Source organism: Crocodylus siamensis, chromosome 1 (genome assembly GCF_052110815.1).
Source record: "Crocodylus siamensis isolate JL-2025a chromosome 1, ASM5211081v1, whole genome shotgun sequence".
Lineage (NCBI taxonomy): Eukaryota > Metazoa > Chordata > Crocodylia > Crocodylidae > Crocodylus > Crocodylus siamensis.
This window is the reverse complement of record NC_143395.1, coordinates 399324855-399469033: the sequence shown is the minus strand read 5'-3', so window position 1 is coordinate 399469033 and position 144179 is coordinate 399324855. Positions and strand designations below refer to the sequence as shown.

General features: G+C 46.3%; 1 long non-coding RNA gene across 1 annotated transcript; it reads right to left on the bottom strand.

The window, feature by feature from the left end:
* Positions 1 to 50252: 50252 nt before the first annotated feature.
* Positions 50253 to 113107, bottom strand: LOC149875281 (uncharacterized). Its single transcript, XR_016440020.1, has 3 exons — positions 113056 to 113107; positions 112253 to 112309; positions 50253 to 50382 (listed from the first exon to the last, which is right to left on the bottom strand). It is a non-coding gene; the product is annotated as an uncharacterized LOC149875281 (long non-coding RNA).
* Between the last annotated feature and the right edge of the window lie 31072 nt (positions 113108 to 144179).

Genomic DNA, 144179 nt, shown 5'->3' with positions numbered 1-144179 from the left:
TAGCAAGTCTGTGTTTTTCTAATCATGAAAAACTAGTCAACCAACTATACAGCAAGCATAGATGTGTAAAATGTATATGACCGAACTGTAGCATCCACATAATAGTTTGGAAAATATCTATGGTACATTTTGCCACTTTTAAGCTCAGGTTGGTTAACCTGAAATCAAAGCCTTTTCTGAATCTGTGTTTGGGTGAACACTTCTTTCTACACAGGCAGCAAGCAAGATCACCAGATCTGCCATCCTCTCAGTCTATGTCTAGTTAAGGAATACTCCATAGCTCCGTGTCCACATTGACGGTACTACATGCCTGCTATCAAATCTCACAGTTTCACTCTAAGTTTTGCAGTACTTACTATCTGTCTTAAAGCTCCAGCTCCTGGAGTCAAGTGATTCTGAAAACGTCTGTGTTTCCCACTATTTTTAATAAAAGGAGCTTCTGGCCTTCAAAGTTGCAGAAAAAGTTTGAAAATATGAGGCAAGTATGCCTTAACATAAGCTGAAACATCAGAAAAAAATGGAGAGCCCTACATTTCTTAATTAAGAAAAGTATCTCTTTTTATCGTGATATTTGACTTGACCAATGATTTTAAACACTGAGGTGCTTGCAGTGAAGTGAAGGCATTGGGGAACAGGGCCAGATGCTTTTGTTTTGTCTTGCCGCCTATGGACTCACTCATATGGGCACCAAAATTGATTCTGACCACCATGACACCATTTTATACCCACTTTTATCCTACCATGAGAGGTACAAGTGCATGCCAAGGGGCTGGCACTGTGTTTGATTTGTGACACAACTTTCATTTATGAAACAAAGATGGGTCTCATAGCAACATATACTATCAGGTCTCTGAAGCATGCAGGCTGCTTTCCACCTATACAAGGAATTTAGCCAGTACATTTGTTTTTCCATTCACTGTGCTAAAGAAGTACTTCTCACATGCATGTGCCTTTGAGTGCCAGCTTTGGTTTAACCACAGAAATAGATACTTGATGCTTAACCTCTTTTAACAATTTCCTTTCTTCATTCCTGTCTTACAACTCATCCGAAGCCATTTGCCTGCAGCAAACTGTTTACTCCCAACCTGTTGAAGGTGATAAAGAAAGTGGGTCACAGGTGCCAAATCCTATTTAATGATTTTGACAGCTGGTTAAACTACAGGAATCAGTCTCTGTGCAGGTTTCAGGGCAGTCCTACAAGGAATATTTTATTAGAAAGCTAACAAAATGTGGTCCTGCAGACAGTTATGAAGGGTATGTACATGGACAGACTAAGATACTGTGGACTAATCTATGCTACAGCCATGGTGTGTCTTAGCATGGGAGGGCCTGGGCATGTCCTACTCACTTGAATCCATGGGCATTATCTAGAGATGGAAGTTAGCTGGTGAGGCTGTTCCAGACTCGTGCCTACCATTTCCTGTTAAGGTCTTGCTCTCCAGTGGGCCTGAAAGTGGGTCCTAAGGATGAGACCAGAGCAGCCTCACTGTTGAACCTCCAGCTCTGGAGCAAGTCTGTGGATTTCGGTGGTTTGGGCATGACAGGAGTGAAGTCAGGCCATCCAGTGTCCAGATATACCATCACTATATAGACAAGCTGTGCATGTCATGTTGGGACACATGATGGAACCATGGTGCTCTGAGGTCAGGGCCTGGTTCTGGCCTCTTTTTGCTGGTTAGCCTATCTCTGACTTGACCAGGGAAGGTGGAGAGAGGTCATGGTGTAATGGTCAATGGCAAGGAATGAACTATCTAAATACATCAGTTCTCTGCAGCTCTGTCACTGACTCTTCTGACATGGTGAGTCACTTAATCACTCTTTGCCTTCATTCTTTTGAGCTCCATTCTCCCCTGTCTCAAATGTCAGGGCCAGGAGGAAAGCAATTGCAATTTCTTGCTATGGATTCAGCCTAGCCTGAGTGACAATCAGAGCAGTACAAGAGTTCTAGCCAGCCTCAGGATCCATATATATGGCCTACTTCTTGCTCACTCACACTATGTCCCATCCTCCCACAGGATACCCCCCATTGCCAGGGCAGCTTTGAATAGCTGATGTTGGAGCCCCATCTTCTAGATCTATGTGGATGAGAATGCTTTCAGAAGAGACAAAATTTTCCATTTATGGCCACATTCTGTCCTGTTTGTACCACCAGAGTGGCATAACATGAATGAATTGTACTGTAAAATCTGGCCTCCCACCTGATAAACCAGCACAGGGGTGCTGCAAAAAGTAGGGCCAGATCTTCTGCTGATGCAAAATGGCACTGTTTCATTCTATGTGTTGAGGCTTTAGCCCTAAATATCATACTTTCATAATTTCATAGTTGGTAGGGTCAGAAGGGACCTAAGCAGATCATCTAGTCCGGACCCCTGCCATGGGCAGAAAAGGATGCTGGGGTCAAATGACGCCAGCTAAGTGGTTGTCTAGCCTCCTTTTGAAGACCCCCAGGGTAGGGGCAAGCACCACTTCCCTTGGAAGTTGGTTCCAGCTCCTAGCCACCCTGACTGTGAAGTAGCACCTCCTGATGAGTAGCCTGAATCTACTCTCGGTCAACTTATGGCCGTTGTTCCTTGTTAGCCCCAGTAGTGCTCGGGGGAACAGGGACTTTCCCATTGCCTGCTGGTCCCTTTTGGCAAGTTTATAGGTGGCCACCAGATCCCCCCTCAGCCTTCTCTTGTGGAGGCTGAACAGGTTCAGGTCCCATAGCCTCTCCTCGCAGGGCCTGCCCTGCTGCCCCCTAATCTTGCGAGTGGCCCTCTTCTGGACCTTCTCCGTGCTTTCCACATCCTTCCTGTACTCCAACTGCAGCCTGACCAATGTCATATAGAGGGAGAGGATCACCTCCTTGGCCCTGCTCGTGATGCATCTATGGATGCATGACAAGGTGCGGTTGGCCTTCCTGACCACGTCCCCACATTGGCGGCCCATGTTCATCTTGGAATCAATAGTGACTCCAAGATCCTTTTCTGCCTCTGCACTGATGAGAAGGGAGTTCTCCAGCCTGTAGGAATGGTGCTGGTTCTTCCTCCCCAGGTGCAGCACCTTGCACTTGGCTGTATTGAAACCCATCCTGTTCTCATCCAATCACCTCTGTAACCAGTCCAGATTTAGGTGTAGCCTGTCCCTCTCTTCTAGCGTGCTCACTTCTCCCCACATCTTAGTGTCATCTGTGAACTTGAACAAGGTGCTTTTCACCCCCACATCCCTCCAGGTTGAAAATGACCCATCCACCACCACTCTCTGGGTGCGGTCCTGCAGCCAATGTGCAACCCATCTGGCTGTGTAGGCATCAACACCACAATCACCTAATTTTTTTAATGAGGATGGGGTGAAAGACAGTGTTGAAGGCCTCCCTAAAGTCCAGAAAGACTATGTCCACTGCAACACCTGCATTCAGGGCTTTTGTGACCTGGTCATAGAAGGCCACCAGGTTGGTCTGACAGGACCTGCCTCTAATGAACCCATGTTGATTGCCTCCAAGCATAATCTCCTCTGCTGGTCCCTTGCAGATGTGCTCCTGGATAATTTTCTCAAAGAGCTTCCCCAGGACTGAGGTAAGACTAAGGGGCCTATAGTTTCCTGGGTCCTCTTTCCTCCCTTTTTTGAAAATGGGGACCGCACTGGCCCTTTTCCAGTCCTCATGCACCTCACCAGATTACCACGAGTGTTTGTAAAGCTGTGCCAGGGGTCCTGCAATGACCTCTGCCAGTTCCCTAAGCACTCTGGGGTGGAGGTCATCAGGACCTGCTGATTTGAACACATCTAGTCCCTCCAGAAGTTCCCGGACTAGGTCATCACTGACCTGGCTGCGCCTCTCCTTGGTCCATCCAGAATTCCACTGGGGGAGATGCCCCGGTCCCTGCTCGGAAAAATGGAAGCAAAGAATCTGTTAAAGAGATTAGTTTTGTCATCTGGTGCTACCACCAGGTTACCAAGCATGTCCTGCAGAGGCCCCACATTATTTGGCACCTTTTTACCCCCTATGTATTTAAAAAAAGGACTTCTTGTTATCTTTGATCCAGGTTGCTAGTCCCAGTTCCATCTCTGCCTTAGCCTTCCTAATAGCCCCCCTACAATCTCGAGCCCTGGAGGTATAATCCTCCTTGGCAATGGCCCCTCCCTTCCATTGGGTGTACGCCTCCTTTTTGGCTTTCAGGCATTTGTGGATGCTTTTGGTGAGCCATGGGGGATTTTGAGCACTTGATCTGCATGGGGATTGTCACACTTTGGGCTTGGAGGATCGTCTCCTTAAGGAACAACCACTCTTCTTGGACTCCCAACTTCCTTCCCCTCTGGGACCTCACTGCCTCCCCGACTAGTCTCCTTACCTCATTGAAATGCACCCTCCTGAAGTCCAGCGCTGCTGCTTTGCTATAAGGTGCTTTGAGATGCTTGGATGGAAAAAGCTGCATCTGGGCTACACATTGTTGTTATGACACAATTTAGCCCCATAATATCCCCAGTCATCACAGTGTGTGCTTCAGTACTCTAGCTGTGACCTATCCTCCTACTTATTTACCTCTCACAATTATTTTTTGAACTTACCGTTTCAGGCACCAAGGATATATAGTCATGGTTTAGACGTTATTCTGTTTACATATAACAAATGTAATAAAGTCATGATTCCTTCTACCTACCCTACCTCTAAACTTAGTGCTGTGATCAGTTCTTCTTTACCTGTGAAGGAGGTCTAATATAGGACTCCCTCTTGTTGGATGCACCACTAAGGAAACTGTCATCTATAATTTTTATAAATTCACAGAGGGGTTAGTACTGGCAATCTGAAACCTCTAGGATGTGTCACTCAGATGGGAAATCCCAGCTTTATTTTTTCTTGGACATTATAAATAGGTGCTCGAAGAGCCAGTCGTCCTGTTCTTTCCCTGTTTTGGTGGTCTTTCACAGACAATGGCCAGTAAAACATCTTGAACTTTAGCATCAACCTCATTTGCTTCCAAGTTGTCAATGACTTGGAAACAAGTAATGCCATTTTTAACATTTGGTGATACTCCCTCTCCTTTTGACTACCTAAGTTGTAAACATTGTTTTTAACATTTCAGTCCTGCAACTCTTGACATCAGGATTCAGTAACACCAATTAGGTCAAATGTATGCCTCTAAGGGAGCATTTACAATTCCTCTTGTTTATAACTCTGCTCCTAGCATTGGCGAATAGACAATGAAATAACTTATTCTCTTTATGTCCTCTAGTTTCTTGATTATATTTGTTCTCAACATTTTGATTTTGTGCTAAGTGAGGGCTCATTTTTTGCCTCTCTCCACTCTCTTCTGTCATTGGTTTAATAACATGGACTTATTTGGGCAGCCTGAGCCTTTCATGATGGGCTCTCCTTCTACTGAGATGGAGGCTGTTTCCATAAAAAAAGTGAACTGATGTGCCATTAAAATAGAACTGTCACTTTTACAAAAATTACTTAGTGGTTCACATCTGGAATTGTCTGCTTTATGTCTTCCTTTGCTTACAGGACAGGAAAGCTCTGTAAGATCACCTGGGAGATCTTCTTTAAGACATTCTTTTATGATATTGCCTCTAAATTGTGAGGTAGGGTATACCATATAGTCATGTTGGTAGAACCAATGAGCACTATCACCAGGGTTTTTTCGTCCACCAACTTCAGAAGCCTATTGAATTTTAGAGTTATGTCTTGTGTCTTGGGTCCAGGAAGCAGGACACCATCCTGTTGTCTACCTCTTCCTTGAAGAACATTCTTACCATATAGAATCCCTAATAACACTCATCTGTCTTCCTTGCATGGTTAATTTTGTTTTAAGGGTTAGGCCAACTAGGCATCCTCAGGTGTGTTTTGTACACCTCTTGGTGGGGGGTGTTGACTAGCTGGATCTTCAGATACATTTTCTGTTGAGGACAAAGTCTAGGTGTTTGGAATTCCTCATGGTCCACGACTCTCTCTTTGTCAACCCCGTTTTTCTATATTTCCTTCAAATGCTTCCTTGTTCTCTTGCCCCTGGTAGCTACAAGCTGCCAAGCCACCTTTCCGATTTCTTCTCTCTCTGTATCCTTGGTAGCCAGTTCCTTTCTTCCTTGAATCTTGTTTGATGGTCATTCCCAAATCTTGTTGTGTAATATTGCCTTGGCCTATCAGATGTACTCTAGAGTCTGTACTTGGCTTCCCAGTCCATGCAACCTTTCTTCCAGCTCAGGCATCTGGCTGCATTCCACACCCAAAACACTTCTTTTGGCTTCTAACTTACAGAAAGCATGGCACATCCCACTGCTTCATCCCTACTCATCATGGTACTAGGCACAGAATTGAACTTAGAAAGAAAGATTCTTATATTTGGTCTCCAAACTCCCTATACAACCAGTTTACTTTTCCTGTTCCCTCATTCCTGTTGGGAGGTGTTGTTGCTACTCATTTTTCTGAATCTTGCCAATAACAGAAGTGTATAACTGTGAGTCATAAATGACAGAGGAATGGAGTATGTGGGGGCCCAAGGGCCCTGGCCCCCCTCGGGAAGAGGGCTGTCACCTGAAATGCATAAATCCTTCCACATGTCCATCATCTCAGCACCCCCACCCCCTGACCCCTGGCCTCTCCTCCCAGGCAAAAATAAAAGTTGGTGCCTATGATAAGTGATATGCAGTGAGGAGAAATTCTAGTCTACATGGGTTTCCTAGATGCTCATATGAGGCCTTATGCTGGTAGAAGGTATGCACAGAATTATTTTTGAAACCAATGGGAGTTTCAAGCCTTAAATGTTTATAAGCTCTGACCCCTGGCTTGGAATCCTTACTGACCAGTCAGGCTCCTCAGATTTTCCTTGCCACATTACAGTAACAAACACATCTCTATTTTGAGCAGTGGAAAACATGATCCTATAGTCTGCACAAGGGACTAAGAATCCAGAACTAGCACTGATTCTCTCTGTTGCCCTCACCAACTTACTCAAGCACCTTACCACCTGCTCTTCTTCTGTCAAATAGTTATAATAAATACCAACTCACCTACTTCACAGGGAAGCTGTGAGAATTAATTATTGTTTGTACAGAGCCATGAAAATGCAAACCAGTGTGTGAACACTGCATGTTATTATTAGATCGTAATTAAATTAGAGTCCCGTTTAAATTCATAGGCCTGTTCTGAAGTGTTCGCAAACCAAACAGGTTGGATCATGTGTGTTCCTAGTCTCTAGGGACAGGTGAAGTTATATTATGAACTGATACAATCTGCCTTGTACCCTATGTGGCATAATGGGAGAAGGAAGAGGACAAATACAGTAAACTCTGGTTAAATTGCACTCCAAAGGGGAATGCAGGTAATGGTGAATTATCCAGTAGTGACCAATTATTAGAATAGGGCAAGGTGGTGATGGGGAATTGGAATAATGGTAAATTAAATCATACTGATTAATTATTTAATAGGTAAAGTCACCCCAGCCTACATTACAGTGTTACTTCCCTACAGCATCTTAGCTCCTAGGCCCCTGACAGATGTTACATTTAAGACATGATTAACTAGTTAACTGTTTAATCACATTGTAAGTAGTGACCTGGTCACATGTTCATTCATTCAATTAATAGTGTGATAAAACAGAGAATAAACCACATAGTGATTATACCAAATATGTGTAATAACTTTGTAGTTAGTTCCGATCATGCCTTGAACTGAGTGGGGGGCTAGAAACCGTCACACTGGAGACTGTCAAAACTTTACTGTGCTCCCAAGGCTGGGAGGACTGGTCAGCTGATCAAGGCTCCCAGCTGAGGGAGTGCAGGGGGTTGTTAAGAGCTCCAGTCAGCTGAATGGGGCTCCCAGTCACAGGAGTGCAGGGGAGTCCTTGGCTCGAGTCTGCTCTGCTATGGCTTGGAGCCCCCCCCCAGTTGACTGGCACTCCCAGCCATGGGAAAGCATAGGAGCCACTGGCTCCCCTGTATCCCCCTGGCTGGAAGCCCGGATCAGTTGTCTGGGGCTCCTAGCCACACACATGGAAGCTAAATTTGCTACTTGCCTGGGCTCTCCTTGGTGCAATGTGGTGTCATTTGGATCTGATTCCACAGCTGTGCCTCCTGCCATAACACATGTGCATGGCAGGAAGCATGATTGTGGGGACTGTGCATCAGACCCCTTCACACCTTTAATTTGATCTGTCAGCAGCCCTAGACAACTCAGTCTAGATCTCAGGATGTATTGAGAAAGATTAAATTTTTCCGCTGACTTCAGTGGGAGTTGGCACAAATCCAGAATGACCAAGGATGTTGCTGGAGAAAACAGCATTTACCAAGCATACAGTAAATTACAGATAAAAGTACACTGTGAAACAACTCAGATATATGGCTAAGAGTAATAAACATCAGATCAAAATAAGCAAAGTTAATTTTGGGTTTCTGAAGTTATGTATTTGTGAATGGCTGCTTCAGTGATCTATTAGTATTTTGGAGCCACCTAAGGACTTTTGTGTTTTACCAGCACAGCTTAAATTTGAGAAAATATAGTGAAGCCCAGATGTCAAAACATCTGCTTCTGTTCTCACTTGGCATATTTTTGTCAGAAAGTTGCGTGCTATGTTGTTATGAATCCATGGCAGGAACCGCTGGCATTCAATGTGATCATCATTCAGCTGTTTACATCAGCTTCAGAATGTGGCAGCTTCTACAGTCCTGTGGTAACCGCTGCAGAAACCGTTAATGTCTGGCCCTGGTTTTAAAACCAGAGGTAACTAATGGTCTACATTAGCATAATGCTATTCTGATTGACTCCAGCTGAGGATCTGCCCCAAGATGAAGAATTGCTGGGGAGCAGTACATGAAATTTGGCACAAAGTTTGGGGGAGTTTGGTTCCAGTGTTTGCATTATCACATTAGAGCAGTGGTCACCAACCAGTGGATCTTGATCCATCAGTACATCTCAGAGCCTCTTGGAGTCAATCCGAGACTGGGGTGGGGGGCTGAGTGCCTGCACGCATGCACATGTGAGCCTCAGCCCAGCAGGTCAGTCTGTGGGGGAGGGAAGGGGCAGTGACTGGATTGAGGCCCCTGTGGTGAGGGACAGTGCTGCAGAGGCAGGAGCAGGGGTAAGTTGAGTGGGGCCTCGGCCAGGTGGGACTTACCTGCTGGAGAGGCATGCTCCCAAATAATTTTTTCTCCCTCTGCCTCAATCTGCTACCCTGCTTCCTTCCCCACAGATTTACCTGCTGGACAGGGGGGTGGGGAGGGAGGAGAGGTTGGCAGCAGTACATGGTAGATCTTGGGTTGCTTTTAAATGCTGAAGGTGATCTCCTACTTAAAAAGTAGGTCAGGGCGGCTAGGGTCTGGAACCAGCTTCCAAGAGAAGTGGTGCAGGCTCCTACCCTGGGGGTGTTTAAGAGGAGGTTAGATGAACACCTTGCTGGGGTCGTTTGACCCCAGTACTCTTTCCTGCCATGGCAGGGGGTTGGACTAGATGATCTGCTCAGGTCCCTTCCCACCCTAGAAACTATGAAACTAAGGTTGGAGACCACTGCATTACAGCCACTATCACAAGAACCATCTGCAAAATCTGGGCCCTGAGCTGTGTTGAGATTTCACACATTTCCTAAAGTGAGGCTTCCTGATCTGTGTCTCAGTTTGCGCCTCTTTATTCATTTGAGAAATAATTAGTAAAGCTTCAGAGTCAATTTTCTCTCCTCCTCCTTCCTATCTACTTCAAACATCTCCAGGACAAACATTTTCTAATCTGATGGTTCCTCAGTGGTGGTCACCTATCAAGAGTGATTGGATCAGGAGGTTTCTCAATTTTCACAGTGTGAACAACATTGTTATGAGAGCAGCTGAATTAATGGGTCACCAAAGAGCTAGTGCTACACTGCTCTGTCTGATCAAGTAGGAGGGGAGTTGGATAATAAACCAGTGAATCCAGTGGTTAGGCAACAAATCTAGAGGAAGAAGCATGTGTCCTAAATTTGCAGAGAATAGAAATGGAAAGTTCCTATGAGGCATTTCTATGCAGTGTAAGTGAAAGCAAGGAGGGATAAAACTGCCTGATGTCAGGGAGAAATTACGGGAAAGCAGGCATACATTTACATGTTTGTTGGATGCTTTCCAAATTCCTTAATTTAATTTGAGGCAAGAGTACATGCCTATTCAAATACTGCAGAATTCAAGGTTGGAATCGAATCTCATGTAGAATAGACTCAATTCAGAGCGACATCAATGGGATCAATAGTGACCCTAGATTTACAGTTGTGTAAGAGAAAGAGTCTACCAGAATCTGCAAGTGACCCAATCTATTATGAGCCAGCTCATGGGCCATCCGCACAGGGTTGAACATTAACATGGTCTCTGTGCTCAGGCAAGATTAATGTTAGGCGGCCAACACAAGGGCTTTGGCCTTACTATGTGGATCAGTTTTTGGTCTACAGTGAGTGAAGTGTGTAAACTCAGAACACATTTGGCAAACACTGTATTTGCAGGCGTGGTAGTAAGGAATTCAATTCTGTCGGTGGAAGTGTACATGGGCAAGGAATTCAGGACGGGGTCCTAAAGGCTTGTGTTAGAAAAACAGCAATTAAGGCCTGATTGGCCACTTCCTGACTCTGCTTTATGCTCATGCCACTCCATTGAACACATCAACCGAAAGCGTAAGTAACACGGTACAGCTTGGAGACAAAGCTTGCCAGGCTTCCACAGTACTAAGCAAGAAACACAGTGGCTGAAGCACTGCACTATCAAAATGAACTTTCCTTAGCTGATTGCTGTACCCCGAGGCCCGCCACTGGTTTTCAGCAGCCACTAAAAATGTCCTTTTCTGAGTTAACTTTTTACTAGTGTCACATGCACCACATATAACACAGAGCCTTCTTTTACTACTGAAACACACTATTAGGCATTTCTAAATGTACAGCTTTTATATATCATCATGGACACGTTAACAAGTACATGCATCTGGCCTAAATTAGACCACCTATGGAGGTGGCCTACAAAACCTAGACATTACCGAAGGAAATGTTGGAAAAGGCAGTTTACTACCAATAGAAGAAAGGTTTTAAAACCAGCCCACCAGCAAAGAGACCTTCACAGCTCATAAAGAATTCTTCAATGGAGAGCAGAGAGTGCATATGAAGGGCAGATTTCCATCTCCTTTAGTCCAAGAATTCAGTGGATTTATGCTAGCTTTACACTTGTGTGACAGAGCAGAACATGGCTGGGAGGTGACACACAGTTCTGAAATAGTCCTATGCCACAAGCTTGTCAGAGAATTTTGCCCAAAAACTTCATCCAGAAAGAATCAAGTAGAAAATAAGATAACTTCAAGAAATTTTTGGAGAACACAGAAAGTTCAAGAATGTCTCTTAGAAAAGAAATGACATTCTGTTAAAAATGTAAAGCGTCCCCCCTGTCATTGTCACCCCCCCTCTTGCCCCCCATTCCCAGAGTACATGTATAAATGCACCTTGACTACTGCCTAAAACACCAGACCAGGAGCACTACAAGCTGTACTATATAAGCATTGCCCTTCCAAGTCTGACTTTACAGAGTTCAGGTTTGGCTCAAGAAATTTATAATAGCTGCAGTTCTATTCTTTCCCATTTTACCATATCAACAATATGCTGAGTTAATAGCAAGATCAGCTTCTAGCCATACAATATTATTCTGCACCACTGAAAAGGAGCACATTATGTTGGGTCAGCTTGAAAAAAACAAATTTAAGTTCTCGAGCATAAGATGATGTTGCTTTCAATGATCACAGAGCTAACAAGCCAGTTATGCTCTTGCTGGCCTTTGGGGAAGGCACTAGAGTTAAACCAGAAGTGGCCCTGGCTCTTAATATTTAATTAGTACTTCTGCTTTTACATAATAACCCCCTCACTCCCTTAATTTACAGCGTATATGGAGTATAGCTTGATTTTGGGTGCATTCCCCCATCTTGAGGGACTAATTCACAGTAGCAAAGCAGTAGCAGGGTCAGTGGCAATGCACTGGGCTGGTGGGGAATTCCTGCCTTTGCTTTTGCTTGGCTTCTCATTTCCATGCCCCTTCTCCCTCTTTGCCTTCTAGAAGCACTGCCAACTCAGTGGCCATGCTGCCATTAGTTTCTCTCGAACCTCAGTTCTAGGAGACCTACCACTCCAAGGAGACAGAAGCTGTGCACTGCTGTTCAAGGAGAAGCATTAATTTACATAGAAATGTACCAAATATATCATCGGCGGTTGCTAGGGTGTAGGAGAAAAAGAGCTTCTGCTCCTTGCTGCTGTTCTTGTTTCTGGCTGGTCACTCTCCACAGCGTGTGCATCAGATACACCTGCCCTGTTGTCAGGGCTGTAGAGCTCAGGGGGATGAAGGAGAATAACACACAGTATGCTGGACAGTAAATACCACCACTAGGGTAGTGGTTGGCTTGTACCCAGAGCATAAAGTTTTAGTATTATTAGATTATTATTTGGTATTACTAGATTTAGTATTATTTACTAATTGTATTGTGATCATGCCTAGAAACCCCAGTTACTGACCAGGACACCATGCTTCTGGGTGTTGTTGAAACACAGAGCAAAAACACAGCCTTTGCCCCAGAAAATATATAAGTTAAGTAACCTCTTTTCTCCCCTAGCCTGCTTCCAGTTGCTATTCCAGCAAGAATGGGACCTGTCTGCTCTCCATACATGGTGCATAAGGCATGAGGTACGTCAGCTGAGGAAAATGCTAGAAAAGGAGACAATAGTTGTTTTTCTCTTCTGCTTGGAAAGAGAATAATACTTATTGAGGGGCACCAAGTGGGGAAGGTCAGAACAAATAAGTGTGTATTTAAAACACTGCTGTGGGCCAATATTACACGTGTTGCTCCTTCAATAGTATGACTGCAAGCATCTGAAGAGCTATTTTATGGAACAGCACACTCCAGTCCAAATTGCTTTTCTTTCAGCAGTTTCCTCCAGCGTATTCTTCCCCTTAGAGTTTCAGAAGGCTTTTCAGTTTGTTGATTGACTGAAACAATGAAATGAAGAGCACAGTTCAAGGATGAAAAGACACAGTACATTGTTTAGTTTTCAGTGAAACATCAATACAGCTACACAAGCTGGTGCTCTGAGCGGGCAGAGACATAGTTTGTTTTGTTCATCTATCTGAATAAGAGCTACAACTGAGAACTGCAGACCCAGAGACTCAGAATTAGTGGATGTTCAAATATCACTTCTATTTTCTGTTATGACCCAAACTAAGACCCCAGATGAAAGACCCACAAGTCTGAGGGGCAAATATTAACCTAGAATCACACTTTGTAACTCTTCCCCCAAGTACATCTCACAATGTATTACCATACCTGAGAGAGACAGATGACCACAATGATCTCCAGTTCTCTTCCGGTCAGCTTAAATCAGTGGTGGCCAGTCTTTCTGGCAGACATGCCAGAAGTTATGTCTTGTGTCCGTCCCTGAGTGCTGCTTTGATGCCCAGTCCCCAGAGGCATCCTTGACAAAGTTTTCACCCTAGGATGCCAGAATGGAGGTAGGGGGCCTCAAACATCTGGCTGTTCAAAGTGGAGCAGAGGCAGGACACTACCACAAGTGGATGTCACTGTCAAGAGCCAACTTAACCTTCCCCTATCCCTGCAACTGCCTTGGTGAGTAAGGATTCAAAGTCCTTCATTTGGTGGAAGCTGCAGGCCCAGGGAAGGATTAATGTGGCTCTTGCCAGTGACACCTGAGATCTCCTCCTGCAACACTGTCCTGCTCCCTCTCTGTTCCATGTGGCCAGAGGCAAATGGTGACCTCTGCCTCCATTCTGGCACTTCCTATTACTAAGCACCCAGGGCTCGTGTGCCACACACAGCAGTGGCCAGTGCCACTTGTGGCACTAGTGCTGTGGGTTGACCACCGCAGCTTAGATGGAACAGAAGAGTGCCTAAGAAAGATATGAATAAGTATGGTTAAACTATGGTATATTGACTTTCCTGGAGTTGTGTTTCTTGTGTCTGCTCCTGTTTGTTACGACAAGGACTGAGGAGACAGAGGAATAGATGGCAAGATTTTCTTCCCATGGAAATGTACTTGTGGTTCTCTGCATGGGTTGGGTGTAAGTTTTCTGCCTGTTTATCTTCTAAATTTCTCAGTCAAAACTAGTTGCATTTCAACACAGACTTGTCAATTTGTCTTAAATAGTATGAATGTGTGACTGATTTTAAAAGGCACTGTAACATTTTTTATAAAACTTAAAAAAAAATTCTCTTACCAAATACGCACTGGAAGCAAGACACACATTTGTTTCCAGAGAAGCATTTTCCCTCCATTGATCCTACATGCATGTTCTGGATTGCTTACGGGTGTGGAGTACTGCGAGCCAATACACTTGAGTCTTTTTTGTTTTGCTTTCTATAGAAATCATTGATGCAGTGGTGTTGAAGGGGAAAAAAGATGTGGGGCCAAATCCTTTCTCCATTTACATTAGTGTAAATCAGGCATAGTAACATCAACACATCCAGGAAATCATACTGGAGAATGGCCAGACAGAATTAGCCTTGCTTGTTTGAATAGCCAGACAGCATCAGCCTCAATTTAGCTGCTTCAAATGTTATACTGGCCTGTGCTGGATTTTTCATCAGAGTGCACTACTCAGCAGACACTAGAAATAATTCTAATTTGATAGCTTGGATATGTCCCAGGTTAATTGTATAAAGTTATGCACAAGAGCGCACAGCAAAAACCTTTGCTTAATTGGCACAAAATCTCTCCAAGCTATTGTAGGGTGGTGAATTCGCCCTGGGGTCAGAATTCTCTGTGAAAAGCCTGGTGCCAACTAGAAACAATTTTATACTTTATTTTTTATGAGGAGTCATGGTACATCCCTAATGCATGTAAGAACTGCTAACTGCTAGGGTTGCACTGAAGGGATGACTTATAGGATTGTGCTGGTTTCAGCCTGTAATTGCTTCAAATGTATCCATCAATGTAAGCAGTTTTGGAACTGATCCAGAAAAATAGCAGAGGGCTTAGACATGAACTAAAAGACTTGGTGTGTGCCAAGCCTTGAAGTCATGAAGCTGTTTTTTTCCTTGCCATGCTGTAAGAAAAAAAAAAAAGCCTTCTGTTCTGTTCTGTTCTGGGTGTTTATGATTTCATCTTTTGTAGCCAGAGAAAAACAGAGCCCTGAATACAAGTCCTGGCAGGTAAGTACAAGGGCAGCTGATAACAAATGCTTTGATTTAAGATGTATTCATTTACTATTTTACAGTCTCCCACATCTAGGATCCTAAAAGGTTTGCTTTTTCTTTCCAAAGTTCTTCCATTCACTTTTGGGGGCTTGGGGGGATTGAAAGAAAAGACTGTGGGTATAAAATAGTTTCAAATGAGTCAATATTTTCTTCTTCCACTCCTCTAACAGGGCCTTGGCTAAATCCTCTTTTGTGTCTTTCCATTGATTTCAGTGGGATTGGATTAGGCCCATAAAAGGTGTTGTGTTGCCATGGGCAACACCTACAGTAGATGAAGTAACGTGTGTCTTTGCAAAGTGTTTAAAACACAGTGGGATCCGCAGGATCGAAGTTGCTTCTGGGTATAACTTCTAATTTTCATTATGACTGTCATACCAAATAGAATTATTGCTTAAATTACAGTAGTTCCCAAGTGCTCAAGTTAGACTGGGATATCATTGTGTAAGACACACAAACATAGACATTGCTCCCTCTATCCAAGCTAAGTCTTTCCAGTTCTTTCTGTATAACATCTCTAAGATATGTCCTTTCCTATCCATCTGTCCAGGGAAAACTCATTTGGACTGTCATCAGCTCGTATCTCAGTTAATGCAACATCCTTCTCTTCGGCTTTGATGAATGCACCACTGCCTCACTGGTATCCACCCAGAATATTGCTGCAACAATTGTTTTCTTGGCTCATTGCTTTGACCATGTCACCTATCTCTGCATTTCTCCACTGGCTCCCCTTTCTTTACCACCTCAGTTCTTAAGCTACTTGCTTTTATTTTTAAGGCCTTTCATAATCTTCCTCCACCCTAGCTGCCATCTCTTATTAACTGCTGAGTTGTCAGCTCTTGATAGGCCTCTCATGTTCACCTTCACTACTTCTTACATTTTCAAACAAGCATTTTCCTGATTTTTGTTCTAAGGACTTCAAAGATATGACAAGAAAGCCCCAAAACAGACAGGGAAGCAAACACCCAGGAGAATTTGCATTTGATGATTGAAAAGAGGTTCCTAAAACTTCCCCGTCTCTGTATTCTCCAACAACATAGCAAGGAGTCTAAACATCTGGAATGCTCAAAAATGTAACTCCACTGTGGCTAACTGCATTGAAGCCTGGTCCATGATAAGAAGCTTGCAGTTTCAGAATGATACAGAATCGCTTGAACCCGGAGCTTCTGTGACTTCACCAAACTCCTTGCTCATCTCTGATTCCATAACTTGAGTGCCAGCAGACACTGATCTCATGCACCTATTCATCTCAGCCTGCACCTTAACAAACTTGCCCCCACAGATCGAAGTAGGTCTGTATCAATCAGGTTCTACGCTCTCTGAATGTAGGCAGGCAGGCAGGGAGAGAGAGGGATCATATTGTGTCACAACCCATCCATCTGCTGATTATTGCAAACATGACTTATTATGTGCTCCTATCCTGTCCTCAGTGCACATGTATCCACTTTGGCTATGATGAACAGTAACCAGGGAAAGGAACAATCCTGTAGCAACACAGGTGAAGCACATTTCAACTGCTGATCATTTGCTTGTATATGCTGCCGTGCCTGAGGCACTTATGTTGTTGACTCAGGCCCTTGGCAGATAGCACCATGGCACAGAGAAAGCAAAGAGCAGTCACCATTTGTTATTCAAAAACTCTCTTCAGTGCAAACTGGCCAATAACATATACCATTCTACTGCCCCAAATTCACAGCAACACTATGCAGCATGGGTTACAAAAGAATACTTTGACATTGTTTAATCTGACCTCCTACTTATAACAGGTCCTTAAATTTCACCCGTTTACCCTTGCATAGAGCCCAAATGCTCTATGTCTGACTAAAGCATATCTCATGTTTTGGCATAAGCTTATCTACCAGTTTTCATCTGAAGACATCAAACAATCTATCACTTCCAAAATAGCTTATTTCAGTGATTAATCGCTCTCACAGTCAAAACATTGATCCTCTTTTCTAATTTGAATATGTTCAGCTTCAGGTTCTAGCCACTGGCTCTTTTTGTGCCTTTCACTGCTAACTTAAAATAGCCAGTCAGACCCAGTAGCCAGTCAGTATATTCTTCCTGGGAAGGTATTTACGTTCTGTAATCAAGTTACCTCTCAATCTTCCTTTTGATAAGCTGAAGAGATCAACTTCTCCCGGTCTCTCACACGAATGCGTTTTCTCCAGTTCTCAAATACTTTTGTAACCCTTTTCTGCATTCTCTTCATTTCTTCAATATCCCTTTAAAAATGTTAACAATAAAACTGAATGCAGAACTCAAGTGTTGGCCTTATCAGTGATATACACAGAGGTAAAATCAAAATCACTTCTCTTTTCCTATGCACTGTTCTCCTGTTTATACATTCAAGGACCATATAGCCCTTTTTTTCTATAGCACCATTTCTCAACCTGTGGGTTGAGACCCAGAAGTGGGTCACAAGAATATAGAAAAGGGCTGGAAACAAACTTTAAAAATGGATTCTCCTTTTAGAGAGAAAAATGGGGAAACCTTGGTTTTCCCTTGCAGGCTGGCAAAATTTCAGCCTGCAAGGGGCTGCCTGAGGCCCCCTATGTCCCACGCACACCCCAGCCTGGGGGCAGGGGTGGTGGGTCAGGAGTGAGGAGCACTGGATCAGGACTAGCCATTGATGTTCACAAATGGGTCCTGAATCACTGGTAGGACAGGACATAGTCCTCTATTTCATAGGTATGACCTGTATTCCATGTTTCTAGATAAGGAGCTATGCATTTGGATATACTATATTAAAACACATTTTGTTGGATTGGACCCAGTTTACTAAAGGATCCAGATTGTGCTGTGTAACTACCGTGTTCGCCTCATCATTTACCTTTCTACTAATCTTAGTGTCATCCACACATTTTATTATTGATAACTGTGTATATACTTCCAAATCACTAATGAAACTGTTGTATAGTTGTAAAACCCTGCAGTGAGATTTCCCCTTGATAACTTCTTTTTGGGACCTGCCAGTTTTAACATGTGCTATATTGGATATACTGCTGCTACATATTAATCTAGGTAGAACTGGAAACATGTCACAAACTACAGACCCAAGGCTGCCAGACACCAGTGACAAAGCATTCACAGTCAAGGGGGGTTGGCTCTGAAATGAACTTCCAGAAGGTGAATTCAGGTTTTGTTTGTCTTCTGGAAATGCTATAAACCTCCTCCTTCAAAAAGGCCTGTCCATATTAGAGCACTGATAACCCCATGTAAACCAAACCACCCTCCCCAACCAAAAGAAGGGGTAAAATTTTAAACACCCTCCCCCCAGCTATCTACCACCAGGATTTTTTTGCAGGCATCACGGAAGTGGAAAATTTTGAGGAAGGTTTAAAGGCAGCAGGCAGAGTTAAGCTGCAACCAATCTTCAACCTAAAAAAGCAGGTTGTAGGAGCTAATATCACTGAAAAGTAGATACAGGTGTCCCTCCCTCTTGATTATTACTCCCATATGTCAGTGAGTGGGCAAGGGAGAGTGTGGGTGGCCAGTTTCCAGCAGCTGAGTGCATTTCATCAAATTATCTGTAGGCTTCAGGTAAGCTGAAAATTGAAAGATATCAAGAAACTAGCAAGAGCTAGTGTGCGTTGTTTTTGCTGCTACATCCCTTGCTCTGAATCAGCATGGACAGAGTTATAAACTGGAACTAAATATGGGTTTGAACTATGTATGTCAAATAACAACACTAAAATCTCTCTATTAGGTTTTGCAGTGCACCCACCAACCTGATACCACCTTGTCCCTTCCATACTCCTTATGGACCCATGTCACAAACCCATCTGTAGGGACCCCCAGAGCTCCCTACTATGCTGCCACTCTCCCTGCCCCCAACGAACAGACTGAGGTTGCCCTGAGATAGCTCCCTATCCCAGCACCTCTGTTCATCAGCCCTTACCATGGACTCTGCAGCTGCAGTGAGGGATCCCTGCCAACCCCAAGTGGCCCCTCAATCCTGGGTTATAAAAGAAGAAATTATAGATTCTCCTCTCTATGGAAAGGGTTAGTGTGGCATATCACCTGCCCAGAAGTCACTCCTCAACAGGCAACCAGCAGGGAGACAAACAACACTACAATTTATTATGAAAAAATTCTGGTTTTAAAGGATAAGAAACCAGTAATTATATGCTGAGATCCAGACAGAGAAACAAGCATAAATGAAGAAAAGAAAATACCAGAACACTTACATGTTCTCCCCCTAAATCCAAAGATGCAATCTTTAACCAGCTTCAAGGGTCTAAATCATGGGTGGGCAAAATACAGCCCATGGGCCAGATCCATCCTGTGGCCAGACTACATTTCCCAGCAGCCCCAGTGGTGGCTCCTGGCTGCCACTGCTGGACCCAGCCTGGCTGCCTGAGCACCCCAGCGCATCCACCCCACTCCCGCTGATTGGGATGGGACCCGTGCAGGCAGGGCTTGCAGCCGGGTGACTGAGATGGGGTCATGGGCTGGCAGGGAGTGGTGTTTGGGGGTGAAACGGGCAGGTGGGGCTAGGGAGAGCCTGGGATCTTGAGGCAGTGACAATGCGGAGCTGGAGCAGAGCCATGATCCACTTCCCACAGGCCCCTGCGACAGGCCTGGTTTTTGTAGGCAGAAACATGCAGGGAGCAAATCATGGCTCTGCCCCAGCCCTGGCCCTGCACTGTCACTGTCCCACAATCCTCGCCCTGGCCCTGGATGCAGCTCCCCACCCGGCTGCATGCCTTGCCTGGACGGCTCCTAGCTGGTCTCCACGGAGACCCTGGGATCATGGGGCCATGAAGTGTGGATCCGGGACAGAGCTGCAATGTGCTCCCCATACGTCTCTGCCCCAGCCCCAGCCCCATGCTGTCATGGCCCCATGATCTCGGGGTCCCCATGGAGACTGGCCGGGAGCTGCACGAGCAGGGTGCATGGCTGGGTGGGGAGCTGCGTCCGGGGTCAGCATCATGGATCAGTGACAGCGCAGGGCTGGGGACAGAGCTGCGATCCACTCCCTGCACATCCCTGTCCACCTGCACCTGTCACGGAGGAATGCTGGTAGCAGATCACAGCTCTGCCTGTCCTTGGCCACACATTGTCACTGCTCCAAGATTTCATAGATTTCATAGACATCAGGGCTGGAAGGGACCTCGGGAGATCATCGAGTCCAGCCCCCTGCCCAAAGGGCAGGAAGTCAGCTGGGGTCATAGGATCCCAGCAAGATAAGCATCCAATTTACTCTTGAAGGTGTTCAATGTAGGTGCTTGAACCACCTCCGCTGGCAGACTGTTCCAGACCTTGGGGGCTCGGACAGCAAAGAAATTCTTCCTTATGTCCAGCCTGAAATGGTCTTGCAGGAGTTTGTGACCGTTCGACCTAGTCATCCCTTGGGGCGGTCTGGTGAACAAACGTTCCCCCAGATCCTGGTGGTCACCCTTGATAAACTTATAGGTGGCCATCAGATCACCCCTGAGCCTACGCTTTTCCAGGCTAAAGAGTCCGATGGCTCTCAGCCTGTCATCGTAAGATCTGTTTTCCTGACCTCTGATCATGCGCGTGGCTCTCCTCTGGATCCTGGTGTCTTCCCAGCCTTGCTGCCCATCTTGCTGCTGGACTCTGCTGCCCGCTAGCCTGCGGCCCCATCCCAGACACCCAGTCACACACGCTGCCCACAGGTCCTGCCCCTGTCAGTGGGTGCAGGGCAGATGGGGCAGGGTGTCCCGGCAGCAGCGCTGGGTCAGGCAGCAGCAGCTGGAAGGAGCCGTCAACACTGGGGCTTTTGGGAAAAATAGTCTGGCTGCAGGCCAAATTCAGCCTGTGGGCCATATTTTGCCCACCCCTGGTCTAAATGAAGCCTCTGGCTTTGACTGCCCATCAGGGCCTGCTGCATTTCCTTGTCGGCTTGGTTTTACCCAGCCTCCCTGGCTGGGGGACTCAGCCACTCCCTTGTACATGGGAAAACTGAAGATCCAAGCCATGCTTTCTAAGTACCTTGGCCTGTCTGGCTCTTACCATACATCACCCCTTCATTTCTAGGGCTCACACTTGGTCAACAACTTCATGACCCCTGAAAATGCATATTTGTCAGGCTATAATCTGGCATCCTTTTGTAGACATGTGGATTTGTTAATCTGGCATGCTGCCTCACCTGCGAGGTATCAGGCTTCTTTTAAACTGTAAACTTCCCATTGTCTGGCCAGACCCAGGCTTCAGCCCCTCTCTGTCCCAAGCCTCTTAGCACATCCACAAGGAGGACCAGCACACAAACCAAGTCAAATGCTAATTCTCACCATTGACTCTTTTAAGTGCGAACAGTCTTGGGTTGTTCTAGTTAATCACCCCCTTACTAAAACGATGCATCAAATTTACATGCCTATCAAATACCACAACATAGATAGTTATGAGGACAATAACAGTTGTGAACACCACTTTGTAACAGCAAGACAAGAACAGCAAGAACTCTTGTACAACAAGAGACCAAACACCACAAGACTAAACCTGACTTTGGAGAAGATGCATGCATGCCACACACCTCGAAAGTAACTTTACCTTGAGGAGAATCCAGTCATGTCAACCCCTCTGTGTCAAAAATCATGCAACAAGCTCTCAAAAATCAAGAGATTTGGAATGAGATGCTATTTTTGAAATCTCTGTGTGTATGGGGGGTGGTATTTGTGAAGGTGTGGGGGCCTATGTAGGTGTGTGTGGGGTTTGGAGTCCAGGGAGGAGGGGTCTCCACACACCCTGGCAGGATGCAGGGTACTGTGCTTCACAAATGAGGGGCAGCAGCAGGACTGGGAGGCTTTGGCTTGGGAGTGAGGGGCAGACGCACACACATGCGCATGGACAGACACACATGTCCATGGCTCTGTTGCATGACTTGCCCTGGCCCCAGAGCCCCATTCACCCCAGCCCCTGCTCCACTCCCTCCCTCACTATGGGGGCCTCAATCTGCCCCAAGTCTCTTCCCTCTCCCCCTCCCTCTCCCCTCCACAGACTTACCAGCTTGGTGCTCTCTACACGTATCAGAAGAAAAAAATCCTGAGATATGATCTCTCTACCAGGAGATCATGAGTCAATGTTAATCTGACTCAGCAATAAGGAGTCTTGTGATTTTTTCATGGCAGTTGGCATTACTGAATCCATGCCAACCCATCAAGAGCCCAGTGAATTCAATGGAAAGAATCCACTGAATCACAGGAACTGTTCTTATTAGAAGATAATTAGAAGATATGTAGAAACTTGTTGTAACTGGAAGTAAGTGATCTCTTGTTTTCCCCCAAAAATGACTGTGCATCCTGGCCTCCTCTCCACCCCCCCGCAACTTTTAAATAAATTATCTTTCTTCCCCACCCCTCTTTTTTTCTTTGGTATTTTTAGCCAGGGATCGGTGTGAGGTATGGGTTACTTAAATCAATGGTGTTGCACCAAAGGTGAATTTAGCTGATTGGTGACATGTTAGGGACAGTGAGATGTACTCTGGAAATCCCCAAAAGCTCCTTCAGTTATCTTGTAGCCAAAGACTTCTGCCCACCAAAATAGCAATAAGTTAGGAATGTAATTTATAAAGATGGGTAATATCGAGGATCTCAGAGCCTGAGCCAAATGATAAGAAGAAGACAAACAAAACACATTCAACTAAAATCTAAACAGCTGTTACTAAGAGAGGGGACACAGTTTAGGGGATGGGGAGTAGACTGAAACTCAAAAGAAGCCGTCTATTTTCCTTGATCTGCTTCAGACTTGCTACGGGACTCCAAGTAGAAGGTTTTGGGGGCAGGGACTGTCTCTGCCCATGTGTTGATGGGACCAAGAAGGACAATTTTCAATCATTCTTTTTCTATTTATTTAGTTATGTATTTTTCCAAATGGTGGTGCTTAGGATCCTCAACTAAAGACTAGGGTTCCATTTTTCTATATGTAGTACAAACACAGGTAAAAGGCAGTCCCTCTGCTAAGCAAGCTCTGTTCTAATCTATACTAGCTAATAGCTCATCATGAATGACAAAGTGTTTCGGGGAGTGTTTACATGCCCCTTCCCCACACTCACCTTTCAGAGCCAGCCATATAAACAGTCCATTTGCCACCGCCGCCTCCTCCTCCTCCTCCTCCGGCCTCTGGTGTGGCGGCTCCCTCCCCCCTGCCTGAGGTGGTGGCAGCTCTCTCCCTGCCTGAGGAGGCAGAGCCCATGCAGCCAATCATAAATTCATAGATGTAGGGTCCGGAGGGCCCTTGTAGATCTTCAAGTCTGACCCCCTGCCCTGGGCAGGAGAGGAAACCGGGCTCAAATGACTCCAGCCAGGTAGATGTCTAGCCTCCTCTTAAAGACCCCCAGGGTAGGAGCCAGCACCACTTCCCTTGGAAGTTGGTTCCAGATCCTAGCCGCCCTGCCCGTAAAGCAGTGCCTTCGGATGTCTAATCTAAACCTACTTTCCAACAACTTGTGGCCGTTATTCCTTGGTACTCTGGGGGGCGCTAGGGGAAAAAAGGTCTCTCCTAAACCCTGCTGGTCCTCCCTAGTGAGTTTATAGACTGTCACCAGGTCCCCCCTCAGCCTTCTTTTGTGGCGGCTGAACAGGTTCAGGTCCCATAGCCTCTCCTCATAGGGCCTGCCCTGTTGTCCCCTGATCATGCGAGTGGCCTCCTCTGGACCCTCTCCATGTTGTCCACATCCCTCCTGAAGTGCGGCTCCCAGAACTGGACACAGTACTCCAGCTGCAGCCTGACCAGTGCTGCATAGAGGGGGAGGATCACCTCCCCCTGCTTGGCCCTGCTTGAGATGCATCTGTGGATGCAGGACAAGGTCCGGTTAGCCTTACTGACTGTGACCTCGCATTGTTGGCCCACGTTCATCTTGGAGTCAGTAATGATTCCAAGATCTCTTTCTGCCACCGTGCTCTTGAGAAGGGAGTTTCCCAGCTTGTAACTGTGCTGCTTGTTTCTACTGTCCTAGTGCAGCACCCTGCACTTGTCAGTATTGAAACCCATCCTATTTTTGTTAGCCCACCCCTCTAACTTGTCCAGGTCTTGCTGTAATATGTCCTCCCTACTAGCGTGCCCACCTCACCCCAAATCTTGGTATCATCAGCAAATTTAAACAGGCTGCTTTTCACCCCATTGTCCAAGTCACTAATAGAGAAATTGAACAGTGCGGGCCCAAGGACTGAGCCCTGGGGGACTCTACTGCCCACTTCCCTCCAGGTCCAAAAAGACCCATCCACCACTACCCTCTTCAGCCAATTTGCAGTCCGTCTGACTGTGTAAGTATCAATGCTACAGTCACCAAGTTTTTTAATGAGAATGGGGTGGGAGACAGTGTCAAAGGCCTTCCTGAAGTCCAGAAAGACTACATCCACTGCAGCACCTGCGTTCAATTCTTTTGTGACCTGATCATAGAAGGCAATTAGGTTGGTCTGACAGGACCTGCCCCTAATGAAACTGTGCTGGTTGCCCTTGAGCATCATCCCTGCTGCTGGCCTGTAGCAGGGCACTAGGGTGCCTGCTACTGATAACAGTAATGTGGGCTCAGCTGCCACTTACCAGGACAGCACAGGTGTGGGTTGCTGAGACAACCAGTCTGGTCAGCTGACCAGAAGGGGGCAGGGCCTGGCCTATATAAACAGCGAGGCTGAGGCCAGAGTCAGTTCCCCTTTGGCAGCTGAAGAAGCTGGAGCTCTGCTGGAGCAAGCAGGGCAGAGAAGCCTGATGGTCTGAGCAGTGTCTGCCCAATGATACTGGGTGGAGGAAAACTCTGGTTTTCCAATGAATGGAGCTATGGATAGCCAGTCGGCTTGGAATTTATGTTACAACATGGGAGTGTGAGGTTTTTGTTTTGTGGTTGTTGTTTAAGACTGGAGGACCAGGTGAGGCTGTAGGGGTTGGAGGAGGCCTCATAGGAGCTCCCCAGTAGTGGGGGGGTTCCTGCCGGAGAGGGCGCTGCGTTTTGGGGTGTCCTGACCCTAGCCCCAGTGTGGGTGATATCGGGAGGAGCCCAGTGTGGACGCACGTGAGGTAAAAAAAACTCTCTCTCGGTTCGTTTTCTTTGGAGGCTTATTGAATAACAAATCCTTAGGCACACATTGTTGGTGAGACAAAAGGTATATATTTGCAAATAGGGTCAGAGGGAGAAGACAAAAGATCAAAACCCTCTGCCCCCGAGTACAATCATTAGCAGGCTTTTATCCCCTCTCTTCTGGCACGTGTACAGAAACAGGAACTCTTACAACTCATTTCTGGTTCATACAAACATGCATGAGAATACGTCAGATCATGCATCCCATGTGTATTATAATTAACTACTTAAGTATGCGGGGCGGATAGGCTTAATATGTATTAGGTTATTACGCGTGCTCAAAAGGGACTCAAGGTTACTCAAGGTTCAACCTGAAGGCTAAAATGGCAATTATTCTTATCTTAGCCTAAGAACCGTAGGAGCCATGAAAGAAAGTGTGATTTAGTGTAACAAAGAGATAGTAAATTTGCAGAACAAAGAGAGCTCTTGGAGTTTTTCCTTCAGTTTCCAACCCCCCCTTCCCTCTCTCCTTAAGGAGACAAGGAGGGCTGGCAGCCGTGCTTATTCAAAGGACAACACTATTGATGGGAGCTAACAGCTATTGATAATGCATTTTTAATAATATTTCTAACAATATTCCCCCCTCAAGATGCTTTCTGATCTTTACTTCATTTGGGCATATCAAGATAATTACGAGGAATTTTTCTGAGGACCATGACTTTTGCTACAGTCTGTGCTTTTAGAGGGACTGCTGCAACCTGCATTCCTTCTACTGTGGTGGTTATCAATCTAGTAAGACAAGGAATGAGACAAGGGATAAAAATCAAACCAGTTAGAGCACACAAAAGCACAAACCCTACTTTTTTCCACCAGGGTCCTCCAAATAATTGAAACCACCAGTCCTTATTCCATGTAGTTTCCCACGTTTGTATTGGTACATGGGCTATTTTCCTAATCTCTTTGGCAATCTCTAAGACCACCTTCCTGTTATCATCTATTTGGAGGCAACAATTAGAAAGGTTGAACTTTCCACAGACTCCGCCATCCTCTGCAAGTAAATAGTCTAAAGCCATTCGATTTTGGTATATGGCTTCCCTCATCTGAGAACTTTGTCGAGCCAGCAACTCGAGAGCAGTGGCGGTCTGGTTAGTAATTACTTCCAAGACTGCCTGCAACCGGATGATTCTATTTAGCATATATATTGGTGTCCGGTAGCCCCAACTCCCATCATTAGCCCATGTAGCTGGTCCATAATACTCAATAATCCTCTGAGGAGGCCACTCATCCTCCTTCCACTTTTGGGAGCCACCCTGTGTCAAACTTACATCAATACTTCTCTTGGCCCTGTTCCAATCATCATACAAAGAGACTTCCAGCTTATTTCCAACCTCAGATGGTAACAAAAAGAAAGATGGTACAATTACTCCAATATAGCAGGTTCCTGTCCACCCTCGTGGTAGGACCGTATAGGCACGCTTTCCACAAATCCAATAATGTCCTTTTAGGGCCCTGTGTTCCCCTCCCAAGGCTAGGGGGTCACGGCTGTGGAAAAGAAGGGGATAGTATTTGGTGCCCTTATGCCCTAAAGGGCCAGTGTGATAGTTACTTAGTTTAAACTGACATTTCCATACGCCATCTTTATCCCTATACTCGCACTTAGTTATTTCATTTGTGTCATTCAAGGCACTCCAATATGCATTAAACCTTGCCACTGTGCCATTCAGGTGTGCCCATTGCCACTTATAAATGTAGGTAAATCGTTCGCCTCGGGTCTTTTCATATGCCTGACATCTGGTAGGGTCAGGATCGAAAGGTAATATTCTTGTCCTTTTGAGATTTTGCATCTGTGTGTCAAATGGGTCGCCAACTGGTTGGAGGGCCGCACCCAGAGGGTGGTAGTGGATGGGTTCTTCTCGACCTGGAAGGATGTGGGCAGTGGGGTTCCGCAGGGCTCGGTCCTCGGGCCTGCACTGTTCAACATCTTCATCAGTGACTTGGATGAGGGGGTAGAAAGCACCCTGTTCAAGTTTGCTGATGACACTAAGATGTGGGGGGATGTGGGTGCACTAGAAGGGTGCAATAGGCTACAAGCTGACCTTGACAGGTTGCAACGGTGGGCGGATGAGAATAGGATGGGGTTTAACACTGATAAGTGCAAGGTGTTGCACATGGGGAAGAAGAACCGGCACCACACTTACAGGTTGGGGAACTCTCCTCTTGCCAGCACGGAGACGGAAAAGGATCTTGGAGTCGTCATTGACTCCACGATGAACATGGGCCGGCAGTGTGGGGAGGCAGTCAAGAAGGCCAATCGTACCCTATCATGCATCCACAGATGCATCTCGAGCAGGTCCAGGGAGGTGATCCTCCCCCTCTATGCGGCACTGGTCAGGCCGCAGCTGGAGTACTGCGTCCAGTTCTGGGCGCCACACTTCAAGAGGGACACAATATGGAAAGAGTTCAGAGGAGGGCCACTCGTATGATCAGGGGTCAGCAGGGCAGGCCTTATGAGGATAGGCTACGGGACCTGAACCTGTTTAGCCTACACAAGAGAAGGCTAAGGGGGGACCTTGTGGCCTGCTACAAACTGGTCAGGGGGGATCAGCAGGTATTGGGGGAGTCCCTGTTCCCCCGTGCGCTGCCAGGAGTGACCAGGAATAACGGTCACAAACTGGCGGAGGGTAAGTTTAGATTAGATATTAGGAGGCGCTACTTCACAGTCAGGGTGGCTAGGGCCTGGAACCAGCTTCCAGGGGAAGTGGTGCAGGCTCCGAGCCTGGGGATTTTTAAAAGGAAGTTAGATGAGCACCTTGCCGGGGTCATCTGACCCCGGTGCTCTTTCCTGCTAAGGCAGGGGGTCGGACTAGATGATCTACCTAGGTCCCTTCCGACTCTAGCTACTATGAGATTGGGAGCCTAACGGCAGCAGAATTCCATTGATCAGCATACCTGCTGCATACTCGGGCCCATTTTAATGTCCATGTACACTGACTATGTCCTAACCTCCTTCCTGTACCATTACTGCTAATACAGTACTCTCCCAATGCCACTTGGGAAAGATCCCAGCTGTGGTTCTCATCCCATTCTTGACCAGTACTCTTAACATCTGCTTTGTCACTGACCAACCATTTTGGGGCCAAAGGAAAAGCCCTCCAAGGCCACTGTTCTCCGGCCTCTCGGAGCCCCCCACAGGCCCAGCAGTTGGTAAGATTAAAAGTACTTGCAATCCTCTCCATCATATCAACATACAAATTTGTCCCTGGGGGAGTAATTTGGGAAAGCGGGGGCATAGGCCAGTGGCTAAGGCTATGCAATCCTGCTTCTTTCATTATGCAGATAACAACAAGGCACATTATAATTCCCACCATATTTTCCCTTTTACTTTCTGGACTAATTTTCTGAACTTTGATTAAGCCGTCTCAGGCGCACTTGGAGATCACCAGTAGGTTCACAGCTCCACTTGCTGGCTTCTTGTTCCGAAGACGACTCAGCTTCCGGAGTGAGTTCGTCTTGGGAGTTGTTGTCCTCTGACGCTTGTGGATGTCGTTTCACACGGGTATGGTGTATCCAACGGTCATGGGCAGCGATCTTTACAGCGGTGTGGGTTGTTAGAAGTACCTGGAAAGGGCCACTCCACCTCTCAGTCAGAGGTTCCTTTTTCCACCGCTGCACCAAGACCCAGTCTCCCGGGGAGAAGTCATGTACCGGTACGTCTAAAGGCAGGCGCTGAAAGGAGGCTGCATACCTGTGAAGAGAAAACAAGACAGACTGCAAAGCAATAACGTACATATGAAGCTCACTATTACCTAATTCAAAAGTTACATTGTCTCGCATTCCAGGAGGTAAGACTTGAGGCGGCTTGCCAAACATAATTTCATATGGGGTCAATTTAAGGCCCCGTCGGGGAGTGTTTCGAATGCAAGTAAGGGCGAGCGGCAATGCTTGAGGCCACTTAAGACGTGTTTCAATACAGATTTTGGTGAGCAAAGTCTTTAAAGTCCTATTCATACGTTCCACTTGTCCTGAACTCTGTGGTCTCCATGGTGTGTGTAATTTCCAAGTAACCTTGAGAGTTTGCGCGACTCCTTGAACCACTTTTCCCACGAAGTGTTGTCCTTGATCCGACTCAATGGACTCAGGCAGGGAATACCGTGGAATGATCTCCTGCAACAAATACTTCACTACTGTAGCCGCAGTGGCAGTCCTGGTGGGCCAGGCCTCGACCCAACCAGAGAGCTGGTCTACCATGACAAGTAAAAACCCGTGATGTCCGGACCGTGGGAGCTCGGCAAAATCAATCTGCCATGCCTGTCCAGGGTACGCTGCCCAGGGTCTACCTCCCATTGGCACAGGGGGTTTCCTTCGGGGGTTTACTTTCTGGCATGTGATGCACTTGGTAGCAATGCGCTGAGCTTCTACATATAGCCCTGGAGCTACTGCTTGGCGAATCACTAGATCACCCATGGCCAAGCCTCCCATATGGGTTCTTGCATGGAGCTGTTGCAGCACCTCCCGAAGCAATGGCCTGGGTATCATGACTTTCCCTCCTGGTACTATCCACCACCCCTGGGAGTTCTTTTCTGCACAAGCTCTTTGTGCAAATTTATCTTCTTCAGGGGAATACTGTGGGACTAAATCTTGGATGTCTGGCCATATGGCATGGGACATGGCCTGCTTGGATACCTCCTCCGCTTCTCCCCCAATAAATGCAGCTTCCTTTGCTGCTGAATCAGCCTTTGCATTTCCAAGCTTATGCTTTTCCTCAGCAGCCTTCCCATGGGCCCGCACATGAATGACTGCTACCTCTTTAGGCTGGTGGAGTGCCTCTAGTAGCTTGATAATCTGGGGGCCATTAGCAATTTTATTCCCAGAGGCCGTAATAAAACCCCTTTCTTTCCACAATAGTCTGTGTGCATGGACTGTAGAAAAAGCATAGCGAGAGTCAGTGTATATATTAACCCGCTGGTCTGTCCCCAGCTGTAATGCTCGGGTGAGCGCAGTGAGTTCTGCGGCCTGTGCCGACCATGAGCTCGGCAATGACTCCCTCCATACTACCTTATCCAAGGTTACTACTGCACATCCTGTTCGTCTTTTTCCATCGATGACAGAGCTGGAGCCGTCTACGAAGTATTCAACATCTGGGTCCTCAATTGGGTCCTCAGCAAGATCAGGTCGCACCTGCATAGTTTGATTCAGGACCTCAAGGCAGTCATGCATCGGTTTCCCTGGCTCCGGCAGCAAGGTTGCAGGGTTTAAGGCTGTAGTATGTTTGAAAGTAAGTCCTGGATTAGAGAGCAAAAATATCTCATACCGTGATTGTCTGGAGGGGTTAAGAAATTTCCCTCCCTCAGTCCCTAGGATCTGGGGAACTCCATGAGGAGTGAGTATTTCCATATCCGCACCCATGACTATCTTCTGGGCTTCTTCAACAACCACTGCTGTGGCTGCCACAGCCCGAAGACAGGCTGGCCACCCGAGTGCCACTGGATCTAGAACCTTTGAGTAATATCCCACGGGTCTCCAGGTCGGGCCCGATGGCTGTGTCAGCACCCCTGATGCGACCCCTCGATTCTCATGAACATACAGTCGATATGGCTTTTTACTGTTTGGGATGGCCAGGGCAGGGGGCTGGGTTAATGCTGCTTTAAGCAGATCAAAGGCATGCTGCATTTCTTTATTCCATTTCCATTTAGTGAGACTCTCCTTAGTCAGTGAGTCATATAGTGGTCTAGCCTTCCCACCATAATCTGGTATCCGTAGTCGACAGAACCCAGTTAGCCCTAGGAATGCTCGTAGCTCCTTGGGTGACTTGGGTGGGGTTAGACCTTGGAATGCCTGTATGCGATCTGCACTTAGGGCTCTGACTCCTTTTGAGAGCTTATATCCCAAAAATGTGACTTCAGGCTGACATATCTGGGCTTTCTCTCTAGAAACTTTATATCCTTTTCCCCCCAGAGTGTTTAGGAGTGACCTGGTGGCTTCCTCACAGAGCTGCAAGTTTGGGCTTGCAACTAGCAGGTCATCCACATACTGGAGGAGAGTCACTGCGGGGTGTGATCCCTTCCACTCCTCCAAGTCCTTCTGAAGGGCAAGTCCGAAAATATGAGGGGCTGCTACGAATCCTTGTGGGAGAACTGTCCACATGAGTTGGGCTTTATGGAAGGTGTCTGGATCCTCCCATTCAAAAGCAAACAATTTTTGACTGTCTCGGTGAAGGGGAATAGAGAAGAAAGCATCTTTCAAATCTAGCACTGAAAATATTTCAGCTTCCCCCGGTACTTGTGTCAAGATCGTGTGAGGGTTCGGGACTACAGGATGGTCTGAAAGGACCTTCTTATTTACTGCCCGTAAGTCTTGGACCAGTCTGTATGAGACCCCATCTGCCTTTGGCACTCCAAGAATGGGGGTGTTATAGGGTGAAGTCCCTTCCACTAGCCATCCGTACCTCTTGTATTTCTCTATTAACGGCTTGAGTCCAGCTCTGGCCGCTCGGCTGAGTGGGTACTGCTTTACCCGAACGGGCCCCTCCCCATCCTTGAGTACGATCCTTACCGGGGAGACGAACTTAGCTCGCGCAGGGGTTCCATCAGCCCATACCGAGGGGTCTACTCCAGTCATGTGATCTGCTGGACTTACTGCAGGGCGTCGGTCCTCCAGGAGAGCCATCTGATAGTTCGAGCTCTGCTTGACAGGTAGCTGGACCACCATCTGATCGTCTCTGAAAAAGATCTCAGCTTGCAATTTTGTGAGTAAGTCCCGCCCAAGGAGTGCAACCGGGCAACTTGGAGAATACACAAAGGAGTGCTCAAGCAAATGATCTCCCACTTTGGTGAGGAGTGGTTTACAAACAGGGAGTCGGGTTTGCATTCCCTTAATCCCTTCCACAAGTACATGCTGTTCACTAGTTCCTGCACAGGGGGGTTTTTCTGGAATCATTGAAAATGTAGCCCCAGTATCCACCAAGGCTTCAAAGTTTTTGCCACCAACCCTAATGGTTACCATGGGATCTTCTCGGGCTCCAACCCGAAGGGTAGTGGTCTTAGATCCCTGTCCCCTTCATTCTGAATCCTCACCCTTGTCTTCTGCCCGCATGAGGTGACCTCTCGGTTCCCTCTCTCTCTTCTCCTTCAACTTCGGGCATTCCCTTTTCCAGTGTCCTTTCTCTTTGCAATAAGCACAAATGTCTGCTCCCACTCTTTCTCCTTTCCCCTTCTGCATCCCAGCCTTTTCAGAGTTCCCTCCAGTTATAGCAGCTGCTAGTGCTGCCATCTGTCGCTGAGCCTTTTTATCCTCCTTGCGCTCCTGCACTTGCTCACGATTCCCATACACCTTATATGCAATTTCCACCAGCTCTGAAATCGGTTTCCCAGCACCTCCTTCAGTTTTCTGTAACTTCTTACGGATATCAGCAGCAGATTGACCAATAAACATAAGATTTACCATGCGCTGGTTATCTGGGGCTTCTGGATCCAGATCCGAAAACCTGCGAAACGCCTCATACAGCCTCCCAAGGAAAGCTGAGGGATCCTCCTCTTTTCCCTGTCTCACTTCATACAACTTAGACAGATTGGTAACCCGAGGCACTGCCTTTCCCATTGCTTCCACTATAATTCCCAGATACCGTGCACTCAGCTCTCTGCCTTCGGCAGTGTGATTATCCCATCTCGGCTCTTCTACAGGGAAGGTATCACGCAGAGTACGACCAGCAGCACCCTCTAACTCAACTCTGGCTGTCGCAATACGCTCTGCTGTACCTAACACTAATCTCCTTTCCTCCGGGGTTAGGAGGGTCTGGAGCATCATCTGGACATGAGCCCAAGTGGGTCGATGAGTCTGCCCAATAGATCGAAACAAATCTCTCATCTTTTCAGGGTCTTCACGAAAAGAGGGGCTCTGATTCTTCCAGTTAAATAAATCTGAAGTGCTAAATGGGGTGTAGACAAAAGTTGTAGTGCCTCCTTCCCCAATAACCTCTCGCATCGGACAGTTTAGCACCGGCTGTGACTCTACAGGCTTGCGCAAATAATAACCCTTATTTCCTGATTCAGATGAGGCACTTGGCTGAGGCTCACGCTCTAACTCATTAGGTATGCCTTGGTACGTCGGTGGTGGTCTCTCTAAGGGAGGGGGCGGTAGTGCAGAAGGACTGGATGCCGAGGAGGCGTCTGACTCATCTTCGCTACCCGACAGGGCAACCGGAGCACGGGTCCGGTACTCAGCCAATTCAGAATCCCCCCCCTCATTAGACTCAGGAAGTACAGGCGCCCCCCCCCCCCCGAGTCTTTTTTTTAACAAGCATCACATGAGACTTTACTAAGTAATTCTTAATCCAAGGTGGCTGATTTTGAACCACCCACAACCAACAATCAATATAAGGAAACTGATTCCAATACCCATTTTGCATAACAATTTCATGGATAGCTATCACTTCTTTTAGCACAAAGGATCCTCTCGGGGTCCAGTGGACCCCAAATGTTGGCCACTCGAGTTGACAAAACTTAGTTAAATCACCTTTTTTCATTTTTATTCCGTAATCGGCCGGCCTTGCAAATTTATTAAAATGACGTAATAAGCACCTTAGAGGGGTATCCGTGTTTTCTACACGGGAGCTAACCGTACCCATTTTGCCCACAAAAGTGCACCCAAGGCACACCAAATACCAAAAAGTCCCTTACAGCAGATGATTTACCATGAGAACATGCACACCTCCTGCTCCGGACCCAGAACCAAATTGGGCAAAGGGAATTCGTATACTCACTCAGATACCCCAGAGATCTCGATCCAAAGCCAAAAATGTGTACCTGGAGACTCCAAAAAAAACAAAATTTGCATAGGAGCCCTTAGTGTTCCGGATGTTCCGGCTCACACCTCAAGCCCCACCTCAGGGCGAGCCAAAAAGAAAGGCTCGGCGCGCAAACCCCCCAGGGGGACAGAGACGATGTGCCGACGAACTCCGGAGTCATCCAAAGAGAGCCCCACGTTGGGCGCCAGATTGAGGTAAAAAAAACTCTCTCTCGGTTCGTTTTCTTTGGAGGCTTATTGAATAACAAATCCTTAGGCACACATTGTTGGTGAGACAAAAGGTATATATTTGCAAATAGGGTCAGAGGGAGAAGACAAAAGATCAAAACCCTCTGCCCCCGAGTACAATCATTAGCAGGCTTTTATCCCCTCTCTTCTGGCACGTGTACAGAAACAGGAACTCTTACAATTCATTTCTGGTTCATACAAACATGCATGAGAATACGTCAGATCATGCATCCCATGTGTATTATAATTAACTACTTAAGTATGCGGGGCGGATAGGCTTAATATGTATTAGGTTATTACGCATGCTCAAAAGGGACTCAAGGTTACTCAAGGTTCAACCTGAAGGCTAAAATGGCAATTATTCTTATCTTAGCCTAAGAACCGTAGGAGCCATGAAAGAAAGTGTGATTTAGTGTAACAAAGAGATAGTAAATTTGCAGAACAAAGAGAGCTCTTGGAGTTTTTCCTTCAGTTTCCAACCCCCCCTTCCCTCTCTCCTTAAGGAGACAAGGAGGGCTGGCAGCCATGCTTATTCAAAGGACAACACTATTGATGGGAGCTAACAGCTATTGATAATGCATTTTTAATAATATTTCTAACACACGCAAGAAGCCCCAGTGGGGCATAAGACCCAAGAAAGTGGGTCTGGGGGCCAGGTAAGGCCGAGGCTGCCTGAGCCCCAATTGTGGAAAGCCCCAGTAGGGCGTAAGACCTAGGAAGAGGGTCTAGGGGCCAGGTAAGGCCAAGGCCACCTGAGCCCCAGTTGTGCAAGGCCCCAGTGTGGGCGACGGTATAGAGGCAAGGCCCCGGTGCGGGCTGCAAGGGCCGCAGGAGACAGGCCCTGGTGTGGGTGGTGAGAGCCACAAGGCGAGATAGGCGGGCACGGAGATGAGTCCGGGGACCCGTGAGGGCACGGGCAACTGTGGGACTTACGGGGAGCCCCAAAGGTTGGAGTGCACTGGGCAATTAGATTAGCCAAGATACATCAGGGCACCATGCCAAAGAGGAAAGAAGGCAGCCTCCCTTTAACAATATTTACCAGCAAGACGTGGTGGGCGAGATAAAGAGGGTGCATCTAAGACTGATTTGGCACTGTAGCAGGGCGCTAGGGGAGTTCACGGCACCCGCCCTACCACATGGCCCATCACAGATGTGCTCCTTGATAATCTTTTCAAAGAGTTTCCCCAGGATTGAAGTAAGACTAATGGGCCTGTAGTTGCCTGGGTCCTCCCTCTTCCCTTTTTTAAACATGGGGACCACATTGGCTTTCTTCCAGTCATCTGGCGCCTGGCCAGAGCACCATGAGAGCTCGTAAAGCTGCGCCAGGTTCCCTGCAATAACCCCTGCCAATTCCCTCCACGCCCTGGGGTGGAGAACATCTGGACCTGCTGATTTGAACATGTCCAGCCCCTCCAGAAGCTCTCTAACCCAGTCCTCCCTGACCTTAGGTCTGGCAGCGTTTCTCCCGAGTCCGTCTGGAATCTTGGTCAGGGAGTCCCAGTCCCTGCACAAGAAAATGGAGGGAAAGAATTTGTTAATCACCACTGGCCCTCTCAGCACCGCATACACAGTTGCTCAAAAGCATTAAGGACAGACAGACAGACTAAGCCCTTTATTATATTAGAATGATTAGGTTCTTATACTGTTCTCATCACCACGGTATCTGAGTATGCCTTAGCAAATGGTAGCTCTACTGTAACTTCTTTGGTTGGAGGCTTTATTGTCTTGAGCAAAGTTTTCTTCTATTTAATTATGAATTTCCTTCAAGCGTATCTGGTTTCATCTGTTTAGAAAGATGTGGGCAGTGGAGTCCCGCAAGGCTTGGTGCTTGGCCCGATCCATTTCAATGCCCTCATCAGTGATCTGGATGAGGGCGTGGAGAGCACCCTGTCCAAGTGCGTAGATTATATTAAATTATGGGGCAAAGTTAACACACCCGATGGTAGGCAATGGATCCAGGAGGATCTGGACAGGTTGGGGGAAAATGGGCAGAACGAAATAGGGTGCAGTTCAACAAAGACAAGTGCAAAGTGCTGCACCTGGGCAAAAAGAACCACCAACACACTTACAGGCTGGGGGATGACCTTCTCAGCAGCACAGCAGCAGAAAGGGATCTTGGAGTCATAGTTGATGCCAAAATGAACATGAGTTGTCCATGTGATGAAGTGATCAACAAGGCTAACTGCACTTTATCATGCATTAGCAGATGCATGATGAAAAGGTCCAGGGAAGTGATGCTTCTCCTCTATGCGGCACTGGTCAGGCTGCACTTGGAGTACTGCATCCAGTTTTGGGCACTGCACTTCAAGAGGGATGTGGAGAATCTTCAGAGGGGTCAGAGGCCTGCAGGCAAGGCCCTACAAAGAGAGACTGAGAGACTTAGATCTCTTCAGCCTTTGCAAAAGAAGGCTGAGGTGATCTTGTGGCTGCCTATAAATTCATCAGGGGAGGGCAGCAGGGAATAGGAGATGCTCTATTTACTAGGGCACCCCCTGGAGTAACTAGGAACAATGGCTACAAATTGACGGGGAGCAGATTTAGGTTGGATGTTAAAAAGAATTAATGAGGGGTATGAGGTGCCAGGATAAGCAGGGGACAGTAGTGGTGGTGGCATGCAGGTTTCTCCCTCCAGCACCTGCTCTCCGCCTGTCCTTTCACCATAGGTGTCCCTCACTGTCTGGGAGCAGACACTGGAAAGAGGAACTTGAATGCTGCTGCCATTGTCCCCAGCTGATGCAGGCATGGGAAGGTCCCCAGAGCCACTCCTGCTTCACTCCTGTCCCAAGGTGCAGGAAACAGCTGTCTGGAGAGCCCAGCACAGGATCTTATCCATGCCTGATGCATAAGCCATTATGCTTCATCATTATTTCTACAAAAGCCTTCCTGTCCCTATGGCATCTATATTTTCACTTGAACATCAGAATCTGATTCTAGCAGTTATAGACCACCTAAAACAAGGGTGTCAAGGATATAACCTGTGGGCTGGATGTGGCCTTCAGTGCCATTGTCATCCAGCCCACAGGGTTCCTGCAGGGACTAGGAATTTGAGGACAGGACAAAGAGGTGCAGACCCATTACCAAAATCTGGGATATACAGCCCCAGTTGGAACACACTGTGGTGGTAGGGGCTGAACAATGACTTCATTAACCTCCACACTGCTGCCACTCAAACAGATGCAGGAGGTGGGTCTGGATCCAGCCTGTGAGGTTCCTTGTGGTCTGGATCCAGCCTGCAAGGAATCCCATGGTCCAGATGTGGTGCAAGGAGATGGGCAAGTTCAACACCCCTAGCCTAGAACATAGTGTAGAGAATCCTGCTACTAAAACTGGTTGTATTCCTTCTTATAAGCATGTGGATAATTTATTCAGTCCAAGGTACACCAATACAGTTGTAGGGCAAAGAGGGTGAGAAATGTTCACTATAACTTTAGTGCTATCTAAGGCATGTGGCCAACAGGCAGCTCAGCATGGTCTGGACCAGGGTGTCATTTGTCCATTGCTAAAACCCTTCCTAGCTTAGAATGGCACTGGACACTAAATGAAAGAGCTGAATGAATAAATTGCAACAGCTTTTCTATACTTACACAGCTGTAGGAGTATGTGAGTGTAACAGTTACACTGTAGCAAGTCCATATTCTGTATTAATATAATTGTTAGGTCAGTCTTTTCCCAAGAGATGCCCACTTGCACTTTGCTATTCAACAGCCAAATAGTCATGTCTAGTGTGGTAAATATTAGGTCACACAGAAGCTGGTCCTGGTGCTGAATGATAGCTGCCACTACTATACAGGATATCTAAAGCTATCAAATGTGAACAGCCCAGATGTGCTTGCCAGAATCACTCCACTAGGCATGAGGAGAGAGGTCACAAGCAAAACCATAATCACAGATATCATAAAACCATAGAAAATTAGGGTTGGATAGGGGGCTCAGGAGATCATGTAGTCCAACTATCCACTCAAAGCAGGACCATTCCTAACTAGATCATCCTAGCCAAGGCCTTCTCTACCCAGGTCTTAAAAACCTCCAAGGATGGAAAGTCCACAACCCCTCCAGGAAGCCTGTACCAGTGCCTTACTACTCTCTGTGCCCGTCTCCCCTTGAAGGCTCGCTCCTGTGCCACCTTTGCCCAAGCAGCTGACCTTGCTCACCAGGGAACCTCACGTAGACCCCAGAGGGTACCTCAATTACCTTCGGGATGGCCCCCAAACTCGCCTGTCATGACTTTGGATGGTCTTTCAGTGAAGAGAGTCCCCTTTGAGGATGCCTCAAGAGCAGTCATGTGTCCCAGCGGATGTCCACAGGGCTCCAACCTCCCCTACATCCCGGCCATATGCCAACCTTTGAGACGAGCCTCAGGATCTTTTGTGGCTATCCCCTGTTAATATCTTCACGGTCCCCACGTGTCCTCCCTTGCCTCGGGCTCTGGCTGAATCCAGAGGGTCTGGTGTCACTTGGCCTTTGGGACTGTCCCTTTCAATGCCCTGCACTTTCTACGGTAGATGCTGCTGTTCCACTCCGTGCTCTCATGTGGTTCCTTTCCTGTCTTTGACCGGGGTCACTGCTACACCAGCCTGGAATGGAGGGCTCCACTAACTTGCTCTAGACAGGGAACTAAAATAGATCAGCCTGAAAAAGGCAGACACAACTGATACTCTCACCACCATAAACCCCCAGGGCCCAGAAACAACCCGACATGACAAAATAGAGACTGATAACTCGACTACAAGAGCAATTAGACAAAGGAAGAACAAAAAAGGTGAGCAGTAACCATGGGGAGAGTCCTGTACTCCCTTAGCCCCTAATGCCCTTAAGCTAGCATGCCCCCGGGGTTGGGGTTCATGCCCCCACCCCAGCCGGGGTCTCTCTCTTCCCCTCCAGGACCCACCTCCAGGACCCATCACCTCTAATAAGAGCTCCCATACTGGCTCTCACTGTACCTTCTGCTGGCCTCTCTGCCAGCTCCTTTGATCCCCACTGGTCTTCTCCGGCACGGGGATCCCTCGCAGCTCCTGCTGCCACTGCCGCTGCTGCTGCCGGCCTCCCTGCCAGCTCCTTCAATCCTCACCAGTCTTCCCCAGCTTGGGGATCCCTTGCAGCTCCTGCTGCCACCTCTGCTGCCGGCCTCCCTGCCAGCGTCTTCGATCCCCGCCAGTCTTCCCTTGCTTGGGGATCCCTTGCAGCTCCTGCTGCTGCTGCTGACTGCAGCAGCTGGACGCTCTCCGCCCAGCAGTTCCCCAATGGTCCTCTGGCCCTCGGCATCCTCTCTCCCATGCTTTTGGGACTGATTTTTATCTTCACCAGGTGATGCCTCTTCATTGCGTCACCCAGCCCCAGCTGGAGATGGGCGCAGCTGATAAACTGCTTGGATGGTTTTCCATGGCGTGCCTCCTCACTCCTCTGGGCCCCTGCAGCATATATGCTTTTTTCCCCTTTTACTTCAGTCTGGGGTCTGCCTCTGAATGAGGCTTCCCCCTTGCCTGATCCTGCATCCCTGGGACACTCTCCTACTGAGAGTTTTTCCTAATATCTACCTTAAACTTTCCTTGCTGCAACTTGAACCCATTGCTCCTTGTTCTGTTATTTGTCACCATTGAGAACAGTCCAGCTCCATCCTCTTTGGAACCATTCTTCAGGTATTTGAAGCCTGTTATTAAGTCCACCCTCAGCCTTCTCTTCTCTGGACTAAGCCCAGTTCCATCAGCCTCTCCTCATGAGTCATGCACCCCAGCCCTCTAACCATTTTTGTTCCCTTTCCACTGGACTTTTTAAAATGTATCCACATCCTTTCTGTAGTGGGGGACCCACAAGTGGACACAGTACCTCACCAGTGCTAAATACAGGGGAAGAATCACTTCCCTTGTTCTGATGGCAACATTCCTACCAATACAAACCAGTATGCCATTAGCCTTTGCAACAAAGGCACATTGTTGGCTCATATTCAGCTTATTCTCCACTGTAACCCTCAGGTCCTTCTCTGCAGAGCTGCTACTTAGCCTGTCAGTCCACAGCCTGTATCAGTGCATGGGATTGTTTTGTCCTAAGTGCAGGAATTTGCATTTGTCCTTGTTGAACCTCATGAGATTTCTTTTGGTCCAATCCTCTAATATGTCAAGATCTCTCTGAATCCTAGCCCTATCCACCAGTTTATCCACTACTCTCCCAAGCTTGGTGCCATCCGCAAACTTGCTGAGGGTGCACTCCATCCCCTCTTCCAAATCACTGATGAAGATATTGAACAAAACTGGCCCTAGGAACAATGCCTGGGGCACTCTCCTTGATACCAGCTGCCAACTAGACATTGAACCATTGATTGCTTCCCTTTAAGCTGAATGATCCAGCTGTACAGTCTATCCACCGTACAGTGCATTCATCCAACCCATAATTCTTTAGCTTGCTTGCAAGAATGTTGTGAGAGACCGTATCAAAAGCCTTGCTAATGCCAAGGTATATCATGTCCACTCTTCTTCCTGCACACAGAGCCAGTTATTTCATCATAGATGGCAATCAGGCTGGTCAGGCATGGTTTGTCCGTGGTGAATCCATGCTCAATGTTCCTAATCACCTTCTTCTCTTCCAAGTGCTTAGAAATGGATTATTTGAGGACCTGCTCCATGACTTTTCCAAGGACTGGGGTGAGGCTGACCAGTCTGTAGTTCCCTGGATCTTCTTTTTTCTCTTTCTTAAACATGGGCACTGTATTTGCCCTTTTCTAGTCATCTGGGAACTCTCCTGATCATCATGAGTTTTCAATGATGATAGCTAGTGGCTCTGCAATCACATTAGCCAACTCCCTCAGTACCCTCAGGTGCATCCCATCTGGCCCCATAGATTTGTATTTGTCCAGCTTTTTTAGATAGTCTCTAACCAGTTCTTTTGCCACAGTTAACTGTTTACCTCCTCCCCAAACTGTGCTGCCAGATGCAGTAATCTGGGAGCTGACCTTCCCTGTGATGACAGGTGAAAAAGGTGTTAAATATCTCCATCCTCTGTCACTAGGTTGCCTCCCCCATTTAGCAAGGGACACACACTTTACCTGATCCCACTCTTGTTACTGCGGAAGAACTCATTAGTTCCCTGAGTGAGTCAAAGTCTGCTTTCTGAAGTCCAAGGTCCTTACTCTGCTGCTCTCCTTCCTTTCCTTAGGATCCTAAACTTAATCATCTCATGGTCGCTGCTGCCCAAGTTGCCATTTCTACATTTTCCACCAATTCTTCCCAGTTTGTGAGAGGGAGGTCAAGAAGACCATGGCCACTCATTGGCTTCTCCAACACTTGCACCATGTAGTTATCTCCAACACTGTCCAAAAACTTCCTGGATTGCCTGTGCACTGCTGTATTGCTTCCCAGCAGATGTCAGGGTGATTGAAGTCCCCCACAAGAACCAGGGCTTGTGATCGGGAAACTTTTGCTAGCTATTTGAAGAAAGTCTTATCCACCTCTTCCTTCTGTTTCTTGTGTGCTATAGCAGAAACTCACCATGACATCACCCTTGTTGCTCTCTCCTCTGACCCTAACCCAAAGACTTTCAACAGGCCTATCTCCAGTTTCATACTGGAGGTCTGAGCAATCATATGGCTCTTTTACATAAAGTGCAACTCCTCTTCCCCTGTCCTTCCTAAACAGTTTATACCCACCCATGATAGTGCTTCAGTTATATGAAAATAAAATGATCTCAACAGGTCAAAGACAGCAGATATCAGATATATGTCCACCCTAGAGTTCTTAGAAAACTGAAATGATGGAAAAGCTTCCTCATGATAGGGAACTTGTTTAAGAAAATGTGGGTCACATGGCTGTACATATTCAACAAGGGCATCAAAATACACATTGACAATGCCAATATTCTCCCAGCAGAGGCAGTAAAGGATTAGTTAACATGGAGATCTTTAAACAGTTTATGAGCAAGAGTCACCAGGGCCAAAGACAACAGGTGGAAGTGGGGTTACTCTAGTGATCCAGACACATATGACTGCAGTGAAACACAGATATGGGAACATCTGTTGGTCTGCTTTCTTGCTTCATGTTTAATGCTAGATTTACCACTGAATTCTGTAGGGTTAACCTTGATTTATGCCTGCGCAAATGGAATCCAAGTCAGACCTCCTGGGATATACTTTTGTTTCTTCATTTTGGACTGAGTCTTCTCATGAACTCTAATATCTAAAGATTTACTCATCCTTCTCTCATGCTACATTTTTTGTAGACATTAATCCAATGGGTTGTCATGTTTTAAATGATGAAAATGACCTTGCTTATTTTGATGTGCACAGAACAATAGTGCTCACTGTCTATACTTGTTCTCCCTCCTAGGGCTGTGAGTCATTTGATTATGAAAGATATAGCATTTAGTCACTGGCTGTCAAATGTATCTGCTATGAAAGAAGGAGCCTTTTAGGAACTTATAGCCAAATATTCATTACTATTTGCTATCTGTCTTTTAGTAGAACACAGGGCCCCAATCTGAACTGAGGCCTTGTTGTGCTAAGCAGTACATGCACACACCCATGTTGACATAGTCCTTGACCTAAGGAGCTTATGATGGGTTTGGTAATAATCAACTCAATAGATACTTTCATCCAAAGATCTTTGCAGGCACTGATTAATTAAGCCTTGTAATAGTCCTGCTATTTAGGAGAGCTTGATTGGGTAGAGAGGAAGGGTAGTCAGAGCACTACCCTAGAATTTGGTAGATGTTGTTTCAGGACCCTGTTCCATCACACACTTCCTGGGTGACTTCAGACTTCGGATTGCAAGATATTAAGGTGCCTAACTCCTAGTGAAATCAATGCTAATAAAATTACTGCCTAATCATTTTGCAGTGCCTATATTCTCCTTCTCTAAAGGGGCAATAATTGTCTTACTTCACATGGGTGTTGTGAGAGTAAATTAATTAAAGATTACGAGACAAACAGATACTATGGTAGGAGAAGCTGGGTAAGACAGATAGTTTCTACTTTATGGAAACAGAATCCTATGAAGTACGTCTTCACATCAAATTTAATTCAGGCTTTGAGGGACCGTACCTATACCAGCTCATGTCCACACACACAAGTCTTTCACTTAAATGTTGTGTTGCTTTCAGTCTGACCTAGCTGTTAAGTCAGCCTGACACCCATGACTATGATTACTTTTTCCACCTTGCTAGGTACATTATTTATTACAGTACTGACAACATGCTTTGTTGTGGTCAAGACACAGCCAGTCCTTGTCCCATCATAAGCTAAAAGCTCATCTCCGAAGTAAAAGATGTGCTGGGAGATCCAGGCTAGGTACAGACAACATTTTTACTGGTATATGTTTGGAAGCTGGTCCACCTGTAATAAAACAAAAGTTTGGTACACACAGACTGGTTTAAAATGTCTAAGGTTTGTACCCCCTCACTCCAACCAAAGAGTAAATGTGTGGTTTTGTTAGCTACTGATCTAAACTATGCCACTTACAGAAAACCATGTAACTTGGATTGATTCCACCTCAGGCTTTTTGAATGTCTGTACCTAGCCACAGTGGAAAGGATCATCAAAGTGCCTCAGAAAGCAATCTTAGCCCTGTTACATTCTTCACTTTAAGACCCAGCATGCCCAGCCATGTAACTTTGCCTGCAATGGAATTGTTCTATTAATGCCTGACACTAGTTTTAGTTACTTTTTTTTTTGGTACTGTCAAGTGCAGTTTTAACAAGCTTCATTTCGCCCCTTTGAGGTCAGGTATGTGATCTCTAACAATTCTTGCAGACTGATGCATTAAGTGAATATAGAAACCATGAGCTAACTGTGACCGTTTCCTTTTAAATTTCCTAAGGGCTGATGTTTCCTTCAGCTGACATAAACAGCTGCACCACAATGACAAACCTTCATGTCTCTGTGGTGAATGTGTCACTTCTGTTATAACAAGTGCTAGTGCCTGCTTATTTAGCCTTGCTCAGCAATAATCAGTAGCAATTTAATGTTATTATTCAAGGATGCACTGCTCTATAATTTTCCTTTGAAAACACATATATTTCAAGAAAAATGATCCTAGCTAATCACAAGTAATAATTAAAGCAACTGGAAGCATAGGTGTAACCCTGCCTGGACCAATGGTACCTGCTTCTAATGGACTTCATACTTTTCTTATTTATACATATTTAAACTTCCAGATTTATGCTGAGGGGTTTAACTCCATTGAGCTCGGTTCTATTCTCATGCTAGTGTAAATCAAGAGTAGTTCCATTAAAAGTAAATAGTGTTACCCTGGTCTAAAGTCAGCAGAGGTACTCTGGCCAAAAATTTAAAATCAGCTCGTGTTTAGGAATGCCTCTATTTTTGGAGGCCCAGTTTGAGACACTTTACAGAAGGATTTGTCCCAACTCACAAATCAGTTTTCTTTAAAAAGTCTTTAGATAGACAAAATCTGAGACAGCCCAGGATCATTAGTCCCTCTGAAAAATGATGACTTCTTCCTCAGTGTAGCAGAGAGACCAACAAGGATGCAGATTGCTAGTGTTAGACCCATGGGGTCATGGGCACAGGCTCCGTCTGGCTTTCTTCCCTTTACACCCAGACGTTGGATGAACTGCATTACTCTTCCATAGGTATGACATCAATTAGTCTAGTGGTACCCCTTATGGTCTGGAGCCCCAGGCAAGGCAAATGCCCTGGCTGTTTGCTGCTGAAACTGTCTCTGCATATCACTGCTCATAGCTCAATCACATATGCACTGCTTCTTGGCATGTTGATAAGCTGATGTAACCCAGTGTAAACCTACCCGCTCTGTCTCACACAGTAGAATACTTTTTTTGGTAGTGGGTAATTAATACACTGGGTAAGAAGCTGGTTATGGCAAAGGTTCTTCACATTCTAGCAGGGCAGTGTCTTAAATTAAAGAACACTGTATTAGAGCTATAATTAAATGGATGTGGGGATGAATAATTCAGCTGTTAATATGCAAACGCTAAAGAATCTACTAAAATTACATTCAAAGGTTAATAGAATAGGACATAATCGCTTTCCTTCTGCCTTTTAGTTGGTGCAATTAAGCCAATTTTGGCTTTAAGAAAAGAACAAGTAGGGGACTGTGCAGCAGCTCTTGGAAGTTCTAGTAAAAAGTACAGGAGCATTTATAAACAGTTATTTAGCTTTTTGGAGGGCAGGAAAAAATCTAAAATTTTTCAATAAATGTATGGCCTAATCATGGGCGTCCTAATTCATATGAATAATCCAAACATATCCACTGACTTCTCTTGGGCTTCTTGCTTGAGTAGGGCTTTGCACAGTTGGATTTCTTCTGCATGATTTATGTTTACTCAAGCTGATTTTTCTCTAGAGGGACTTATTTGGTCTTCACCCCAAGCTACCCAAAAGCCATTAATGGATTTTCTTCTCTCACCACTCCTCTGAGGAAAGAAAACGATATAATCCAGTAGCATAATTGAGAGGAGCAACTACAGCTCCGCTTTTGCTGGGACTGGGGAGGAGACACAAAAATAGCCATTGCCTTAGTGGCAACTGATTGTATCACTGCAATGTCATGGTAGGAGCTGGTGCTACCATCAGCATCCTGTGGCTGTCCTAGGCATAAAGCTGCACTGCTAGGCCTCTGATCCATCTCCATTTAACAGACATAGGACTAAGGCATAGAGCAGAGTAAGTGACACACAGGAAGTTTTGGCCTGATCTAAGAATAGATCCAGCTGTCCTGAATCCCAGGCCTTAGCTGTGTTGTTTCATCAGGCATGAATGGAAATAAAACTCCAAGCCTGAGTCCGTTTAAGACCTTTTCCCAGGAAGTATTCACTATCCAAACAATTACAAGACAAAGCAAATCAACTGAAATATTGGGACAATTATTTTTCTGTCCTTAGCCAGGAAGCAAGGAGTTACAGCTGCCTTCTTAGATCGCTTTTGACCCAGTTACTTCTTCCTTTTATAGTATGGCATGAGTAGCCACAACCTGTTAACCTTTATTGGCTACAGCGCCTTGACCTTGAATCCAGCACCCTATGAACTGCACCAAGCCTATTCTATCCCACTTTACCTGTCCTTATTATACTATACTATACTATATATTCTTTATGTCATGTAAATGGACAACTATACAAATAACCTCATAGAGAAGGCTACCTGAATACTTGAACTTTTTCTAGATAATAACAGAGAAAAACATCTTTCCTGTATTTTAGGGCATTGCATTTGATAAACTTACTTCTCTACCTTACTTTTTACTGCACATAATTAAACAGTCACAAGTCTGAATCAAATTCCCTGTGACCCAAGTGTAAGTGTTCCACTTAGATAGCTTAAACCTCTTTACATTCCTCAACTCTGATCTGTTAATCCCCCATAAATCAGCCCCATTTCTCAACCAACTCAAGCTAGTGTAAAGATTTATGTGTAAAGGATTTGTCATTTCCCACCAGCCTTAACCTGAATCAAGATGTGCGGGTGGGTGGCAAGGTTGAATGGGGGAGGAGCTGGGAAGTGATGGAAACTGTTCTGTGAGGTAGGGAATATTTGCCTCATTGTTTGCTGGTCATGGCTTGTATGAATGTATCTGTTCTCAACAACAAAATTTGGGAGGAGAAGACCCTCAGGAAGTAGGAATTGCATGTTAACAAACTGTGTTTTAAAGAGTTTTACCAAATCTCACCCTAGGTATGAGTAATTTCATTGGTACTGTATTGGGAAAGGTAACAAAGTACTGGTATTTTACTTCTTCACTCTTCAAGGAGAAGAGCTCAGTTTGGGCATAACGCTAGGGGTAGGGAAGACAAAATGTTTTTATTTCTTAGGAGAGTAAAGACACGACAGCAAATCTAATATGCCTCCCAGTCACCATATCTGTTTTGTTCTTTCAGGCAGTCATACTCGGGGATGTTTCTGGCTTTGTAAACAAAGACAAGGGACATTTTGTGCATGGATATTACAGCTTGTTTCTCTAGCTGTCCGGTTACTGAGCTTGTCTCCATTCATCCACACTGTATTTCCACTTGTATCAGGATCTCTACAGAAGCTCAGCAGGATGCAGTCCTGGATTTGACTGTTATGACAAGACAGCCTGCCCAAGGTACATTCCCCCTTTAATACAATAAGTTGATAGTACCTTCAGGCCCAGATCCTTCACCCCTGGGGTTTCCAGTTTCTCTCTTTCACTTTCCTCCTATTCCCTCTAACTGGGAGCTCTGCCAGCCCCATGGCAGGCCTTGGCTTCTCTGGAGAGTCTTCACTACAGACTTTCACCTTTTTGGTCCATGTTCTTGGATCAGGGATCCTACAGGGCTCTTTCTCAGGGTTGTGCCAGGATGTAAGAAGGGTCCCCTAGCCCAGTGCCCAGGCTCTGGTTCAGCATTGCTCCACAGAGTCTGCCCTGGTCCTTTGACTCATATAGCTCATGATTCAGAGCCTCCAATGCCTCCTTCTTGGGGTGGAGCTGTATCTCAAATAAGTAACCTTAACTCAACAGTCTCCAGTTTCTGGCAAGGACTCTGTCTAGTGACCCTACACTCCCCTAAAACCTTTATCTTCACGCTATTTATGCCTTCTCCTCTAAGCCTATTAACATCTGTTTTTTATCATGGTTAGGATGCAATAATTCAATGAGCTCCTGGCCCCTTTCCCATCTAGTCACTTAAACTCTCCTATCATAGAACAAGCTACCCTTGAGACCCAGTGCTTTTTAATGGGGACAGAACATACAAAATTGTGTTGGTAAGGTGACGTTAGAAGGGCTTTATTATCAAAGGCCTGGGGTGGAGAGGGTGAGAGGGGCGGGTCACCTACAGGAGGACTTCTTATGCAGATATAGTTCAACCCCATCCATGAATGACATAAGCTAAACTAACAAAAAGACTCTTCTGCTGGCCTAAATTGTGTTTACCTTGTGGGTCTTTCTGGCACAAGTATGCTAGGTACGGCTTCATGTTCTTTGGGCACAACCAACCTGCCCATGCTAGAAAACTGTAGATGTGATGAGATAATGTGTCAGCAATGATCAGCTTCTCCATATTGTGCATCCTCATTATATCCCATAAAGGCCATATAATGAAAAAAATAATCTTTGTAGGATCTGTTTGCTTTGAATTTTATTCTACTTCTGGCATTATGGAACAGCTCTGCTATATACTTGGCTTACTTCTGATCTTGTTAACACTGCTATAAATTTGGAGTAAATCTGAACTGAGTGCAGTTACTTTGGATTTCTTCTGATGTAACAGATCAGAACCTGACTACTTCATAGAAACAGCTGTTCATTTTCCTCTGCAGACTCTGTTACTTATAATCTTGAGCAGGGCCAGTCTTACCATTAGACAAACTAGGCAGTTGCCTAGAGTGCCAAAATTGGGGGGGAGGGGTGTGTGCAAAATTATATGCAGAACAAAATGACAGCTATATTTCTTCCATGATAATGTAATCAATTGTCCACATTATTAATGCCATCACAGTCAGAATGTTCTTTGAAATGGTACTTAGATTGATTGTTCTCTACATTGATAATTTATCTGAAACAATTTAAAACTGTTTCAGGGGAATGGTACCATGGCAGAGAGAAAAAGAAAATCTGGAGCTCAGTATCATAAACAAAAAGCTGAACAGGCAAAAGAACAAGCAAAGCAAGAGGGTTCCTTCCTGAAATATCTTCGATTTGACCCACATCAAGATGGAAGCAGTTCACAACATCCAGATGAAGGCAGCTCGCATCAAGACGAAGGCAGCTCACAGCATCAAACTGACATTGAAATGAGAAAATATATTCACCTACAGACGTACGTGCTGAAGTTGAGGTAGATAAAGATAATAAGGGTACATATGTGAAAGATGAGGAAGGTGCAAACAAGTTACAGTACAGTGACCCTGTTACATGGCCTAGATGTGATGGCTGCGTGCGACAAATACTGGTGGAACATGGACCTGAACAAGTTCAGGAATTGCACTTCCCTAAAGATGGAAATAAAAGAAAATTCTCTGCACATCATTACAAGAGAAAACTCACCAATGGGGAAGAAACACACTGACAATGGCTACAATATTCAGTATCGAACGGCTCAGTGTTTTGTTTCTGCTGCAAGCTGTTTAGCAGTAAAGCTACTGGTGCATCATCATTTACTGAAAATGGTTCAAAGGACAGGAAAAACATAGCTGCAATTCTCTCGTCTCATGAAAAAAGTAGCGAACATTTGGAAAATTTCCAAAACTGGAACGAGCTCGTTTCTGAATTTGTGAAACTGAAAGCACGAAAAGTAAAGTTCTCATTTTTTACAGTAGTGCTCATGAGGATTTTCTTTTAATTGTACATGTATTATAATAAATTCTAGTAGTTTTTTTGCAGTATAATTGCGTTAGGTTTAATGAAAAGTGTGGAACAATCAATAAAAAAATTGTTTTTATTGTTCATTTTGAATATTAAATAAGTACATGTAAAAGTTCATTCTAGACTTCTTATTTTCCTCTATATTGGAAGTGGTGAGGCATCAAGCTACACAGTTCACCTAGGGCACCAATTACCCTTGGTCTGGCCCTGACTTGAGCTGGTGTTGCAGGGAAGGGGAGGGAAGCCATGACACTGAGTCACGTCCCTCTCCTCTCCTCTCCTCTCCTCGCCTTTCTCTTCCCTTTTTTATTTCCTTTTCTCATTTTCTAAGTCTTCCTCATCCATCATATTCCCTGCCCATCTATATTCAGCCCATTTTCTCTTATAGAAAACATCACATTTAATGTGATGTGTTTGAGCCAGAACAGGCTAAACTAAACAAAGAAATGATGGGATACTGCATAACCCATCTTGAGATGTGCACTCCTCTGTCTGGTTCCACCTCCAACAGCAGAAGAGCTCAGGTTGTGAGCATTCAATATTGTGTCCTTTAAGCAGTTTTTCATACCTCATTTTAGGTAAGCCTTACACTGAAGGGGGTATTGAAGACTAAGAAAAAATTGCTGTTAGAGCAACACCACAACCCTGCTAGAGCGTGGCTCTGGCTTCTGTATCAACCTCCCTCTGAAGTAGATCTATCCCACTAGCCTTGTTGCAGCCTCACTAGAGGCAAATCAGGAACAGCCTAAAGTTCTCAGAACCAGACAGGCCTGAGGTGCTAAACTCAGATTTACTACAGACTTACTCAGACTTACTCCTTTCCCTCCTTTCTTCCAGACTTGTCAGGCCTGCAGGTCAGTGCTCTCAGCAGGTAGTGAGCAACTGGGTAGCATCCTCTCTTCTTCCACAAGCCACTCACAAGCCACCTGTGCCTAAAAGAAAGAGATGTATTGTTAACACCTAGTCTTGTATAGCAGCCAATACTGACATCGTTTTCAGTCCCTCAGTCCAATCAGATAATCTATCTTTAAATGGTCCATTTGGAGCTCAAGTTTTCCTGTGAGAGCTAGGTTCATAGTGAAAAGGTCTTCAGTTATTCTAGGTGTTTTGATCTCAAGTGACTCCCAGTCTTTTGCTGGAATGACTGGAGTTGAGCCACTCCCTCATAGGAGAGTTTGGGAGAATATACCCTATGATGCTAAGCCTACACACAACAACATCCAGAAGCTGATTCAAGACATTTAGGCAGCACCCAGCCCATGTTTCATTTTCTTAGGCCATGTCTACATGAGACGCTGGCTGCACAGTGGCTTATACTAGTGTGCAATAGTGTCATGTAGCAGGAAGTGTGGTGCCATGCTACTGTGAAGTACTAACAAGCTACTGCACAGTCAGCGTCATGAAAAAGCCATTCGGCAACACTACTGCATAGTAACTGTGGTTACTGTGCAGTCATTTAGTACTTGTATAAACTAGTACTAAGTGACTAAAGCAGGGGTGGGCAAAATATGGTCCGTGGGCTGGATCCAGCCCTTGAGGCCATTCTATCTGGCCCGCAGGGCCCCTAAAAAATTTAGAAAATTAATATTCATCTACCCTTGGTTCCTGTCAAAAATGCCTGTGCCTGCTCCAGACAGCTCCACGTGGGCTGTGAGCGCCTGCTGCAGGGAGTGCCGGCCATGGGGCAGGTGAGGGGCTGCTTTTCCCCATGCTCAGCACCATCTTCTTCCCTAACAGCAAGCAGGGGGTTGGGGCTGTGTGCTGCCCCCCACCTGTACCACGGGACTGGGGACACTGGGGGTGAATGGGCAGGGAGCCAGCGGGAGCATGGAGCCTGCACCAGTGCCAGTGCTGGTGGAGCCCAGAACAGGGTGGCAGGAGCGCGGGATCCTAGCTGGCAGGGGCTCTATGGAGCTGGGCCAGCTCCCCTCTCCCTGCTGGTGCAGCCTAGCCCAGCTCCACAGACCCCTGCCAGCCTGTGCCCCACTTTGGGCCCCGCTGGTGCTGGCCCTGGGGCATTGGTCCTAAGATGGTGACCAGGGGGTGGGGCACCTGTCAAGGGGGGGTGGGGCTACCCATGCAGCCCTCAACAGCCTGCCAAAACTGGGTAAGCGGCCCTCTGCCCAAAACAATTGCCTGCCCCTGGACTAAAGTAACGACTGCACCAGCAGCATCTTGTGAGATGCGGCCTTAGGGAATTCCTCCTACCTGCATAGATCCCCAGGAGAAAGGCAAAGTTGTGGATGAAGGTGGGTTTAATGGTGGCCCACATATTTTAGCTAGCTTTCTGAAATGTGCCTGTCACTGACCACAGCCTTTCTTCTTCACTGAAGCTTGCAGATTCTAGGTTCAACTGAGCATGAAGGAGAGAGATTTTTCTCTGCTTTAGCTTCAGTCATCTAACTTAGGGTGAACTGGAATCGGGGTTCTCAAATTCTGCAGTTTCATTGCCTACTTGGTACTTTTGAAGTGTAACAAAAGGAGAAAACAATTAGAGATTGATGGGACTTGGCTGGGCAGAGAGGCATCACTCTAGGAACAAAACCTTGTTCCCAGTCCTCCTGTGGTCCCAAGCTTGGGGACTATAGCTGGTGAGACATATTCTAGATTAACGACACATTAGCTACTGAACAGTAGCGCACGTGTAGATGCTGACCTAGACAGCTAGGAGGTGGAGCGGGGGGAGCTGTCTGGCTCCTCTGCTGCTCAGCTTCTAGCTCCCCCAGGCATGGGCCGACTGGGGCATGTGCTGCACAGGCAGCGACAGGGATGAGGGGACAGAGAGCTCCTCCATCTCCTCAGTTCTGCCAGTGCCCACACAGCACACACCCTAGTCGGCTCCCACTCCCTGCCCATGTTTGGGGGGAGCTGGGAGCTGAGAAGCACTGGGACCAGGGGAAGACATAAGTGGGGAAGCCGCACTGACACCAGGGGAGAGACACAGGGGGGGCAGGAGCAGCGCTAGGACTGGGGGACCAGTGCTGCTTCCCTCCTGCATCTCCCCCACATTCTGGTCCTGGCACTGTTTACCCCTTGCATCTCCCTGCTGGTCTCTGGTGCTGCAGGGTGATGTGCCCCTCACATCTCCCTGCCCCCCTCACCTGGTCACAGTGCTGCTTCCCCCCATGCTTGGGCATTGGGCATCGCCCCAAACCAGTGCTGCTGATCCGGGCTGCAATCGTGAGCTCCATGTAGCTGGGAGCTGTGCTCCACTCCCAAACAGCTCCCTTCTGCTCCCCAGAGCCCAGGCCTGACTCCTGTGCTCCTTGCCAGCCTGGGGCTGGCACCCTGGGGAGTCTGGAGCTACCCCTGGCTGCTATAGGGAGGTAGAGCAGGGCAGGGGGGCAGGAGCAGCCCTGGACTAGACCACTCCTGTTGGGAGCAAATTTGCTCCCAACGGGGGTGCACATGTAGACATGTCCAGCCTGAGTTTTCTTCACAGAAAAATTCAGGCACATTAATTGCACATGTAGATGTGCCCAATGACATGTATGTACACCAGGACAAATCTGAAGTAACTTTATTGTAGTCAAACATTAGTGTAGATTTATACAGGGATAACAGATGGAAGCAGTAGAAAGCCTTCTGTCGAGGGACTAGTGCCCAGCCAGGGGTAGCAATGTCCCCAGGAGTTTTATAAAGAAACACGTGGAACCTGATTTTCATTTAAACATGGGCACCTTTCTTTTAAACATGTTCCTCTGGCAGGGTAAAGAGGTCTTCAAGTGGATATAAAATCACATGTATACTCACCCTTTACACTGTGAAAACAAAGGAAAGTGACCTGAGTGTAAAGCCTGATCTATACCAGGCTGCTTCGAGCACCAGAAGATCTGGAGGCAGACATCAGCTACCACATGGAAACCACAGAACCACGTGGCTCCCCTTTATCACCTGCAGCATTCAAAAGGTGCCCTGGAAAGACACAACTGCTGAAGGTACCATGGCCACCAGAAGACATGGGTGTCACTGTACATGCCGGCTGCCAGGCAGCAGTGGAAGCCTTCTGCGCTCAGAGCTGGTGTTGCTTTGCTGGCAAGAAGGGGCTCTGCTGGCTCAGGGGGACTGCAAGTGCGTGTGTGCTCACAGTGCTGCTGGCAGAACTTGAGGTATGTAGGAAGGCCAGGCCACAGCAAGGATCAGGGGAGCTGGCTGTGTGCCACATTTGCAGTGACCTTTCTGAGTTTGCCGGCATATCAGTGCAGCTCCTGCTGGAGCACCACATGGGCCATAATAAGCTCTGAGTTTGTCAGTTCATTACTGCTGTTTGCTTTACCCTTCCCTCATTACCCTTTCCTCGGCTACAAAGAGCTCACTGACATCCAGGATTGTGAAGAGGAGGATACAGCAACACACCTTTTGGCTGTTGTGGTATTTGCATAGTGAGCTCTTCGCCGGTCATACTCCAGATTGCTGATGGATCTGAGGCCACCCCCTCTCGCTGTGATCCTGGATCTGCCCGGGGGTGTGACAGAAGGTATCCAGTGAGCCTTCCTTTTAGCTCCACTGGGACTGAATGGGAAGAGTGGGATACCCTGCTTCAGAATCACATTAGCTAGACATGGGGCTCCAGTACACACAATTCATATGCAGAAGATGGTCCCAGTGAGATCTTACATCAGTCACAGAAGTCAAAGATACCTTCCACTCCTTTTTCAGTTTTGATATTATGCTAAGGCCAGACAACTGAGATCCTATCAGCTGTTATCAGTTCTCTGTGATCAGCCCAATGTTCCTCTTTGCTTAGGTAGGGATTAAGCCCAGTGCAAGTCAGACTCAAAATGTTTATGAAGCACTTATAAAAAGGCTGTTTTTGGAGGGATTACTTGTACCAGTTATGAATAGTTGCATCTTTCCCTGCAAAGGCAGATAAAGGCTGCAGCAGAATGAGATCCCCAGTTGTCTTCATCTCTTTGTCAACGGATCAAGGTCCTATTCTGTCAAGAGCCATGTGGAAGCTGATGTGCAGCAGATTTCTCTACAGTAAAAGCAGTCATGCACAGGTGTCTTCCATTCTTCAAGCCCTTTGGTGACAAGCTAATGGTGATAGGAGCAGGATTTTGAAGTCTGGAAGCTCCTAGTCATGAACTGGCATGGAGATGGCAATTACAAGGTTGTCTAGCACTTGGATGAGACAAGAGTGTGATTCAGCAGCTATAAACTGTGACCAAACATCCCTCTTCAGGATTTGGTTTGCTCACCCCACATGGGGAGGGGCTAGAATAGGTGCCCTAAACATACTCTGTTTAATACAATGTATTTGTTCCTGACTGGGATCACGATCACTGCAGTCAAAAATACTAGTGAAGACACACAATCATTATTTGGGATTTGGAGCATCAAGACCTTCATGGACAACCCTAATAATGAATGCCCAGAGCACCACACTGCAATCACAGCTTGAGAACTCGGGCGATGCAACTTCGATGGAGCTGCACTGAGTGAGACCTGGTGAGTGGGAGTTGGGAAGTTTAAAGAACATGAAGGCAGCTATACCTTCTTCTGGAAGGGTAAACAGAAAGGAGCATGCCAACATCACTGAGCTGGTTTTGCCATTAAGAACGAACTTATAAACCAATTCAATGAGTTCTCTCAATCCTGGAAAGGTCTCATCAGCCATCTTCAAACACACAGATAAAAAAATCACAGAAGACAATCATCCTTGACTGTGGGGGATTGCCAAAGAAGATTTGTAAATCCACCCTACTAGGACCATGTAGAATTGATTTAAATACTTAAGATTACTTTAATAAGAGACTGGAATTGGTACCACTGCTATTTGCCTTATTGCCCAGCTCCCTGGGATGACTCTGTGCCCTTCTAAAGCTTTGATGCACAGGTTCTGCATCAAAGTAGCACAGGGCCCCTGCAGGACAAATCAGGACAGTTGGTGGTTGACACAGGGAAAAAGGCAGAGCTCTTCAATGACTTCTTTGCTTCAGTATTCCTAAGTACTGACCAAGACAATTCCCCCACCTTGAGCATAGACAGCTGTCCAAAAGGCACCAGTCTGTCAAAGGTTAGTGCTGACTTAGTTAAGGAGCACTTGGAAGGGCTGGATAGGTACAAGTCAGCCAGCCCGGACGACCTCCATCCACGGGTGCTGAAGGAATTGGCCAGTGTTGTAGCTGAGCTGCTGGCACAGCTGTTTGAGCACTCATGGTGCTCCAGCCAGTTCCCTGAGGACTGGAAAAGGGCCAATGTGGTGTTCATTTTTAAGAAGAGGAGAAGGGATGAGCCAGGTAACTTTTGGCCAGTCAGTCTTACCTCTATCCCTGGGAAAATACTGGAAAAAATCATCGAAGTGTGCATTTGTGAAGGCCCAGCAGGGGAAACGACGCTGAAAGGAAACCAGCACAGGTTCATCACAGGTAGATCCTGCCTGACAAAACTTATAGCCTTTTATGACCAGGTCACACACTGCCTTGACACAGAAACTGAGGCTGATGTCATCCACTGGATTTGAGGAAGGCCTTCGACACAGTTTCGCATCTTATTCTCATAGGGAAGCTAGCAGGCTGTGGAGTGGACGATTACATAGTCAGGTGGGTGGCCAACTGGCTTAGGGGCTGCACCCAGAGTGGTGGTGGCCAGGTCGTTCTCGGCCTGGAAGGCGGTGAGCAGTGGGGTCCTGCAGGGTTCAGTCCTTGGACCGGTGTTACTTAATACCTTCATCAGCGATTTGGATGAGGCTGTGGAAAGTACCCTCTCCAAGTTTGCAGATGATACCAAGTTATGGGGCAAAGTTAACACTGGAAGACAGGGAGCAGATACAGCTGAGCTGGACAGGTTGGATCAATGGGCAGAACAAAATAGGATGCAATTCAACAAAGATAAATGTAAGGTACTGCACCTAGGAAGGAGGAATCCCCAGCACACCTATAGGCTGGGGGATGACCTCCTCAGCAGCTCAGAGGCTGAGAGAGATCTTGGAGTCATAGCTGACTCCAAGATGAACATGAGCCGGCAGTGCAACGAGGCCCTCAACAGGGCCAATCACACCTTGTTGCATATGAGCAGATGCATGACCAACAGATCAAGGGAGGTGATGCTCCCCCACGATGCGGCATTGGTCAGGCCGCAGCTGGAGCACTGTGTCCACTTTTGGGCGCCACATTTCAAAGCTACACGGAGAATCTGGAGAGGATCCAGAGGAGGGCCACTCACATGATTAGTGGTCTCCGTGAAAGACCCTACGAGGGGAGGTTGAAAGATCTGGATCTCTTCAGCCTTCACAAGAGACGTCTAAGGGGAACCCTCATAGCCGTCTATAAGTTCATCAAGGGAGGACAACAGGGAATTGGTGATGCTCCATGTACCAGAGCACCCCAGGGAGTAACTACGAATAATGGGTCAAACTAGTGCAGAGTAGATTCAGGTTAGATATTAGGAAGAAATTTTTTACAGTAAGGGTGGCCAGAGTGTGAAATGGGCTTCCAAGAGAGGTGGTACTATCACCTAACTTGGAGGTCTTCAAAAGGAGGCTTGATAGTCACCTGGCTGGGGTCATCTGACCGCAGTCCTCTTTCCTGCCAGGGGGTCGGACATGATGATCCATTATGGTCCCTTCCAACTCTACAATCTGTGACTCTATGAATGTTGGGTATTGTTTGATGGAGCTGTGTAATAGAAGAGAAAAGAGGCAAGGATACTACAGAAGTATAGAGACAGGATAAGATTCAGTCAGAGAAAGATTTGTAAATCCTGGGAAAAAGCTAAACAAAAGCACTTTTGGACAGAGTGCTGCCTAGAAAGAAGCTTGGACCCCTGAGCTAAGGAACTCTCTATTGTGCTCAGGGAAGCAAGTCCTTTAAATTGTCTATAAAAAGGGCTGCATCAAAAACATTCCTGATTCTACCATCAATTTCTCTCCAAAAAGGAAACAACCTGTGTTGCCTGCTTGGGTTAAAAGGAGTTACAGGAACATGATGTGTCATACTAAATGCTTTTGAAAATATAAAAGATTTTAAACCTTCTTTGTGATAGACAGGGGCCACTGAGGATGGAAAGGGTCATCTGGATTTTGGCCAAGAAGCTGTGACTTTTTTTATTCCACAAACAGGAATAACCAGTCCTGGCAGCAGATAAAGGAGCAAAGGCAGCAGCCACTCAGCTTTCCCCACTATTAATAACTCAGACCCAAAGCTGCTAAACCGACCTGCAAAGCTGGGGCCTACCAGAGTCTGTATCACCCCTTCCTCCAATGCTTGTGCTGCTTCCTTAACTGAAGAGAGACAGCATTGTGTAGCTCCTTGACTGCAACGACAAAAGTATGGATAGCATCGCTGCATGTCAGCAGCCGGTGAGGTGAGTATAAATGAAGAGCTGGTTGAATGCCTTCCTTCTCCTCCCTTAATAATAAAGACATTGAAGTGATATTATATACATTACTGTCCCTCACTTAGATTTAATTTAAAGCTACATAACCTTGCATTTGGAGACTATTCCCTTGTGTATAATCTGATCTGTTCAGTCAAGATGAATGGTTGGACAAGGATGAATGCTGGCCTTGGAGTCTGAAATCAGATTGTGTGCAATTGCATCTGTGGATTTATAGCGGAAATCTACAGCAGGAAGGAATCATTTTTTGTGAGCGAAAGTGAACCGCTGCCATTTTAATCACACAAAATCTGCAAAGAATCACTGGGTCATGCCATTACAAGCAGGCATGCAGGAGGCAAGAAATCAACTAATAAGGGTAAAAGAAAAATATCATGGGGTCAGTTTTCTGTTGATTAACAGGAAACTGTCAAGATGAAAATTACACGTACAGTGGTTAGGAAAACAGGAAGGGTTTTTATTTTAAACATCTTAACTTATTGAGGTATAATTTTAAAATGATTTAACCTATTAGTGTCATTGCTGTTGCTAGATAACACGTTCATTCTGCTCAGTGAGAGCGGTGATGTTAGACTTTTCAGACTCACCCTGCGGGCCTTGTCCTGACACACACACCAGTCTTACAACAGGCCCGTTGTTTCCAACAAGTCTAGGGGTGGGTAGAGCTGTGAAACTACTAGGATTCTGTTTGCTGCTGGATGCAGGCACTATTCTGTGCATATCTGTCATGCAGAATATTACAGGGGAAAGTGCTCTCTGATGAATAGCCTCAGGAGTGGCCATGATGCCCCCAGGTGGCCAAATGACTCCTGCCCCACTCCAGCTCCTCAGGGTAGCCCTCCTTTTTCCACTTTGCTTCCCATGCTTTGATACATCTTGTAGTACTTAGGAAGGTTGCCTCAAGGTCCCAAAGCCTCAGTCCCTCTGCTTTCTACTGTCCACATCCCTGGCTGGTACTAGTCATGCCCATCTGGCACTAAGTCATGGCTCTCCTGGCCCTATCTGTGCCTTAGGCACAAGCCACCTTAGGGATGATAATTGTGGCCTCTGTTCTACCTACGGCCATGCCCATGCCTTGCAGATGTTACTCAGTATCACTTCAGAGGGGCCTTCTTGGCCCACTGCAACACTTGGCCCCCTTGGGTCTCAAACCTTTGTTGGGGCTTCAGCCTTCCTGGCTTTGGCTCCCTTCCCTGGCTGTGCCCCCTCAGGTCAGGTCCACTGCCCCAGACCTCAGCTTTGGGGCCCCAGCCCTGGTCTTGCCTTCTTACAGAACAGGCTCAGGCGTCTTTGCTCTGGTCTGGCACGGTCTTGGTCTTGAGGTGCAGACTGTGGCCCTGCCCCACGTCTCTTGTTCTCGAGGCACAGGCTCTGGTCCTCTTGGCTCTAGCCTGCTCCATCTCTCTTTCACTCTCCCTTTCACAGGGCTCGTAACCCTGAGTGCCCAAGGCACCCCAGTATATGGCCTCCAATCCTCACCTGTAGCCACAACCTGGGTGTCTGGTGTTAAACATAACCATAATACAAATATATGCCAACCACTTCCCAACTAAAATTGATTCCTTCTCAGGGTCAATACCCCCACTCCAAGCCATATTAAGCTGTCTCTATGCAGTTTCCCTGGGGGCTTGGGTTTCCATGGGCAGGTTGCCTGAAACTTCTCTCTCCTAGGACCTCCTTCCTCCACAGCCTGCAGAGCCAGACTACCCTCCTTGCTCCAAGACTGGTCTTATACACCTCTAAGCATCACCCCATCTAGTCAGGTGGCTCCTCAGTCACCCATAGATGTTTCCTTTTCGCTTAATGGCCAGCCTACCCTCTACTGGAGCCCCACACAGGAACTCAGCCTGCTGCATTCTCCACAGAGCCCCAGTCATTAACCTGGGCACTTTTGAATGAGGCCAGGGCTCCCCAACATCTAAACATCCAGGGGCCACACTAGCAGGGGTGGGGGTTGCCCATGGCCCCTGGGGCCAAAGTCTGCACCACCACCCCAGCTGCACTGCATGCCTTACACCAGTGGTTTTCAACCTTTTTTCCTTTGTGGACCCCTAAAATATTGAATGGAGGTAGACCTTTTAGACATAGTCTGCAAACCGCCAGGGTCCATGGACCACAGGTTGAAAACCACTGCCCTACACCCATCCCAACTAGCTTCAGGCATCAAGGACAACAAAAAGTCCTTTTTCAGATATGTGGGGAGCCGGAGGAAAAGCAAGGGCAATGTTGGACCCCTGCTAAACCAGATGGGGCAACTGACAACTGACGCCCAGGAAAAAGCCAACCTATTAAATAGGTACTTTGCGTCAGTCTTTCATCAGTCACATGGGATGCCCATGCCTGCTATGGGACAGGGAAATCTGGGTGAGGGGGATCCCCTACCCTCCATAAATGCTGACCTCGTGAAGGAACACCTTGAGAAGCTGGATACCTTCAAGTCAGCTGGCCCTGACAACCTGCACCCCAGGGTACTCAAGGAGCTGGCGAGCGTCATAACCCAGCCCCTGGCACGGATCTTTGAAAACTCCTGGCGCTCTGGTGTAGTGCCCGAAGACTGGAAGAAGGCCAATGTGGTGCCGATCTTCAAAAAAGGGAGGAGAGTGGATCCTGGGGAAGATCCTAGAAAAGTTTATTAAGGAGGCCATCCTTGATGGACTGGCCCAGGCTAACATCCTAAGGGATAGCCAGCATGGGTTTGTTGCGGGTAGGTCTTGTTTGACCAATCTCATTTCCTTCTACGACCAGGTGACCTATCACCTGGACAAGGGAGAAGAGGTTGATGTCATATATCTTGACTTCAAAAAAGCTTTTGATCTGGTATCCCATGATCACCTCTTGGCCAAACTGCCCAGTTGTGGCCTTGGCTCCACCACGATCTGCTGGCTGGGAAATTGGCTTCGTGGTCGGACCCAGAGGGTTGTGATTGATGGCAGTCACTCATCGTGGTGCCCTGTGACCAGTGGGGTCCCTCAAGGCTCTGTCCTGGGACCCATACTGTTCAACATCTTCATTAACGATGTGGACATTGGAGTTAGGAGTGGACTGGCCAAGTTCACCGATGACACCAAACTTTGGGGCAAAGCATCCACGCCAGAGGATAGGCGGGTGATCCAGGCTGACCTGGACAAGCTCAGCAAATGGGCAGATGAGAACCTGATGGTGTTTAACACTCAAAAATGCAAGGTTCTCCACCTTGGGAGGAAAAACCTGCAGCACCCTTATAGGCTCGGCAGTGCTACGTTGGTTAGCACTACAGAAGAAAGAGACTTGGGGGTCATCATTGACCACAAGATGAACATGAGCCTGCAATGCGATGCTGCGGCTAGTAAAGCGACCAAAACGCTGGCTTGCATCCGTAGATGCTTCTTGAGCAAATCCCGGGACGTCATTCTCCCCTTGTACTCGGCCTTGGTGAGGCCGCAGCTGGAGTACTGCGTCCAGTTTTGGGCTCCACAATTCAAAAAGGATGTGGAGAAGCTTGAGAGAGTCCAGAGGAGAGCCACGCGCATGATCAGAGGTCAGGAAAACAGATCTTACGATGACAGGCTGAGAGCCATGGGACTCTTTAGCCTGGAAAAGCGTAGGCTCAGGGGTGATCTGATGGCCACCTATAAATTTATCAAAGGTGACCACCAGGATCTGGGGGAACGTTTGTTCACCAGAGCGCCCCAAGGGATGACGAGGTCGAACGGTCACAAACTCCTGCAAGACCGTTTCAGGCTGGACATAAGGAAGAATTTCTTTACTGTCCCAGCCCCCAAGGTCTGGAACAGTCTGGCAGCGGAGGTGGTTCAAGCACCTACATTGAACACCTTCAAGAGTAAATTGGATGCTTATCTTGCTGGGATCCTATGACCCCAGCTGACTTCCTGCCCTTTGGGCAGGGGGCTGGACTCGATGATCTCCCGAGGTCCCTTCCAGCCCTAATGTCTATGAAATCTATGAAATCCCCTGCTGCAGCACTGAGCATGGGCTTCCCATGCTGCATTGCACCCTCCCCCTGCACGGAGTGCCTGGGCACCCCCCACCTCTGCTGCAACATATACCCAGGTACCCCTCCCTACCCTAAGCTGCTGTCCATGGGCTCCTCAGCTGCACCATGCCTCTCCAGCACCCCCAGCACTGCAGGCTCCACCTCCCCACCCACTGTGATGGGGAAGGAGAAGCCAGTGTGAGAAGCCCCCTGGATGCTTTTGCAGCTGGAGCAATGGGGGAAACAGCAGCCAGGTGGGCACCCAGGGACTGGCATTTAAATGTTCATAGGCTGCATGCGACCCACAGGTTGTCAGTTGGACAGCTCTGTGCAAAACCATTTACTAACAGAACAGAACTAACAAACCTACAATTTAAATAGAAAACTAGACAACAGACAAACAGAGGCAGGCTGGGGAACACAAAGAAACAATGAAACAAGCTTGTTTTAATATAAGCCATCGAAGCCTAAATATACTTTTTCTATGTATGAAATACAAGTTTTACCCTTTTGCCTGGTTTTTGATGGTCTGGGAGCCTACAGCTGTTATATTTGTATTTCCAGCACTGTACACCTGATAACATTTTAAATGTAAAGGTAAAGAAATTCTTTTACATTTATAAAAACCCCACATAAACATGGCTATTTAATTATATTTGGGAAGCTGAAAGTATTTCCAGCACTGTACTTCTGATAAGATTTTAAATGTAAAGGTAAAGAAATTCTTTTACATTAAAAACCCCCCACATAAACATGTCTATTTAATTACATTTGGGAAACTGAAAGAAAAGCATAGCATAAAATTGCATATAAATTACTTGGCACCATGCCTTTAAAGGTAAATATGAAGTGAATTGTTATGCTTAGTTATTTAGCAGAAGCTGAAAATGTTTAATTCAAAAGAATGACAAGGATTTTTTGTTCATTATGGAACAAAGCAAGATAATTCTTCTTATGAGCATATTATGCAGTTTTGCAAACGCGAGCAAGAAGTTATAGATAGCTAGATAGATTTGATCAATCAGATATGAGAGCAGGAAGAAAAACATGTAGTCCTTAGATTAAAAAAATGTTGGCCAGTATTTGGTAGACTTGGTAATGAAACCAGAAGCAACACATTGTTACTTCTGGTATTTCTTATTACCTAAATTTTATGTGAAGAAAAAAATCTAATTTAACCAGAGGTCAACAAGAACAAGTAAGAAAAATACTTCCTATTACTAGCGTGGTGGTGCTGACAGTCCTGAGGGGGTTGTTAGAGCCTACTACACACCTTGTGAAGGAGAGAAAGTAATGGAGCAATGGATAAAAATGAAGGGGCTATTGGCACGATATTTTGATTATTTGAGAATATAATGTGTTATGAAGATTAGCACATCGGATAATAACTATTACACAGAGCAGTATTTTATGGTCCATTCTCTGTTATTTAACAGTATTACTTATTTTGTGTCAGAAGCTATTAAACTTTATTTTAAAAGGAGGTAATAACCTTGTTCTAGCTTTGGCAGACTATGTGTATTGTTAAGCTTTACAGCCTGTGTGTTGCTTTGCATAATGTAACATTTATTGATTTGAGTTGTAATTCAGTTTTAGTCTCCTGTATTATTACAAGACATTATCCCTTATGGAATTCCCTTTTACCTAACACTGTATTTTATAAAAAATAATGGTCCCTTATACTTTATAAGTTAAGGTAGCACATTACTGTAGCGCTAGACACATTTCATTACATTTTCCTTTTCCCCAAATTAAGAAACTACAGTTCACTTTGATCTTGAACAAAATTTATGATCTAGAAAGCCCTGAATCATGATGATCTCAGCACTAGCACAACTTGGTGAGTAATGCATCTATTTCTGTTCATAACATGCATATGGGTTGTAGATATTTAAGAGCAACCAATTAACATTCACCATTCTTTTAGAAAAAAAGTGAGATGAGCCTCTATAAACCAGTTATATCCCAATAGAAAAAATCATCTCACCTTAAAAAAATTGTTCAGCTCTGTATTCAAAACATGTTTAATTAATTACGTTTCGACATTGTTTGAAGATTGCAACATCAAATCTGAAACCAAGGTTCTGGTTTATCATGCAGTCATGATCCTCACCTTATTGTATGGAGTTTCATAGATTTCATAGACATTTGGGCTGGAAGGAACCCCAGAGGATCATCGAGTCCAGCCCCCTGCCCCAGGGGCAGGAAGTCAGCAGGGATCATAGGATCCCAGCAAGAGTTGAGACATAACCAACATATAGGGGGGCACCTCAAGTCATTGGAAAGGTACTATCAGTGCTGCCTGCAGAAGATCCTTTGAATCCAGTGGGTAGACAGATGCACCAACATTAGCACCTTCTCACAAGCAAACTCTATGAGCAATGAGGCAATGATCATTCAACATCAACTTTGCTGGGCTGGCCATGGATGTCTGACTCCAGACTCCCAAAACAAGTTTTATTCTCCCAGGTCAATCTAGGTGTACGCTCAAGAGGAGGGCAGAGAAAATGATTCAAGGATGTCCTTAAGACCGACTTTAAAAAAATGCAACATTGATATCAATTCATGAGAGACCATTGGTCATGATTGCCACAAATGGAGGAAGAATCTGCTGCAAGGATCTCAGTACTTTCAAACCTTAGGATGACAACAGGAGATGGAAAAAAGGGAGTGGAAGAAACAGAAAGTTGCAGATGAAACCAGGAACCACCCACCCTGCACAGAAACATTTGCCTGAGTTGCAACAGAGACTGTCGATCCCAGATAGACCTTGTCAGCCATTGTTGGACCCACAGATAAGACATTCATGGAAGACAATAAGTTTTGACTGTGAGGGATTGCCAATGATGATGACTTATCGCTTTCCTATCATGGTAAATGGATGGTTTTTGAGACTTCGGTGGACCAAATGTAACTCTTCTGGCAGCCACCACAACTTCCAATGACAATCAGTGACAGTTTCCTTTTTTTATGCCGGTTCTGAATTTAGCATTATGATTAGATTAAGGAATGGTTTGAGCAAATCTATGACCGTCTGCAAAGTCAGGATCCAGGTGCCCAGACCTAACACTCAGCTTTCTCTGAACTCCTAGGCTATATAAGCTACAAGTAGATGTAAGCATGTTCAAGTCTCACAGGAGCAAGGTATTGTGTGTCTGCAGCCTATTTGTGGAAAAAGTTGGTGGAAAAGCACATGCAAAATTTGAAATGTGCTCTGAGCCAATGGCCAAATATACTAGTAATGAAAAGATGTCTTGCTTCTCCAGCACAGGTTATCAAGGGGTTTGTCCTGGATCTGGTATTGTTTAACATCTTCATTTATTATTTGGTCAATGGGATTTAATGCAAGCTTACCAAATTTGCAGATAACACCAAGGTGGTTGGAGTTACAGACGCTCTAGCAGGGGTGCTCAACTCCCAGCCTACAGGCCAGATCTGGGCCCTGGTATTATGTCATCCAGCCTGCAGGTTTCCCTGGGTCTGTGTGGAGCTCCACAAACCATGGCCCATGTGCTAGATTGATCCCTGTGTGTTGGGCTGGGTGGGGACAGCATGGGGCCTTGGAGCCCAATCCTGGTCCAGTAGGGCCAGGCAGGGGTGGTGTGGGGCCAAGGGACCTGATCCTGATGTGCAGGACTAGGCAAAGGCAGCTCACAGGAGTAATACAGGGCCCAATCTGGCCTGTGGAATGTCACTGTACCATTCATGTGGCCCGTGGGGCAAAAACCTTAAGCACCGCTGCTCTAAAGGGCAGGGCTAGGATCCAGAATGACTTAGATAGATTGGAGAAATGGTCTGCAATCAATTAGGTGAGATTCAACAAAGACAAATCCAAAGTCCTGCGCTTGGGACAGAATAATTGCATGGGAAATGACTGGCTGGGTTGCAGTACTGCAGAGGACCTGAGGGATATAGTAGACCATAAACTAAATGTGAGCCAACAGTGTGCTCTTGTTGCAGAAAAAACAACAGTATCTTGGGTTGTATTAATGGGAGTGACTCTTGCAAACCAAGGGAGATGATTCTTTGTTCTATTCAGCACTGGTGAGGCCTGCCCTGAAGCACTGTTTCCAGTTCTGGGCTCCACACTTCAAGATAGATGTGGACAGACTGGAAAGAATCCAGTGAAGGGTGACACAAACAAATGCCTAGGAAGCATAACTTATGAGGACAGGCTGAAAGAGCTAGGCTTATTTAGTTTGGAGAAGAGAAGGAGGGGGTGTTGATAATAGCCTTCAAGTGTTTGAAGAGAAATTATGAAGAGGCTGCAAATAGTCTTTTTTCTATGGCCACAGGGGCAGGACTGGGAGCAATGACTTCAAGCTGTGGCAGAGGAGATTAAGAGGAACTTTCTGATTATGAGGGTGGCCAAGCATTGGAACAAGCTACCTAAAGAAACTGTGGACGCTCCATCCATGAACATTTTCAAGAGGAGGTTGGGCAGATATGTGGCTGGGATGGTTTAGTCAGGGATGATCCTGCCTGTAGCTGGGGGTGGACTAGATGACCGCTTCCAGCCCCACTTTGCTATGAATCATAGAACTGCCTCTTAGCACAGGACAACTCATGCTTTACACACCACAGCACGAGAAAATGCACAGGAAGCTTTAAACACCCTGACTGTGATGAGGTTATACCTCCATTACATGAGCGGTCCCAGTGGCTGCAAGCATGGCAGCAGCATGTCTGAAGCAAGTCCGTTCATGAGTCGGTACCTCTGTTCTCATTAGAGCTTGTAGCTGTGTTTTATTTAGAGATCCAGACCCAAGCTTTGGGAAGCTGGCATCTGAATCTGTGACTTACTCCGGCATACAGTATGGTCCTGAACTGGAATAATTCCCAGCACTCTTGGACTTTGGAAAAGGTGTGATTTCCACTCCATTTCATAGTTGCAGCTTGCCTTGCTTGTAAAGTGCCTGGCAGACTTCCAGTTCCATACAAATACTCATGGCTTCAAACTCACCTTTGAAACTGTTGGAGTTCAAATGTGAGGTTTACACTGGTTGAGAAACTGACTGCTCCACCCAGTTTCATTGGGGCTCTGCTCCTGGCAGTTGCACTAGGGATTTCATGTTCCCACAGGCATGGGATGCCAGGAGAAGTCTCTCTGCAGATCCATGATTTCTGTAATGACAATTCAGGTCCCAAGTTGGTAGACAGTGAACATGCTGTTGTTCATAGGGGAGCTGGAGTAAGGAATTGCATGCTCCAGCTCAGTGCAGAGTGGACAGCAGTGAACAAAGGGCCGCTTCCTGTCCTTCCCCCACAAGGTAAAACCGAGGTAAGATATCTGCTGTCCTCGCTCCTGCTCCATTCCCTTAAGAGGATAGGTGCTTTAGGTTATACCTGTAATTGCCAAACAAATAAAATGTTCCCCTTGTTGTCCTGAATAAATGTCTGAGGTAAAGTGCAAAAGCACTTCCAGTTCCCAGTGACCAGAGAGTTAACTTATGAAGAGCTATGTCAGTGATTCTCAGTGTGCTGCAACTCCCAGTGGTGTCTTGAGGTCCTTTCAAGGGTGCCATAGGGTGCCACACAATGTTAGCACAATTAGGTGTGCAAACATGATTCATGAGATAAATTCAGAGTTTTCACATGGGGATGCATAGTGTTAAAAACATTTTGACCTGTTGCCGGCCTCCTGAGTTCTTTGCAACAGAAGAATTGCTCTATTATTTTTCTGTAGTCAAAATGAGTAATAACTAAGGACTGGCATTCTACAAGTGGTGCCCCGAGTCTATTGAGGGGTGTCTTAAGTCTAAAAAGGTTGAGAACAACTGAGCTATGTAAAAAGCTACACAGAGAAAAGTATTTGCAGTGCACAGCATATTGTATTGATCCTGCAAAAACCGGGAACCATGCTGCATATTCATGAGCACCTTGTGCTTGCCTTATGTCTAGTAACAATTACATATTTTCATAGAGATTTTATCCTTGTATGACCTCCCATGGCTTGCCTGGGTGCATGAGGAAAAGACTAGAAGAGTGACTGTTCAGTGAACAAATGGAGAAATCCTTTGGGCATATGGGAGTTTAGCCCCCAAGGGAACACAGAGTTGGGAGAAATCCCAGCTGAGCTGAGGGAGTTTCAGTTGGTCCTCAAAGTGTTATGAATCCTAACACTGGAAGCCTGCACTGGGGATCCAGGAGAGAGAGAGTTTTGTTTGGGAAGGAGAGCAGTACAGTAAAGACCCTGGACATCAGAAAAGTAGACTTCGACTCACTCAGGGAACTGATGGGCAGGATCCCTTCAGAGGCCAGTCTGAGCAGGAAAGAAGTGCAGGAGACCTAGCTGTATTTTAAAGAAACCTTACTGAGGACATAGGAATGAATTATCCCAGTGTGCAGGAAGACTAGCAAGTATGGCAGAAGACCAGCTTGACTTAGCAGTGATCTCTTCAGTGAGCTAAAACACAAAAAGGAAGCATACAAGAAGTGAAAATATAGACAACATACTAGGGAGGAATATAAAAGTATTGTTCAGGCATGAAAGGATGAAATCAGGAAAGCCAGAGTGCAATTGGAGTTACAGCTAGCAAGAGACATGAAAGGTAATAAGAAGGGTTTCTACAAGTATGTCAGCAATAAGAGGAAGATCAGGGAAAGTGAAGGTCCCTTACTGAATGGGGGTGGCAACCTAGTGACAGAGGATGCAGAAAAGGCTGAAGTGCTCAATGCCTTTTTCACCTTAGTCTTCACAGGCAAAGTCAGCTTCCAAGCTAATGCACCTGGCAACACAGTTTGGGGAGAAGGTGAGCAGCTAACAATGGTGCAAGAACAGGTTAGAGACTATTTAGAAAAGTTGGATGTGTACAAATCCATGGGACTGGATATGATGTACCCAAGGGTGTTGAGGGAGTTGGCAGATGTTGTTGAAGAGCTGGTGGCCATTGTCTTTGAAAGCTTGTGGCCATCAGGACAGGTCCTGGATGATTGGAAAAGGGCAAATATAGTGCCCATCTTTAAGAAAGGAAAGAAGGAGGGTCTGGGGAACTACATACCAGTCAATCTCACTTCAGTCCCTGGAAAAACCATGGAGCTGGTCCTCAAGGAATCAATTTCTAAGTACTTATAGGAGAAGGTTATTAGGAACACTCAGCATGGATTCACCAAGGGCAAGTCATGCTTGACCAACCTGATTGCCATCTATGATGAGATGACTTGCTCTGTGGATGTGGGGAGAATAGTGGACACGATATCCCTGAACTTTAACAAGGCTTTTGGTACGGTCTCCCACAACATTTTTGCAAGCAAGCTAAGGAAGTATGGGTTGGATGAATGGACTGTAAGATGAGTAGAAAACTGCCTGGATTGTCAGGCTCAAAGTAATCAATGGCTCAATGTCTAGTTGGCAGCCAGTCTCAAGTGGAATTCCCCAGAGGTTGGTCCTGGGGCCAGTTTTGTTCAATTTCTTCATCAGTATTTTGGAAGATGGCATAGAGTGCACCCTCAGCAAGTCTGCAGATGATACCAAGGTGAGGGTAAGTACATATATTGGAAGGTAGGGCTAGGATACAGAGAGACCTCAACAAATTGGAGGATTGGAGCAAAAGAAATCTCATGAAGTTCAGTAAGGAGAAGTGCAACATTGTGCACTTGGGACAGAACAATCCCATGTGCCAGTACATGCTGGGAGCTGACTGTCTAAGCAGCAGCTCTGTAAAAAAGGGCCAGCGGGTTACAGTGGACAATAACCTGGATATGAGACAACAGTGTGCCTTTGTTGCAAAGAAGGCTAATGGCATCTTGGGCTGCATTAGTAGGAGCATTGCCAGCAGATTGATTATTACTATTATTATTGCTAGTGATTATTCTCACCTATTCAGCACTGGTGAGGCCACACCTGGAGTAGTACTGTGTTCAGTTTTGGGCTCTCCACTGCAGAAAGGATGTGGATGGACAAATTGGAGAGAGTCCAGAATAAGTCAAAATGGTTAGCCAGCCAGGGCACATGATTTATCAGGAGAGACTGAAGAACCTGGGCTTATTTTGTCTGGAGAAGAGAAGGCTGAGTGCAGGCACTTAACAGCAGCCTTCAACTACCTGAAGGGTGGTAACAAAGAGGATGGAGCTAGCCTGTTCTCAGTGGTGGCAGATGATAGAACAAGGAGCAACAGTCTCAAGTTATAGCAAAGGAAGTTTAGGTTGGATATTATAAAAAACTCTCTCACAAGGAAGGCAGCAAAGCACTGGAACAGGTTACCCAGAGAGGTTGTGGAATCTCCATCCTTGGAGGTTTTTAAGATGCGGCTAGACAAAGCCTTGGCTGGGATGATCTAGTTTGGGATGGTCTTGTTTTTAGCAGAGGGTTGGACTTGAAGACTTCCTGAGGTCTCTTCCAATGCTAATTGTCTATGATTCTATGATTTAGAAGCTGTGGTTACGAAGGTCACACAAGCATTTGGATAGATATGAAGACCTTACTAATGACAACTATTCTTTGCAGTCATTCCCCTGATTTACAATTTATTTATTTTGCAGTGTTACATAATTGAGTATAGAGGCACTAAATTTGTAATAAAAGTAAAGGAATTGTAAGAATAGCTAGACTATACAAGTTCTAATTTGTGATATATGTAGGGTATCCATTGTTAACAGAAAACTAGGGTTTAATCTAACCATTTTTAAGATCTCAGTTGGGATGTCTCAGCCTGGGTCCTGCTTAAACTATCACAGAATTAATCATTTAAAATTATTTTTTAAATTGTACTTATTTTCCTCAGCATAGGTATTTTCCTCCAGGGTAAGTGAATGTATGGAATGAATGGCCTGAAACTGCCTTCAGCTTTCATTTCAGCAACAACCTACAAGGAACGCCTTGCACCTCAGTAATCACTGCTTAAGTAAACACATCGTGTGATCCCTCCATCAACTGTTCTTGGCAGCCAGGAATGCAATTTTATGCATTACTGAAATGAACATACTACATTGGACATAAAATGAGGCATGCCTACCCCAAAACTTTGCCCACTTTTAGAACTGACCCTGAACTGAGCTTATTTTGCAGTCCTGAAGTGTTTGGACAACTTTCTGCTCGTATTCACTTTTCTTTGCACATCTGGATTCTGGACAAGCCTAAAACTGGAAGAGCCAACTGCATTGAAAGGGGCTGTGTTCCTTCCCTTAATATTTATGGCTTGTACTATAAGTGAAAATGCCTTTTGCACAGCCACCAGATGTTCATATCTGTTCCAGACAAGCATTCAAGCTGGAGGAGACTTATCTGAAACAAAACTCAACTCTAAGCCTTTGGAGGTTCTACGAACATTCATTTTAGTTTTTATTATAATTACCAGAGATGAGCCAGAACCAAGGCCATAGACCCAAAACCTGGAAGCTGTCATTCAGATCCAGACTTGAGTTTACAATTCATTCCTGTCCTTGCATTAGGTAAGACCAAAAAAGCTGGCTGTAAATCCCATTGCTTTTAAAAATTCAAATCTGAATCGAACCTGAGCTCTTGATGGAGGCCCATCTTTCATTATTAAGCATATCCTGTTCATATCCCCACTTCTGATTAGCCAGTCCCACATGGATAATGAATTCCTTATAGTAGTCACAGTCTGTTATTCTGACCCATAATAATTCTAACCCAACAATGGCTACAGTATCTCTTATTTCCAAACAGATATGTCTATCCTTTCCTAAGCAACCTTCTCAAGCTTCTCTCTTCCAAATAAAGTACAACTCTTCCCAACAGACCTGCTCAGATTGTCCCCCAGCAGAAATCACTGGGTTTACAGAAGGATGACTAAAATTACATTTCAGCCCACTTTCTCTATAATTCCCTGTACAGTTTTACAAGGAGGTTTTCTCCTCTCCTTGTGCATCAACTTGCATCTACTTGTTCCTTCCTTCCATTGTACCTTCATTGAGTTTTCCTCACTGAGTTCACAGACAACTTTCCTTCTGCCATTCCCTATCTCTCTCACTGGTCTTGCCACACCTACTGGTTTCATCTTACTTAGAGGTGACACTTACCTATGATAATTTCATTGATAAAGATTGGAATGGCATGTGGCTCATAGTTAATGTGCCAACATACATCCACTTATTCAGTTTCTTGATCTGGCTTCTTGATTTGAAAGCATATGACAAATATTAGGCGACAGCATAAAAAAGTCTCTGCAGACTGAAAGAATTACACATTGAATATGAATTGAATGCACGTTCATGGAAGAAAAGTTTCATGTGTTGCATTAAAAACACAAAAGTTCCTCCAGCAAAATTTAGTATCACTAGATTTCTTATCAGTGGATCAAAAACACATGTTCTTGTTCTTTTAGAAGGAAGTAATGAGCAAGATTTCTTTCTGCATTAATTGAAACAGCAGCACGTCTTTGTGTTTACAATCCCCTAATATAATTCACAGTTGGCTCTGTTATTTACAGACCATGAAAGGAGAGCTAGGATGCAATCACCTATCATATGGCACTGGCAAAATTCACTCAGAACCAGACCCAAACGGGTCTATAGAATTTTTATCAAAATTTGCTGTGATTTCATTTAAATTTTGTGGGAAATTTACATAAATTCTTTGCGTCTTCCATTTTCCTGCTATTTGTTAACAAGTTTGCTTCTTTTTTTTAAAAGTTATGATAAAGATGCCTTTGAGTACAACAAAAGAAAACAATGGCCATGACCACCATCATGGAAGAGTACTTCTTTTACAGAAACATCAACAGAAACATCAGCAGTTGGAGCACTTGGTGGCTCAGAGGGTTGTTAATAGACTAACAAGCATCTCATGTTTATAGGTGCAGCTGTGACTGCCACTGAAATCAATGGAGGGTCTCCCATGGACACTGAAAGACATCAACCAGATCAGGTTGGGCTGTTTTGATGGTTTTGAATTGGTTGTTCTTACTGAACTGGTACTAAGCCTTTGGCCACTTCATAAAAGCCACCCTTGTTGTTCACTCATAACAGAACTGCATAGAAATGCAATGACTGGTTTTCTTCTGGTTGTGGTCCTGCAGGTCAGGACTCAGGCTGGGTGCCCCTTCCACTGCCCAGGCTGTGCCTGTTCCACTGGTCACAGGACATACACTACCAGGATGCCATTTCCACCCTTTCATGAGCACTAGCCACAGACATACTTCAGAAGACATGAGTCCCAAGCAAATACTAGATAAGCAATACAGGAACAAGGAACACAAGAAATGGCCTTAGTTATGAATCTGGGGCCTTATCTTTTTTAATAGGTTCCTATCCAGATTTGCAGTGCTGCGTTTTCTAGAAACCATCTTAGGGATTTACACAGCCTCTGCTAACAAAGTTTCAAAGCACCTTCCAGTCTGTAATGAACTTACCCACCCTTACAACACTTCTGTGAGGTAGAGAAGAGCTGAAGCATGGGAACACCAAAATTTGCCCAAAGCCATGCTAGGGCATGTGTGAAGCATATCCACCTACTCCCTGTTCCTCACTTGTGCCAGCACCTGACAATGACCTTACACTGTGTCCAGCACCAATTTTAAGCTGTCTGTCTTGGTCATGTTAAGTGGTACACACTTTACAGTGCTCTAAGGAGGCTACATCTACTCATTTCTAGGAATTAGCATCTGGAGAGCAGAAATGAGCATGAATGTCATGCTTAGTCATGGTGCTCCTGGGGACAGTATAAAGACAATGCTGACAGGTCCCAGGAATCTGTAGCAGAGCTAGGAACTGAACTAATGCAGCCAGAATCTGAGGCTAGAGGCTGAACTACTGGCCTTGCCATTTTGTGCTAAAATTCCAGCCTGTCCATATTAGACCAGTCAGCAAAAACAAAGAAAACGTCCAACCAAATCAGCAGACTAACAAATACTGTCATTATGTCAGCAGTTATTACTTCTGGGAACACAGAGAATGCTTTTCCTATATAAGCTGTTGCACAGTAAAAAAACGCATGAGGCACATTAACAGAAGGCACATGCTGCCATGAAAAAATATCTTGAAGTAAAGGGCTACAGACAGACATTTAAAAAGTCCAAGCCTGAATTGATTTAAATTTTGCAGGTTAGTCTAACCTGGCTAGGCTGAATCAGTTTGTAATCACACAGATATCCCAGATGTGCCAGCACATGCTTGCAGTGGCTCAGGCTAGAAGCTGGGGGGCACTAGAGCAGCCCTCCCTTCCCTTCTACAGTGCTGAGCTGAGGGGGGTGTGGCCAGGCTCCAACAAGATGCTTTGATTAGGGAGCGGTTCCCCCCTTCCAACCTTCTAACCAGCCCAGCAGGGAATTGATAACACAGTGTTTATCACCCCTAACTCAATGTTTATCACCCCATTAAGAAAACAACAGAGGGACATTATCAGCTACCTGTTGATTCTGCCTTTGTCCTGTCTGCCACAGCATGGACTGTAGCCAGCATGTGGTCTGCTAGTTAATGCTGAGAGGTGTCTGTGCAAGGCAGTGGGGAGGAGGAATCCAGGCAGACACCTGCAATCTCTGCAGGAGCTGCAGCCATGGAGCAGGGGGGAGGGACCAGCTCTGCTATGGAGCAGGCAGCCCAGCCCAGAGAGCATGCGAAAGTCCTGAGGGTATCTGGTTTAACTTAAACTAGCAAGGGGTCTGGGACAGACATTGCATAAACCGGTTTGACCCAAATCAGTTAAGTCTGATACTACATTCAACCAGGTTTATCTCAAACTGGTTTCAGCCATTTTCGAACTGATTTATGTGCACTGAACATCTGTTCTGTTACAGGTCTAAACCAGTTTCTGATCACTTAAACCGGTTTATGTGTAATATCTGTCCCTAGCCAAGAAGCTTGTGCCTAGTTATTTTAGGCAGGCATAGGTTTTAAGTTGATGTGATGATTAGTACCCCCTCCAACCCCAGACGCCGGAGCAAAAGGGATAGGCAAGTGGAGGAAGATTCCTAAGGCCCAAGGACCATGAAGTCTCAGTTGTATATTTACTGTTGCACAGCATGGCCTGTACGAGATCCACTTCAATAGTCAGAACTGCCAGACTGTCTGTTCATGTCAGGTCTTTTGCAGTTCGGCAACCACTTAACATGCTTTTATGTGTAGGAAACAGCAGCTGTACTTTATCTGCATGAGATACACATGCTAGTCAAATAAACAGATTTTAAGAAAAAATTAGGACAGAGAGACACTCTGTATCAGAAAAAAATATGAAGGCTAAGCAGCAAGCAGCAATGCAAAAGTTGCTGAGAGACTAACCAGAGACTAACTGATAGACCAGCCTAAGTATATAAAAAGGGATGTTTTCTTCATAGTGACAATTGAGTCAATGGCCCCACTGTCACTAGAGTATAATTTGTGTAATTCCTTGGAGTGCATATTGTTTCAAATCTGCTTGTTTTCTCATGTAACCACACTTCCTGCTGCTGCTACGCTCAGCAGTGTAGTATACAATGCTGCCAACAGCTCTACTCTAGAAGTGATAGCTCCTCTCAAGCCATGCTTCTTCCTCAGGTTCAGACTCAGCTGTAGAGACATCTGTCACCTGAAAAAATTGTCAGGGCCACTGGCCTGCTTCACTTCTGTCTCACAGATCTGTATATTGCAGCCTCTGTATCAGATGGATAAGGGACGGCATGGCAAACTTTTAATTCCAGAGATGAGTTTAACATCATGGAAGCAAGACATGGAATAATGATATTTTCCTTTTCCCCTTTGCTTTAAGTATCATGTATATGGGCACGAGGGGCTAGATGGGGTGAGTCGTATGGATTAATTTGTTCCAAAGGGTCCCTGTGCAGATATGGTTTTCCTTCCCACATGACAGGAAATCCTATCAGTGATTGTTCTAGTGATTTGGCATCCTCTGTGCTTTTATAGGATGTCTGTTACCATTATTGCAGATAAAGGACTACCTTAAAAATCTTACGGGTTTCAGCAGTGAAGGTTGGCAAAACTCAATGTTGCACTCTCAAGAGCAAATTCTGTTTGCAGTTTTGCCAGTGTAAATCAGGAATTATATTACAAGGCCAACCCCCAAGGTTTTGACATAGTTCCTGTGAAGTCAACAAGAATTATAAATCAATAAAAAGTTTTGGCAGGGGCCTGGTCTACACATAAAGTTTTACTGATTTAATTAAAGGTGTTTTAAATTTGATTGTAAAACTGGTGCAGAGACCCTTGAATCAATTTAAAACCTAGATTACATTGATTTGCCTGAATTAGTTTAGTTCCAAAGGCCCAAGTATCATTGATAGAAACCAACCTTGGACAGAAGTCCCATTGAAACTGATTTAGAAATATGCACAAATTTATCTAAATAGATTTAAAAATGCACTAGGGCAACTTTGTGTGGGAAGGAGTTAGAGAACTCAGCACTTAATCCAATGGATTTGCCTCAGTGTAACTGAGAAAAGAATTTGACACTCATTTTTCAGGCTGGGACTAACAGTAGGTGTCTTTAAGTAACTCACCTACAGTCTAGGACCTTTTCTACAAATAAAATTGCACCATTTTAACTTCACTAGTGTAGTTTTAACAGTACAACCCACCCTATGGAAGTAATCAGACCAGGAAAAAGGTGTTTATACTGTTATAATTGTTTTCCGTAACATACAGGTAAATAATTGTAGTACTTTAAGTGTGGCAGCAAGGATCATGCTGCCCACTGTGAAGAGGTTACAGGGACTCAAGAGAAGGTCCCTGAAGAAGGTAAGGCATGCTGGAGAAGCTGCTCTGAGCACCACCACTTACCTGGGGAGAAGCAAGAAGCCGTAAGAGCAGAAGCACTGAGATTATTAGCTTCTGTCAGCTCCTGTTGGCTGGGCACAGGACGGAGAAGAGTTAAAAAAAAAATGCTCCCGGCAACAACCGGAAGTGCAGGGGGAGAGAGAGATGACAAGAGAGAGCAGGATGAGCAGCGGAAAAATTAAAGCCAGGGACAATGCCCCAGGAGGGGTAGAGGAAGAGAGTAGGAGACTCTTCCTAAGACTTGGAGGAGTTTTCATACTTACCTACATCTTATAAGAAGAAAACCTCACCAGTGAGGTCTTCCGTGGCAAAGAGGATTTCAGCCTGGGAAGCTGGAAGACACGGTAGACAACTAACCATGATTGGCAGTAGTGCAGGATAGGGGTACCTATGGAAAATACAGGGGTTCACAATCCTGCCACCCGCTGAAGATTATACATGGCAGAGATGAAATAGCCAAGAACACTATAGAGATAAACTGCCTAATAGGTTGGTCATGACCAAGCATCACAAAAGTCAAGTAGGGTGTAAATGAGACCTCCTTAGTGCCCCAGTCAACAGCAATGAAGAACAGCAAGCCTCCCTCTTTTATTTTGATCCAACAAGTCATGGCAGGAAAGAATAGGGTAGATATGCTGTGGGAAAAACCTTAATTAGAAGGAGAAGCTGTGATCCAGGGGCTGAGATAGACCTTATACAGAGCTGTAAGTAAGCGAGTGAACTAGTTTGGTTAACTATCCCGCTTACAGTAAGGACCCTTTAATACTGGTAAAACTGCATCTGCATTACACATTTTACCAGTAGAAGGATAGTGGTAATAGGACACAGCCCAAACTGAAATACTTCTGGCACTAACATTATGGGCGGAGGTGGGGCTAATGCTAATACAGTCAGCATTCCTGCAGCACAAACACTATGAACAACAGGCAAGTTTACTAAGGGCCAAGACAAAACCTGGCATGCACGTCAAGGAGATACCAGTCGGAGGAGTGCACAGCAGAGCAAGACTGTTTGCAATGTTACCCAGCAGTGCCACAGAAGGGAAGTACTACAGTTTTTGTGTCCAGGGTATACAAGGGCTACACCTTGTGGCCTCTGCCTTGGGAACAAGAAATCCTGAGGGAGCAGGAGAGATTGAGAATACAAGGAGTTTATGTCAGACTCCTTTAAACAGAAGTCTTCCCCAGAACTGCCTTTGGAGGGATTATGGGCTCCCTGCTATGCCTTAGGCATAACTGAGCCCAGAGGAGGTGAATATCATACTGAAATTCGAACTTGGATTCAATATCTTCCCCAGTGTGTCTGTGTACCCCTAAGACAGGGGCAGGCAATTATTTTGGGGAGAGGGCCACTTACTGAGCTTTGGCAAGCCATCGAGGGCTGCATGACAGGCAGATTAATATTAATTTTTAAAATTTTTTAGGGGCCCACAGGTCAGATAGAGCTTGACCAGGAGTTCACTCAGGAACTGGCTGAGGCCGCATGCTCCAGGACCATGGTCATCATGGGTGACTTCAACTACCCAGACATCTCGTGGGAGGATCACTCAGCAAAATCCAAGCAGTCGCAAAGCTTCCTATAGTGTGTGGATGACCCCTACCTGACTCAAGAAGTCTACAGGCCAACAAGAGGTAAAGTGCTGCTCGACCTGATACTGGCTACTGGGGATGACCTAACTGGTGACCTAGTGATCCATGGGAAGCTGGGTGACAGCGACCATGAGCTGAATACATCTTCACCATCCGCTGAAAAGCTGGCAAATCAGACAGCAACACTGAAGTCCTCGACCTCAGGAAAGCTGACTTTGACAAGCTCAGGAGGCTTGTCAGTGAGGCCCTAAGGGACCACGACCCCAGGGGGAGGGCAGTTCAGGAAGAGTGGTTGCTCCTCAAGGGAGCAATCCTCAATGCACAAGCTAAGTCTATTCCATCTTGGAGGAAAGGCAGCAAGAGGGCACAGCAGCCCCCCTGGCTCTCCAGGGATCTAGCAGGCCTCCTGAGACTAAAAAGAAAGGCCTACAAAGGATGGAGGACGGGATTCACCTCCAAGGAGGATTATTCTGCACTAGTCTGGTCCTACAGGGAGCAAACCAGGAAAGCCAAGGCTGCAGCTGAACTCCAACTAGCTTCGAGCACCAAGGACAATAAAAAGTCCTTTTTCAGATATGTGGGGAGCCGGCGGAAAAGCAAGGGCAACATTGGACCCCTGCTGAACCAGATGGGACATCTGACAACTGATGCCCAGGAAAAAGCCAACCTATTAAATGGGTACTTTGCATAGGTCTTTCATCAGTCTCATGGGACGCCCATGCCCGCTACGGGACAGGGAGGTCTGGATGAGGGAGATCCCCTGCCCTCCATCAATGCTGACCTTGTGAAGGAACACCTTGAGAGGCTGAATACCTTCAAGTCAGCCAGCCCTGACAATCTACACTCCAGGGTACTCAAGGAGCTGGTAAGCATCATAGCCCAGTCCCTTTGAAAACTCCTGGTGCTCTGGTGTAGTGTCCAAAGGCTGGAAGAAGGCCAATGTGGTGCCTATCTTCAAGAAAGGGAGGAAAGTGGATCTGGCAGACTATGGGCCTGACCTCTATCCCGGGGAAGGTCTTAGAAAAGTTTATTAAAGAGGCCATCCTTAATGGACTGGCCAATGCCAACATCCTGAGGGATAGCCAACATGGGTTTGTTGTGGGTAGGTCTTGCTTGACCAAGCTCAGTTTCCTTTATGACCAAGTGACCTATCACCTGGACAAGGGAGAAGAGATTGATGTCATATATCTTGACTTCAAAAAAGCCTTTGATCAGGTATCCCATGATCACCTCTTGGTGAAACTGGCCAACTGTGGCCTTGGGTCCACCACGATCCACTGGCTGGGAAATTGGCTCCGTGGTCAGACCCAGAGGGTAGTAATTGATGCAAGTTAATCATCATGGTGCCCTGTGACCAGTGGGGTCCCTCACAGCTCTGTCCTTGGACCCATATTGTTCAACATCTTCATTAATGATGTGGACACTGGTGTCAGAAGCAGACTGGCCAAGTTTGCCGATGACACCAAACTTTGGGGCAAAGCATCCACACCTGAAGACAGGAGGGCAATCCAGGCTGACCTGGACAGGCTCAGCAAATGGGTGGACAAGAAACTGATGGTGTTTAACACTGAAAAATGCAAAGTTCTCCAAGTTGGGAGGAAAATCCTGCTGCATCCTTATAGGCTCAGCAGTGCTACGCTGGCTAGCACTAAGGAAGAAAGAGACTTGGGGGTCGTCATTGACCACAAGATGAACATGAACCTGCAATGCGATGCTGCGGCTAGTAAAGTGACCAAAATGCTGACTTGCATCCATAACTGCTTTTCAATCAAATCTCGGGACATCATTCTCCCCTTGTACTTGGCCTTTGTGAGGCCGCAGCTGGAGTACTGCATCCAATTTTGGGCTCCACAATTCAAAAAGGATGTGGAGAAGCTTGAGAGAGTCCAGAGGAGAGCCACACGCATGATCAGAGGTCAGGACAACAGACCTTACAATGACAGGCTGAGAGCTTTGGGGCTCTTTAGCCCTGGAAAAGCGCAGGCTCAGGGGTGATCTGATGGCCACCTATAAGTTTATCAGAGGTGACCACCAGTATCTAGGGGAATGTCTGTTCACCAGAGCGCCCCAAGGGAAGATGAATTTGAACAGTTATAAACTACTGCAAGACCATTTCAGGTTGGACATAAGGAAAAATTTCTTTACTGTCTGAGCCCTCAAGATCTGGAATAGCCTGCCATCAGAGGTGGTTCAAGCACCTACATTGAACACCTTCAAGAGAAATTTAGATGTTTATCTTGCTGGGATCCTATGACCCCAGCTGACTTCCTGCCCTTTGGGCGGGGGGCTGGACTCGATGATCTGAGGTCCCTTCCATCCCTAATGTCTATGAAATCTATGAAATCCTGGAGAGCCACATCCAGCCTGCAGGCCGTATTTTGCCCACCCCTGCTCTAAGATGATATTTAGTGCATTCTAATTGGACACATTCATTCATTCCCATAAGGCCCTTGGACACTAGAGCAACTCATTCACTCGCCTTGCATACCATTAAAAATCCTTGCTCCTGACAGTGCTACTCCCATAAGGTTTCTTTTATGTCTGTTTTAATATTACTCCTAAATTATTTCTTAAAATAACATCTGGATGGAATAAAAACACATCCAGTAAATCTTGCCTATGAAAAGCAGCTCTCAGACCAAATTTTGCAATTCCTTTTCTACATTTCCAAAACCAAAAAAATCCTCCCTGCTCTCTGTTTTACATTTAGTAAACAACTACAAATGCAGGAATATATGTTAGATTTGCTTTCCATGAAGACATGCATAAGACCATTTTGAAAGGGATTATGACCATGCACCAGGGAACTGTGCTCCAGGCAGTAAATTCTAGCTCTAGTCCACATACTAGATAGAATACATACCCCAATGTCTGCGTGGGAGTGAACTTGTAACCCAGGAACAAGATTCATTCTCCTGCATGTGATGGCTTGTTCATTACCTGTGAGCTCTAAATTTGGCACTGGCTTCTAGCCTACTCTTCCCAGAATGGACTGCACAGGCTCCCTACATCCTAGAGTATGTGTACACTATGCAACTCCATATGAAAAGGCTATGGCCCTCTGTGACAGGTGCGCCTCTTTGGGGTCCGTCTACTGGTGACCCCACCCACCTGTTATGGGCCAACCACCTGCCTTCTTTCCTGCCATGCCTTGTTCTTAACTGATTAATTAGAAGATGTTAATTAAGCAGGAGGCTGCTCATTTTACTGCCCTGATGCAAAAGAGGGTGCTATCTGTGGCTCCTTTTCCTCCCCTACACTGCAGCCCAAGCCTTGCAGATGGTACTCACATGGCTGGGTCTGAGCCTTATTCTACTCTGGCCCCCTTGTCCTCCCTGGGCCCTCCACGGCTCTGTCTTGCTTCGCACCCTCACTGGCGCTTGGACTCTCCATAGCCCTGTCTCGCACAGTGCCTCTCTGGCGTTCGGGCTTTCTGTAGCCCTGTCTCATTCTGTGCCTCGCTGGGTGCTCATCAATGCTGCCTGCTGTCTGGGGCGTCCCGCTGCCCCCCCTCTGGGGCATCCCACTGCCCCTCTCTGGGGAGGGGGTCTCCACGCTGCCATGGGTCCCCTGTGAGGCCTCCTCCAACCCGATAGCCTCACCCAAACCTCCAGCTCTAAACAGCAAACACAAAACACAAGCCCCTGGGCTATAACAAAAAAATCTAAGCCGCCCGGCTAAAACATCATTCAATTTCTACCAGGGAATTCTCCATCCCATAATAGCAATCAGGAGCTGCTTGTGCAGTCAGGCTTCTTTGCCTTTTGCTTGCTCCGGCAGAGCTCCTTTTCCCTTGGCTGCCAGCAGGGAACCGCCAGCCAGGCCTCAGCCCTGCGGTTTAAATGTGAGCCAGGCCCTGCCCCCTCCGGTCAGCTGACCACTGGCAGGTGTGGGTCACCAGCTAACTCTGGTTGCCCTTGCAACCAGCAGCTGGGGCTCCTCACTCACTGCTAGGACTCTTCCCTAGCAGTTTCCCCTCTTTAAAAGAAGCTGGGCACCTAAGTGCTCTGTGACACCCTCCTAAGCCCCACAAGATTCTGGGAGGTGTGCTGAAGGAAATAGGGGCACAGGTGGTATTTTCTTCTGTCCTACCAGTGAGCGGATGTGGAAGATGACATGACACCTGCATCAGAGAGACCAACTTGTGGCTAGTGGAATGGTGTCTTGAGGCAGGCTTCGGTTTCCTAGACAACGACCCGCACATCACGATGAGAGACATGCTCGGGTGGGATAGGCTTCATCTTTCCCCCAAAGGTAAGCGTGTGTTCTTTTCTAGGTTGACTGATCTCCTCCAGCAGGCTTTAAACTAGGCTGTTTGAGGGAAGGGGAAGATGAGGGCGGAGGAAGCCTTGGACCAATAAACCAAGCGACACCCACAAGTACAGCCCAGCCTAGACTGCCTATGAGCAAAAAAAATACCCAAGTAAGCAATGGGGGCCAGGGCAATACTGAGATTAGGGGGCCAGTGCATATATCTTCAGGAGGCCTCAAATGCCTCTACACAAGTGCTTGTAGTATGGGGAACAAGCAGGAGGAGCTTACCCTCCTGCTAGCTGACACCAACTCAGACATAGTGGGGCTCACAGAAATGTGGTGTGACCCAATGCATGATTGGGCGGTGAATATCAAGGGCTATAGGCCGTACAGGTGGGACAGGACAGAAAGGAAAGGTGAGGGTGTAGCAATGTACATCAAGGAGGAATACACATCCTCATCAACTAGCACAAGGTCAGAGGAGGGGCATACTGAAGTGCTCTGGGCTAGAATACAAGAAAGTTGAGGGGAAAGGGACTTAACAGTGGGGGTCTACTACAGACCACCCAACCAAAGGGAAGAGCTAGACCAGGAATTCTTAAGTCAGCTCACAGAGGTAGTTAGGTCAAAGGATGTGGTCATCATGGGTGACCTGAACTTTCCAGACATCTGCTGGGAAGAGCAGTCAGCCAGGTCTGACCGCTCACGTAGGTTCCTAGCCGAAATGTAGGACCTCCATCTAACCCAGGGGGTGCACAGCCCCAACAGGAGAGATGCCTTGTTGGACCTGGTGCTGGCCACAGAAGACGACCTGGTGAGGGGGCTGTGGGTGTTCGACCACCTGGGCAACAGTGATAATCACCTGCTGGAATTCACCATCCAGCGCAAAGTGGCAAAGGCCTGCAGCAAGACAGCAGCTCTAGATTTCAGGAGGGTGGACTTCAATGAGCTAAGGAGAATAGTTGGGGAAGCACTGAGATCCCAGAGGGGAGGGGAGCCAGGAAGAGTGGTTGCTCCTTAAGGAGACGATCGTCCAAGCCCAACATGCATCAAAGGGAGCAGGAGGGCACAAAAGCCCCCATGGCTCACCAAAAGCATCTGGGAATGTCTTCTAGCTAAAAGGGAGGTGTATATCCAATGGAAGCGAGGGGCCCTCACCAGGGAGGACGATACTGTGGTTGCTCGGGGATGCAGGAGGGCAGTCAGGAAGGCCAAGACGGAGATGGAACTGGGACTAGCTACCCAGATCAAGGACAAGAAGTCCTTTTTTAAATACATGGGGGGCAAAAAGAAGGTACCGGCTAACATGGGGCCCTGCAAAACATGCTAGGAAAATTGGTCATCACACCAGACAACAAAGCTAACCTATTTAATGACTTCTTTGCCTCCATTTTCCTGGGCAGGGACCACATCAGGTCCTAGGGAAGGCACACCTAGGCCAAGGGTCAGGGAGGATTTAGTCAGGGAACTTTTGGAGGGACTGGACATATTTAAATCAGCTGGTCCAGATGATCTCCACCCCAGAGTGCTGAGGGAATTAGCTGAGGTCATTGCGGGACCCCTGGCACGGCTTTATGAGCACTCCAGGTGCTCTGGTGTGGTGCCAGAGGACTGGAAGAGGGCCAATGTGGTTCCCATCTTCAAAAAGGGGAGGAAGGAGGACCCGGGGAACTATAGGCCAGTTAGTCTTACCTTGATCCTGGGTAAGCTTTTTGAGAGAATTATTCTGGTACATGTCCATGAGGGGCCAGCAGGGGAGATTATGCTTAGGGGCAACCAACACAGGTTCATTAGAGGCAGGTCCTGTCAGACCAACCTGGTGGCCTTCTACAACCAGGTCACCAAGTCCTTAGATGCAGGGGTAGCAGTGGACATAGTCTTCCTGGACTTTCGGAAGGCCTTCAACACTGTCTCTCACCCCATTCTCATTAAGAAACTCGGGGACTGTAGTGTCGATACCTACGCAGTCAAATGTGTTGCCAACTGGCTGGCAGGCCGTACCCAGAGAGTAGTGGTAGATGGGTCATTTTCGACCTGGAGGGATGTGGGCAGTGGGGTCCCCCAGGGCTCGGTCCTCGGGCCCGCACTGTTCAACATCTTCATCAGTGACTTGGATGAGGGGGTAAAAAACACCCTGTTCAAATTTGCTGATGACACTAAGATGTGGGGGGATGTGGGCACGTTAGACAGAAGGAATAGGCTACAATCAGACCTAGACAGGTTACAGGGGTGGGCGGATGAGAACAGGACGGGTTTCAATACTGACAAGTGCAAGGTGCTGCACCTGGGGAGGAAGAACCAGCACCGTACCTACAGGCTGGGGAACTCCCTTCTCGTCAGTGCAGAGGCAGAAAAGGATCTTGGAGTCATCATTGATGCCAAGATGAACATGGACCGGCAGTGTGGGGATGAGGTCAGGAAGGCCAACCGCACCTTGTCATGAATCCACAGATGCCTTTCAAGCAGGTTCAAGGCGGCGATCCTTCCCCTGTATGTGGCACTGGTCTGCCCGCAGCTGGAGTATTGTGTCCAGTTCTGGGCACCGCACTTCAAGAGGGATGTGGACAGCATGGAGAGGGTCCAGAGGAGGGCTACCTGCATGATCAGGGGCAGCAGGGCAGGCCCTATGAGGAGAGGCTACAGGACCTGAACCTGTTCAGCTTCCACAAGAGAAGGCTGAGGGGGGATCTGGTGGCCTGTTACAAACTAGTCAGAGGGGACCAGAAGGCATTGGGGGAGTCCCTGTTCCCCTGAGCACTACCAGGAGTGACTAGAAATAATGGTCACAAGCTGGTAGAGGGTAGATTTAGGCTAGATATCAGGAGGCGCTACTTCACAGTCAGGGCAGCTAGGATCTGGAACCAACTTCCAAGTGAAGTGGCACTGGCTCCTACCCTGGGGGTGTTTAAGAGGAGGCTAGACGAACACCTTGCTGGGCTCGTTTGACCCCAGTACTTTTTCCTACCATGGCGGGGGGTTGGACTAGATGATCTGCTCAGGTCACTTCTGACCCTACCAACTATGAAATTATGAAGATTGACAAAGCAGCCTGAAGCAGGCAAGTATGGGGAGGGGAAAGGCCTATGCGTTTGCTGCACTATTTCTCTGACCCACTTTGCTTTCATGTAAGGGTTCTCCTCTTCCAAATGCCTCCCTCTTGCAATGCTGGCTTTTCCAGTCTCCCTTACCATCTGTAGCCTCCAAGAACACTAAGGCTGCTGTGGCTACTGCTCATGTGATAAAACAATATTAGGGATATGCTGAGGTATTTCCAGCTTTACTGTTTAGTGTGGTGAATAGTTCTAAAGATAATAATGCTGTTTGCTTGTGTTCTTCATTGCACTTGCCTCCCCTGTTCAGCATTCCCCTCTGTTCTGTTTCTTTCATTTGGAAAGGACAACCATTATCCATTAACCAGCCAGTCTGGGGATCACAAACATCCCACAGAACTTGCTCAGAGAAACACTATTCCATCCTAGGATGGGTCTGTGACAAGGAGCCATCCCTTGCCCTGTCTAACGTTGGCCTGACCCTCTGTTTCTGGGCTAAACACCCATCTTTCTTTCCTGCCATACCTTGATGGAACAATAATTATGATGTTACTCAGGTGGTAGGCTGCCCATTTACTACCCTGATACCAGGGGTCACTATCCACCGCTCTGAACCTCCCCTACACAGTGGCCCATAGCTTGTAGATGGTGTGTAAAGACTAGCACTTTTAATTCTGATTTGGCCTTTGAGCAGCCGTGGAGTCACTGCTGCCCTATCTTTGTGTCCTCTCTGGCACTGGGCTTACTGTCTCTGCACCCTCTCCACCTCTGGGGCGCTACACCACTGTGAGGTCTCCTCCTCCCCAGTAGCCTCGTCCCGGTCCACCAGTTAAAACAACCACATAAATATGAGCCCCTGGGCTATTACAGAATTTTGAGTTATGCAAGCCACACTCTGCCTCTTTAAAACCCCAAACTGCTCCTTGAGTATCGAGTGCCTCCCAGCCCTGGGTACCTTGTAGACTCCTGGAGCCTCATTAGCCCCGTAAACAGTCTATCTGGCAGCTAAAGTGTCCCTGGGTAATTCTTCCCTGCAGGAGCTCCTTCCCCTGGCAGCTTGCCAGAGAACTAACTCCTGCCAGCCTCGGCCCTGGGGTTTATATGTGCCAAGAGTCCTATCTGCTTCCGGTCAGCTGCCTGGCCTGTGTGGTTGGGCTTTTAACCCCTGCCCTCCTGGTACTTGGTGTTTCTAAAGACTCTGGTCTAAAGGGACCACCCTGCCTCCTAGTAACAGTGCTAGGATTCCCTGTTACAGGGTCCTTCAAGCAGCAGTGTTTCCAATCTTGAGCTTTCAAGTCACAAGCAAGACCTCAAAAATTAGGTTAAAAATCATGAGATTTTGTTGTTGTTGTTAATAGAAAAAGCAACATTTTGAGTTGTGGTTTCTGGTTTCAGAGCATCTTTACTTAACCAAACAGCCATATTTGTTTAAATGAAAGCTGGGATTCTCCCAGATTCATGACTCCAGGAACTGGTGCTTTAGGAAAGCAACCAAATATTTTACAATTTGTGATAAAATTGCAAGAGCTGGCACCACTGTTTAATAAAGTTAGCAAAAATGACTGGTAGGAATATCTTGGCTCTGGCTCATAGCTGCACCTGAACCTCTTTGGCCCTGTAGCTGAATCCACCTGCAAGCATAATTATCAAAATTATTAAAATCAGAAAAGACCTCTTGGCTATATCAAGGATCATCATAATTAGGCCTATGTTCACTTACAGTAAAAGCTCTGTTATCCAGCATCCCCCAGGAATGGGGGATGCTGGATAACAAAATATGCCAGTTAATTGAGTGGTCTGGGCCACTGCTTCTCCCGCCATGTCTGGGGCATCCTGTTGCCCCTTCCGTAGCATTGCTGCCCCTCCCATGGGCCCTGTGGGACAGGGAGGTGGACTCTGAACAGCCCTGCACAGCCTATAATGCCCCCAGGCCATGGGGGCTTGGCAGCATAGTCCATGGGGGCTCAGACAAACTGGAAGTGCCATGGTGGGCACTTCTGGTTTCACTTTATCAGACAAGCCTCATGCCAGTTAATTGAGCATACCGGCTTGTAAGATGCTGGTTAACAGAACTTTTACTGTACTTAAGTCATAGTTCACCTTCAAAGATCCTCAGGTAATTATTTATTTTCCCTAGCTATGACATTTGTGGCTACAAATGGTTGATGCTTTTAAGCAAATTTGCAAGACAAGTAAAGTTTGAATGGCAAATCTTTATTATAAACTCCATATACCACTCAGTTTTGTGATACTATCAGACACTGCATCATTATATGAATGGTCCCTTTGCTAGTATATAGTCTTATTTAGTCAATACAGTCATCTGCATGAATAAAGGACTGAAAAATGCAACCCTAAGCCTCCCGATTATATAGTGTACATGATGTGATTAACCTGCATGTTTAATTCAGTAATAATAACCAGGGATCCAGATTTTCTGTTTGCCATGGAAAAACATAGATTTTTACCTTTAAAGGAGAAAAACGCAGGAAACTGCAGGTTTCCCCTTGCAGGCTGACAGAGTTCCAGGAGGGTGATCATATGCAGCTGGTGCCATGTGCCCAGCAGTATGGTGGGCAGCAGCTCCCCCAGTTGCCTGCAGATAAGTCAATGGGGGTGGGAAGGGAGCAAATGTAATCTGTGGTGGCGTGGGGGGTGCAGACTGAGGCAGTGGTGGTGGCTCATGCTGAGTTCTCACAGTGAGGGCTGAGGCTGAGGCTGGAGGCACTGGTCAGCTAGGATGGAGCCTGGGGCCAGAATGAATGGCCATGGAGCCTGGCTGGGGAGCAGAATAGAGCTACAGGTGGATTGTCCAGGGTGGATGGGAGCTGTTGGGGAAGCTGGCTGCCTGCCACTACACACACTCCCTGGGGGGTCATCATGGGGCTGCAGCCTGGCCAGACTGGTACCAGGAAGAAGCCACCTTCATGGCCCAGCAGGTGGGACTTGGCATGAGATGGCAAAGCAAAATGCTGCTGCCGCCGCTGCCACCAAAACCCCCATGCCAGCCATGCCACCAGCAGTGTGAGGGGTAAAGAACTGGGGCGGTAGGGGACCACTCTGCCCTCACCTCCTCCCACTGCCAGCCACTTGCATGCCAGTCTGAGGCCACCTGCACTGCCCCCCACCTTACATCCCCTCTGGGGTACAACCATGGCTCAGCACATGAGTGGCTGGTGGTGGGAGGAGGTGACGGCAGCATTCCCCCCTACCTTCCCTGACCCATTACTCCTCACGTTACTGGCAGCATGGCTTGTGCAGGGGTCTTGGCAGCTGCAGCAGCAGCAGTAGCAGCAAGTCTCATTGCAGTGCCCCACTCCACCCTCCCACACTGGCTCCTGCCCAATGGGCTGCAAAGGCAGCTCCTGCCGGATACAGGTCTGGCCAAGCTACAACCCTATGCCCTACTGTAGATGCATATATATGGGGGGACACATGCCCCACCATGCCTCCCTGACACATCTCCTATGGTGTTGCCTATGGTCAGGCAACCCCACTACCCCACACACCCCTGCCCTGCCCCACATGCTACCCCAGCACCACACAGTAGGGGGGCTGGGGCCTGGGGATGGGGGGCAGCAAGTCTGCTGTGAGGGGGGCTGACAGATCCAGGTGGCTGCAGGTCATGAGTGAGGTGCACTAGTGGAGAAGGGGGGCTGCAGGTCAAGAGTGAGGGGCACTAGAGAGGACAGGGGGCTACAGGAACCAGCAGGGCTGGGGGACTGTGGCTCAGGCATAAGGAGTACCAGCATATCAGGGCTGGTCAGTGCCACAAAGCAGTGGGGCAGACAGCTGCAGTTGGACATGCGTCCTGGTGATGTAGGGGTTTTAAAATCAGAGAATTTTGTATTTCTATCGAGAAGTTTGGGTTTTTAAACAGAGAAAAGCAGGATCCTGAATAACTAATATAGCTATTCTCTCTTATTGAATAATACTCCCCTTATACACTCCTTTACAAAGACATTTCTGAAGACCTGGATTTGAATTAGGTCTTGCTGTCCTAGCTGTTGAGAATAATGTTTGCAATTCTAAATTAAAGATTCTAAATTAAAGGAGACATGGTTATATAGAAACAAGAAATGTAAAGCTGACTGTCCAAAAAATAAAGATAAATAGAAACAGAGGAGCAGATCCACTGACTAGACATTGCAAAGAGATTAAACAGGAGTCCTTACCTTTGAGTCCTTTTGTTTTTTGGGCACAGTTAGTGCTTTAGAGAAAAAGAATTCTTGTCATAAATATTGTAACAGGCCACATGTTCTATCACAGGAACACAGGCGTTCCAGGCTGCGTCTACATGTGCAGCTGACTGTGTAGTTATTACTGAGCAGTCATTTAGTATTTGCATACTAAGCAAATGCTAAATGACTGTGCAGTAACCAGCATTTGACAAGCTTTAGTTAAATCATCCCTGCTACCATTTTGAAGTGCAAGGACAATGATACATGAGACTCTGAGGGTGCTTTTATTAGAGCAGCTCTCAGAGCCACTCTATTTAAAGTGCCCTGCCCACACACTCCTCCCCCCCCCCCCCACATCTCTGGATCACATATAAAAATGCTCCTAATCCTTCCCCTAGCTTCTAATCCTGCCCCCTCTCACCAAGCCTCTAGTGGCAAGTTACAGCTGTGCAGGCGAGAGACAGTTGGAGATGGTTTTTAAACTAACAGTGTGACTGCTTCACTGAGCCGAACAACACTAAGCCAATTAATATCTGTGCAGCTTACAACGTAAAATGTAACAAGGCTCTTACTTCCCTGCCATAGGATAGTCTCTCTATTCCCCTGATCATCCTAGTAGTCATTTCCCTGGCTTATCAGATGTCGCTGTTGTCCACAGGAAGGATGGTCAATTGCTGAGCCAGATTCTGGAGGGTCCCTCAGTGCTCCTCTCCTGCCATGACTTCGCTGGAATAAAGATATTTAGTAGGAAGGAAGATGTATGTTCCATCCCTCCTGGTCCCCTCCTTTGATCCTCCCATCAATCTTCCCATTTTGGGGCTCCACCTCCCCTACACCCCACCTAACGCCAACCAATGATGTCAAATCCCAGTCTTCTGGGTTTGGTCACAGTGTTGGTATATGTCTTGGCTGTTTCAAATGGTATTCTGTGTATGGATGTCAGTTAGCCTCACTGGGATCTTGCCTCAGTGGGGCTGATCTAGCCTCTATCTGGCCCCGGGTTACCTTGCCCCCCCGATGTCAGTTTCAATTGCTTGTTGTAGCCAAGTCATGGATGATCATCTCTTCTTCTCTCCACAGGTTTCTGGAAAGCCCAATCTGCCTGAGAGACATCAGGGATCCATGTATCTGTTTCAGGTAAGTACTGCTACCCTTCAGCAATTTGTCTCAAAATCCCCTCTCGGGGCTGTCACCACTTTCCTCCTGTGGGGCAGAGCTCTGTGTTGGGCTGCTGAGTACCCACAGGGGAACCCACTTCCAGTGTCCTGGGCTTTCTATCCATCGGAGTTTTCATCCCTGGTTCAGCACGCTGGCCAATGAACCAGCGCCGGCAAGTGTCCATAAAACATGACGATGCTGGCGCAGGAGCCAATTCTGGCTCCTCCTGGCTCATCTGTTTCTTTGTTGTTTTATTTGTTTCTGCCGTGGCGCTTTCTCTGACCATGACTCCATGCCTGCTGCTTCCTCAGCTCGGCATGGTCTTGCACCAGATCCACTCATCTTCCACCCCAGGTAAGTTCCCTTCTGGGGTTTTATTTTTGTCACACTGTTCCAGTAAAGTTTATCTTGACTGTGAAAAACAAGAAATATACACAGTGTTCCAGCTAAGATCTGATTAGGGCTGTGAACTATTACATTAATATTTTACCCTCCCTTTACTGAAAAGAACTCACCTGATCCTAGGATCTCACTGTCTTTTTCACATGGTTATTACATTGGAAGTTCATGGTCATCCTGTGATTGACTAATACACACGCATCTGCCTATGTTTTTTCCAATTTATGAGATTCCAATTTATGGCAGGACTTGGTGTGGTTAGTTTGCAAGTGCATGAGCTTGCACTTTATGATGCCAAATTTATCTTGTCTCCAGTCCTCAGTGTCATTCAGTTCTTTCTGTATTGTATTCAAATCCTCCTCCATATTTAGAGTGCCTCTAAATTCTGTTATCGTGCCTTTACTTTTTGTGCCAAGATGATTAATGAAAATACTAAATAAGAGGTTTACCAAGGTAGAGTCATGAGGAAATCCACTGGTGACCTTTCTCCAGTCCTATCATTTCCAGCCTTTTAACATGACCCTTAGTCATTTCCCCTTTAGCTAGTCCTGTATCCACCTTAGGTTTCTTGTTCTTATTTCTATCTTCTCCAGCTGAATTAACAGTTTCCCTTTTGGCACCTTATCAAATATTTGTTTGTTTTTCTGATTAGTTCTACTTCATTTCCTATGTCTAGAAAACTAGTGACCTTAGCAATGAGTCATCAAGTTAGTCTGGTGCATTTACCTTTACTAAACCCATGTTGCATATTGCCCTATTTTCTATATACCTCATTTCTTTAATTCTTCTTCACTTCAAAATTTGTTCTGTAACCTTGCCTATTAACAGTGTGGTTGCCTAGATCCCTTTCCTTCCATTTTAACACAGGTATTACATTAGCTACTCTACAATCACACAGCATCACTCCCAACTTGGTAGGTTCATTAACAGTACTTGCTGCCATGTGCCCATTCTTTTCAGAATCACGGCATGGAAGCTATTGCTTCCTCACAAGCTTTGACCATGTTGAGTTCTGTGAATCTTTGCTCCCAACTCAGATGTGGCAATTCCTGTTACTTTACCCTTAGCCTTACTTTCCCATTAGCCATCCTGCTTTTGGCTACATATTGTCAAATAAACATCCATCTTAAACACTGACGGAAAGTATTCATTTAGCTTTTTGACCATACCTAGCTTTTGCTTAATCTCTAAGCCAGCCTCCCCGCATAGTGGCCCCACTTTATTTCTTGTCTGTAGGGCTAAAGAAGCTGTTGTCTGATAACTTTTGCAAATTCTAATTCAGCTTGATTTTTGGCAACATTTGCTTTATCCCTATGCTTCTTGACTTAATTCAACTTGACTTTTGGCAATCCTGACTTTATCCCTTTACCTCTTGACATAATTCATCTTAGCTTTTGGCAGTTTACTTTTGAGACTATTAATACCTGTGATGGATGCTTAAATGTGCCTTTTTCTAGGCCACTTATGCTGAGCTACTCCTTGATTTGAGGGTTCATTTCACATCACTTCTGTGTCCTAAAATTTGGGCTATTTATTTGGTGAAGTAGACATTGCTAAGTTGTTAGACTCAGGAATGAGAAGTCAAGAGGCCTGTGATCTATTAGTATCTTTGCTACTGACTCTCTTCTGCTTTGGGACAAGATAATCTCTCTCAGTAAATGCATTTCCTGGGCTGAGATGAAAGAATCTGCTGTTTAGGGGTAGGATGGAACTGGGACTGGGATAATGTTTCTTCCAATGTGGCATAGGTATGCCTCAATTTAACTACGGGTCAGATTAACCTTTCAGGCACCTCCGATGCACTGAATCCTGCTTGTCCCATCAAAGATGGGGATTGAACTGTGGCAAAAATGGGCAACCGACCAAAATCACAGCATTACCATCATTCTTTAACCTACGTTGTACAAAATATCCTATCATGTAATGAAGTTATTTGCACTTTCAAAGGATAAATGTGAGTTGGCTAATTTCATAAGGGCCTCACGGCAGCATGAGATCATAGCAAAGATTTGAAAGATGAGGGCAGTAACTCAATTAATAAGATACAAATGGCATTCCATGCTAGGGAGCAAGACGGATGAGGGTGCAGAGACCGTTGTGGAAGAACAGGTTATCCACACTGGAATCACTTGTGAAATAAATTGAGCAAAGAGCAGCTCAGAAGAGGCACATTCAAAGAAGAGACAGAGATGTTATGCAGGACCTGTGTAGTGGAGCTTTATAGAATGGACTGCCTACTAACTGGGATACATTTTGGTGTCCAAGAAGATCACTACAGGACAAAAGGGTACTACTCTATAATTCAGGATAGTCCCTCAAATTTCTGTAGGATGGAAAATCCTTATTTTAAAAGTGTCTTTATGTGATACCTGAATTTGAGTATAAAATCATAAAAATCTCACAAATGGCTCTTCAGGGTTCAGGCTGTATAGTTCACAAAGCTGCCTTTACATTTCAGAATGGGAAGTTAATTTATGATGACAAGGAGTAAGACAACTCATCCATCAGCAGCACAGTGATTGAATATTCATCTTTAGTACCCACCAGACAGAGAGAACAGGACCAGGTGCTACAGATATAAAAGAACCTTTGAAGACTGACCTCTGTTATGGCTGACCCCATGCAACCATGCAGCCCTGGCTGCTGATGCTATTTATCACTGTATGTTCCAAAAAGAGTATTGCAAAATATAGTATTGCATTGTATGGAATAAACACGTTTCTTTTAATACAGTGTCTTTAATGCAAGGTATCAAAAACCCTATACTGGGATCAATCAAAGGAGGAAATGGAGGATGTGAAGGCAAGATTTAAAGAGAGGCTTCTTTCCTTGCTAAAAAGTAACTGACTCCCAAGTAGATAGAGAAGCAAAAATGAACACCACAATCATTTTAGATGCTGAGCAATGCCTAGCACAACTGATGCTCCTGAGTGCTACTATAATATAAAAAGAACAAGACCAGTTTAATATTAGATTTCTACTGCATGCCTCAGAGTTATTGTGAGATGTTAATTATTACTGATGTCGCTGTTCAGAAGACATCCTTAGTGTGGCCAGTATTATATAACACATCATAACTCATGTGGGGTTGCTCATTCAGGTGGGGTGGTTTTATAGCCATTGAAATTGTAGCTTCACTTGTCTACCTGTATCTATACTAGAAAAATTTGGGAATCCCAAAATACTAAAATTCCTATACTGCTAAAGTGTTCTGAGTTAAAGTGAGATGACAGAGGGGAAAGTAAATTTGGTGGAGTGGAAGAGTGTTATGAGTCAGAGGGGTATGGCGCACCTGAGAGTCATAGTTTTGGATTCCATTTTGATTCAGGATTTTCACTAGGAAGCCAGTGAAGATCAGGCAGAATGACAAGTGATTCTTATCACACTGCTGACGAGAGCTAGAGTGTGGTCATCTGCAGTACTGGAGACTCCCAATGTGTACAGAGAAAAAGAATCTTTTCAAGATATTAAATTCCCTAGTTTGAAGACATGTTGTTTAACCAATTCCAGTCTCTGGGCTTAGGGAAAGGACCACTACTTAAATTCCCTGGAGCCAAATCTGGAACACAACACAAATGCTGTTATGCCAGTTCCCAGCTTATTAAGAGTTTCTTTATTTTTCTTACTGTCTAAATCTCTCTGGGACTAAAGTCTTCTGTAGAAGTTTATGAACCACAGTTTCATAGTTCCATAGTTGGTAGGGTCGGGAGGGACCTGAGCAGATTTCATAGATTTCATAGACATCAGGGCTGGAAGGGACCTTGGGAGATCATCGAGTCCAGCCCCCTGCCCAAAGGGCAGGAAGTCAGCTGGGGTCATAGGATCCCAGCAAGATAAGCATCCGATATACTCTTGAAGGTGTTCAATGTAGGTGCTTGAACCACCTCCACTGGCAGACTGTTCCAGACCTTGGGGGCTCAGACAGTAAAGAAATTCTTCCTTATGTCCAGCCTGAAACGGTCTTGCAGGAGTTCGTGACCATTCGACCTCGTCATCCCTTGGGGCGCTCTGGTGAACAAACGTTCCCCCAGATCCTGGTGGTCACCCCTGATAAACTTATAGGTGGCCATCAGATCACCCCTAAGCCTACGCTTTTCCAGGCTAAAGAGTCCCATGGCTCTCAGCCTGTCGTCGTAAGATCTGTTTTCCTGACCTCTGATCATGCACGTGGCTCTCCTCTGGACTCTCTCAAGCTTCTCCACAACCTTTTTGAATTGGGGAGCCCAAAACTCGATACAGTACTTCAGCTGCAGCCTCACCAAGGGGAGAATGACGTCCCGGGATTTGCTTGAGAAGCATCTATGGATGCAAGCCAGCGTTTTGGTCGCTTTATTAGCCACAGCATCGCATTGCAGGCTCATGTTCACCTTGTGGTCAATGATGACCCCCAAGTCCCTTTCTTCTGTAGTGCTATCCAACATAGCACTGCCGAGCCTATAAGGATGCTGCAGGTTTTTCCTCCCAAGGTGGAGAACCTTGCATTTTTCGGTGTTAAACACCATCAGGTTCTCATCTTGTCCAGGTCAGCCTGGATCACCTGCCTATCTTCTGGCGTAGATGCTTTGCCCCAAAGTTCGGTGTCATCGGCGAACTTGGCCAGCCCACTCCTGACTCCAATGTCCACATCATTAATGAAAATGTTGAACAGTATGGGTCCAAGGACAGAGCCGTGAGGGACCCCACTGGTCACAGGGTACCACGATGAGTGACTGCCATCAATCACAACCCTCTGGGTCCGACCACAAAGCCAGTTTCCCAGCCAGCGGATCGTGGTGGAGCCAAGGCCACAACTGGGCAGTTTGGCCAAGAGGTGATCATGGGATACCAGATCAAAAGCTTTTTTGAAGTCAAGATATATGACATCAATCTCTTCTCCCTCATCCAGGTGATAGGTCACCTGGTCATAGAAGGAAATGAGATTGGTGAAACAAGACCTACCCGCAATAAACCCCTGCTGACCATCCCTTAGGATTTTAGCCTGGGCCAGTCCATCAAGGATGGCCTCCTTAATAAACTTTTCTAAGATCTTCCTCAGGATAGAAGTCAGGCTAATGGGCCTGTAGTTAGCCGGATCCACTCTCCTCCCTTTCTTGAAGATCGGCACCACATTGGCCTTCTTCCAGTCTTCGGGCACTACACCAGAGTGCCAGGAGTTTTCAAAGATCCATGCCAGGGGCTGGGCTATGACGCTCGCCAGCTCCTTGAGTACCCTGGGGTGCAGATTGTCAGGGCCGGCTGACTTGAAGATATCCAGCTTCTCAAGATGTTCCTTCACGAGTTCAGCATTTATGGAGGGTAGGGGATCCCCATCACCCAGATCTCCCTGTCCCATAGCAGGCATGGGCGTCCCATGGGACTGATGAAAGACTGGTGCTAAGTACCTATTTAATAGGTTGGCTTTTTCCTGGGCATCAGTTGTCAGTTGCCCCATCTGGTTTAGCAGGGGTCCAACGTTGCCCTTGCTTTTCCTCCGGCTCCCCACATATCTGAAAAAGGACTTTTTGTTGTCCTTGATGCTTGAAGCTAGTTGGAGTTCAGTTGCAGCCTTGGCTTTCCTGGTTTGCTCCCTGCAGGACCGGACCAGTGCAGAATAATCCTCCTTGGAGGTGAATCCCGTCCTCCATCAAGTCCGACCCCCTGCCATGGCAGCAAAGAGTACTGGGGTCAAACGACCCTGGCAAGATGTTCATCCAGCCTCCTCTTAAAGACCCCCAGGGTAGGAGCCAGTACCACTTCTCTTGGAAGTTGGTTCCAGACCCTAGCTGCCCTGACCGTGAAGTAGCGCCTCCTGATATCTAGCCTGAACCTACCCTCTGCCACCTTGTGACTGTTATTTCTTGTCACTCCTGGTAGTGCTCAGGGGAACAGGGACTCCCCCAGTGCTTGCTGGTTCCCCCTGACTAGTTTGTAAATGGCCCCCAGCCTTATCTTGTGGAGGCTGAACACGTTCAGGTCCTGTAGCCTCTCCTTGTAGGGTTTGCCCTGCTGCCCCCTGATCATGTGAGTGGCCCTCTTCTGGACCCTACCCATGTTGTCCACATCCCTCTTGAAGTGCGGCGCCCAGAACTGGATGCAGTACTCCAGCTGTGGCCTGACCAGTGCTGCATAGAGGGGGAGGATCACCTCCTTGGACCTGCTTGATATGCATCTGTGGATGCATGACAAGGTACAGTTGGCCTTCCTGACCGTGTCTCCACACTGTCAGCCCATGTTCATTTTGGCATGAATAATGACTCCAAGTTCCTTTTCTGCCTCTGCACTGATGAGAAGGGAGTTCCCCAGCCTGTAGGTATGGTGCTGGTTCTTCCTCCCCAGGTGCAGCACTTTGCACTTGTCAGTTTCATAGTTTCATAGTTTCATAGTAGCTAGAGTCGGAAGGGACCTAGGTAGATCATCTAGTCCGACCCCCTGCCTTGGCAGGAAAGAGCACCGGGGTCAGATGACCCCGGCAAGGTGCTCATCTAACTTCCTTTTAAAAATCCCCAGGCTAGGAGCCTGCACCACTTCCCCTGGAAGCTGGTTCCAGGCCCTAGCCGCCCTGACTGTGAAGTAGTGCCTCCTAATATCTAATCTAAACCTACCCTCCGCCAGCTTGTGACCGTTATTCCTGGTCACTCCTGGCAGCGCACGGGGGAACAGGGACTCCCCCAATACCTGCTGATCCCCCCTGACCAGTTTGTAGCAGGCCACAAGGTCCCCCCTTAACCTTCTCTTGTGGAGGCTAAACAGGTTCAGGTCCCGTAGCCTCTCCTCATAAGGCCTGCCCTGCTGACCCCTGATCATACGAGTGGCCCTCCTCTGGACTCTTTCCATATCATCCACGTCCCTCTTGAAGTGTGGCGCCCAGAACTGGACGCAGTACTCCAGCTGTGGCCTGACCAGTGCCGCATAGAGGGGGAGGATCACCTCCCTGGACCTGCTCGAGATGCATCTGTGGATGCATGACAGGGTACGGTTGGCCTTCTTGACTGCCTCCCCACACTGCTGGCCCATGTTCATCGTGGAGTCAATGACGACTCCAAGATCCTTTTCTGTCTCCGTGCTGGCAGGAGGGGAGTTCCCCAACCTGTAAGTGTGGTGCCGGTTCTTCCTCCCCATGTGCAACACCTTGCACTTATCAGTGTTAAACCCCATCCTATTCTCATCCGCCCACCGTTGCAACCTGTCAAGGTCAGCTTGTAGCCTATTGCACCCTTCTAGTGCACCCACATCCCCCCACATCTTAGTGTCATCAGCAAACTTGAACAGGGTGCTTTCTACCCCCCTCATCCAAGTCACTGATGAAGATGTTGAACAGTGCGGGCCCGAGGACCGAGCCCTGCGGAACCCCACTGCTCACGTCCTTCCAGGTCGAGAAGAACCCATCCACTACCACCCTCTGGGTGCGGCCCTCCAACCAGTTAGTGACCCATTTGACTGTGTGGGCATCGACACCACAGTCTCCCAGCTTTTTGATGAGGACAGGGTGAGAGACAGTGTCGAAAGCCTTCCGGAAGTCCAGAAAGACTACATCCACAGCAACCCCTGCGTCTAATGATTTGGTGACCTGATCGTAAAAGGCCACCAGGTTGGTCTGACAAGACCTGCCACTGATGAACCCCTGTTGGTTGCCCCTGAGCATGCATTCCCCCGCAAGGCCCTCCTGGATGTGTGCCAGGATAATTTTTTCAAAGAGCTTACCCGGGATTGAGGTAAGACTAACTGGCCTGTAATTTCCCGGGTCCTCTTTTTTTCCCTTTTTGAAGATAGGGACCACATTGGCCCTCTTCCAGTCCTCCGGCACCTCATCAGAGCACCACGAGTGCTCATAGAGCCGCGCCAGGGGTCCCGCAATGACCTCGGCCAGTTCCTGTAGAACCCTAGGGTGAAGATTGTCCGGACCAGCAGACTTGAACACGTCCAGCCTCTCCAGAAGTACCCTAACTAACTCCTCGCTAACCCCTGGCCCAGGCGTGTCTCTCCCGGGGCCCGAGGGGGGCCCAGCAGGGAGGTGGCTGAACTGGTCCCTACTTAGGAAGACAGAGGCAAAGAAATCGTTAAATATGTTAGCTTTGTCATCTGGCATGACGACTAAGTTGCCCATCGTGTCCTGCAGGGGCCCCACATTACCCGGGACCCTCTTTTTACCCCCTATGTATTTGAAGAAGGACTTCTTATTGTCCTGAATCTGGGAAGCTAGTCCTATCTCCATCTCTGCCTTGGCCTTCCTGACTGCCCCCCTACATCCTCGGGTGACTGTAACATAGTCCTTCTTGGTGATGACCCCATCCCTCCATTGGGTGTATGCCTCCCTTTTAGCAAGGAGACATTCCCGGATGCTCCTAGTGAGCCATGGGGGTTTATGTGCCCTCCTGCTCCCTTTTACCCTTGTTGGGATTACCTCCCTTTGGGCATGGAGGATCATCTCCTTAAGGAGTAACCACTCACCTTGGACATCTGGCTCCCTTCCCCTCTGGGTCCTCAGTGCTTCCCCAACGATCCTCCTTAGCTTGTTGAAGTCAGCCCTCCTAAAGTCTAGGGCTGTTGCCTTGCTGCAGCCCTTTGCCACCTTACGCTGGATGGTGAATTCCTGCAAGCGATGATCACTGTCTCCCAGGTGGCCCATCACCCGCAGCCCCCTCACCAGGTCGTCACCCGTGGCCAGCACCAGGTCCAACAAGGCGTCTCCCCTGGTGGGGCTGTGCACCTCCTGGGTTAGATGGAGGTCCTGCACTCTGGCTAAGAACCGACGTGAGCGGTCAGACTTGGCTGACTGCTCTTCCCAGCAGATGTCTGGGAAGTTCAGGTCCCCCATGACTACCACATCCTTAGCCCTCACTGCCTTTGTGAGCTGACCTAAGAATTCCTGGTTGAGCTCTTCTCCCTGGTTGGGAGGTCTATAGTAGACTCCCACCGTTAAGTCTCTATCCCCTGGACTGCCTTTTACTCTAACCCAGAGCACCTCAGAGTGCCCCCCCTCTACCCCCTTGCTAATTGACGAGGAAGTATATTCCTCCTTGATGTAGAGTGCTACTCCTCCACCTTTCCTTCCTATCCTGTCCCTCCTGTATAGCCTATAGCCCTTGACACTCACCGCCCAGTCATGCAATGAGTCCCACCACGTTTCTGTGATCCCCACTATGTCAGGGCTGGTGACAGCTAGGAGGAGGGCGAGTTCCTCCTGCTTCTTCCCCATACTTCGAGCATTCGTGTAGAGGCATTTGAGGCCTCCAACGGTTGTGCCCACTGACCCCCTAGTCTCAGCAATGCCCCGTCCCCCATCACTTACCTGTTTCTCCCTTTTGACCATTGGTCTGGGCTCGCTGGCTGTTGCTGGGCCTGGTAGTTCATCGTCTCCTCCGCCCTCATCTTCCCCCTCCCCCGACGAGCCTAGTTTAAAGCCCACCGAAGGAGGTTCACCAACCTGGTGTTGATGGTCAACTTGTCATGATGGTTGAAACTCATCCTGTTCTCATCCGCCCACCCCTGTAACCTGTCCAGGTCTGATTGCAGCCTATTCCTTCCTTCTAGTGTGCCCACTTCTCCCCAAATCTTAGTGTTGTCTGCGAATTTGAACAAGATGCTTTTTACCCCCTCATCCAAGTCGCTGATGAAGATATTGAACAGTGCGGGCCTGAGGACCGAGCCCTGGGGGACCCCACTGCCCACATCCCTCCAGGTGAGTATGACCAGTCCCCCACCATTCTCTGGGTGTGGCTCTCCAGCCAACTAGTGACCCATTTGCCTGCGTAGGTGTTGACACCACAGTCCCCTAGTTTTTTAATGAGAGTGGGGTGAGAGAGTTTCGAAGGCCTTCCTAAAGTCCAGAAAAACTATCTCCACTGCTACACCTGTGTCTAAGGATTTTGTGACCTGGTCATAGAAAGCCACCAGGTTGGTCTGACAGGACCTGCCTCTAATGAACCCATGTTGGTTGCCCCCTAAGCATAATCTCCCCTGCTGGCCCCTCGTGGACAACGACCAGGAGAATTCTCTCAAAAAGCTTACCCAGGACCCAGGTAAGACTGACTGGCCTATAGTTTCCTGGGTCCTCCTTCCTCCCTTTTTTGAAAATGGGAACCACACTGGCCCTTTTCCAGTCCTCTGGCATCATGCAGCTCCTGAACCCCAAAGTCCTACGTTTTAATACTTACTCTCAGCAAATAAAACATAAATCTGATTGGCTGAAGAACAGTCATCTTGTTAGTTTTTGCTATGTTGTTCAGCATCAGGTTTCCAAGAAAATGCTCTACAAATTCAACTATGTTTAACTTATACAAAGGACCAAATAGGTAGATCAGTAAAGACCAAAAGCACATTTTTATGTTAACTTATTCATATAAAATAAATAGTAGTAGACTTGATTTCACCTTGTAGTTCACCAATGAATCTATATAGATGGAGTCCCACTGGAGTCACCTAGTGGAGAATCTGGCTCCAATAACCAGGAACTCCAGGCTATGGGGCATATTTCCAAAAGAGAAGTGGGTGACCAAAAATCAACTGGCTTTCATTAAGAGTTGGGCACACAAAGCCATGTTGGTGTCTTTGGAAAATCTCCCATTGCAGTTTCAGTGAACAAAAATGCAACTCCGCTATGCTACTTCATAGCTTTTGTACAAACATTGCTAAAATAGAAACACAAACTTGGGGTTTGGAGCACTGGACATTAGAAGGGTGACTGGGAATTAACACTTCAAATAGTAAATGGGCTTGGGAAATTGGTAACTGTGATTCATCCCAGGGTGGCTAAGACTTCATTGTTATGACTATGCTATATGCCAGGACAGGTCCAAAGATAGAAGGCTGATTCCCTTGTTCCAGACAAATTGGACCTAACCATTTAACCAAAAGGCTTCAGCTTTTTGCAGTATTTCGTCTATAAGGTACAGAAGCAGACTTAATTCCATCCAGTAAAGGACAGTGCTCTTCGTTGCTGATGTACTGGCATCTATTCCATAGAAGGATAGACAATTATCCAAAATATGTAGCACTAAGTTCCATGCTCCTTGTGATTGTTTGTTTATAGACTCTTAAGGTGCCTGGTATGGTGCCAGGGTGCCACCTGAGTCCCAGGTGAACAAAGCTCTTAGGCTAGGGACAGAAATTACACACAGACTGGTCTAAGAGGTGGTAAACCTGTTCACATCTGTAACAGAACAGAAGTTCTGTGCCCATAAATTGCTTTCAAAATGACCGAAGCCAATTTAAAATAAACCTAGATGGATGTAGTATCAGACTTAACTGATTTAGGTTAAATTGGTTTATTGAGCTTTTGCCCCAGATCCCCCCCAGAATTAAGTGAGTTCATAGTGTCCCTTCTCCCCACCTCCCCCCCACATGCCAAGATGCTTTGCACTTCCCCAGCAAACCCTGCCTAGCAGAATGAGCAGGCTAGCCTTCACCCACGTTGTCTGCTCCAACTGAGCAGAGAAGCATGCTCTAATGCCCACTGACTTCTCGCCTTGGGCCACTGCAAGCATGTGGCTGTGTTTTTGGAATCAAAAGTGAATGTCTGTTCACTTGCTTATTGGTTCAATCTGTGGAGTTTAGATTAACCTGTGAAGATAGAATCCATTCATTCTCTGGCTTTTTGGTTGTCTGTATATAGCCTTAAGCACATGCTCAAGAGATTTAGTGTAGTGAGGTAGGCTTAAGTACATGACTCAGAACCACAAAGCTGAAATGCCCTTTACACAGTTGGTTCCTAGGAAATGGTACTGCGTCAGAAGAGGAAGCAGTTTCCTTGGTTATGAAGCCAAAGATATTTGTAGGGAATTAATCCCTTGTCTCCCCACTAACTTTGAAAGTAAGTTTGAGCTAAATCAATTCCTTGTAGTCCTCTAGTCATTCTCCTTGGGAAGTTAGTCATTTTGAGTGAGGCAGTTAGCATGTACATGCATGCTGGTAGGTCATGAAGAAAGGTAAGGTGGGTAGTAATTCCTGCAAGACTTAGCAGTTCCTCCTGGCTCCTAGACAGATTAGGGTGTCCAACTCATAGCAAACCCAGTTTTTTCTATAGTGAGATAACACAGAAAACAGATGTAGGACCACTCTGGGTAACAGGGTTTTAGAAAGTACAGTAGAACCCCAACCATTCCTATCTGGGTGGCTTGCAACCTGCTGATTTCACAGAGGGTTGCTGGATTAAAAACAAGCCACTTTGATGTTTACTGTGGTTTTTACTTCAAAGGATGATGCTTTCTCTGATCAGTGGTCCCATGCAACTGAGCAGTACCCTTTGAAATAAAAGCTGCAGCAAACAGCTGAATCACTTCAGCAATCCCACACAGTTGTCTGCTGTGGCTATATAACCCCCAGTTAGTTTATAAGTCATCATCTTAACGGGGGTAAGGAACTTAATCATGGGAAGTAGCTGGGTTCTAATGTATCAGAATATCTACTACTCCTGTAAGAATTTCAGGGAGGGATGGCACATGCTCAGCGCTAAACTGAACCCACTGAACCAACTGAACCAACACTACAGATTTGTAAAAGCAATGCAGAATGGTGATGTTTTCAAAAGTTGCTGAATTAAATGAAAACAGCCACAGTAAAGCATATGTTAACCAACTGCTTCTCTGTCTTCACAGGGCCAATTGTAGTGCCCTTCTTTCCCCTGTTTTTACCTGGTACATATTATAGGGTATTCCTGCCATTGCTGGTTTTGTGCTCTGCAGTTGTGTGCATGTTCAATGTGGCAGTTTTGGGGAATCGTAGGCTAAATGGTTGCCTGTGAACATGGGGATTGGGTCTAATGGCCCAAGAGACCTTCTTAGTCCTCTGTTCCCAGGTGTGGAATAAGAATGTCCCATCTTTTACAAACTGGGCCAGGGGACTGTTCCAGTGTCTCACTCCAGCACTTCCTGAGAACGACAACTTTTCTGCTAGGGTAGCCCTACTTTCCTCTAAACTTCCTGCCATTTCCATATTTAAGGTGGTTCCATTAATGGAAGTCAATCATCATGGTGCACCATGACCAGTGGGGTCCCCCAAGGCGCTGTCCTTGGGCCTATTCTTTTCAACATCTTCATTAATGATGTGGACACTGGTGTCAGAAGCAGACTGGCCAAGTTCGCTGATGACACCAAACTTTGGGGTAAAGCGTCCACACCCAAGGACAGGATGGTAATCCAGGCTGACCCTGACAGGCTTGGAAAATGGATGGATGAAAACCTGATGGCCTTCAATGCTGAAAAATGCAGGGTACTCCACCTTAGGAAGAAAGGTGCTATGCTTGCTAGCACCATGGCCTAAAGGGACTTGGGGGTCATGACTGGCCACAAGGTGAATATGAGCCACCAATCTGATGTTGCAACTGGCAAAGTGAGCAAAACTCTGGCTTGCATCTATAGATGCTTCTCTAGGAAATCCCAGAATGTCATCCTCCTGCTGCACTTGGCCTTGGTGAGGCCGCAGCTGGAGTACTGCATCCAATTTTGGGCTCCACAATTAAAAAAGGATGTGGAGAAGCTTGAGAGAGTCCAGAGGAGCGCCATGAGCATGATCAGAGGTCAGGAAAACAGGCCTTATGACGAGAGGCTGAGAGCCATGGGACTCTTCAGCCTGGAAAAGTATAGGCTCAGGGGGACCTGGTGGCTGCCTATAAGTATATAAGGTGTGTACATCAGGATCTGGGGGAACTCCTGTTCACCAGAGCACCCCAAGGGATGACAAGGTCAAACAGTCACAAACTCCTCCAAGACCATTTCAGGCTGGACATAAGGAAGAACTTCTTTACTGTCTGAGCCCCCAAGGCCTGGAACAGACTGCTGCCAGAGGTGGTGCAAGCACCTACTCTGGACTCCTTTAAGAGTCAATTGGATGTTTATCTTGCTGGGATCCTATGACCCCAGCTGACTTCCTGCCCCTGGGGCAGGGGCCTAGACTTGATGATCTTCTGAGGTCCCTTCCAGCCCTAATGTCTATGAATCTATGAATCTGTGAATTTTCCACTAAAATTCCCTCCCTGTATAGTTGCAAGCACCAATGAGTCATAGACCTTAGCTGCAAGCACCATCAGGTATTTTTCTTTCAAAATAATTTCTTCTATGATAGTCAGACACATGAACTAGATAGCCCTAATAAAATTAGCAAGCACCAAGATGAAGCGTAATGACAGTATTATTGGGCAAAAAGCTGTTATATACAGTAGCAAAATCATAAATCAAAGTTGAATAAACGCACATAAATATTTCACCTGCCCTTGTGCTGAGTTTTACTGCTTCAGTAATTAATACTGTTGCTGACCAGTTATGCCAGCCAGGACAGCTTCCTGAGGATTTTATTTTTAGATGTGGTGAATGATAAAAAAGCAATAAAGCATTCTCCATTTGTAAAATAATGATTCAGAAAATGCTGCTGTTCAAGGGCCATAGAGAGGTTCTTGTGACGCTCACTACCCAGAGAAGACATGAGTCATTAATTGTACCAGTGAATGCAGAATTCCCAGAGAGCAGACAGAAGCAGAATAGAGGGCAAGAGGCACTAGAAAGATGCAGCCCCACAGAAGTACAAGGAAGCACTGAAGCAGCATTGGTCAGCCCTCCCTCCTTGTCCTCTCTCCCCCTTCAACCAGTCTCTCAGCTATCAGTAGCTGTTTTTCCTTTTCAGTTCTACTCAGTTTTACTTCTTGCCTCTGAAGTCTCTCCTTCCCCATATCCTCATACTCTCTTCCCCTGTCTGGAAATCTTTCTTCATGAATCCTCATACCCCTTCCCCAGCCCCCTCCCCCCCCCCCCCCCCCACACAATAAAAACCCCTCCTGTGTTGGAGTCTCTTGTACTACCATTTTTCTACCTACTCCACCTAGAAAAGGCCTCAAGTTCTCTTACCCCATCTGGGTGTATTTTCCCTCCATTGCATCCCTGACCCCTCATTCTTTGAAAATCAGACAGGACTATAGTGTTAAGGTCCATGGACTCATTCGCTTAGATGTTTACTTGGTAGCGAGCCAGACAGCTGCCTACTCCGTGTCCGTCTGCAGGCAGCCATTCCTAGCTGAAGTAGGAACTGAGAGGGAAGAGGGAGAGAAGAAACAGTCACTTGTGCTACAGCAGAGGCAGCAGCAACATGGCACCTCTGTTGTGAAGATCTGAACAGCTGGTTCTAAGATACCAGCATAGTGCTGGCTGTATGCCATAGTTATCTAGGCTGACACTGTGAAGGAGGGAGAGAGGCCAACACCTGGGAAGAGCTGAGGGTGTAGAAAGGCCCAATCCCCTGGCTACAAGCCTAGTTAGGGTAAAAAACCTGCATTTGTCTGCCTCCAAATGGATATCCAAAAGGCCATAGAACCAGAAGACCAGTCATCATCAGTCCTTGGATCAGGCTTGCTTTCCCTGTATATCTTTGCAATGTGTTTGTTACCCATACACAGGGGCACCAATGAGGGAGGAGAAGGTGCAGAATGGCTGAAATTAGCTACCATGGCAGGACCTACGTGGACTGCTAATGGGAGGATAACAGTGACACAGTGGCTCTCCACTATTTGTGGGCTGTTGATTGCACATGGTTTAGATATTTGATCTAGTTTTTAGGATCATCAGATCATAGGAAAGTAGGGCTGAAAGGGACCTCATGAAGTCCAGCCTCCTGCTCAAGGCAGAATCATCCCTGACTATACTGTCTAAGCCAAGTGTCTGTGTAACCTGTTCTCGAAAACGTCCAAGGATGGAGATTCCACAATTTCTCTACATAGCTTGTTCCCATGCTTGACCACCCTCCACATCAGAAAGTTCCTCCTGATCTTCAACCTAAATTCCCTCTCCTGAAGCTTGAGTCTATTGCTCATAGTCCTGTCCCCTACAGCCATGGAGAAAAGCCCATCTCCATCCTCTCTGTAATCACCTCCAGATACGTGAAGACTGTTATTAAATCCCCGCGCAGTCTTCTCTTCACTCATCTCTTCTCTTTTCCCCTATTGCAAAGTGGACTACCATTTGATCTGTTAGACTTGGGAGAGAAGGTGAATGAGAAGGTTGATCACAGGCCTGCTAAGCCACCCTTCACTGATCAAGTTCAAGAAAATGACAGGAGGAAGAGATAACTTCACAACAACCACATTCTGGGGCATGACCTTATGAGGCACAAACTCAAGAGCTCAGGGATTCCCTGTGCTGCCTACTTCCAATAAAGGATTTAGCACACATTTTACAAGTCCCATTAATCACTGACCATATTATATTTGGATTCATGTTATCAAGTTTTTTCAATCCAGATAATGCGTTTAGGCTTTTCTTTTTATTACTTTTCTCTTGGTCTTAATCTATAGAGGACTCAGATTTGTAAAGGCTGTAACTATTGCAATAAGAATGGTTGTAGTAATGATCTTATCTAACAAAAAGAAACAAAGAAAAACTCTAGAAGGGTGGTCTTGAGGCACTGGACAGTGATTAAATCCCTGAAGCTGCTACTGGCTGCCTGCATAACATTTGGCAAGTCACTTCCTATCTCCTACTATGCATCTGTCTTGTCTATTAAGATAAAGAGGTTCAGGGCATAGTCTCTGTCTTACTATGTGTGTGGGCAGCGTTCTGATTGCTGGGGCACTGGATCCTGATTATAAATATCATATAATAATAATTATAACCATTTACCCAAAACACTTTGGTTTCTTTTAAAAGTTATTTTAATACCCATGAAACATTAAATCCTTCAGTTAAACCTTGGAGACTGGCCAACATTTTCAAGCCTCCTGAATTCATATTAAATAGGACTGGTTTGATTTTGTAGCCTCTGCATTAACTAGTTTTATTATCCAAAAAAAGTTTTAGATCTTCCTGTGAGGCATCTGAAACTGACCACTGAAGGAGACAGGAAACTGGATTACATGGACATTAGTCCGAGCCAGCAAAGTAATACCTATGTTCTTTTTTAACTGCAACTAAAACCACCAGCTCTCTCCCATATGGATGTTGAACGGCTGTCAAAGAACAACAAATTCTGCTCATTGCCAATTTGACCTGCCTTTCACAAATTACTTAAAAATCCTAAATAGAGATCATTTGATTTTGTTCATGGAAAATTTCAAATTTGGGGTAGATTTTGGATTTTTAAAAATTACCCTTTTGCCTGAAAATGGAAATGGGCTGACTGAGCAGAATAGCAGGTCAAATGCTTCAAGCTCATACTCTATCCTATTGTTGGGGCTTCCTGGCTGGACTGTCCTGTACTGCATCACAGTTTGCCTTCTCGGTGAGGAGAGGCAGTGCCTTATGGCAGTCACATGATCCCAGTGCTCTTGGGAGATGAAGTTCTGCTGAGAAAACCAGTCCGTAAAGAGCAAATGGGGCTGTCAAGCACCTGAACGGGAACTCCTGTGAGCCACCATGGTGGCATGTCAAAACCAAAATAAGATTATGGGGTCACCCAAACTAGTCACGGGCTTTTAGGCAGTGTGTTTCTCAGTCAAAAAGCGAAGTATTCATTGAAACAAATGAATGTTTGCAAAAAGCTCTATTTAGTAGAACACCCAATTCTTCATCAATCTTCGTCAGATGGATCAGGACCCTCTACATGGAAGTCAGCAGTGAAGTGCAGATCAACAGCTTCCTGAGTGCCCCGATCACAGTGGAGTCGGGGGTCCAGCAGGGCTGCCCACTTTCCCCACTCCTGTTCGTCTGCATCATTGAGGCCGTGGCCCAGTGCCTGAGGCAGGACCCAGGGATCTGTGGAGTCCACATCCCAGGAGGCAGCAAACGAGAGGCGCAGGTCCTGGCCTGCATGGACGATTTCTGCTGGAACAGGGGGTTGGTGGAGAGAGCCCTGGTGCACACGCAGGTGTACGAGGTAGCAGCAGGGCCAAGCTCAATGTGAGCAAAAGCACCTGCCTGGCTGTGGGCGAGGTCAGGGACCTGGAGTCCCTGGGTGTCTCTGTCCCCCATGAAGGGGGCAGAATCCTGGGGATAGATTTTGACCCGGAGCTGAGCGGCAGGACAGCATGGGAGAAGACAGAGTACAAGGTAAAACAGAAACTGGGGCTGAGGCTCTTGCATTCCCTCTCCATGGGGGTGTGCATCGCGCTCATGAAGGCGTTGTTGTTATCGGTACTTCTGTATCCCGCACTGGTCTTCCCCTATCTGAGCGTGTTACCCACAGGATCCAGAGGACCATGCGCATCTTCTTCTGGGGCTCCAGATGGGAAAAGTTCTCCCGGAAGACCTTATAAAAGGACAAGAGGGCCAGGGGCAGGGGCATGCCAGACATCCTCCTGTTCTTGTGGGCCAAGTACGTGAGCATGATCTGCAAGCTAGCGACAGATGCAGAAGCCAAAACTGCTTGCCTCATGAGGTACTTTGCAGGGCACATCCTAAGACACGGGGGGGTATTCACCCCAACTAACAGACTGTAGATCATGGGTGCACCGCGGTTCTATGAGACCCTGAACCAGTGCTGCAGTGTGTACAGCCTGCAAAATGCAGGCCCAGCAACCACGAGAAACCACAGGAAGATCCAGGAGACGGTGAGACTAAGGGATACCACATAGTCCATGGACCTGCTCCCGGGTGACATGTGCCAGGCTGTGTGGGAGCACATCCACCACAAGGATCTGCACAAAGAGCACAAGGACCTGAACTGGCTCATAGCTCACCAAGCTCTCCCAGTGAGGCCTGGAGACATAGAGAGGGGCAGCTGGGGAGACGCAGCTGCCCGTGGCCCAACTACCATGTGGCCACCAACACAATTGACCACCTCCTCTGGCTTTGCACTTGTGCTAAGGTGGTATAGAAAAGGGTGAAACAGCTTTGCGAAGCGGTGACCCGGCTAACCAGTGAAGTGGCACTGTACAGGCATCTTGCCAAACATCAGGGGAGCCCATTGCCCTGTTTTGACCAGTTTGTGTCCTGTATCAGGAGCGCTTTGTGGAAGGCCAGGAACCTCCTCTTGTACAGGCAAATGGACATAGAGGTAGTGGGCTACATGAAAATGGCACTGAGCGAACTCCAGACCTACTACCAGTAATTGGTAGCAGAGGATGGAGAAGACGCAGCCAAAGTCACCTGGCACAGAGATATGTGACACATGATCATCCAACCCCAGCGAGTGCAGAGAGGGGCAAAGGCAGTGAAGAAGAGGAAGGGACAAGCGGAACAGAGGACAGCAACAGCAGCAGCGGGTCCTCCAGTGGGAGCTGGAGTAATGACAATGGAGAGGACACTTGAACTGAGTATGTGACCCTGTAAGTAGGGCAGGGGTGAAAAGGAAGTGTGGCCTGGCCCGAGGGACCAGGATGGACGTAGTTGTTTTGTCTGTGTTGAGTGTGATGCAGATATTGTAATGGGTTCAGGTGGCCAGCGGGCATTTGTATGGGTGCATGGAAGCACAGGTGTGCGGGTGCGGTTTTTGTAACTGGAAGGTTTTTCCTTTCGTGGTGTGACATGTAGAGTGTAGATATATATAATCTTATGTGTGTGTGTGTGTGTGTGTGTGTGTGTGTGTATATAATGTATATATATATGTGTGTGTGTGTTGGTGTATGTATAGATAGATAGACATATATTTTTACCACAAAAAAAAATCCCCCCACCCAATTCTTCATTGGGAAACACATTTTAGAAAAACTTTTGAATGAAAACTGATCGAAAGCTCTGTATTCCACTACCCACTTTCTCAGCCAGCCACTCCTCTCTCTGTTTAATTGGTTTGGTTCAATGCTGCAGTGTCCTGGTTTTTCTTTTTTCTTTTTGTGGGTTTTTTTTTTTTTAAATAAAGCTAAAGTTTAATAGTAGAGTTTGAAAACTATCAAGTTTTTACTGCAGCTACAAACTTTGCCCTGGTCACAATGAGTGCTTCATGTTTATGGAATGTACTTTGGAACAACTTATAGGAAGAAAGGGTACCTATCATGTCAGAAATAAACACACTCTGCTCCACCATCTGTTTAAGGGATTCACGAAGTGCCCACCAACATAGTGTTAAGCTACCAATACAATGGCAATAGTACAGGAAGCTGTTTCAGTACACCAGGCAGGGTTACTTTTTTAACCTAAGTCCTTACTCATGCTACAGGTTTTAGCTGAGTCTCTAACTTACTTAGAATGTCACCTTTTTGCCACCACCATTTTGTTCTGTGTTTCTACATTTCCTAACACAATGGGAACTAAGTCTATGACTGGGGCTCCTAGGTACTACTGCAATACAAATACTATTAAATAATAACCAGTTACAGGTGAACAAATTATGCTGTGAGGAGACTGATGCTAAGTGCCAGGATGCGTGCAGCAAATGTGCTCCAGAGATGTAACAGAAATGCTTGGGATGTGGTATGGCAGGCCTCTCAAGGCCATGTGAGAATTGCAATATATTGGGTAGCAGTTCTCAGCTTCTCAGACTCAAGGAACCCCTTGGTAGGTACAAGGAACCTGTTGGAAAATCCCAGCTCTTGAGGGGGTGGGAGTCATTTGTTTTTTTCAACAGAAAATAAAATAGATTTTTTCAGTTTTAGTAGCATCCCAGGGTGCTGTGGCAACCTGCTTGAGAATCACTGATATAGACAATGAATGCTAGCTTATAATTCCTGTGTTGTTTATTGCTCACTGTAAGGTAAGTTTGTAGTGTTTTGCATTATAGGGATAGATAAACAGACAGAATGAACAGATACTGAAAAAATTAGCTGTAAACATAGTTTGTATCTGCACATGACACTAATGCAAATGAGTACATAACGGAGGAGGCAAAGAAGCACAAACAAATAGGTAACACAAAAACTGATGCGCAAACAAGCTTTTTAAGCAATCAGTTAAGGTAGATGTTCTGCTAAGATGCTTGAAAATCACAGTTCAGAGTTGTAGTGTGGGCAGATCTTTAGTTTTCTTTTTCATTTTTTAATCATGTTTTTCTCCAACAGAAAGTAAACCTACCTGTTCTGAACTAATGGAAATGCCTGCTGTGAGTTTATGCCACTCACAACTGGAAAGCAAGCCACTCCACTGGAAAACATGATACTTTGCCTGCAGAGACCAATCTTTAAAGTCCAGTGGTTGCTCTGACTCTGGGCTCAAAGCAGTGAGGGCAATTATATTTAAAACTTAAGCCCTTCTTTTTAATACATTGTTTTGTACTGAGTTATTTTATCTTAGTAAACTCCAGAAGGGTCAGTCAGAGACACTGTGACTCAAACAACATAAAAAAGCCAAACACAACAAAAAGCACATCTAAGTGCTTAATCTCTTTCCCTGGGTTTTCTCTCCATCACCTTCAGCTGAACTTACCTTATGTTCTCAAGCTGGAGATCTGGCTAATCATCAGGGATCCAAGTTTTCTGCTTCCTGTGGGAAAATGTGGGAGAAGATGGATTTTTACCTTTAAGGAAGAAAAGCCTGGATTTTCCCCTTTGAACCAGGAAACTGTGGGTTTCTGCTTGCAGGCTAGCAGAGTTCCAGCTTGCAAGGAGCTTCTTGGGCCTGGAGGGAGCTGGAGAAGGGTGACTGGAGGCAGGGAATACCATATGCAGGTGTACTTGCTGTGGCAGGACAGTAGGGGGCGCTACTATGCTTAGCCACCCACCTCAGTATGCCCAACCAAAACCCCACTTCAGGTGTCTCTCCTGGTGTGCCTACATCCAGCCAACCCCTTTCTGGAGCACACCTGTAAGCCTGGGGTAATCGCTGCCACCACCTGGGCTCTGGTCTCTGTTAGGGCTCTGTGCAGCCCAGGGTACACAGATGCTGCAGACCTTGTGGGTGCTTAGCCTACTGGTAGTATCTCTGGGTGTTCCTTATTGCCTGGAGCCACCCAGGAATTTTTCAGGTAGGGAAGAATCAGATGATAATCAGGCAAGCTCTGGTAGGAGCAAAAAGCCCCCTCCCCACCCTCGCAAGCATTTACAGCTAGGCAAGCTGTAATTAATAACTTTTATTGATCAGAGAAGGGGGAAATGGGAGAGGGGTACAAGACAGAGAAGTAGTAAAGAAAATGCCTTGAGCAAAACAGAATGGGCTTGTTGGTCCCTTTAAGACGCAGCTAAAGATATATAACCCTAATTTACTGGCTACATTTCAGGTAAACTACTTACATATCCAGCAAATTCTGGAGGCCCATGCTTCGGTGTGTGTTTCTAAAGTGCCTTGTGAACCCTCCCCCAGAGCAGGTGATCTGACCCTTAAATAACTTTTCTGACCTCATTACTTGGCTCCAACCAGAAATAGGCATTATTTAAACCTTGCTGAGGCAGACCAATCCTTTCAAAAAGTGGTCAGCAGCCCTCAGTGGAGTGACCAGAGTCACCAAACTGGTTCCACAGGTTACTTGGCGGGAAACTTAAGACAAAGAGTCTGCACACTATAAGGGAGGATGGGAAGAAGCAAAGCATACAGCCCAAACAAGACACACACAAAAACAGGGACAGACAGAAGGGATTTCTTCACACCTGCACACACATGTGGCTGGCAATACAGCTAGGCAGGGTGGTGGAAGCAGCCCTGGCAGCGCAACTGGCCCTGGGCTCCTGGTGGTGGCAGCACTGAATCTCCCCACCCCACTCCACCCACCCGAACCAGATCCCACATACTGGACCACGGAGGTGGCTCCTGCCCAGTGCCATTCTGGCACCCCGCTGTCGGCACAGAAATCTGGGGCAGGGGGGTGGTACATGCCCCCCCTTCCCCCCGATGTATCACCAGTGGCCTTGCCTATTTTCACACACTCCCTGCCTCACACACACACACCCCTTCCCCACTCACCCCCTGCCTCACACACTGGGGGTGCTGGGGCCTAGGGCTGAGGGGGCAGTTGGGAGCCCCTCTGGCAGGGCTGGTGAGCCAGGGGGCTGAAGGTCAAGAATGAGGGACACTGGCAAAGCTGGAGCGGGGGCAGGAGACTGCAGGTTGGGAGTGAGAGGCACTGCAGGACTGGGTGGGCCGTGGCTTGGCAGTGCAGAGCAATGGCATGGGCCGAGGCAGGGCACTGGCATATCAGAGCTGCTTAGCACCACCAAGCAGTGGTGTTGGGGGGACACCTGCAGCTGAACCCACTACCTAGTGAGTAAAGGGGGCAGAGGAGCTCTGATTTTCCATGATAAAAAAACCAAAATCAAACACCAAAATATATAGGTACTTAGAATTTATTTAATTATAATGATTGAGGCATTGGTAGGCTTCCAAATTGCTTTAAAATGGTAAATATATCAACAGAACATTGTGTTTAACTGATACTTTTAATCAAAGAATTTTGGTTTTTTTATTAGAGAATTTTGGAATTTTTAACAGAGAAAGCCAGGATCCCTGCTAATCAGCAAAATATGCAAAGCTTTCTTGGCTCTCAACAAATGCTATTTTTTTCTCCTGGGTTGTCATTGTAATGAAGTAATTATTACTGAGATCTGTGATCTGATTGCACACTATGTGAAGGAGAGTGGGGGTTGGAGAGTAATAATGAAACACATTGTCATGGATAAATCTGTAGGAACATGTAGATGTTTTCCTGTTTCTCTGACCTACTTGGTTTTCACATGTCTGGCTTTGCTGAGAGGGCTGTTTACCCACAGTTGAGGTAGCACTGGGGTTGTAAGCAGATCACATTCACTTTGTGCCATAAGTGGCTTGGATTTTGTACATCTGTTCAAAAAAAACAAAAAACCTCTTCTAGCTCTTTCTGCCTGAGTGTGTATGAAATGCACACAGTGACTACAAACAGCCCTGGCTGATGTCCTCCCACTGGGTGACCTGTGCATTCCAGAAAGAGGAAAATTTGCACAGAGCAGCTCAGAGTTTCATAAATAAGAAGAGAAGGGGAAGGCATTCTGGCCCATGATTTTAATTTATAACTGAGGACAATGAAATCAAATCTAAAAATATTGGATTTTTTTTTTACATACCTATGTCTGGAGTACCCAGCCTCCTTTGGTCAGTCAATACAAGGTTTTTCTTTACATTTTAAAGATTTTCTGTCCTCCAAAAATTTTTCCAATTCTGCCCCTTATGTGTCTGGATTATTTTATTGCAGCAGGAGGCTTGGTGCTCCTGCTACTTCAGGAGAAGACAGCATGCAGATGGAGCAGGTGCTGCAGGAGGCAATTAGGGGTCACATGACCTAAAAAGGGGGTGGACTTAACAGGATATAAGCACAGAACCTGAGCTGGGATGGTAGTTTGATCCTGGCAGCTGGGGTTGAAGTGCTCATAAACAGCAGGGCTGCAGCCAGGCTTCTGGTAAACACCTAAACTGGTGGTCTGGGGATTGAGACAAGGGGAAGTAAGGTGGTCTCAGATGGCTTAGAAGCAAGACCAGGGTCCAAAAGATAGGGGCCAAAGCCAAAGAGTAGGGCCACAGCTGAAGGGTCGTGAGAGCAAGGAAGGTCAGGGACCTGTAGCCTGCAAGGGGAAAGAGGCAGAGTCAGTGACTTGTATCCCAGGAGGGGTGAGCGCAGCCAGGAAGCCCAGAGGTCTCAACTGGCCTAGGAGTGGGGCCAGCTCTGAGGAAGGGCCAAAGGTCAAGGGAGGGCCACTGTCAGAAGCCAACACAGTCAGGGACCTGAAGCCCAGAGGAGGGCAGAGTCAGGCCCAGGGACCAGTGCCTCAAGAGAGGCAGGATCCAGGTCAAGGACCCTAGGCTATACCTGGGAGTAATCAAAATAAGTGAAGTCCCCAGGTGTGAACAGAGAGAGTTGCACCCAGGAGTATCCAAGATGACAAAGTGCCTGAATGTGGATAGAGAGAGACTGCTTGCTATCAAGCTGTGATATGTGCAAGGCATAGTCATAGTGTAAAGGGAAGTCAGAGCCATGTAATTATCCCTTAAGGCAGAGAGCAGAGACACCTGAGCTCAGGAGCATTACATCAAGCTTGGGAAGCCCGGGGGCAGCCTCCCTTTATCTAAAAGATAAATATATCAAGATGTGGCAGGTGAATGAAGGGGTGATTGCCCAAAGACAGTGAAGTTGATAAAGGCTGAGGGGGCTCCAGGAGCATCATGGCCACTCCCAGAGATGAACCCTGTTACATTTAGATACTTCTCAGGCTTGATTGTTGGTTTCCAATTTTGGCAAGCTCCTAACTTTAACATTCTTAAATTTTTTAATATAATTTTCCTCCTAACTTCAGGGCATAATTTACTCCTGTTTGACAAGGGACACTTACAAATACAAATTATTGACCCTTAAAAGGGGAGAAACAGAAATTCTTCTATGCATTCTCTCTGCCCAGTGGTTGAAAGTTGGTATGTCTACTCGAGCTGCAGTCACATCTTCAACTGCAGTGTAGACACACCCAGGCTGCAAGTTCAGAGGCCGAGCTGAAACTCCCAGTGCCTTCAATTTATTAAAGCATTGATGAAAGCCATCTGGTGGCTCACTGCCAGGGTAAGGATATTGCAGATGCGGTCCCCTTGGGATTCCTGGCTTTGTGACAAACCCTGAAAGCAAGCAAGTCACTCTGGGGCTCCATTCTGTACTCCTCCCTTGGAGCTGGCTTACCAGAGGTTTATGAACCTGGGCTGACCTGTGCCATCCAACCCCTGGAACTGTGCCAAACACACCACTTTAGTCTGGCGTTCAGCTTTTGGGTTGACATTGACATCAAACTCAAAACTAACTTAGCCTTCGTGCAGAGTCATGTGTGTAAACTGAAATCACGGAGTTTTAATTCTTCGCAGACCTTCAGAGCAGAATTGTCTCTGCCCCTGCAGGACCTCAAGACCCACAGGGAAGCTGGTATGAAAGTGATGTTTGACATTAAAGTCTACCCCATGGGGGGAAGCAGGCAAAACAAAATTTACACTCCTGAATGTTTTTACAGTCCTTTGGAGCCAAACATTCTTGCTGCACAGGTATGGAAACCCAGGCACCTGAGAACCAGAGGCACACTGAGCCCTCATAGCAGGAATCCTGGAAATGTGAAGATGTGAAATCTTTATATGCCACAGGACAAAACTTGCCAATGACTCACTACACCCAGAGTCCAGGAAGGTTATGGAGTCGAGGCTAGGAGAGAGTGATGGATCCAGCAGTCATTTCCTTCCCCTGGGCTGGGAGAGAGTTTAGCAATTAGGTATCACAAGAGCTCCTGTAGCAAGGACTGCCGCAGAACCATGTCCGCGTCCTGGTGGACACTCTTTGTGGGCTATCAGAACTAACATTTTATAGAAAGAAGAGAGGACTCATTACTTCTTGAATTCCCACAGGTGACTCAAAGTGTTATGAAAAAACTAAAGGAAGTAAAGAACATTCTGAAAAGCAAGACCAAACAGGTGGGAAAGACTGTCAGCCACAATTCAGACAAGCTTATCCTTTCGTATTTTCTGAGGATGGCCATTGGGTGGAAGAGCAGAAAGAAAGAAAGAAGGATTCCAGATAAGGCCATCCTTTCTGAAATCTTTCTCACCAGAACAAATCTATATTTCTGCAAAGCAGAAACTGCCATAGTCAGCTCTTTTTTTTTTTAGACTTTGCTCATAGCTATTTGTGTTGTTCCTTTTCCCCCCGCCCCCCTCACAAATCAGATTCTCTGGTCTTCAGTGTTGAGCTCAGCCAGTGCTTCATTTTGAAGCAAGCTGCTTCCAACCTCATAAGAAAGAGATGACTTAGTGCCGCAGAGAAGAAACAGTTTTGTGATAGCACGGTGGTGGCTCTCTACAAGAAATATTGCTTGTTTCAGTCCCCATAGAGGGCTTGCAGATAACTGACAGTGCAATGCTGCTTTCTAATCCACTTAAATTATATCTTGTTGTCAACTGGCAGCAATTATTGAATTTGTAATAGTACCACAGGAGTCCCAGCCAGTATTTGACAGTGAGTTGATTAAATCACTGAAGTGTAATTGAAGAGTTTGATTGCATTGCATCTGGACTGATTGGCATAAGCAGAATCTGTGTCGTCAGCTGTTTTAAAGGTTGGCCATATATGTCACCACTGTGAAGGCCTTCACCCCCATGGCTCTATAGTACACAGGCCACCTCAAAAGCCATGCTGGAGGACAGCAATAGGCACTGGCCACTAGTTCACTGGGTGAGAGAGATGTGGCTGTGATTTTATCTCCAGTCTTCTGATAACTGGTGTTATTCTTAAAGCTCCAGCTGTTTGAGTCATGTGACTCCCTGAGAATATTGGCTTGCATTTACAAGTACAAGCACATTTCTAACCCAGATGGTTGCCAAGGACAGCTTGAAAATGTAACCCCCTCTGAATCCTACACTCAGAAATCCAGAAGGCAAATAAGAAGGACCCGTTCCCCATTTTTTAATCTCATGATTTTATATCCAGTTTTAGGAATTCTTATCCTTTGAGAGTTCGCAGTAACGGACACAATATTTTATCAGTAAAACAAATGCATGTCTAACAAATGCATCCAACACAGAAGCAACAGGCACCAGTGCAAAGGAGTTTACTGACCTCGGTGTCTTTTAGACATCTGTCTATGCTCATGGTAAATACTATTTTGAATGCTTCTGTTGGACAGTATATAAGGGTACTGTGAGGGATTAATGGGTTATTTCACCTACAAAGAAAAAAAAAGGTATGAAAAGCTAGGAAAATACAAGCAACTCCCAACTTAGTGCTCTTAATTGGTTCCCGAAAAACTGAGCATTAAGCAGAATAGCAAAACTTGCTGCCAGCTGTATGATGCCCATAAGTATTATAATGAAACTTCCTGCGTGTTAAGTGGAATCAATTTAAAACAAGCATTATAATGTAATAGTGCTAAGTGAAACAGCAGTAAGCTAGGGTTGCCTGTATTTTAAAACAAGTGATACAGTTGTGAATGTCATGTTTATGACAGAACATTATAGGTGAATTCAATATATAAATGACACATTCTAAATTATGCAAGAAGCAAGGATTTTTGTGGGTGATATATTTTATTGGGCCAATTATATAGTTGGTAGGGACCTGGACAAGTCCTTCCTCAGATCTCTGGAAAAGAAGCAGGCACAGCAGAGCTGACTAGCAGATATCACTCCTAAATATACAGTTAGTCCAATAAAGATATCACCCACAAAAATCCTTGCCTCTCACATTTTTTCCTGGACCATCACAGCTACAACATCACCCCAACAATACCATATTTTGAATGATTTATTCTGAGTCATTAAAGTCAGCGCTGTCTCATGCAGCTCCTTGTTCTGTTGACAGTCTAGTGTACGGCTCTAGAAATAACACCTTTTCATTAGTAATTTCAGATTTTTAAAATTCATCTCCCTAGAGCTTAAGCTACATCTTCCACTCATTTAAAAACACATAGAAAAATCACACCACTTCTCACACTACATGAAAAACCTAACCCTTCAGGAAGAGCCTGTGAGTATAAATGGAGCTGCCAGCCTGCCCTGAAAATCAACAATTCAGGCTGTGACATGTCAATGGGAAGAGCAAATTCAAAAACACTAAGAGTGTCTTGGCACTTGTTATTTTGCTGCTATAGTCTCTAGACCCTTTCTATTTCCACGGGGAGGGGGAGCAGGGTCTTAGCTTAATTACTGCAGTATGACACTGAATTACTGAAGTATGACACAGAAAGAGAGGAGGACTAAAGCAGCAAGGAGTTGAATCATTAAAGGAGCAGCCTGAATTTTGCCCCAGAAGCCACAACAGAATATGTAGTTAGGTGCAATATGCTCCCCACAAGAAACTGGTAAGTAACTAATAGCTGAAGTTCCTGAGCAGTTTTCAGTGGCAACTCTAAGTACAATGTTGGCTCAGTCTGGCAGTGAAGAAGTCATGGATAACAGCAACAGTGACTCCCTTTAGAATGAAAAACCACAACTGACTGCAGACAGTGATCTGTCTGCAGGACACCCAGAATAATCCTGCATCCGTTGAGTTCCCCAACTTGAAAACCTTTCTTTATTTATAATTTTTGTAGGTTTTGAGAACAAACATTACAGGAATCTTGCATAAATTTCATTGCTGGTTACCTATTAAAATGGGAGATGTGAAGTATAGGGCTAATGGGGCATCTTCATTAAGGCAAACAGGGATATTGTATCATTAAATGAGGAAAATATTTCTATTGGCAGCACTGAAGAAGGGAGTTTTAAGTAGCAGCTGAGAGTTAGCAAGCAAGCAAGGACATGTAGAGCTCACATTTCCATCAGTTGGCTTTGATAGACATCAAAGGGGCTCACTGAAACATGGTTGGACCCAACGCATGACTGGGCGGTGAATGTCAAGGGCTACAGGCCATACAGGAGGGATAGGACAATGAGGACAGGCGGGGGCATGGCACTATACATTAAGGAGGAATACACATCCTCACCAGGTAGCACAGAGTCAGAGGAGGGGCACGTGGAAGTGCTCTGGGTTAGAATACAAGGCAGTCAAAGGGAAAGAGATTTAACGGTGGGGTCTACTACAGACTGCCCAACCAAGGGGAAGAGCTAGACCAGGAATTCTTAACTCAGCTCACAGAGGTAGTTAGGTCAAAGGATGTGGTCATCATGGGTGACTTGAATTTTCCAGACATCTGCTGGGAAGAGCAGTCAGCCAGGTCTGACCACTCACGTAGGTTCCTAGCCGAAATGCAGGACCTCCATCTAACCCAGGGGGTGCACAGCCCCACCAGGGGAGACGTCCAGTTGGACCTGGTGCTGGCCATGGGTGACGACCTGGTGAGGGGGCTGCGGGTGCTCAACCACCTGGGCAACAGTGATCATTGCCTGCTGGAATTCACCATCCAGTGCAAGGTGGCAAAGGCCTGCAGCAAGGCAGCAGCTCTAGATTTCAGGAGGGCAAACTTCAATGAGCTAAGGAGAATAGCTGGGGAAGCACTGAGGTCACAGAGGGGAGGGGAGCCAGGTGTCCAAGAAGAGTGGTTGCTCCTTAAGGACACAATCCTCCAAGCTCAAAGGAAGGTAATCCCGACACGGATCAAAGGGAGCAGGAGCGCACAAAAGCCCCCATGGCTCACCAAAAGCATCCGGGAATGTCTCCTAGCAAAAAGGGAGGCGCACACCCAATGGAAGAGAGGGGCCATCACCAGGGAGGACTATACTGCAGTTGCTCGGGGATGCAGGAGGGCAGTCAGGAAGGCCAAGGCGGAGATGGAACTGGGACTAGCTACCCAGATCAAGGACAACAAGAAGTCCTTTTTTAAATACATAGGAGGCAAAAAGAAGGTACCAGGGAAGGCGCAGCTAAGCCAAGGGTCAGCGATGATCTAGTCAGGGAACTTTTGGAGGGACTGGACATATTTAAATCAGCTGGTCTGGACGATCTCCACCCCAGAGTGCTGAGGGAATTAGCTGAGGTCATTGCAGGACCACTGGCACGGCTGTATGAGCTCTCGTGGTGCTCTGGTGCGGTGCCCGAGGACTGGAAGAGGGCCAATGTGGTTCCCATCTTCAAAAAAGGGAGGAAGGAGGACCCGGGGAACGATAGGCCAGTTAGTCTTACCTCGATCCTGGGTAAGCTTTTTGAGAGAATTATTCTGGCACATGTCCATGAGAGGCCAGCAGGGGAGATTACGCTGAGGGGCAACCAACACGGGTTCATTAGAGGCAGGTCCTGTCAGACCAACCTGGTGGCCTTCTACAACCAGGTCACCAAGTCCTTAGATGCAGGGGTAGCAGTGGACATGGTCTTTCTGGACTTTCGGAAGGCCTTCGACACTATCTCTCATCCCATTCTCATTAAAACTAGGGGACTGTGGCATTGACTCCTACACAGTCAGATGGGTTACTAATTGGCTGGAGGGCCACACCCAAAGAGTGATGATGGAAGGGTCGTTTTCAACCTGGAGGGATGTGGGCAGTGGGGTCTCCCAGGGCTCAGTCCTCGGGTCCGCACTGTTCAACGTCTTCATCAGTGACTTGGATGAGGGGGTAAAAAGCACTCTGTTCAAATTTGCTGATGACAGTAAGATATGGGGGGATGTGGGCACGCTAGAAGGAAGGAATAGGCTACAATTGGACCTAGACAGGTTACAGGGATGGGTGGAGAAGAATAGGATGGGATTGAACACTGACAAGTGCAAGGTGCTGCACCTGGGGAGGAAGAACCAGCACCATACCTACAAGCTGGGGAACTCCCTTCTTGTCAGTGCAGTGGCAGAAAAGGATCTTGGAGTCATCTTTGATGCCAAGATTAATATGGGCAGTCAGTGTGGGTATGCAGTTAGGAAGGCCAACTGTACCTTGTCATGCATCCACAGATGCATCTCAAGCAGAACCAAGGAGGTGATCCTCCCCCTCTATGCAGCACTGGTCAGGCCGCAGCTGGAGTACTGTGTCCAGTTCTGGGCGCCGCACTTCAAGAGGGATGTGGACAACATGGGTAGGGTCCAGAGGAGGGCCACTCACATGATCAGTGGGCAGCAGGGCAGGCCCTACAAGGAGAGGCTACGGGATCTGAGCCTGTTCAGTCTCCACAAGAGAAGCCTGAGGGGGGATGTAGTGGCCTGTTGCAAACTAGTCAGAGGGAACCAGCAGGCATTGAGGGAGTGCCTGTTCCCCCAAGTACTATCAGGAGTGACTAGAGATAAAGGTCACAAGCTGGCAGAGGGTAAATTCAGATTAGACATCAGGAGGTGCTACTTCACTGTCAGGGTGGCTAGGATCTGGAACCAACTTCCAAGTGAAGTGATGCTGGCTCCTACCTTGGGGGTCTTTAAGACAAGGCTGGACAAACACCTTGCTGGGGTCGTTTGACCTCAGCACTCTTTCCTATCATGGCAGGGGTCGGACTTGATGATCTGCTCAGGCTGCTTCCGACCCTACCAACTATGAAACTATGTACCCAGGAGAGAGAAGATAAGGAACAGCATTAGAGAGGCAAGTGGTAAAAGATCTAGAATAGGAATTTTATTTTTAACAGGAAAAGATTCAGAGATGTCCATTTAGAACAGGGGCAGGCAAAACGCAGCCTGAGAGCCAGATGTGGCCCAGCAGCCCATTCTATCTGGCCTGCGGGGCCCCTAAAAAATTTAGAAAATTAATATTTATCTGCCCCTGGCTGCCTGTCATGCAACCCTTGCTGGCTTGCCAAAACTCAGTAAGCGGCTGTCTGCCTGAAATAATTGCCCGCCCCTGATTTAGATAATACTCATGTAGGATTGAGAGGCCCAGGTGAGCCAGAAATATGAAAAAGGTAGCTATGGAGAGGGAAATTCTTTGAAATATTTGTCCTGGGACTGTAGTAAGGATTAAATATTTCAGAGCCATAGTTTATTGGTGTTTCTTAACCAGCAAGAGGGTCTTCTTTTTACTAGCAATGTGGGGGAGGAAGGTAAAATAGAATGACTGAACTAATGTCTCAAAATGGTAATTGGACCTTCCAAAACAAAAGAGAAGAGGCCATTTTACTTCAGTTTTAGCCAAAGAAGTTCAGATTCTGGTTTCGTTTACAGTGATGTCAGCCTGGAAATAAATCCATTTACTTAGTCAGTGATCTCCACTTGACTTCTGTGGGTGTTTTGCATGACTAAGTACAGTGGGCTTTGGACCAAACCAGTGATTTGCTAGCCAGTTTGTCTGAATGTACCTGTGAGTCCTCTCTGTGGTCCAACTTGTTGTAGTAGTGGAGAGGCTTATGTGTCCTTGTGATACTTAGAGCTATGTTGCTCATAGAGTCACATTTCTGGCAGAGTCACCCATAGCGAACAGGCCTAAGAAGAGGTTCCAAATAAACCACAGTTCAACCCCAAGTCCTCAATGGTTAACCAGGTAGGAGATGTCGGGGTCTCAACAGCTGTAAAGACAGAAGAAGGCTACAGCAAGATGGAAGTCTCCTAGGGTTGTCTAGGGTTCCCTCTAGCCACTGGGCCCAGATCTCCACCTTATCAAGTGTGTGCGATTGCTGTTTCTGCGCAACAGCTTCCTCACATTAAACCAAGTCACACATAGGCTTCTACCATAGGAAACAACATGCTCTCCTGTACCAAAAGCCCTCTGGTGATGGATCAGTGGTGACGGAGGCAAGTCTAGTGAATCCAGCAGTCTCCAGCCATGAATCAGCACACAGATGACAGTAGCCTGATGGTCAGCTTGCACCTGGGTTGAGACAGGGATGCAATTTGGCAGCTGCTACTGTGACTAAGCAGTCCAATTTAGGATCCCCTCTGCTCCCCTCACATGCAGAACAATGAAGAGATCCCTGGGGACCTGAGGAATCATAACATCATGACTATCTTCAAGATCAAAGATAAGTCTGTGTGTAGGAATTATCAAGTTATCACTCTCCTTTCCACAGCAAGAAAAATCCTTGCCCTCATCTTCCTGAACCATCTCCTAGCTCTTGATGAGGAAATCCTTCTAGAATCTCAGTATGGTTTCAGACCATCCCATGGGACAATCAGTAAAATCTTTGTTGCCTGCCAGGTCCAAGAAAAGAGTCAGGGACAACATCAGTACCTGTATGTGGCCTTCATTCACCTTACTAAGGCCTTTGATTCCACCAATCATGAAGCCCTGTGGAATGTACTGGCCAGATTTAAATGTCCTTAAAAGTACATGAAGGTTATGAGGCTTCTCCATGACCAGATAACTATGTTTTATGTAGCAGATCAGAGACAGATCCATTTGACATCTAAACCAGGGTCAAGCAAGGATGTGTCATTGCCCCAACTCAGTCCTCCATGTTTTGATAGTCATCCTGGTTCTCATTAAGGATCACCTTACTTCTGGAATTGACACTGAATACCAATGGATGGAGGACTCTTCAATCTGGGATGTTTTTGCTTCAACACCAAAGTATTCAAAACAACCATCCTTGACCTTTAATAAGCTGATTGCACCATCCTTGTGCACACTGAAGAAAACCTTAAAACCATGCTGGATCTCTTCAGAGAAGCCTCTCTCTCAACATCAAGAAGACTAAAGTGCTCTTTCAATCTGTCCTGGGCCATGAATTAGACACCCCTCCCCAAATTACCATTGAAGAAAAGATCCTGGAGGTAGTTGACCACTTCCCCTAGCTCAGTAGCTACCTGTCTCAGAGAGTGAACGTTGATGAGGAAACCCAACACAGAATACAGTGCACAAGTGCCTCCTTTAGGAAATTGCTTTGGTATGTCTTTATTCATCGCAATCTCTGGAAAGACACCAAAATCCAGGTCTACAATGCTGTCATAATCTCCACTCTGCTGTATGGATGACCATTGTCATCTCAAGAGCCTGGAGAGGTATCACCAATGATGCCTCTGGAAAATCCTCCATATCATATGGGAAGATTGTCACACAGTTTTCAACATCCTTGCTGAAGCCAACTTTACCAGCATTGAGTTATAGAATCATAGAATCATAGAAGTCGGGTGGGAAGGGACCTTGTAGATCTTCAAGTCTGACCCCCTGCCTGGGCGGGAGAAAAGACTGGACTCAGATGAGTCCAGCCAGGTAGTCATCAAGCCTCTTCTTAAAGAACCCCAGGGTAGGAGCCAGCACCACTTCCCTAGGAAGTTGGTTCCAGCTCCTAGCTGCCCTAACTGTGAAGTAGATCTTGCGGATGTCTAATCTAAATCTACTCTCTAATAATTTGTGTCCATTGTTCCTTGTCACGCCAGGGGGAGCTACAGGAAACAGTGTCTCCCCCAAACCCTTCTGGTCCGCCCTAGTGAGTTTATAGACAGTCACCAGGTCCCCCCTCAGCCTTCTCTTGTGAAGGCTGAACAGGTTTAGGCCCCGCAGTCTTTCAATGTAGGGTCTGCCCTGTTGTCCCTGGATCATGTGGATGGCCCTCCTCCGGAACCCTTCAATGTTGTCCACATCCCTCCTGAAATGGGGCGCACAGAACTGGATGCAGTACTCCAGCTGTGGCCTGACCAGCGTCGCATAGAGGGGGGAGGATCACCTCCCTGGCTCTACTTGAGATGCACCTGTGGATGCATGACAAGGTCCGGTTAGCCCTACCAACCGTGACCTCGCATTGTCGGCCCATGTTCATCTTGGAGTCAATAATGACTCCAAGATCCCTTTCTGCCTCCATGCTCTCTAGAAGGGAGTTTCCCATTCTATAAGTGTGCTGCTGGTTACTACTGCCCAAGTGCAGCACCCTGCACTTCTCACTATTGAAGCGCATCCTGTTTATGTCAGCCCACTCCTGTAACCTATCCAGGTCTTATTGCAGTCTTTCCCTCCCTGCTAGCGTGCTCACCTCACCCCAGATTTTGGTATCATCAGCGAATTTAAACAGGTTGCATTTCACCCCATCGTCCAAATTGCTGATGAAGAAATTGAACAGCGCAGGCCCCAGGACCGAGCCCTGGGGGACTCCGCTGCCCACTTCCCCCCAGGTCGAATATGACCCATCCACCACTACCCTGAGTATGACCCTTGAGCCAATCTGTAGTCCATCTGACTGTGTAGGCATCAATGCCACAGTCGCCTAGTTTTTTAATGAGGATGGGGTGGGAGACAGTGTCAAAGGCCTTGCTGAAGTCTAGAAAGACTACGTCCACAGCAACACCTGCATCCATTGCCTTTGTGACCTGATCATAAAAGGCAATCAGGTTGGTCTGACATGACTTGCCCCTAATGAAACCATGCTGGTTGCCCTTGAGCATCATCACTGAAGCTGGCCCATCACAGATGTGCTCCTTGAGGATCTTCTCAAAGAGTTTCCCAAGGATAGAGGTAAGACTAACGGGCCTATAGTTGCCCGGGTCCTCTCTTCCCTTTTTTGAAGATGGGGACCATGTTAGCTATCTTCCAGTCATCTGGCACCTGGCCCGAGCACCAGAGCACTTGTAAAGCTGTGCCAAGGGCCCTGCAATAACCCCTGCTAGCTCCCTCAACACCCTGGGGTGGAGAGCATCTGGACCCGCTGACTTGAACATGTCCAGCCCCTCCAGAAGCTCTCTAACCCGGTCCTCCCCAACCTGAGGTCTGGAGGCGTTCCCCTTGAGTCCATCTGGCATCACAGCGGGGAAGTCCCAGTCCCTGCACAAGAAAATGGAGGTGAAGAATTGGTTAAAGAGTTCCACTTTCTCCTCTGGCGCAACCACCAGATTGCCCAGTGTACTTTGCAGGGGCCCCACATTACCCAGTGCCTTCTTCATCCTCCCAATGTATTTGAAAAAGGACTTTTTATTATCCTTGATCTTGGACGCTAGTCTTAGCTCTATGTCCGCCTTAGCTTTCCTGACAGTCCCCCTACAGGCCTGAGTCAATGATCCTCAAGCACCAATTTGTGGCTGCACACTCCATGGCACATGGGATGCAGACTCCTAGCATGGACATTCCACATCCTCTCTCTCTGGTACAGGAGTCTGGCACCCGGTATTCTGCAAAAATTTGTCCCCAGCACCTTAGTTTCTCTTCACTACTGCATAACACAAGGCGATCTGGGTACTTTATGTTGCGGGGGTAAGGGGGTGGCACTTTAATTAAAGCAGCTTCAAGAGCCACTCTAATTAAAGTGCCACCATCTCTCCTGTATCAGCATCCCTACACTTAAAAAATGGTGGCAGGTGCTTGAACTATAACTCATTTAATGAGCTTTAGTTCAACTGCTCCGCCATCATTTTTAAGTGCGGGGACACTGATACACAAGACGTAGGAAGCTGCTGGAGTGCAGCAATTGCCACGCTCCAAAGGACTCAATTAACTGAGTCCCCTTTGGTGCACTGGAATTCCAATGTGTCGCAGTGTGTCCATGCTCATGTATAGATGCCCTCTGATGTTAACGGTGTACAGTTCTGTCCATACTTGGTTAATTTTAGCCATATGCAAAAAAGAGAAGCTGAAAAAATCTGCACAGTAAGTTATATTTGACACTGCCCTCATCACTAATGCCTACAGAAATGCTATTTGGAGAGCTTAGAAATACAGCTGGGAGGAGGGTGGGGCATTTTCTCAGGGTAGATACAAAACTATCTAGGCACTGAAGTCAGTGGGAGTTTTGGTCCTGAAGTCAATGGGCCACTGGACCAAACCTGGGATAAACTTCCGACACAGTGGGCACATCTACACATGCAATTAATATGATTGACTAAACTCCAGAGTAATTTGAGCTGGAGTAAACTAATCCCAACATAATCATCTACACGTGTGTTTAAGTGCTGTAATTTACTCTGCCGTCAGACAGTACTTGTGTATGATAGGATTATGTGACAGTGCAGTAAATTAGTCTATGCTGGTCTAATTGCTGTGCATATGTAGACGGTGATGCTTTACAGCACAGTCAATTAGTCTACTGTGCAATAAAGTGCACGTGTAGAAGCGCCCACAGTGACTATGCAATTGTACTCAGTTCTCTTGTATCTATCTCAGCTACTTATATGACCCCCACTGTCATAACATCTGAGTGTGTCAAAGTCTGTAACATATTTATTTCTACCATCCACCTGTGAAGTAGGATGGTATTATCTGCATAGTGCACATGGGGGATTGAGGAACAATGAACAAAGATATTGTATTCTCTCACATACAGCATGCTCCTGAATAAGATATTCACCTTGTTTTTGAAAAGGCAAAATGAAGGGGGAAAAAAATCTTTCCTTGAAAATACTGATAAGAAACAGGAAGTAACAGAGTAGCAGCTTCTGTAGCAGGAGCTTCTGCCATGTGGGGGGAGGAGGAAGATCAACTGTCCACAGCTGGCAGCTAAGGAGCCACAGGGCAGCATTACCTTCACTTTCCCCCAGGAGAGGCAGAGACTGCTATTACTGTATTTCCTTGCTTATATTGTGCACCCCAATTTCCAGCAGTTGAAATTAGAAAAAAGATAGGATTACCATATTTCCAGTTCCAAAAAAGAGGCCACCTTCTAGGGGGACACCTCACTCTCTACCTGCAGCCCCCTGGCCCTGCCAGTGCCCCTAACGCACAACCTGCAGCCCCTCCCCCCACATCCCTGCTGCTGCCCCTTAGTCCTGACCCGCAGACCTCTGGCCCTGCCAGTGCCCCCCCACTGCCAACCCATGGTCCCTTGCCCCTACGGGCCATGCTGGTGCCACTCACTCCCGAGCCACAGCCCCCTGGAACTGCCAGTGCCCTGCACTCCTAGCTCACAACTCCTCCATCCTGACCAGGCTGGAGCGTAGCAGCCCCGATTCGTGCAGGCGATGGGAAAGCGAATCTAGCTCTGGTGCAGGCTGGAGGGAAGAAGAGAGGATGTCTGTGGCACACCCCCACCCTGAGCTAAAGCTCCAGCCCCTTGCTAGGTGGCTTGGCCATGCCCCCCTCCCCAGGGGCAGTGTCTCCTAGGGCCACCCAGCCCACACAAGCACAGGCACCGGCATAGCCACGGAGCCCCCACTGCTGTCAAAGAGCCCCCACCCCCTTGCCCTGCTGGAGGGGCAGGTGCCTCCCCCCCGACCCTGCTGCAGCCCTGGTGCCCAGACAGCTTCCCCCAGCACTGCTCCTGCCTCCAATCACCCTCCCGCTGCTCCCGCCACTGGAGCAGAGCAAAATCCCAGACATTGATTTCTATTTCAAAAAACTGCCTGCGCAGAGATTGGAGGACTCAAAAAGATGACATGTTCAGGAAAACGCGGACGTATTGTAACCCTAAAAAACATGCACTGTACATGCAAGAAAATATAGTTCTAAGTGATTTTCCTGAGGTCTTACAGGGAGTGTGTAACAGAGTAAGATCTTAAAACATGGTTTGTCAAGTCTTGATGGCACTTCCTACCCACCAGCCTATCCTTGCTCTCTGAGAGAGCTGGCAGAAGTGCTATGCCTCATCCACGTACTGAAGTCATAAATTCTACTACTGATGGTCATATTATGGCAAATGCTGAAGGCTAGCTAGGCCACAACCTAGATAGGGGAAGAATTATCTGACACTTGTTTGGAGCTGGTATAGTGCATGCAGCTGACAGCAAACCAGGAAGATCAGAAGCAGAGATCAAGTTCCTCAAAGCTTGTGGATATCAGACCCATGGTTCTGTCTCAGGCAAATTTCTACCACCTTAATCCATGTCTGAACACCTTTAACTATACCCCAAGAGCAGGAATAAAGCAGCCTAGGGCAACTGAAACAAATGCAGCAGAGTCACTCTACACCAGCTGAGGATCTTGCCCAGCTTGTCCTCAGTCACTGCATAGTAATAGTAAGGCCTCAAATAGGAAAAATGCAGAAGTTACAGTGTTGTTATCTTTCCCTCTGTAAATTATAAATTAGTTTCTTTGTTCAAAGTAATGCCTGGGGACAGTTCCTGCCCTGGAATTGGGTGACATTTTGTATTTTCAAGATTGAAATAAAGGAAACAAAGACTTCTGAAAGAAAGAAGCTATTTATTATTAGCTGCCATTCAGGCTTGACATTTGGCCTAATCTTCAAGAGTTGTGTACCTGCAGCTCCCATCAGCATCAGGAGGATTTAGGTGTGATTCGACCTTCTGGATATCTGGCCAATTGTGTTGCAGTGACACACAACACAATTGTGTTGCATATTTTGTGAAGCTAAAACAATAAATGCAGATTACATATTGCATAATCTGGCACAGATACTCTTCGTCTGGGGCTTTCTACACTGCACATTGAAGCTGCTGCCATTATTGCTCAACAGCTCACTCTTCTGCAGCTGATTGATCACAGTCATAGAAACTTGTTGAGCTGGGTCTTAAAAACCTCCAAGGATGGCGATTCTACCACCTCTTCAGGCAACTCTTCTCACCACCCTCCAAATGACAAAGTTTTTCCTAATATCGAACTTTAACTTCCCTTACTCTAATTTGAGACCATTGTTTCTTGTTCTGTCAGCTGCCACCACTGAGAACAGTCTAGCTCCATTTAATAGGCTTTGCCCAGTCTAGCTCCATCACCAAGACACTGCAGCCACAAGGAGGGAACAGTTGCTAAACGATGTACATGAACACTACACATAAATCTAGGGCAGGAAGTGAAGGATGCCATGTGCAGTAGAAAGTGCAGCAGGTATCAGCGGAGGTGGAAGGTGAGCATGCAGGACATTGTGACTGAACGCCCTTACTCTGTTAAAAGTTCCTTGCAGAGGTGTCACTGGGAATGTTGGTGCCCTGGGTGGGACGTAGGGTAGGAGGAGCGTACTGAGCCAGGGAGAAAATCTTACCAGAAATTCAAAGACTCTGGCTGCTACCATTGCCATGGTACATTCTCCCCTCATACTAGGGGCTACTGGTACACAGGATCCCTACACACTGTGCAGCATCAGGAACTCCTGATGCTACACAAGTGTCCCAGGGCTGCCATTCTGGTGCCCCCTCTAAATTTGCACCTGGGACTGGTGCCCTGTTCATCCAACTCTAGTTAGTCTAGTAGTTTCATGGGCTGTTTAACAACTACAGGTGATAAGGTTCATATTTTTCTATACTGTTAGACCTGATAAACCTCACTGTTCCTTCTGGGCTTGTAATCTATGGGAGAAATCCCATCCTTGTTGAAATCAATAGGATTTTTCCCATTAACTTTAATAAGTCTTGTATTTCACCCTGTAAATCTACAAATGAATTTAAGTCAGGCTTAGTGTATGGGCAAACACTGAAGCAAAAAGAAAACTTATGCTCGCTGAAGCATCAACACCTCTCCCAGGGATCCACTATTCTGTTAAAGCTCCAGAAATGTCAACTTGTTCCTGGTGAGTATCGTACAGATGTCTGGGGGCCTGTACACATTTATGCTGGTGCAACTTACATAGTTTTTGTGTACTGGTGTATACTCATGAATGATGACCAGCTTTCCCAGGCATTCAGTAGGCCCCAGTAGTGTATCACCACTAGGTGGCAGGGAAGCGGGTAAAACAGAGAGCTTCCCTGAGATAAGTTATAGCCACATGACACTTAAACCAGTCTAACTTCCACTGCTTCAGTTTACTCCTGATTGTTCCTGGGATAGTTCTACATGAGATTTGAGCGAGGTGCATTCATGTAAAGCTGTACATTATGTGTATATCCTCTCCTTTTTCCATCGGTATAAACCTCTCATGTACCAAGGGCTTGATAGTACTAACCCAGCCAGATGCTATTTGTAAGACTCAGTAGGACTCCAGCATAATAGATGCTGCCTCCTTTTCTCCTTGGCTTTAAATAATTTTTAAGCATTCAATCAAGTTTTCACTCAAGGCTACAAAATTATTTTATGAATTTTGTTTTTAAAATTTAGACATAATGAAACCCTGACTTGTTTTCAAAAGTAAGATGATTTAGGGTGTGTCAAAATTTGATCATAATGTGTTTTGTTCTTAGTAAACATGATTTCCTTTCATTTCCTTCCAGGATTACCATGGCTGGTATTCAGACATTTGCCCTTCACAGTAAATCCTGAGGTTAAGATTGCTCCTGGCTCCCAGTAAAGACAGTGGATATGTTTCCTTGTACATCATTAGGGCAGGAGCTAGTTCTTCAAATGCAGTGACTCTCTGTATGTTATATCATCCCTATAGTTTTCTTTTAAGAAAACATAAATTGAGGTACTGATCCAATTAATTGCTTTGTATCAAAACCACATCACACTTGTAAATGTTAGCAACCAGCTAACATATTGTCTCTTATCGGTGCCAGTTATAGGATCATGGTCTCACATGGCTAGAAATGATGGCAAAATTTAGTTCCATGCCCTCCATCTTTGCGTTGTCCTGTTCAAGTTCCACATCCCTCAGGTTTAGTACCTACCCTGGGCAAATCTGTCTGCCCCAAACTCAGATTCTCAACCAAAACCCATGGAAAATATTTTTCTTGCCACTCCTCTTTGGCACAGGCCACTGTGTTTATTTCAGGCCAATACAGTGAAGTGAAACATTAAAAACTTCAGTCCTGAGTTCTCCTTTCAAAAATCTGAACCACATCAAAAGCTCTGAAAGCAGAGACAGTCTTACCACAGATACTTTCCCTTGTACACCAGCAGAAGATTTAATTAGAGTTAAAATAAATCTTTAATTTTAATGTAAAGCTAAAACTCAACCCCCTGGAGCAGTATGTTCTTGGAGATACAGCCTTGGTTTTATTTTAATTTAGAAAAAGCATAAAGCCACATTTCCCTGCCGTGATCATATTTCATGGCTATGTATCATGCCTGTGAAATATTAACTTATTCCCTTCCTCCCTACAGCGTTTAGTTCATACACACTGCTGGTGTTAACTTTGACTTTTTATTTGAAAAGCTCAGTGGTGAACTAAAAATTCCTGAATAAGCTTTTTTAAATACAGGGACAGCTATGGAGCTTAGGGGTTTGGGAATGGGCTCTGGCATCTCTCTCATCTATGACATTAAACTCTGTTCAGTGCTGATCCTCAGCAACCGAAGTTAGAGAGGTGCTTAACACCCCCCAAGATATGAGGGCATGATGAGAGGGATGATGCTATTAGGCATTTATTTTGGGTTTTTAATCTTCAAATCTCAAAGTGTTTGACACAGCTGGGTAAGGCATAATCATCACCACTTTACAGGCATAGAAAATGGGGGATAGAGAGGTTACAAGTAAAGTTTTCAAAAACTCTCAGGCACCTCTTTTTCAAAATGTCATCAAAAGCCTTTCAAATATTGAAGCCTTGAATAAGTCTAAAAACAGGACTTGAGTGAATATCAAACATTATGGACCCAACTGTAGAAGAAGGGCCCAACTCTGAAGCAAGGCCAGGGATGAAACTCCTTACCGCTTGTTTCCCAGTCCCGGTGCTGTGGATCAAATTGCCTCTAAGCTGGGCTTAACTTCATTTCCCCATGCACAGAAATCTACAACACGAACAGCCATCACCATGACTGACTCCCTTTTAGGGAAATTTAACACAAGGGTGGAGGCCTGGATTTGCCACGAGACGTGAATTACCTTCCTGTTTGTATGGGGGCAGGGATGCAAGAGCAGAACAGCGTGGGACACATTAAATTGCTCTGGGGATGAACCTAGTTAAACACCTGGGGCGCATCCAGATGTGTGTGCTCATGCGCTTCCCCAGGGACAAATAACTTATCCCTGAGGAAAGCCTGTGAATGTGTGCTCTAGCACATGGCAAGTTACCCTGGGTAGCATAGGGGAGGCTGGGGCAGCACCTGGGCGCCTTCTGGGGCTCTGGCAGTGGTGATCTGGTGTGTGGAGCCTGGCTGGCAGCTGGAGTGTAGCTTCAGCCAGCCAGGCCAGTTTCAGGCAGTGCATGCTCCTGCCAAGTGCATTTACCTGCTTTTTTCAGGTGTGGGTTTTTTTGACACCGGGATCTCCCAGTGTCAAAAAACCCCATAGCACTTCAAATTAGCAGCACAGCAAATGCCTGCATATGCAGCATGTGTGGTTTGCAGTGCTGCAGATGGGTCTGCAGCATGGGTGACTGATGACTCCTGGCTCTGGGTGGGCACCAGCCACCGACTGCCAACAGGGGTGGGGGGGCAGTACCCAGTTGCCACTGCTGGCAGAAGTGCCAGCAACAAACCAGAAGTGCCACTGGCGTTTGCAGCTGGTCACTGCCGATGGCACTACTCAGGGTGGACACCAGCACTCCCCACTCCCCAGCCGGCGAGGGCCAATTTTAGGGGGGGCACATGCCCCCTCCCATGTCCCTCCCTACACATCACCTATGATCTGCAGCACTGCATACCACATGTGTGCACTCATCTGGATGCACCCCTGGGGTTTGGAGGGGAACAGTCACATAAAGGTGCATTTCTATGTTTCATTGACACTGTCTAACCACTACCATCGTACTAATTTGTTGCTGTTGCTGTCAAGGCAGCAACTATCATGTGCACTAAGTTCCCTTCACATAGCCCAGGTTTTGCAATCAAAAGAAGAGAGAGGAAAGCATCTGGTTTATGAACCGGGAACTGCAACATGGAAAAACTGATGTTGCCACAATACAGCAAACCAGGGGCTCATAACAGGTGCTCTAGAGAAAGATGCAAGAAATCCCATAATAACCAATTATCCCTTCCCATATTGGAAGTGATTACTAGCTGGCTCTGACATGACACATGAGGGTTTCTAGCCCTTGCACATGTTTATACCAGCTAATAGGACTCCAGATGTCCTTGTAAATATAAACTTTTCTGAAGAGCTGACTACATTGCAATCAGTCTCCCCCTTCAGTGCCCTCTGCTATTTCTTTTTCCCTTTTCAACTCCCCATTGAGTTTCTTCTTGAGACTCAAATCCTTGTGTTTGTTACAGGCTTCTGCTGCCTTTCCTTCTTCCACTTCTGAGAGGATCGATTTGACATAGGCAGCTGGAGGTGAGGCCCAAAACACAGCACTTGGGGGGTTTCTGCACTGGGAAAAAGGGAAGATGCCTGCAATAACTGCTGACACAGGCTGCTTCTGAAGAGGAACAAGGCAAAGGCACATATGTAGGACAAGCAGTGAGTATTTCTCCAAGCACAGGAGTGGGCTGCTTGGCCTTTCTGTATCATTGCCCAATTCAAATATTTACCAGTGGTTTTTAAGCTAGTATTTTCCCTCCCCCTCCTGTTTTCCCTCCTTCCCCATTTTGCCTTCATCTGTTACAAAGCCCTGCTGGCAGAACTGTCAGCTGAGGCATAAACGACCATGTGCTCTGTCCCAGTAGTCCAGCTGGCAAAGCCCCTGGTGTGGGCACAGCTCTGCCAGCCTCTACTGGCAAAGCTTCTGTCATTCAGCAGGTCTAGGCCAGCTCTGGTGGCAGAAAAACTCTTTCTGTTGACATCCAAACCCAGGCACCTAAGGAAGCCAGCCACCAGCAGCAGTAGTAATAGCTGTCTTTCAGCCCCCCACTTTCCCACCTGCCCCACATTCATTACTATTTATTATTCTCTCCCCTTTCTTTGGGTAAATCACTTCCAGCTTGCTCACTTTCTCATACTAATTGTTAGTTACACATGTGTGCTTGCTTGTTTGCTTGCTTCCCTCTTCTGAGTTCAAGCCTTGCCCCAGATTTGTGCCAAAAGCAACCCCCAGGGGTGGATCTAGAATTTCCTAAAGGGGGGTACAGTCCATCACCTTTCAGACCATGGTGGTATGGGAGTGAGGAGTGCCTGGAGTCTCCAGGCTGGTAAGGGAAACTGGGAGCTGAGCTGGCCCGGTGCTTGAAGGCGGAAGAGGGGTGTTGCTTCACTACTGCCACAGCAGTCCCCAACTTATCTGGGCATGGGGGGAGTCCCAGAGCCACTCCTGCTCCACTCCAGCTGAGACTCAGCCAGTGACAGTGGTGCTGGTGTGCAGGTTCCTCCTTCTAGCAGCTGTTCACTGCCCCCTCAGTCCCAATAAAAAAGTCTGCTTGGAGGGATGGAGGAGCTAGAAACAAAGAGATGTTAATAGGAGCCTTATCTCTTGCACACTTTTTGGATCATCACAGCTACAACCACACTCCAGCCCTACTTGACCAAGTTGAAATGATTTGATAAAAATAAAATTTCGGTATGGTTGAAGCACTTTTTATTTCGATAAGATTGTTCAGAGGTAAATATTTCCTCCAGCTCTTCTAGCCACAAGTTTATACTCCACTGCACTGCAGTTCATTTTGCAAATAATGCAGCCAGCTGCCAGTCATGCACACACATTTACTGTAATGCCAGTAAGGGGGGAAAAACAAAGCAACAAAACACCCACTGATGATTGCAAAAGCTGTTTGGCTCTGTCTGCCTTGAGTCAGCTGAGCACCACAAAAATGATTCCCCTACTGTGACTCAAAAGGAATCTGACATGCACTCAAAAATTAAAGAACATATCAGTGATTTTCCAGGTTGACCTCTATGTATAAAAGAAAATCATACTGAGAACAAAGCTGAGATGGGCTGGAAAGGGAACCCCAGATCCAACCCTCAAAACATGGCAGAGAAATCATCACATAGGAAGAACATCTGGAAGAACTGGGATTATTTAGCCTGCAGAAGAGAAGTGGGGATTTGATAAATCTTCAAGTCTGGAAAGGATTGTTATAGAGATGTAGTGCTTAACTGTGCCCTGTGGACACCAAGAACAGAAGATGTAATAGACAATAAGAAAGATTTAGGTTGGATATTAGGAAGAACTCTGAGTGTGGTTAAACACTGAAACAGATTACCTAGAAAGGTTGTGGCATTTCCATCACTGAGCATTTTTAAAAGCAGGTCAGACAAAAATTGGTTCAGATGGTTTTGAGAGGAATGATCCTGGCTCAGGCGGAGGCTTGGACTAAGTGGCCTCCTGAGGTCCCTTCCAGTCCTGTTTTTCTACAATTCTATAAACTCTCTAGATGGATCTGGCTCCGCCTTGGGTTGAACCACAGCTGGAAGTCTGAGAACAATTATCCTTATGGGAGTCTCCATATTCACATTCATATCTGAATTCAAACTTCATATCTTTTGTTTGAGTCAATCACTATATGCATTCCTATTGCTTCTTTCCTTTAATTTAAGATTTTTAGTGCTTAGAAAAATGCATCTGAAGAATTAATGCATGATTGGTGACATTACCAGCTGGCAGCTGTGAAAAGAGATCATGGTAGATAACACTATTGAAGAGATACTTACTTTCCTCTGAGCGAGAGATGGGATATCTGTTGACATGGGGCTATGATCTGGCACAAGATGTGGACTCCCACAGTGTTGTTTCTATTTATGTATATTATGAAACCCACTGAGACCTAGTCCTGTTGTGCTAGGCACCAGACAATCCATAATATGAGACAGGCCTTGCCCCAGAGAGTTGGGAATGAGGCCCATGTCCCCAGCATTACAATCCTGCTAATAAACCACAGTGGCTTTTCATGTCATGCATGTGTGGTATTTATGAAATACAGCCCAGAGGAGCTTTGAACAATTCTGATGAGGTATCAGTGCAGGCCTGTGAGATATTCAGAACATCTTGTTTTCAAACGAATTTGGTTACTCTTTGAACTTGGGAGCTAGTGTTGCTGGATTGACAGAATCAGCAAAGGCAGCTGGTTTTCTGCATTTATAAAAGAGGCACATCACAGATAGGGACAGGCAGGATGAGCTTGTCCTTCATTCTTAGCTAGAGAGTGAGAGGGTTTCCCTGCCCTGTCTTTGGCCTCTGTGTACTGAGTCAGACCAGTGAGGATGTTGATTCCTCTGAGGATAATTTTTAGCAGACAAACAGTCTTGTGAATGGGTGCTCACAGCCTTTTTAAGACTGTTTTTGCCCAGTGTAGATCAAAATTCCAGTGGCTTTGTAAACACCTCACCAACACGATGTAAGCACATTACTGTTTCTTGACATTTTCGTTACTGTATCTTGACATTTTCAGAAGGGCATGAGGTCCTAAAAAAAGAAACAGCCTCTTCCCAGGGTAACATATGTTTTCAATTTCAACCAGGAGTGGTGCAATAGATGGCCTTATTATAAATACGCAGCAGTTTTTCCAGATGAGTCTTCCTCCTCCCCTTTAAAATGACCTGATACAACAGCAACAAAAAGGGAGAAAGAAAGTGGGCAGGAAGTTCCCTTGGTGCATGTATGTGCCAAATTAAGAATGTGCTGATGTCTCACATTAAAATTCAAGTTATCTGTTAAGGCCCTGATGCTGCAAATATTTACAGAGATGAATTACTTATAGCTTGACAAAGGTTTCCAGCCTCCATAAAAGAGATTATGTAGTATTCTCCCTCTGCAACTACTTTTTCTTTGGTGTTAAGCTGTCTTTGTTAACTTTCTCAGTAAATGCTCATTTTTGTATGGTGCTGCTAGCGTGTCATGCAGTTGCTGCTCTCAACAAGTGCTATTTATCACAGAATTTTCACATTCTCTCTGACAAAGACCCTTGCAACTGTTGACCCTATTCTTGATTCAGGCAAGCAATGACCGCTGGCGGTAACGGGATCATGCCCCGATCTGTTAAATCAGTGTGACTGGGATATAGCCCATCAGGATTTGGCCACATACAACAGTGCATTGAGCTTACTTACCAGATTCCTGTCTTTTATGTGGCTGACCTGCACTCAGTTATTATGAAGGTAGCCCTATCCTTCCAATTATAGGACCTGGCTTTCAGTTGCTTATGACCCTGTCAAATGTTAGCCAGCTGAGCAGACAAGGTTCTTTGGTAAATCTGATATCTTTTATTAGACCAACTAAAATAGTTGGAAAAATTCTTCTTTGCAAGTTTTCAGGTATAAACACTCTTCTTCAGGCTGAGGAAGACTGCAGCTGTTTTCTGCTCTTCCTGGATAGGATAGAATAGACTAGAAGCCCCAGGCCACTATGCAAGAAAGCCAGTCAGTGAAAATGCTATTTGAAGCAGTCAATGGGTGAGGAACCAGGTGGGAAGGGGCGGGGAATGTAGACATGGTGATGAGATGTAAGTTGGTAAATAGTAGAGAGCTTACCCAGGGTAGATGTTAGGCACATTGTAATGTGCCATAAATCCAGTGTCTGTATTTAGTTCATGATTTTTTGTGTCCAGTAGGTTGATGAAGTGAAGTTTGTAGGCTTGTCTGCAAAAGGTGTTTTGTAAATTCCCTTTGAGGATTAGAACTGAAAGATTGGAGAGAGAATAGTTGTCTTGTGAAAAATGTGGCCCCACAGGTAAGTGGGTATTCTTGTCTTCAAGAGATTTTCAGTGTGTGTTCATTCTGGTATGCAGTTGTTATTTGGTTTCTCCTACATATTTTCCACTGGGGGGTTTGGTGCACTGGATGAGATATATAACATTTCTGGAGGTGCAGATGTAAGATCCAGGTATGGTGATGGCTCTGTTGTGCAGTGCAGTCCTTATGTCCTTAGACCAACACAGCTACAACCAATACCCTGAAGCCAGTTGAACAAAAAGGTTGTATGGTTGTGTTGAGCTTGATCTGAGAATTAGGATGGGAAAGGGGTCTTTCGTGTCCTTTTCTTTCACAAGCTCTAGCACTCCTGTCTCAGAGCAGGAGCTTTGATGGGTCATAGTTTTCACTTCAGCACATTCCTTTCTGCAGTGCTTGTGAAAATCTACCGAAATTTATCCATTATAAGCCTTAAAATCATAGCTTGCATAGGCTTACAGAGACTTGTTAAAGTAGAGGCTCCATTTGCATAGGGTATACTGAAGCGTAGAGCTAAGTATCATAGAATAATAGAAGCACAGAAAATTAGGGTTGGGGGGGAAGGGACCTCTGGTGGCCATCCAGTCCAACCCCTTGCTCAAAGCAGGACCATCTCTAACTAGATCATCCCAGCCAAAGCTTTTAGTCAGGTTTTGAAAACCTCCAAGGATGAAGCTTCCACCACCTCTCTGGGTAACCTGCTCCAGTGTTTTACTGCCCTTCTAGTGAGAAAATTCTTCCTAATATCTAACCTGAACTCCCCTTGCTGAAACTTGAGACTGCTGCTCCTTGTTCTGTCATCTGCCACCACTGAGAACAGTCTAGCTCCATCCTCTGAACTCTAATTTTGAAGTAGCTTCCTTGAACCAGACACAGTATTCAGATTTGGTTGGACTGGCCCAAACATAGATACACTATAACCTCCTTACTCCTATTCTGTATTCCTCCATTTAGACCTCCAAAGATCGCTTTAGCTCTATCAGCCTCAACAGTGTATTGGGAGCTCATAGTCAGCTAACTGCTTACCAAGACCACCCAGCTTTTACAGAGCCTTCTCTAAGTATACCCTAATTGCTTTGTTCCTATATGTTTAGGTTTACTTTTTGCTGTATTGAAAAGCGTAATGTTTGCATATGACAAATTTACCAAGTCATGTCAGTCACTGTATCAACAACCCCAGCTCATAATCAGTTACTATTCCCTCAGTCTTTGGGTCATTTGCAAACCTTATCAATGATGATTTTTTGTTTTCTTTCAGGTCATTTATTAAAATATCTGAAACTGCAAGGCCAGGTACAAGAATCTGGCAGAATTCCTCGCAAAATGCCTGTTCAATGATGATTTTCTATTTCTAATTACGTTTTAAGGCCTATCATTTAACCAGGTTTTAATCCATTTAATGAGAGCTATGTTGACTTTGTATCATTCTTCATCAAGACATTCTGTGGTAAGCCAAATGCCTTACAGAAGTCTAGGTATATTGTATAAGTACAATGATCTTTATAAACCACACATAATCTTATAACAAATACAAAGTGAATTCAGTAAGAACTACTTCCCATAAACCCATGTTGATTGGGATTAATTCTACTATCCTCTTTTAATTTAACATAATGCCAATAGTAAAAAAAAAAAGAAAGAAAAAGGAGCCCCAGGAAACTACAGGCCCATTAATGTGACTTCCATATGATACTAGGTCTTAGGAAATGAAAGAATAATCAAGAACACAGAGAAATGCATTTTTTTCTGGCTTCCTCTGAAGCACTAGACATTCACAGCAGCTAGGGAAGGGAGGCTAGCTTGGGTGTAACGGTGCTCAGTGGCTGCCATGGTCTCCCCTGCTTCACCTGTGGCAAGTTAGGGTGTTATGTCTGGTGTGTGTCAGGGTTGATGGTAGTTTTACTACAAGGTTAAATCAGGGGTGAGCAATTATTTGGGCTGACAGGTCACTTAATGAGTCATGGTGACCTGTCGAGGGCTACATCTCTCTCTCTCTCTCCCTCTGCCCATACCTCCCCTCCTGGGGCTGCAACCAGTGTGGAAGCCTGAGCCTGCACACAACTGCAGCATGCCCTGCCCTTTCCCCACCCCCTCGTGCCTGGAGCCCCAGCCCAGAAGCTGGTGGACCTATTTGGGCAGCTATGGATGCGGCTGGCAGCTGCTGGATCCAAGCGGGGGTGGGAGGAGGCTTGCTACAGCTGCAGGCAGATTTATGCTTCTGCTTCCACACTGGTGGCAGCCCAGGCTGAGAGAGAGAGACAGAGCCCAACACAGGAAGCAGCTTCAGCCACCTGGCACCTAGTGGCTGCCAGAGCTGGAGCTGCCTCCCACTCACAGGCTGGATCCATTCACATGGTGGATGCCTTCCTGCAGGCCAGATCCAGTCAGTTGACAGGCCGAATCTGGCCTGCAGGCCATATTTTGCCCACCTCTAGATTAGATTATGGATTTGTATGGGATGGTTTGGATAGGGCTGATTCTGCCTCAGGCAGGGGACTGGATGAGATTACCTGTGAAGGTCCCTTCCAGCCCTAAGTCTCTATGATTCTGTCAAGAAACTTCTCAGTGTACTTAATCTAATAGAGCTTACTCATGTCCTCTGGTTCAACCAGTCATCAGATATGGGATCATAAGGAATTTTTTCCCAGGTCAAACTGGCTCGGATGTTTGGGGAGGCGCAGGTAGTTTTCATGCGTGGGTGTACGCAGGGAGCTTCCTTCCTTTGCAGCCTGCGGTGTCAGTCACTTCTTATGACCATCATTCTAAACACTTTTTACCTCAAATTTCCCACTATTGCAGGGGCTAAGGCACCGGTGGCGTCAGTTCCTCTGCTTTCTGTTATGCATAATAGGTTCCCTTCCATCCACAGATTGCTTTGTGGCTAAGTGATTGCTTGTCCAAAGTATTCCTTCTAGTCTTATGTTCCTAATTCTTTATTGAGTCCCATATCACCCACTCCATTCTTTTGCCTAAGGCACTTGGAGGCACATCTACATGAGATGCTAACTGCACAGTAGCCTAATAATACTGAACAGTAGCATGTCACAGTACAAATAGTGCTAATACCCAACTGCACAGTATTATTAGGCTACTGAGTAGCAGTGTCACTAAAAAGGCGTGCACCAGTGCTACTGTGCAGTAACACTGGTTACAGCATATTAATCTAGTACTTGATTATATATGTACTGAACTCAATGTACAGTAACTATGGCACATTAATGAACATGTAGATGTGCCCACTGTGCTTAAAAATACCATATGTAACATACAAATTGAGGGAATGGAATAGCACCAACATGCTTTCCATTTATGCCCAAAAGCAAATGAATGCAAAATTTTTTGTTTACAAATATTTTTAAAATATAATTTAGGAGGCAAGGAATGACTTAAACAGTTTTCAGAGGCTGGCACAAAATGGAATGTGTATTGCTGTTCAGTTTGAAGCAACAGTTCCCAAACTTTTGGGGCTTGTGACCCTACTTCTAGCGCAAGGCTGGTTCTTCCACTTTAACTTCAATGGGGCTCTTGACAACACTTATAAGTGCCACAACCCTTAGTGAAGTCACAACACATCAGTTTGGGAACTGCCGGCTTAGAACAGGGTTGCCCCATTTTACAGATAGATAGATAGATAGATAGACAGATTGATTGATTGATTGATTTTTCTTTGTTAGAAACTTTTTATAACAGATTTTTCATATCGCCTGTCACTGTTCTGACAAGTGAATTGAGAATCTATTATAGAAAGTTTCTAACAAAGAGAAAAATGCTAACTCAGGACTGTCCTTGTCCTGAGTCTCTTCAAGAAATTCTATGAAATAGCACCATTTATTGGTATGGATCATTCAGGGAGGAATCCTTAAAGGAGCAAAGAAACCAGGATGAACTATCAGGACCGGCATGCCTAAGTAAAGTCTAGCAAACTGTGGACACAAAGGGAATGTCTTTCAACTAAAGTAAGGATGCCAATTAAAACAAGCCTCCTGTGGGGATCGTCTTAAACAATTGGAACTTGCACAGCCAATAACCCCAGATTTCACTGATCTTGGCAGTGGGAGGAGTTAATATTTTTACAAGGTTGAACTGTTGTCAAACAATGAATCCAATGTGCTTGACAGACATACGCTTTCCTTCCAACAGCAGGCATTCCGTATCAGCTTTCTCCACTTGCACTTTTCCCCCATGAAGACACATTTATTACTGTTGCAGAAAGGTTACTTCTACTCTTATTTGGTGCTTGTTTTTCCTATCAGTGATGGATGGAAAGACATTCTTCAAATATACTTGCACCTAGAAAAAACTGCTTTACAAGCATGCGTACCAAACATCCAGCAACTCACTGCATGCATAAATAAGTTGATGTGCAATTATCCTGTTTGACTATGTAAACAAGTTTTCTGGGTGCAGTGAATCACTACATTTTTGTTGATGTACCTTGTCCATCAGCTTTACAAAAATGTGTCCTGTGATTTCAGAATACTGATTTGTCTCATCATCATGGTATGACCATAGAGGACTCCTGGGCTAGACAAAGTAACAATCATATAGGGTTGTGACCATCTCTGTCCTGAAGAATTTACATTTCAAATACAGAAAGAGAGATGAAGACTGGAAAGGAAAAAACAGAGGCACAGGGAGGTGAAGTGGTTTGCTCAAGGTCACACAGTAAGTTGCTGGTAGAGTTAGAATGTCACTAAAGTTTCACTCCTGGCTCTAACTGGACCCTTTTATGCCATATACCTTGGGCTACCAGGGGATAACATCTAGGCGATTGAATTTAGATGGTCAGAAGAGTTTCCTGAACTGGGCTGTAGCTCTTACGTAGGCATTGTTGCTTTCATGTGGCATCCCTCAGCACTGTGACAGAATTTC